Below are 144,179 nucleotides of genomic sequence, written 5' to 3' on the forward strand. Positions count from 1 at the left end.
TCTCCTAGAGATGAACGTACTTTAGTGCGAAAAGTGCAAATTAATCCCAGAACAACAGCAAAGGACCTTGTGAAGATGCTGGAGGAAACGGGTACAAAAGTATGTAAATCCACAGAAAAACCAGTCCTATATTGACATAACCTGAAAGGCCGCTCAGCAAGGAAGAAGCCACTGCTCCAAAACCGCCATAAAAAAGCCAGACTACGGTTTGCAACTGCACATGAGGACAAAGATCATACTTTTTGGAGAATTGTCCTCTGGTCTGATGAAATAAAAATATAACTGTTTGGCCATAATGACCATCGTTATGTTTGGAGGAAAAAGGGGGAGGCTTGCAAGCCGAAGAACACAATCCCAACCTTGAAGCACGGGGGTGGCAGCATCATGTTGTGGGGGTGCTTTGCTGCAGAAGGGACTGTGCACTTCACAAAATAGATGGCATCATGAGGGAGGAACATTATGTGGATACATTGAAGCAATATCTCAAGACAACAAAGTCAAGGTATTGGAGTGGCCATCACAAAGCCCTGACCTCAATCCTATAGAAATTTGTGTGAAAACTGAAAAAGTGTGTGCGAGCAAGGAGGCAAGGAAGCTTGTGGAAGGCTAACCAAAATGTTTGACCCAAGTTCAACAATTTAAAGGCAATGCTACCAAATACTAATTGAGTGTATGTAAACTTCTGACCCACTGGGAATGTGATGACGTTATGGTCGGGGAAGTAATACAATCCTAAATGTATTCCCCCCCCCCCCCCCCCCCTATTATTCATGAGTGTGTACCAGTGTGCGAGAACCAACACACACAATGTGTGTATTAATTAAGATTGGGGCAGTACACTCCGACAGGAAGACCGGATAAATCCTTTCCCCTCTCATATGCCCTACATCCATCACCACCCCTAAAATAAGGCTGGTCCTCTTCCTTAGTGGGTGTTAGATTATTTATTGGCATGGGGCCATGTGCATGTTTCCTCTGCTGAGAGTGATGGAGCAAAACTCAGCTGCCTCTTTTCTGGGAGGATTACGGTGTTCTACTCTGTTCGGCTCTCTCCCTGTGGAGAGGAGGAGATAGAGCGAGGGAGAGAGGCAGAGATTACTGCAGATCCACCCGTTATTCTCTCCTATTTCCAGCCCCCTCTCCACTGAGGTAGAAGTATCCTGTCATTTCGCCCCTCCACTCCTCCATCTCTTGCTGGAATAATGTATCCATTCTTCCTTCCTTTTAATTAATTAATGAACCTGCATGACACTGCATGAATACCTTCATCAGAGTTTGAGTGTATATATACGGTACATGTGACATACAGTTTGTATGTTTATGCTTGTATGTTGTGTTTCGTAGTTCTCTAAGCAGACTGACTGACTAGAGACGGACACTCGCAGACCCTCCTCGTCTTTTTCAACATGCTGAGGAAGGGTTCGGAGTTGCTCCTGGCCACAGGAGGTGACAGGGAGGTGCTGCTCGATCTGGATTACGTGACGAGCAATCGGGCCGAACCCCAAACCACAGACAGCTATGGGAGTCTGCAGAACGGGGGTTTCATCCCACCAAGATATGTAAGTGTCCCCCACTCCCTCCCTGATTTGGTCTCATCCTATTGCTGCTCTGATGATGACTTACCTAGAATGTTGCATGTTGCAGTGCATCTTGAATGGGGGTTAGTGCTGATTTGACTTCAAGCTTTCTCCTCATATAGTTGTATTGATGTCAATATGATCCCCCAAAAATATTTTCCCTAAAAACAGTGTTTTCATTTTGATTAAAATGTTATTTTATGGTGATTGAATCTAAAATCAATATTGCGAATAAAGCTTTTGTGCTGTTGCCTATTGCAATAGCTACAGCTCGTTCCAAATCAGTCACATTATATTTGTCGAATACAACTGGTGTAGACTTTACCGTGAAATGCTTGCTTAAGAGCCCTTCCCAGCAATGCAGAGTTTAAAAATAAGAATACAAATACAATAGTAACACGAGGACACAGTTAGATTTCACTGTCATTACAGCCATTTTTCTGTCCTATTTATTTATCTGATATGTAAATGGACGTTATATTGATATTCATTATATAACGGAAATATTTTCAGCTTTCAGCTGCAGCGGCTTCTTCTGATGATAATGACGATGATGAGGATGACCCCATCTATATACACTGTGATAAAACGAGTAGCCGACCGGAACAACCACTAGGGGGGAACTACTTTAGAGATGGAAGAACCAAAATAGGTGCTTTTAGGCTTTCTGTATATCTATACAGTATTACATTTTACTTTAAGTTGCTTGACTTGAATGTTTCCACCACAGCACTAAAATCACCTTTTTCAAATAATTAAATAATTATGGTCTTCACTTTGGGCCTTAATCATTTGAATCAGGTGTGTTAGTGCAGGTCTGGAATAAAAGCCTGCACACCCAGTAGCTTTCCAGGAACAGAGTGGCAGATCCCTGGTAACAGACAGTATAAAGAACAAGCCACCAATCAAACTCTAACCTATGGCTTTGTCTGACTGATCCTGAATCAGACTTTGTTCTAGTATGGGAGGTGAAACCGAGAAAGCATCGCTCCAGATGGAGGGGCCAATCTGAGACCAGCGGTCCGGAGGAGGTCGGAGCCAGGGCAGAGGAGGGGAGCAGCAGGTCTGAGCGGAGAAAGGCTCAGCTGGCTCGATGGAGGAACAAATTCACCCAAAACCTGCAGAATGCCGGCATACTGCTGGAAAAGGTAATACAATATACACTACTAACTCACCTAGCTCCACAAGACTTAGTGGTTAGATCTAGTGTTTCTACTTTCCCAATAACAATCGTTCCTTCTTAATGCTAATGCTCTGTTGACAGATTTACTGTTAAATCTAATAATGCTTATATGCTGCAGCACACTGTATCATATAATTAATAATTTTGTGAATGTTCTGTAATGATTGATGTTTGGCACTAGGAGGAGACGGCGAGCGAGAAAAAAACTATCCATTATCTGAACCTGAGCGCCCCTTGGGATGTGTTGGTGTATTACGCAGAGGAGCTCATTCTGAGAGCACCCCTACAGGTCAGTGCTAACACTACACTTTATGACAGTGCAAAATACAGTCGTGCAAAATACGGTAAAACCGATACTATGGTGTGCGGAGTGTTACGGAGAATGTTGTTTTTGTGTCGCAGGCCCAACCGAACCCAAACTTCAACACTTCTGACCGGATCCTTCGGAAACTATACATTCCCAACCTCATGGCGGAGTCCTTGCCAAACAGGCCACTGGACTACTACACTTGTGCCTTTCGCAAGTCAAAGATGGAGAAGTGAGTCCCTACATCCCGGAAACTTCCTGATATCGGATTTGATTGCTAATCCTCAACAATTAGTTGAGCCACATTGCGTGCTGACCTTTATAAAAGACCCTGTTACTGTAAGTTGTAAATGACTACAGGTTTAACCTCTTCTCAGGTTCCTCGGCTGTGAGAACCACGACACCTACTTTACTAACACACAGAGACACCGTATAGTGAGTGCATCCATTGACTTTCTGCATCTTTACCCATTTGTTGGATAATAATGGATGTACACCAGGAATAGATGGAAATACTGTACTGTATATAGGCCGACCTATATGTGGTCAAAAATGCTTTACTTCAGACTATGTCATTCTCATATGGCCAATTGGCTGTCCATGGCAGGTGTATGAGCTTCTGGCGAGAACGGTGTACGGCAAGAGGAAGAGAGCAGAGGTGGGCGTGGCTCGACTGCTCAACGAGGGGGCATACACTGCAGCGTTTCCCTTGCATGAGGTCAGAGACATTCTTAATGTACCGCCGCTAGGGCTGACACCATTAGTTGACTGGTCGATAGGCTGTTGGTCGACCGAGATTTCTTCTTTTCTTTTTTTTTTTTGCATGGTGCACAAGAATCCTGTCTAATTCACACCTGTCTCAGTGGACTAATCCATTGCGGAGGCTACGGGGATGGCACAGTCCATCACTCTAAGACATGTGACAATGAAATTGTATATGGTTATATTATGTACAAATAATGGTACAACACTAATAAATCTAATATTATTTTAATGCGCTTTCTCCCGTTTGGGTACGGTCGCTGTCCGCGGTTCTGAAACAATCTTGCACTGTAGATTTGGCGCCTTTTCATATGTTGCTATGTGCATAATAGCAAAATTAACACGCTTATTAGGGTTGAGAACAATGTGGTGGAGGCAGGAGCAGCAGAGACGAGGAAACAACCTTAGCCTAATTGTCTTAGAAAATTGAGGCAAGAGGAATCTCCAACTTAAGTAGGTCTATAATCAGTAGCCTAACTGTTAAATGTGTCTGGCTTTATAAATCATCCATATATGTCTACAGAGATAAGGCAGATCTTGCTTCTGTTGCCTTCTGTGTTTGTTAAATAGCCTACTGATTCTGTGAGCACCAAGCCTCATGCAAAGGCAAAATGTCGGATCAAGCAATTTCACTCAGAGTGCAAGGGTTGAGGGAATAGGGAATTTTTCCTAAATAAATTAGGGATTTCGGTAACCAAACCTTTCAGTCAGAAACAAGTAAGTAACTAAATGGCTGAAATTATGTTGCAGCTCCAGCACGGACATCGAAATAAAGACTTGCTGTGCTGTGGTGCCTTTTCGCTGCAGTAGGGAGGAGATCAAGACAACGTGGGCCAGTCACTCAGGCATTCGCTGGATTTTTTTTTTTAACACAGTGTGACCATCGGGCTTTTTCTTGAGTCATTTGTGTGTCTTAATTATTAAATGAAACAGTGTGCTTAAAGCATCAGACAAGTTCGGTGCATATATAGTTGATTTTATTCTAACACATAGGGTGTGTCTGTATACGGTGCATTCGGAAAGTATTCAGACCCCTTGACTTTTTCCACACGTTGTTACGTTAGACTTATTCTAAAATGTATTACATTGTTTCCCCTCATCAATCTAATCACAATACCCCATAATGACAAAGCAAAAAGAAGTTTAGACATTTTTGCAAATGTATTAAAAATAAAGAATTGAAATATTGCATTTATATAAGTATTCACACCCTTTACACAGTACTTTGATGAAGTACCTTTGGCAGCGATTACAGCCTCGAGTCTTCTTGGGTATAACGCTACAAGCTTGGCACACCTGTATTTGGAGAGTTAATCCCATTATTCTCTGCAGTTCCTCTCAAGCTCTGTCAGTTTGGATGAGGAGCGTCGCTGCACAGCTATTTTCAGGTCTCTCCAGAGATGTTTGATCGGATTCAAGTCCGGCCTTCAAGTCCCAAAGCCACTCCTGCGTAGTCTTAGCTGTGTGCTTAGGAACGTTGACCTGTTGGAAGGTGGACCTTGGCCCCAGCCTGGACCTGAGTGCTCTGGAGCAGGATTTCATCAAGGATCTCTCTGCACTTTGCTCCGTTCATCTTTCCCTCGACCATGACTAGTCTCCCAGTCCCTGCCACTGAAAAACTTCCCCACTTCCCCAGGTCTCCTCCAGATGTGACGCTTGTTCAGGCCCCAATTTTTTTTACAATAAAATAAAGTTACATCTTGGTTTCATCAAACCAGAGAACACAATCCTGTCTCAGAGAGCTACGGACAATTCCTTTGACCTCATGGCTTGGTTTTTTCTCTGACATGCATTGTCAACTGTGGGACCTTGTATAGACAGGTGTGCGCCTTTCCAAATCATGTCCAATCAATTGAATTTACCACAGCTGAACTCCAATCAAGTTGTAAAAACATCTCAATGATGATCAATGAAAACAGCATGCACCTGAGCTCAGTTGCAAGTCTCATAGCAAAGGGTCTGAATACTTACGTAAATAAGGTATTTCTGTTATTTATATTAAATACATTTGCAAAAGTAAAAACTTTTTTCGCTTTGTTATTATGGGGTATTGTGTGTAGATGTATGTGTTTAATCTATTTTAGAATAAGGCTGTAACGTAACAAAATGTGGAAAAAGTCAAGGGGTCTGAATACTTTCCGAATGCACTGTATATATGGAAAAATACATTTAAACAGATCAGGATGCTTCTCAGTCGACCACAATTTTTTTAGTCGGGGACAGCCCTAACCGCCACACACAAAGACATCTATCTGCCTAGTACACCAGTCTTTGTTAAATGTGTGTATGTACGTGTATGTTTGTTAGGGCCCCTTTGAGCTTCCAGAGTATGAGGTGCATCCAGATGAGCTGAACCAGAGGCAGGTCTTGTTCCAGTATTGGGCCCGCTGGTCTAAATGGTACAAGTACCAGCCACTTGACCACATCAGAGAATACTTTGGAGAGAAAATAGCCCTTTACTTTGCCTGGCTGGGTAAGCAGGATTCCTCATATAGTAAATCTGATACAGTACCAATATTTTGTTCTGTACTGCTTTTATGGTTATACTTTGGGGTGGGGGGGTTATGAAACTGAACACACATCAGAAAAATCTGAGATTTAGTGGCAAGCATCATACTTACGAAGACTTAGATGAAAGAGAGATCAATATCTTTTCACTTATGATATGTGGTCAATTTACCACAACAGTACAGTTTTGAGTTACCCCCATTGTATTGTTTGACATAGAGAGTTGTTGAGGAGGTTTTTGTCTTTCTGTTCCTCCTCTGTAGGGTTCTACACAGCCTGGCTGCTCCCAGCGGCGGTGGTGGGGGCCTTTGTCTTTGTGTCAGGACTCATGTCCATGGGGACCAACACTCCTGCGTGAGTCCTGAAACTCCTTCACTTACAATGCTTTTCTAACAGATTCATTCCTTTGGCTGTAATCAAGGTTCATGGTTTGAAAACTGTACAGTATAGAGGTCAGATTATATATCTTTACTATGGATAGAGACGAAAAGCTGGATCAAAGTGATGTTGTACCAGTATAATTACAGTATAATTTATGCAACAGAGTGGCCTAGTGTAAGGCACAGTCTGGGGCTCTGCAAATGTCATGCAGGCTGCTCAGACATAATGCATTACCCACAAGAGTCCTCTTCAGTGTACTCATGCAGCACTTAGTCTGTTGCATTGCTTCACTGTGCTGTGTGTGTTTGTATATGTGTGTTTGTGTGTATGTGCACATTTTACTATACTTGTGAGTACCAGAAGTCCTCACAAGAATAGCAAACCAACTAAAATTCTGAGAAGTGAGGACATTTTGCCTGTCCTCAATTCAAAATAAAAAGGCTATTTTAGGCTTAGCTGTTAGGGTTAAGGTTAGGATTAGGAGTTAGGATTAGGGGTTAAGGTTAGGGTTAAATTCTGGGTTAAGGAAAAAAGAATTTGGAATGGGAATCAATTGTTGGTCCTCACAAGTATAGTAAGACGTGTGTGTGTGTGCTTGCATACACTCGCATGTGTGTCCGTGTTCGTTTCTATGTGTGTGTTAGGGGGAGAAAAACATTTTGGTCAGTATTTTCCATCTCAAATCTGTTTCCATGGCAAGATGCTGATAATTGCTTCCTCGGGTATCAGTGTTTGATGGCTTGGTTGTGAATCACAGAAGATTTACATTAAGAGCGAACATAGAGAAAGTGAGACTAAAGATGCAATAATCGAGAGAAGGAAGAATAGCATTGAGCCTCTTACAAGCCCAAGGGCATTAATGTAAATCCTCCTGTTCATTGTGGATTAGTGCTATCAATCACTGTACTGTATAAAAGCCAGAGAGCTTTAGTCTCGGGTAATGTACTGTGTAGCAGGAAATCAAGGGATAATAATCTTTGCATTACATGCAAATGCAGACTGGGGTTGTGTCTGAAATTGCACTCTATCCATTATAGTACACTCCTTAATAATAAAGTAGTGCACTACAGATTTTGGATCTTAACTTGATCACTATTTTTATGCAGAGAATTTTCCTGCTTTATCAAATGAGCCTTGTTTTTATTAACATTTGCATTTCTCTCTCTCTCAATGCGGGGGAGGTCGAGTCATTGGGATCAGGGCTTGCTATCAAAATAGTATTCTCTCTCGCTCAAATATGCTTAGGTCCTATTACTTTTTTATCTGAAATGCAGCCATACACATCAACAACCATTGTTTTATATAGCTTAATAACACAAGATAGATATTGATCTCCACTAGGCTACAACATAGAAGTGTCAAGTGTATCCTAACGTCATGAATTAACTTTCAAAATTGAGTTCAGTTGTGGCCTGGGGTCTAGCGGTTAGGGTTGCTGTCTTCAGTGTGTACACATAGACCTACCATGTCAGCTTGGGTTCAATTCCGGCCAATGCCCTTCTGGCATAACTAACAAAATTCTTCCTACTGACTTGATTAAGTTACACATTTTGATTTTGGACATCAGTTGATTGACAGATATAGAACGCTAAAATTTCATCTGGTGTGGATGCTCGCCCACGTTTTATAATTAGGCTATGTATCATTTGTTCATTTAGTTATGGACTTTGCTGTGGATTAAAAGCCTGTATTGTGTGGCTTTAATATTTTATTTCATAAAGCTGTGATGTTAATCAAAACACCTTTTTGTCACATGCACCGAATACAGCAGGAGTAGACCTTAACGTGAAATACTTTACAAGCCCTTAACCAACAATGAAAGTATTTACTAAATAAACTAAAGTAACTAATTTTTTAAAAAGTAACACAATAAAATAACAATAATGAGGCTATATACATGGGGTACCGGTACCGAGTGGGGGGAAGGGGGTCAATGCAAATAGTCCAGGTGCCCATTTGATTAGTTGTTCAGCAGTCTTATGGCTTGGGGGTAGAAAATGTTAAGGAGTCTTTTTGACCTAGACTTGGTGCTCCGGTACCGCTTGCCGTGTTGTAGCCGAGAGAACATTCTATGACTTTGGTTACTGGAGTCTTTGACAATTTTTGGGCCTTTCTCTGACACCGCCTAGTATATAGGTCCTGGATGACAGGAAGTTTGGCCCCAGTGATGTACTGAGCTGTACGCACTACCCTCTGTAGCACCTGACGGTCAGATGTCGAGCAGTTGCCGTACCAGGCGGTGATGCAACCGGTCAGGATTCTCTCAATGGTGCAGCTGTAGAAAGTTTTGAGGACCTTGGGGACCCAAGCCAAATCTTTTCAGTCTCCTGAGGGGGAAAAGGCGTTGTCGGGCACTCTTCACGAGTTTATAGGTGTGTTTCGACCATGATACTGTCATGGAAATTCTTACACAGGGACACTCGAAGTCAATCTTAAAAGAACAATCCTTCATTTGTCAGTGCGCTGGAGAGGTTCCAACCAACTCAATGCACCATAGTACACTTCAATCAGGAGCTCCCCCTGGGCAGTCCCAGCAGTTGTCTTCTATACGGCTATACACAGTTATATTTGCATGATTTAGCATAATTAATTAATCATTACCATTTTGTTTCATTCATGTGACCGACCAATACTGGTTCATAACATGTGACAGACCAATACCTCACAAGGCTTTGTCTCTCTAAGCTGAGACCTTGAAACTGAGATATCTTTCGTTTTTGTTCTCAAAACAAGGTCTGGGCATACTGCCAAATTGCAGCTACTGATAGTGAGGATTTGTTCAGTCAGCCACTTGCATGAACACAGAAACTGGTTTATAGAAGAGCACATAAATAGAACACAGAAACTAGTTATAAGAAAAGCACAAACACAAAAAATCTGTTACATTAGTTTGTTGGTGATGTGGACACCAAGGAACTTGGAACTCTCGACCCGCTCCACTACAGCCCCGTCCATCCTTTTCCTGTAGTCCACGATCATCTCCTTTGTCATGCTCACATTGAGGGAGAGGTTGTTGTCCTGGTACCACACTGCCAGGTTTCTGACCTCCTCCCTATAGGCTGTCTCATTGTTGTCATTGTGTCGTTAGCAAACTTAATGATGGTGTTGGAGTCGTGCTTGACCACGAAGTCATGGGTGAACAGGGAGTACAGGAGGGTACTAAGCACGCACTCCTGAGGAGCCCCGGTGTTGAGGATCAGCAACTTCCTGGAAGTCCAGGATCCTGGTGCATAGGGAGGTGTTTAGTGCCAGGGTCTTTGGTGCAGTGATGAGCTTTGTGGGCACTATGTTGTTGAATGCTGAGCTGTAGACAATGAACAGCATTTTCACATAGGTGTTCCTTTTGTCCAGGTGTGAAAGGGCAGTGTGGAGTGTGATTGAGATTCCGTCATTTGTGGATCTGTTGGGGAGGTATGTGAATTGGAGTGGATCTAGTTTTGGAATGATGGTGTTGATGTGAGCCATGACCAGCCTTTCAAAGCACTTCATGGCTACCGACGTGAGTGCTACGGGGCGGTAGTAATTTAGGCAGGATACCTTCACTTTATTGGGCACAAGGACTACGGTGGTCTGCTTGAAACATGTAGGTATTACAGACTCAGCCAGGGAGAGGTTGAAAATGTCAGTGAAGACACTTGCCAGTTGGTTTGCGCATGTTCTGAGTACACGTCCTGGTAATCCGTCTGGCCCCACGGCCTTGTGATTGTTGACCTGTTTAAAGGTCTTGCTCACGTCGGCTACGGAGAGCGTGATCACACAGTCATCTGGAACCTTTGAACCTATTTGAGCTCAATCAAAGATGATTTTGTTGAGCTGAGACACTCTTCTCTGATGTGTAAATTGTCAGACTATTCAATTTACTTCTTCAAAACATTGAAATAAATGCAATTAACGTGTGGGCCTAATGCAGGCTCAGGTTTGTCACTAGATCGCCCAGCACTGGACACGAACTCACGAAGCTCGGAGCCAGAGAGCACTGCCAGAGAGGAAGAGGCGAAGCGAGAGACCCATCTCGGCCAAAAATCTGTGTTCTCCAGTAGGTGACGCTGTTTTGTTCCTTTCGCTGAACAAGAGAGGAGTTTTTGTATGGAGGTCAATGAGAGTGTCAAATTTTGTCAACAAAAAATGTAATGACGTATTTGCTTGCTATGTAAGGTTGATTTGATCTAATAGAAGTTTTGTTACGAGTGTACGAGTGTATGTATATAAGTATAACATCCCAGCAACTTTTAGAAAAAACACTTTAGAGTTGTCTTGAGATGCCTATGCATATTCATGGAATGAGGCTAAGAGCATCCCTCTCCATTGAATACAGGCGGTTGATATCAACAACCCTCATCCAAAATTGTGACCCGGTCACGATTTATGCTTGATCCGGAAATGTGGTCAGAAGGCTCCGTACAGAGGGTGTCACACTATTGCAGAGGGTCCGGAGGCTTGCGGTGGACCAAATCATGTCAAGTAAGTGAGTTTACGAAGAGTCAACAGTCAAGAGCCATGCGTCCTGCGAAACACTACCCTGCCAAGCCGCACTGCTTCTTGAAACACTGCCTGCTTTACCTGGAATGCCAGCCGCACCAATGTGTCGGAGGAAACACCGTACAACTGGCGGCCGTCTTAACGTGCATGCGCCCGGCCCACCACAGGAGTCGCTAGAGCGAGATGGGACAAGGACATCCCAGCCGACCAAACCCTCCCCTAACCCAGGCGACGCTGGGCCAATTGTACATCGCATCATGGGTCTCCCGGGCTCGGCCGGCTGCGACACAGCCTGGGATCGAACCCAGATCTGTAGTGATGCATGCCTAAGCACTGCAGTGCCTTAGACCACTGCGCCACTTGGGAGGCCCCCCTTTTCCTCGATCCTGACTAGAATGATGGAGGTACCTTTCCCCAGATCTGTGCCTCCACACAATCTAGGAGCTTCACGGACAATTCCTTTGACCTCATGGCTTGGTTTTTGCTCTGACATGCCCTGTGTCTTTCCAAATCATGTCCAATCAATTGAATTTACCAAAGGTGGACTCCAATGAGGTTGTAGAAACATCTTGTAGAAACATCTCAATTTCGCTTTCTGTTTGGGGTTTTAGGTTGGGTTTCTGTATAGCACTTTGTAACATCGGCTGATGTAAAAAGAGCTTTATAAATACATTTGATTGATTGAATTCACCACAGGTGAACTCCAATCAAGTTGTAGAAACATCTCAAGGATGATCAATGGAAACAGGATGCATTTGAGCTCAATTTCGAGTCTCATAGCAAAGTGTCTGAATACTTATGTAAATAAGTATTGATTGGGGTGGCAGGTAGCCTAGTGGTTAGAGCGTTGGGCCAGTAACCGAAAGGTTGCTGGATCGAATCGCTGAGCTGACAAGGCAAAAATCTGTCGTTCTGCTCCTGAACAAGACAGTTAACCCACTGTTCCCCGGTAGGCCGTCTTTGTAAATAATAATGTTCTTAACTGACTTGCATAGTTAAATAAAGGATAAATATAAAGTTAATAATTTTTAAAATATTTTTTTAAATGTGCAAACATTTATAAAAACCTGTTTTTGCTTTGTCATTATGGGTTATTGTGTGTAGATTACTGAGGACATGTTTTTATTTCATCCATTTTATAATAAGGCTATAACATAACAACATTTGGAAAAAGGGAAGGGGTGTGAATACTTTCCGAATGCGCTGTTTTAAGCCTTCCCCAAACCATAGCCCACCCCTAACCTTAACTCCTCGGAATTAATGCCTAAATTGTTAACCTTTTGTGTTGTTTATTTTTTAACCCTTTTTTAACCATGTGGAATTAACCCTGTAACCACGCAGAATTCATGTGTCAAAAATAGACATTCATCCATGAGTCAAAGGAGAGTGGGCCGGATTCGAACCCATGCCAACTCTGGCATATGTGTGTCGGGTAAACTGCTAGACTACACAGGCACAGTTGCTTGCCTTGAACATATAAAAAAACGATTGATTAAAAAAAAAAGATTTTCCGTAACGAAAACGACATATACCCCCTCCAAATATGTAAATGTATTATAATCCACATAAGAATCCACAAGAGATGCACTGCAGCCTGCACCTACCTTACATAAGGTTCAATGTAGGTGTACAAACACTGCTTCCAGCTGCCCCCTGGCATCGATTCTAAATAATTTTTCAGGTATTAAAATCCTCCTGCTTCAGGATTATTTTCCTCCTGCAACAAAAGGGGTCAAATTAAGATTCAACATCTGTATATAGGAAATAGGGTGCCATTTCAGACACAGCCTGGACTAAAAGTAGTGAAGTCTGTGTCTGTGATTGTGTGTCTGACTGTCCACAGCAAGGAGATCTGTAATAGTGGGGGCAGCTACATGATGTGTCCTCTCTGTAAGACCTGCAAGCCCTGGAACATATCTGATATCTGCCCCATGGCTCAGGTATTGTATGTTGGACATTTACAATAACAAGGGGGTGTGAGTGACTGTTTGATGTGCCTATTGAAACCTCTATCCCTAATGTGTTGCTTTTATCACAATAATGAACGATCGTTATGGATAGCTTAGCCGTCCCACTATAATGAATCCATAGATGACAGGCCCATGTTGTGTGTATGTGCTGGCAGGTGGGCTACCTGTTTGACCACCCCGGGACAGTCTTCTTCAGTGTGTTCATGTCCTTTTGGGCTGTCACCTTCCTGGAGTACTGGAAACGCAAGATGGCCACCTTGGCTCACCACTGGGACTGCATGGACTTCCAGGAGGAAGAGGTCTGGATAATAGCCAATTCATTCATTTAAATTTCTATTCTTTCATAATTCTGTGATATGTGTTACCGTACATACTATAAAAATAGAGAATCAACAAAACTAAGTTGAGCCTCATTTCACATGATTTGTCACATATTTGTAAAATAACCCAGTTCTTGAGCAAGGGCACATCTTTATCCAGTTTTACTGTAGTATTGTTCACAGATATGGAGACTGCTTTGTTAACATATGCAGTGGTGGAAAAAGTATTCAATTGTCATTAGAAAATGAATCAAGTAAAAGAGAAATACTATACTGAACAAATATATAAACGCAACATGTAAAGTGTTGGTCCCATGTTTCATGAGCTGAATTAAAAGATCCCAGAGATGTTCCATACACTCAAAAAGCTTATTTCTTATTCACATGTGTGCTCGTCATCCTTACCATGGTCTTGACCTGACTGCAGTTCAGCATTGTAGCCGACTTTGTAACCGATTTGCTGTTGTCGATGTTTTGGACAGAGTGCCCCATGGTGGTGGTGGGGTTATGGTATGGGCAGGAATAAGCTACGGACAACAGACACAATTGCATTTTGTCAATGGCGATTTGAATCCACATAGATACTGTGACGAGATCCTGAAGCACATTGTTGTGCCATTCATCTGCCGCCGTCTCCTCATGTTTCAGCAAGATAATGCATGACGCCATGTCACAAGGATCTGTACACAATTCCTAAAAGCTGAAAATGTGCCAGTTCATTGAGCATGTTTGGGATACCTTGGATTGACAAAGTACGACAGCGTGTTCTAGTTCCCACCAATATCCAGAAACTTCACACAGGCATTGAAGAGGAGTGGGACAACATTCCACAGGCCACAATCAACAGCCTGATCAACTGTTTGCAAAGGAGATGTCGCACTGCATGAGAGAAATGGTGGTCACGCCAGATACTGACTGGTTTTCTGATCCACGCCTCTTACTTTTTTAAATTATTTTTTTTATATATCTGTGATGAGCAGATGCATATCTGTATTCCCAGTCATGTGAAATTCATAGATTAGGGCCTAATGAATTTATTTCAATTGACGGATTTCCTTATATGAACTGCAACTCAGTTAAATCTTTGAAATGCTTGTGTTTTATTTTTGTTCAGTGTACTGTATGTACTTCAGTCAAAGTCTAAATGTATTTGTTTTTAAATATACTTAAGTATCAAAAGTAAATGTAATTGCTACAATATACTTAGGAACCAAAAATATAAATCATTTCACATTCCTTATATTAAACAAACGGCATAATTTTGTTATTTTTTATTTTATTTACGGATAGCCAGGGGCACACTCCGACATTATTTACAAATGAAACATTTGAGTTTAGTGAGTCCGCCAGATCAGAGATAGTAGAGATGACCAGGGATGTTCTCTTGACAAGTGCGTGAATTGGACCATTTCCCTGTCCTGCTAAGCATTCTAAATGTAACGAGTACTTTTGTGTCAGGGAAAATGTATGGAGTCAAAAGTACATTATTTTCTTTGGGAATGTAGTGGAGTAAAAGTCAAAGTTGGCAGAAATATAAATAGTAAAGTATAGATACCCCAAAAAACGACTTAAGTACTTTCACCACCGAACATATGTCCCCCATTGGTGTGTGTGTGTATCTAGGAGCGTCCGCGGCCTGAGTTTGCGGCCATGGCTCCTTCTATAGAGTACAACCCAGTGACGGGAGTGAAAGAGCCCTACTTCCCAGAGAGGGCCCGGCTGTCTCGCATGCTCACTGGCTCTATGGTCATCATCATCATGGTAAGATACTGAGTTTTACTCTCTTCGTGTCCTTTGTTCTATGGTATTTTACGTGGCGGAGTACGTCAGGGGTAGCAGGGTCTGACATGGGTCACTGACATGACAATAATAATAATTATTATTTCAACTGTTATAGAGCTTTTCAAAGAATCTCAAAGCGCTTCAATGACTAAACGAGTTGGCAAAACGTCATACCCTACTGATGAGGAAAAGGCCAGGAAAGGATGCCATTTTAGTGTACTGCATTTGAGACACAAGTGTGTAAATAAGGTGTAGTTGGACTAATAATTGTCGTATTCTCCTCACTCCTCTTTTTTCTTTCTACCCCTGTCCCTAGCTGTGTGTGGTTATGATTTTCCTTGTGTCAGTGATTATGTACCGTGGGATAGTGAGTGTGATGATGTACCGCACAGGCAGTTTTGTGCTGCGCACTCAGGTACAGTACAATACTCTCTGCTCTGATAAATAAAGCTGCTGACACTGGATCAGAATACCCTTCAAAACACCTGATAATGGCTGACATCCTGCATTTAGCTAATGCTAGGAGATGCTGTACATTAGCTTGGATTGATACATCTTCTTGGATACATTAGCTTAGGTTTTCTCTGTATGTATGTATGTATGTATGTATGTATGTATGTGTGTATGTGTATGTGTGTGTGTGTGTGTGTGTGTGTGTGTGTTTTTTCTCCCTCAGGCAGGGAACATTGCTAATATCTCCAGCAGTATGGTGAATCTGGCCCTGATTCTGCTGATGGGGCAGGTCTATACTGCGTTGGCACTGCAGCTCACTAAATGGGGTAAGAACATGACCCTCAGACACCTCTGCTTCAGCCAATACACTTCCACGTAATACATCAACCCACAGGGAAATCCACTTCCTTGGACTTAGATTAAGCGTCTACATCAATCACAGTGGCCTATAATATAAAACATTGTCTATCAGATAAGCGTGAAGACCATTTAAGCACCAAGTAGTATATTGAAAGTGGTGGTGTCATTACAGTACAGCATATGCATTTGGATACCTGTAAAGTACATTTAATGCATAATATTACCCTCAAAGATTTTTCTCTTACTTTCATGGATTCATATTTGTTTAAAGATTTTTTTTATTGTTTGATTTGTTTGTTTTGGGATGTTTGGACAGAGATGCACAGAACACAGACCCAGTACGAAGATGCATTTACCTTCAAGGTGTTTGTATTCCAGTTTGTCAACTTCTACTCCTCTCCCTTCTATGTGGCATTCTTCAAGGGAAGGTGAGAATAGAAGGTAGTGTTTATTGTTAGATGATGCAACAGGTATCTGGCTGGTTTGAAAACCCTATTCTATTGGCAGGTTTGTGGGTTATCCTGGACACTATGGTACCTTGCTTGGCATGAGAAATGAAGAGGTAAGTTTTCAGAAATTACAACCCATTTTGCATACAAAGAGCCATGTTCTCATACAGACATTTTCATGTTACCTGATGTAAGTGTGTACCAGTATATTGATGTTATGCATTTCTGTGTGTCTCTACTTTGCGCATGTGTGTGTTTCAGTGTGGTCCAGGGGGTTGTCTCATTGAACTGGCTGAGCAGCTCTTCATCATCATGGTGGGGAAACAGCTCATCAGCAATGTTCAGGAGTTTGTTATCCCGTATGTTTCCTTCCTGACTATCCTACTTCTAACTCTGGGGTGAATCCTAACTTCCACTTAAAGATGAATTATGTAGAAATCACTTAATAATTCTATTAATTTCAGTTTATGTGACAAAACAAGCAAGTATAGTGTAGAGCAGTGCATGGCTGTCAAAGGTACGCCAAATAAAAATGTGATTCACATTTTTTTTTTTATGATTTTCTTCAGTACATTCATATTTTCCAACGGAGCTATACATTTGGGTGAGGGTTTTTTTCTCTTTCTTTTTTTAATTGAGTGACAAGCTTAAAGTTTTCTTTACTGACCATAATTTTCACTTGTCTGACCGCTTGCATGATGACGGGTTTCTCACACGACCTGCCCATATGGGTGATGTTTTTTCTCGCCTGAATGATCTGAATCTAGGATTACAGGGACTCTCCGCAACTATATTCAATGTGCGGGACAAAATTGAGGCTATGATTAAGAAGTTGGAGCTCTTTTCTGTCTGCATTAACAAGGACAACACATAGGTCTTTCCTTCATTGTATGATTTTTTGTGTGCAAATGAACTCAAGCTCACGGACAATGTCAAATGTGATATAGTGAAGCACCTGAGTGAGCTGGGTGCGCAATTACGCAGGTACTTTCCCGAAACGGAAGACACAAACAACTGGATTCGTTATCCCTTTCATGTCCTGCGTCCAGTCCACTTACCGATATCTGAATAAGAGAGTCTTATCGAAATTGCAACAAGCGGTTCTGTGAAAATTGAATTTAATCAGAAGCCATTGCCAGATTTCTGGATAGGGCTGCGCTCAGAGTTTCATCATTGATCTATACATAGAAAAGATCAAGCGCTTCTTAGACTTGTGTTCAATGCGAATGACAGATCTATAACACACATTTCTATGTTAATTTGATCACGCCACCCAAAAAGTTACATACTGCAGCTTTATGTCAAATTTTCCATTAGTCTACTATTGACATCAATCCATGACTCAGTGAACATTTGGAAGTTATGACTATGTCATCCTTTGTATAACTTTTTGGCCATGAAAGTATTATTTTTTTGGTAGCACGATCTGCTTTGCTTTAGCCAACCCTTTTGTTGTCCATTCACACACCTTTACTTTTTCCATATTAGGTTATGTTACAGCCTGAATTTAAAATGGATTACATTTAGATGTTTTTGTCACTGACCTAAGCACAATATCCTATAATGTCAAAATGGAATTATGTTGTTAAACATTTTTACAAATTAATTCAAAATGGAAAGCTGAACTGTCTTGAGTCAATATGTATTCAACGCCTTTGTTATGGCAAGTCTAAATAAGTTCAGGAGTAAATATTTGCTTAGCAAGTCACTTAATAAGTTGCATGGACTCACTCTGTGTGCAATAATACTGTTTAACATGATTTTTGAATTCCTTCTGTTCTGAACAAATAGAGTAAAAACTCAAACAGATGACAAGAAAAAGCTCAAACCAAGTTTATTCAACCCACTAGGTGCTATAGTTGCAGAGACACATACAAGTCACACAGGCATACTGTATATTTATACTTTCTGACTAGGCGGAGTCACCTTAGGATAGAAATCTGGCTATGTTGCTAGGCAAGAACGAACACTCTGTTCCTCTCATTGGTATTGTCATGGGCATGTAAGTGTGTGTGTGTGTGTGTGTGGACTGTAGATAAAGGGTTGTTATAGCGGGCCTCCCTGGCCCCCCTCCCAGAGGTTTCTTCTCTCTTCAACTGTTGACCTTATCTTGAGTTGAGTACCACATCCCTCCTGGTACTAATTTCCCCGAAACTGGCCTGCCTTATCAGGAACTGACTAGATTGTTGCTCTTTACCTCCTTCCTTAGGAATTTAAAATTCAACATTAAGATGTTTTGGAAAATTGCCTCTTGTCTCACCCAGTAACTTCCCATACACAAAGTTCCTATTCACCCTTAAACGTAATCAATAAGTTATAATATGGTGACAGGAATAAGTATATTTCAAGTTAGAATCCAACACTACATAATCTCTGTACCCAAGACATACAATTATCTGTAAGGTCCATCAGTTGAGCAGTGATTTTCAAGCACAGATTCAGCCACAAAGACCAGGGAGGTTTTCCAATGTCTCGCAAAGAAAGGCACCTATTGGTAGATAGGTCAAAAAAAAATTTAAAGCAGACAATTAATATCCCTTTGAGCATGGTGAAGTTATTACCCTTTGGATGGTGTATCAATACACCCAGTCACTACAAATATGCAGGCGTTCTTCCTAACTCTGTTGCCGGAGAGGAAGCAAACTGCTCAGGGATTTCACCATGAGGCCAATGTTGACTTTAAAACAATTACAGAGTTTAATGGCTGTGATAGGATAAAACTGAGGATGGATCAACAACATTGCAAAACACGCATCCTGTTTGCAACAAGGCACTAAAGTAAGTTCTGCAAAAAATGTGGCAAAGACATTTAACTTTTTGTCCGGCATACAAAGTGTTATATTTGGGGCAAACCCAGTACAAGACATTACTGAGTACCACTCTCCATATTTTTAAGCATAATGTTGGCTGCATCATGTTATAGGTATGCTTGTAATCATTAAGGACTGTGGAGTTTTGCAGAATGAAAAATAAACGGAATGGAGCTAAGCACAGGCAAAATCCTAGAGGAAAACCTGGTTCAGTTTGCTTTCCACCAAACACTGGGAGATTAATTCACCATTTAGCAAGACAGTAACCTAAAACACAAAGCCAAATCTACGCTGGTGTTGCTTACTAAGAAGACAGTAAATGTTCCTGAGTGGCCGAGTTACAGTTTTGACCTAAATCGTCTTAAAAATTCATTTGAACCCCTTTTTCTCCCCAATTTCAATCTTGTCTCATCGCTACAGTTCCCCAAACGGGCTCGGGAGGCGAAGGTCGAGTCATGCGTCCTCCATGACACGCCAAACCACGCTTCTTAACACCCGCCCACTTAACCTGGAAGCCAGCCGCACCAATGTGTCGGAAGAAACACAGTTCACCTGATGATTGAGGTCAGCCTGTAGTATACTGTACTGCTGTATTGGCCCAGCCAGCAAATGAGCCATTGTGGTGGTGCTGAGAAATGCTCTCTCTATTTAAATTGTTTTTACACTCCTCCTTGCTCATTCTCTCCTCTCTTCTCCTTCCTCTCCTCCTTTCCTCCTCTCCTTAGTAAGGTGAAGGCATGGCAACAGAAGAGGGCGCTGAATAAGGTGCGGGGAACGCAGAACTCCCAGGAGCCTCGGCGGTGGGAGGAGGACTATCAGCTGGTGGAGTGCGAGGGCCTGTTTGAGGAGTACCTCGAGATCGGTAAGACAACAACCCCACTCTGAGACTCTCAGAATATATTCCTTATGGATTTAGTGGATTTTTATTGCAAACATGCCAATACAATATTTGAAGGCTAAAAGTTGATGAATTACATAAAGTGTCAATCCATCAAGTTAGTAGAACTCAAAACTCAGGGATTTCACCGTTCAGGGACACAAACAAACAGAGAACAAACACAAATCGGTTTGCATACATAAAAATGTGTGAATCTTGCTGTATCAATAGTGCATTTCTTTTTTGTTCTTTCAAGTGGATATTGTTGGTGTATTGTCAATGCATTACTTTCTTATATTATCATAAGAATAAAGACAAATCCCTCCCGTCAACTCCCCCCACCCTTATCCCTCGACTTCCTCAGTAGAGTTGCTAACTTATGACCTTCTCCATTCGTCCACAGTGCTTCAGTTTGGCTTCATCACAATCTTCGTGGCTGCGTTCCCCCTGGCACCGCTCTTTGCCCTACTCAACAACTGGGCCGAGGTGCGCCTGGATGCCCACAAGTTTGTGTGTGAGTACCGGCGGCCTGTGGCCGAGCGCGCTCAGAACATCGGCGTGTGGTTTAACATCCTGGAGGCCCTGTCGCACCTGTCCGTCATCGTCAACGTGAGTCGCACAGTGGTGCTCTCATCATTACCCGTGTGCTGTATTTTTTTATTTTTTAACACCTGGTCTGAAAACATCTGATAAACTTTGATTTTGTAATGTCACTTTAAGCAGTATATTAAAAGGATTCTAATATTATTATGTCTATTATTATGTCGAGTTTTTATAATTTGTGTTCATTTTAATTTACTGTACCATAAACTAATTTTGTATGTCAAACTACCCCTTTCAGGCTTTCTTGATCGCCTTCACGTCGGATTTCTTACCACGACTGCTCTACCAGTACAAGTTTGACAACGATCTGAACGGATATGTTAATTTCACTCTGGCCTATGCTCCTCCCAGCTACACCAGCCATCCCATGTGCAGGTAACTGTGATCATAAATACACACTGGAACATAATATAGTAGATATAGTATAGCTGTTGTACATACTTAAAGGCATGGTTCAGTGAAATGACATGTTTAGATATGTGATTCCATCACTTGGCAGCAGTCTATGGAAAAGGAGTGACTGCAATCCACATTTTGGTGTTGTTAAAGGGATAGTGCGAGATTTTTGCAATTAAGCCCTTTATCTACATCAGGGCTGGGCATTTTTGATGGGGTGGGGGCAACAAAAAATCTGAGCTCATCATGAGGGGCCACAGTGGTTCGCGGGTCTGCGTACCCAAATACATCCCCACCTTGCGAGTGTGATTGTGGAGGCCAGGTCATCTGTTGCAGCACTCTCTTTCTTGGTCAAATATCCCTTAAACAGCCTGGAGGTGTTTCTGGTTAAGTGTGCCTTGATATCCAAATAAATCACAAGAGAGTGTCATTGGCAAAGCACCTCCACACCATCACACCTCCTCCTCCATGCTTCAAGGTGGGAACCACACATGCGGAGATCATCCATTCACCTACTCTGCGTCTCACAAAGACATGGCAGATGGAACCAAAAAGCTCCCATTTTGACTCATCAGACCAGAGGACAGATTTCCACCGGTCTAAAGTACATTGCTTATGTTTCTTGGCCCAAGCAAGTTTCTTCTTCTTATTGGTGTCCTTTAGTAGTGGTTTCTTTGCAGCAATTTGACCATGAAGGCCTGATTCATGCAGTCTCCTCTGAACAGTTGATGTTGAGATGTATCTGTTACTTGAACTCTGTGAAGCATTTATTTGGGCTGCAATCTGAGGTGCAGTTAATTGCCGATTTCTGAGGCTGGTAACTCTAATAAACTTATCCTCTGCAGCAGAGGTAACTCTGGGTCTTCCTATCCTGTGGCGGGCCTCATGAGAGCTTGTTTCATCATAGCACATGATTGTTTTTGCGACTGCACTTGAAGAAACTTTCAAAGTTCTTGAAATGTTCTGCATTGACTGACCTTCATATCTTAAAGTAATGATGGACTGTCGTTTCGCATTGCTTATTTGAGCTGTTCTTGCCATAATATTGACTTGCTATTTTACCAAATAGGGCTATCTTCTGTATACCAACCCTACCTTGTCACAAACACAACTGATTGGCTCAAATGCATTAAGAAGGAAATAAATTCCACAAAATGAACTTTTAACAAGGCACACCTGTTAATTTAAATGCATTTCAGGTGACAACCTAGAAGGCCAGCATCCCAGAGTTGCCTCTTCACTATTGACGTTGAGACTGGTGTTTTGCGGGTACTATTTAATGAAGATTCCAGTTGAGGACTTGTGAGGCGTCTGTTTCTCAAACTAGACACTCTACTGTACTTGTCCTCTTGCTCAGTTGTGCACCGGGGCCTCCCACTCCTCTTTCTATTCTGGTTAGAGCCAGTTTGCGCTGTTCTGTGAAGGGAATAGCACACAGCGTTGTACAAGGTCTTCAGGTTCTTGGCAATTTCTTGCATGGAATAGCCTTCATTTCTCAGAACAAGAATAGACTGACAAGTTTCAGAAGAAAGGTATTTGTTTCTGGCCATTTTGAGCCTGTAATCGAACCCACAAATGCTGATGCTCCAGATACTCACTAGTCTAAAGAAGGCCAGTATTATTGCTTCTTTAATCAGAACCACAGTTTTCAGCTGTGCTAACATAATTGCTAAAGGGGTTTCTAATGATCAATTAGTCTTTTAAAATTATACGCTTGGATTAGCTAACACAACGTGCCATATATATGTGTGTATATATATATATGTGTGTGTATATATATGTGTATATGTATATACAGTGGGGCAAAAAAGTATTTAGTCAGACACCAATTGTGCAAGTTCTCCCACTGAAAAAAATGAGAGAGGCCTGTAATTTTCATCATAGATACACTTCAACTATGACAGACAAAATGAGAATTTTTTTTCCAGAAAATCACATTGTAGGATTTTTAATGAATTAATTAGCAAATTATGGTGGAAAATAAGTATGTATGTGTATGTATATGTGTGTGTGTGTGTGTGTGTGTGTGTGTGTGTGTACATACAACAATATTTTATTCCTCTCAAATGTTGTGCACAGATTTGTTTACATCACTGTTTGTGAGCATTTCTCATTTGCCAAGATAATCCATCCACCTGACAGGTGTGGCCTATCAAGACGTGCACCCACCAACCTCTCAACTGCAGACCACATAACCATGCCAGTCCAGAACCTCCACATCCCGCTTCTTCATCTGTGGGATCGTCTGAGACCAGCCACACAGACAGCTGATAACACTTTGGGTTTGCACAACTGAAGAATTTCTGCATAAACTGTCAGAAAGCCTTTCAGGGAAGTTCATCTGCATGCTCGTTGTCCTCACCATCACTTGACCTGACTGCTATTTGGTGTCGTAACCGACTTCTGTGGGCAAATGCTCACCTTTGACTGCCACTGACACGCTGGAGAAGTGTGCTCTTCACAAATGAATCCTGGTTTCAACTATACCGTGCAGATGCGTGTATGGCGTCGTGTGGGTGATCAGTTTGCTGATGTCGACGTTGTGAACAGAGTGCGGTTATAGATTGGGCAGGCACAAGCTACGGACAACAAACACAATTGCATTTTATCAATGGCAATTTGAATGCACGGAGATACCGTGACGAGATCCTTAGGCCCATTGTCGTGCCATTCATCCACCGCTATCACTTCATGTTTCAGCATGATAATGCACGGCCCCATATCGCGAGGATCTGTACACAATTCCTGGAAGCTGATAATGTCCCAGTTCTTTCATGGTCTGCATACTCACCAGACATGTAACCCATTGAGCATGTTTGGGATGCTCTGGATCGAAGTGAACAACAGCCATTGATGAGGAGTGGGACAACATTCCACAGGCCACAATCAACAGCCTGATCAACTCTATGCGGAGGAGATGTGTCACACTGCATGAAGCAAATGGTGGACACTCAAGATACTGACTGGTTTTCTGATCCACCTTTTTTTTTTAAAGGTATCTGTGACCAACAGATGCATATCTGTTATCCCAGTCATGTGAAATCCATAGATTAGGGCCTAATTAATTTATTTCCATTGACTGATTTCCTTATATGAGCTGTAACTCAGTAAAATGTTTGAAATTGTTGCGTGTTGCGTTTATATTTTGGTTCAGTGAGTATACTGAGCATTACGTTCCACAGGGATTCTGGCCTATGTTGACTCCAATGCTTCCCACCGTTGTGTCAAGTTAGCTGGATGTCTGTTGGGTGGTGGACCATTCTTGATACACACGGGAAACTATTGACTGTAAAAAACCCACCAGCATTGCAGTTCTTGACACAAACTGGTGCACCTGGCACCTACCATCATACCCCATTCAAAGGCACTTAAATATTTTGTCTTGCCCATTCAGCCTCTGAATGCCACACATACACAATCCATATCTCAATTGTCTCAAGGCTTAAAAATCCTTATTTAACCTGTCTTCTCCTCTTCATCTACACTGATTTGAAGTGGATTTAACAAGTGACATCAATAAGCTTTTACCTGGATTCACTTGGTCAGTCTGTGTCAGTTGTTTTTCGTGTTTTGTATACTCAGTGTATATAAAATATATTACTTTATTTGTAAAAATATATCTGCAGGCTTACAACAATGGCGTCCCTCAGGGCCTCCAGTTGCCCATCCCTGATCTTTGGCTTAATTGCCAAAATCTTGCTCTATCCCTTTGTCGTGTCTTTGCTATGCCGGATTAAGTGATATGACATGCTATTCTATAAAATAATTTCTCTGTAATTAATATTACCTGATTGAACTAATCATGTAAATGTAATTAACTAGGAAGTCGGGGCACCACAAAATAATGTTTATAGAGCTGTTATCTTCCGAATGAACTCTTACAGACCTAGTAATCTTTTACATCAGTAGCAGTCAATTATTAATCGTCACCTTATTCAATCTCATCTGAACATGTGGTTATCTTCACGAACCCTGGCTAACAAGTTGAATCAGCAATACAATTTTTTCTTTATTATTTATTTACTAAATACATAAAAAGTCACACAGAATTACATAAACACAGGATGGATCATACATTGATTACTAATTATGTCATACATGAAAAGCGTCCCTGGTGGACGGAGCCAAAATGACGACTGGTTACACAAAGGAAAGGGGGTTGGGTTTGAATGAAAGCGCGGGGAGACTGAGGAACAAAAGGTTCTGTGTCTCTATCGGACCTTAGGAGCTATGCTATCGTAAATACAGAATCTTATGCATTCTAAATAACCGCCCATTTGGAAAAGAAAAATGCAATAAATATTTACTCTGAGCTGCGATTCGATCGGTTGGTCGTAGATGGAAGGCTGGGTTGTCCTTTGAAGAATGTCTGGTGGTATAACGGATACAAAGGCTTTCCAAGAATCAACTCTATAATGTAGAGAGAGAGAAAAGGGGAAAGCTATTTATGGGGGTCATTAACCTCCCCCAACAGGCCAACATCATGACACCTTTAAACTATCCAACTGCTAACAAATGCTATAAGCATTTTTATACCAAAACTCCATGAAAGTCGAATTCTCCTGTTTTAGCATGTTTTAAATGTCATGCCCAAGTCTGTCCAGTAGAGGGCACAATTGATGTTGGCAACCCTGATCTGTTGTTCTTACCCTGACTGTGTGTTCTGTTGTCTGTAGATATAAAGCCTATAGGGACAACAATGGAAATTACACTCTGATTTACTGGGAACTCCTGGCTGTGAGGTTAGGCTTCATCATCGCTTTTGAGGTACGCAAGGATCTGTCTGTCTGTCTGTCTGTGTCTGTCTGTCTGTCTGTCTGTCTCTTTTGTATTCTTTCTGTTATACTGTGCCATGTCCACCTTTCTATTCATTACTTGTCTTGTCCTGTTCTTACCCCCTATCTACTACCTGTGTATGTTATTGTGTACCTTTGATCATTTGAAGCTTGCTTGCTCCCTACTAATCTTTGCCTCTCCATCCTCACATGGTATTTTACTATTTAATATTTTATCACCTTAATACTGCTCTTCTCAGAATCCCTCTACTTCCACTGAGGTTTCTCTGTAATTTCACCCTCGGTACTCTTTTCCATCTCTGCCTCTCTCTGTCTCTCTCTCTCTCTCTATTCTCTACCTTCCTGTCACCGCTAATGTGTGCTATTTTTCCCTCCCTCCCTCTCTTCAGCATGTGGTGTTCATTGTCCTGCGAGCGATAGACTGGATGGTGCCGGACGTCCCTGAGTCTCTGGGGCTGAAGGTGAAGAGGGAGCGTTACCTGGCCAAGCAGGCCCTGGCAGACAACCAGGAGGCCCTGTTGGTGAGTCATCGAGGTTCGGCCTCCAGCCAAGGTTAGTGGAACACAGCGATGCTCACACACCCTCACCACACACACACTGCTTTGCTACACAGAATCATTGTGCTGGTCAGGTCGGTCAGGTCGTTATTGCAAAAGAGAATGTGTTGTAATTTGTCATGACTTTCCTGGGTAAATAAATGCACAAAACACAGACAGGCACACTCACACACACCCACTGCAAGCCACCATTGGCCCCACCTCCTCCACTTTCATGCTGTATCATTGACCTACCAAAGAAGCAATGCAAAGTCATCAGCTTGTTATGACTCTTTGATATGTCCTGGATCCCTTAAAAGGCTTCCTGGTTTGTCTCCTTTCCATCATGACCGGTGATAAACGTACACTTAATGGGTTTCCACCACCTTGCCATTTTAACCTGTCCAAGGCCTTTCAAATCAATGGTCATCAGGAGAGCTGATCGTGGACTACAGGAAAAGGCGGGCCTGTTCACCCCCCATTAACATCGACAGGGCTGTAGTGGAGCGGGTCGAGAGTTTCAAGTTCCTTGGTGTCCACATCACCAACAAACTATCATGGTCCGAACATACCAAGTCAGTCGTGAAGAGGGCACGAAAACACCTTTTCCCCCTCAGGAGACTTGAAGAGATTTGGCATGGGTCCCAAGATCCTCAAAAAGCTCTACAGCTGCACCATTGAGAGCATCCTGACCGGTTGCATCACCGCCTGGTATGGCAACTGTTCGGCATCTGACCGTAAGGCGCTACAGAGGGTAGCGCGTATGGCCCAGTACATCACTGGGGCCAAGCTTCCTGCCATCCAGGACCTATATACTGTCAGAGGAAAGGCCCAAAAATGGTCAAAGACCCCAGTCACCAAAGTCAAGCAGTACCGGAGCGCCAAGTCTCGGACCAAAAGGCTCCTTAACTGCTTCTGCTCCCAAGCCATAAGACTGCTGAACAATTAATCAAATGGCCACCGGACCCCCCCACACACACACTGTTTATTATCTATGCAGAGTCACTTCACCCCTACCTACATGTACAAATTACCTCGACTAACCTGTACCCCCTCACATTGACTCGGTACCGGTACCCCCTGTATATAGCCTCGTTATTGTTGTTCTTTTATTGTTACTTTTTATTATTTTTACTTTTTTACTTCAGTTTATTTTGTAAATATTTTCTTAACTCTTTCTTGAACTGCACTGTTAAGTAAGCATTTCACGGTAATATCTACACATGTTGTATTCTGGGCATGTGACAAATAAAGTTTGATTTGAGAGAAAGCCTCTTGAGGGAAAGGAGACAAGGAGAGAAAGTATATTAAAACTATTGGGGGACACAGGCTCTTATGTGTTCACTCACCTCACTCCATTGTTTGATACAGTGCCAATAGTAAAACACCCATTACCTCATTAGGGAGTGTGTTATCCATGTTAAATATTATACCTGTGGCTACTCATTAGCTAGGGCTCCTGTTCATATGAAATTATACAGACGTACAGTAAGTCATTAAGGATATGAATTGATGACTCGGTGTGAGTCCCAAATGGCTCCCTATTCCCTACGGTAGTGCACTACTTTTGACCAGGGCATCCATAGGGCTCTGGTCAAAAGTAGTGCACTATATTGGGAATAGGGTGCCATTTGGGACTCAGACACGCTCATTGAATCCACTGTAAATTTCCTGGAGTATTATGGGTGGTAAAACAGGAGACATGTTGAAGTAACTGCTTGACTGAAATTATCAAAAGCTGCTGTATAAGTAGAGCAAGCTGCATTGTTATTAAGTTGCATATTACACTATCACTGAAACTAATTTGGTCTTAATAAATTAATTGCAGACTTTATAGCCTTTTAAATGCCCCCCCCACCAAAGGCTTGACTCATTAACATTACACTGCTCAAGTTAGCAGCTAGCCTGGTTGCTCTGTCATTCATACTAAAAAAAATCTGATTCTGTTGTCTGCCGAGTTGACAATCTAGTTGTGCACACACACACGCACACATACACACACATAAGCAATGGCTAACCACACGCAATGTTTAAAGACTGGACTACAATGGTCATAATATGGGCCCAGAAATGCTCAAGTGCTCAAAGCCTAACCCATAAAACATTAACCTAAGTTAATGCATCCATAACGCTCTTCCCCTGGAATGTATAGTCTCTCTCTCTCGCCGCATCCCATCAGCACGAGACTGGTGCTTTCTCACCCATTGTTTCTCTTTGTGGTCGTGTCAGTTGTGTGGTGGTGTGTGTGCTTCCCTGTGTTCTGACCATGCCGTTTTGGTCGTTGTGTTTCTTGTCGTGAAGGTCTTGGATGGGGTGAGTAGACAATCTCACTCCTGCAGTCTGTTGTGTTTCTATTAGGTATATATACTGAGTGTACGAAACATTATGAACACCTGCTTTTTCCATGACATGACCAGGTGAATACAGATGAAAGCTATGATCCACATGTTAAATCCACTTCAATCAGTGTAGATTAATGGGAGAAGAGGTTAAAGAAGGATTTTTAAGCCTTGAGACAATTGAGACATGGATTGTGTATGTGTACCATCCAGAGGGTGAATGGGCAAGACAAAATATTTAAGTGCCTTTGAACGGGGTATGGTAGTAGATGCCAGGCGCACCAGTTTGTGTCAAGAACTGCAACGCTGCTGGGTTTTTCACACTCAACAGTTTGCCATGCTTGTCAAGAATGTTCCACCACCCAAAGGACATCCAGTAAACTTGACACAATTGTGGGAAGCATTCGAGTCAACATGGACCAGCATCCCTGTGGAAAGCTTTCATCACCTTGTAGAGTTCATGCCCCAACGAATTGAGGCTGTTCTGAGGGCAAAAGGGGGCTGTGCAACTCAGTATTAGGAAGGTGTTCTTAATGTTTCGTACACTCAGTGTATGTAATATTCTGATATGAAGTTTAAGGGGGACAACAAGAAAGGCCATTCTTATCAATCCATAAAAGATGATGTCTTGTAAAATGAGTTTTATGCTATAACTCAGTAGCATAATATGATGTAGCACCTTTGTGTCTACTCTCTGTATGTTTGCTCTTGTGTGCTTCAGTGTTCTCTACAGTTGTTCTAACTAAAGCTGTACTCATGTTGTCTCTCCTTCCTCATTTTCTCCCTGAACAAACTCAACTGTACTGTATGCCTCGAAGCAAGCAACGCGTCCTTTGGCAACATGAGTTAGAACGGTAGTGCTGAACTTCTGCACCCAAGAGGACAGAACAGATGGAGAGGAGGGGTAGAGGGAGATAAGAGATTCCTTTGCATTTCGGGTCCCATCAATGGATTTGTTTCCCTGTTGCTCTCCGTCTGTTTCTATGGTCAGTCTCTAGGTTTGTTTACGGAAGGGATGACTTATCCGCAAAGGGCCGGTGTGGTTGCAGGTATTTGTTCTAGCCAAGCTGTAACACATCTGATTCAATGACCAACTTATAGTCTTTCATTACAACTTTGATTAGTTTAATAAGATTTGTTACTGCTGGGCTGGGACAAAACCTGGCACCTACAGTGGCTTTTTGCTGGTAATATTGGCCAGAACGGCCACCACCTGGTTTTCAGTATGTGAGAGTGGGTTTGTATTGTTCCAATTTTTTTGCTTGACTATTAGCAGATGACTAGACCTCTTTCAACTCTGATGATTTGTAATGCTCTCACTGTGTTAAATGGACAAGCTTGATTTACTCAAACAGTAATGTTGTCTTCACTTTTCTTCAGACAGCCTGCTCTGTTGTGTATAGGTATACATAAATATTTATATATGTGAAACTGGTCCTGCTTTTCTATACTATCACTACACTATATTTGTATGGAGATAAAACCCGAAACATATCTTGTTTATCTTGTTGGTATAAGAGTTACTGCTGTACTATCATAGGATTGAAGTCCTCCTGCATGTGTTACCCGTTTTGTGCAAACTGTTTTGCATTTCAATATTAATAATGTTTACATACTGTTTTAATTACTTTATATATATATATATATATATATATATATATATATATATATATATATATATATATATACATATATATATATACTGTATTTTAGTAATGGCTCATCCTATATAACTACTGCTGTACACACATTTATATTCACATACTGTCCATAATGTCTATACACATCATTCACAGACACATATACAGTATTATTTATATTCCGGACTCATTTCTGGAAGCTAATTTCCTGCAATTCTATAAATTTTCCTACGTGGTTTTGTACGGTGTACTTACAGTACATATTGTATTCTTGACATAGCTCATTGTAGTATTTATACTATTGTACATTGAATTTTAGTTACACTGTTTATACACACCGCATATTTATTTATATGTTGTATTCTTGACATAGGTCACACTAATATTTCTACTGCTCTATATATAATTTCTAGTATATCTTGTGTAAATTCATCCAATGTATACACTGTACTTATAGATTGCATTTGGATTACTGTTGCAGTGCTATTTTCGTTGTTAATTGGATTCGTTCCGACATTTCTTGATTTCTTGTTGTTCTTTCCGTTTTTTTTGGTATTTGAAATGAATTATTTGTGTACCTGTTTGATATTTCACTGCATTGTTAGGTGCTACTAACATAAGCATTTCACTGCACCCGCTACAACATCTGCTTGGTTGGATGAATTTGACATTTTTGATCCTCCAAATACATTTTCAAAGTGCTAGATACTGCCGTTGTCAAATAAAATCTCAAATATGTTCTCAAATTTCGAAATGCCGGAGAACTTATCTTACCAAAAAATCTCCTCCTCCCTTCCTCCCCACTCGCTCGGAAACATGACCCCCTCAGAAAATGAGAAATCCAGACAGATGAAACCCCTCTGATTTATTAGGAGTCAGAGAGAGACAGGTGTTCTGTTAATGATTTCTCTCCCTCCTTTGCCTCTTCTCCTACGCACCCTTCCAAAATATTCCTATTGCCTTGGGCAACTCTCTCTCTCTCTCGCCCTGTCTCTTTTCTCTCTCTCTCGCCCTCTCTCTCTACTGCTGTAGCGTTCATGTTTTGATTGTTATGATTGCTGTGAGTGTGTTCCTTTGCCATTCAGCCTGCAGGAAGTGTGCGCTAGTACATGTCAACTAGTGGAGGCAGGTATGCAACGTGGACAGGGCCTCCAACAGACACTGTGTGTGTCCCAAATGGCACCATATTCTATATACTGTAGTACACTACACTACTTGTCAAAAGTCATGCACGATGTAGGCAATAAGGTGCTATTTAGGACAGAGACACTGTACTAATAGTTCTCCCCTTATACCTCAACACCACACTTAACAGAGCAGGGAAGCACTCAAAGGCAGGGAGTGAGAACCCATAACACCACCCAATGGTATTCAGTTGATGTGTTGATTGAAAAGTGTCAACTTGTCATTTATCCACAAACAAGTTGCCATTGTAAGATTGAATGTACAATATTGAGTAGTTATGAAAGCACATCAACTGCCAACTAGAGACAGAATTTATATTATTAGATTTCTGGATAATTGTTAGACATCATGAAAATAAAACTCAGAAAGTCAACTTCAAAACACATCAGTGTTAACTGTTGTTTTTTAAATGTTTAATTAGGGAGTTACAGTGCTAGAGAGGTAGAAGCCAAGGAGTTCAAGCATGTCTTGCAGATACTTTCTTTCTGCAAACTGATATTTTTCTACCTACTTAATTACACACACACACACACACACACACACACACATACACATGCCTGAGCACACACACTGTCTACTTCCCACCCCTTTCCCCCTCCTACCTACCTGCTATCCACTTGCAGTACATTTTTGTTGACACACGAGAATCCGACCCATGCATGCATGCACACACACACACACACACACACACACACACAGACAGACACACTCTCACACATACTCACAGAGAGGAAATATTTTTCACTCACGCAGATGGCTGCTAGCTCACTCCTCTCTCCCTCTCTTTCTATAAGCAGGTGTTAATATGCAACACTAAACTATTAGAGACCGACAAAGAGAGAGGAGAAGGAGGATAGAAAGAATAGGAGAGAGTGCACTACCCCAACAGTAGCAGAGGGAGAGAAAGAGAGCGAGAAGGATTGTGAGCAAGGAGAGGGAGAGCAAAAGCTTAAAGAGGGATCTGCATGGTAAGTAGCCAGAAGAGCGAACACTTAAAACATTTTTTTAAAACTGCTTTTTGGTGGAGAAGGAGAAGAGGGATACAACGGAGGAGTCTGGACCCTGTCGACCAGTTCACTTGCCTGGGCACACTGGTCTTCAGACGAGTGGAGTAAAAAGTGAAGGAAAACGACTGAAGGGAAAGAAGCCGGGAGGAACACAAGGCAGTCATGGATAGCACATAGAGGCTCAGCCAGACGCTAGGATGGCCTGGATTCTCACACTGTCGCTGGCAACCGTCCAGCCCAGAAGCTACTGATACTCATGAGGTAGTATAGCCTATCTATCCATATGGATTCCTATCTCTCTCTCTCTCTCTCTCTCTGTGCATTGTAATGTGGAATGTAGACTCAGTGTGTACCATTGTTAGATGTTGTGACCTTCGGATAAGGGTGTGGTCTGGTATGGGGCGGATTATGATGTTGAATATGAAAGTTAATCCTGTCAAAACAGTGCCATGGTGCTGCTTTCAGACTATTGCTTTGCTGCGGGTCAGATGCATACATTTTGAGGTAGACGGAAAAATAGATCATCAAAAACACCCTCAATTTTACATTATATTGAAAAAAGCACCAGGTCATATTATGTTATTTTCATGGCATTTGAACTGAGAGTGTGTGTTCCTCTAATGTGCAGTCGACATAATGTGCTTTTGGAGTAAGACAGTTTGTGATAGTTCAGGGGTAAATTTTCATTATTACCCAAAACACACTTCCAGGCTGTGTAAGGGCTATTTGACCAAGGAGAGTGAAAGCTGAAATGTCTTGAGTCAGTTAGGAAAGCTAAGACTAGCTTTTTCAAACAGAAATGTGCATCCTGTAGCACTAATTCCAAAAAGTTTTGGGACACTGTAAAGTCCATGGAGAATAAGAGCACCTCCTCCCAACTGCCAACTGCACTGAGGCTAGGAAACACTGTCACCACCGACAGATCTACGATAATTGATCATTTCAATTAGAATTTTTCTACGGCTGGCCATGCTTTCCACCTGGCTACCTCTACCCCGGCCAAAAGCTCAGCACCCCCTGCAGCAACTTGCCCAAGCCCCCCCCCGCCTCTCCTTCGCCCAAATCCAGACAGCTGATGTTCTGAAAGAGCTGCAAAATCTGGATCCCTACAAATCAGCTGGGCTAGACAATCTGGACCCTCTCTTTCTAAAATTATCAGCTGAAATTGTTGCAACCCCTATTACTAGCCTGTTCCACTTCTCTTATCGTCTGAGATCCACAAAGACTGGAAAGCTGCAGCGGTCATCTCTTCAAAGGAGGAGACACTCTAGACCCAAACTGTTATAGACCTATATCCATCCTGCCCTGCCTTTCTAAAATCTTCAGAAGCCAAGTTAACAAACAGATCACCGACCATTTCGAATCCCACCGTACCTTCTCCACTATGCAATCTGGTTTCCGAGCTAGTCGTGAGTGCACCTCAGCCACGCTCAAGGTCCTAAACGCTATCATAACCACCATCGATAAAAGATAGTACTGTGCAACTGTCTTCATCAACCTGGCCAAGGCTTTTGACTCTGTCAATCACCGCATTCTTATCAGCAGACTCAATAGCCGTGGCTTCTCAAAGGACTGCCTCGTCTGATTCACCAACTACTACTCAGACAGAGTTCAGTGTGTCAAATCGGAGGGCCTGTTGTCTGAACATCTAGCAGTCTCTATGGGGGTGCCACATGGTTCAATTCTTGGGACGACTCTTTTCCCTGTATATATCAATGATGTTGCTCTTGCTGCTGGTGATTCTCTGATCCACCTCTACACAGATGACACCATTCTGTATACTTCTGTCCCTTCTTTGGACACTGTGTTAACTAACCTCCAGACGTGCTTCAATGCCATTCAACACTCCTTCCGTGGCCTCCAACTGCTTTTAAATGCTAGTAAAACTAAATGCATGCTCTTCAACAGATTGCTGCCCGCAAACGCCCGCCTAGCATCACTACTCTGGACGGTTCTGACTTAGAATATGTGGACAACTTCAAATACCTAGGTGTCTGGTTAGACTGTAAACTCTTCTTCCAGACTCACATTAAGCATCTCCAATCCAAAATTAAATCTAGAATTGGCTTCCTATTTCGCAACAAAGCCTACTTCACTCATGCTGCCAAACATACCCTCTTAAAACTGACTATCCTACCGATCTTTGACATCGGCGATGTCATTTACAAAATAGCCTCCAACACTCTACTCAGCAAACTGGATGTAGCCCATCACAGTGCCATCTGTTTTGTCAACCTGTATGCTCTCGTTGGCTGGCCCTCACAACATAATTGTCGCCAAACCCACTGGCTCCAGGTCATCTGTAAGTCTTTGCTAGGTAAAGCTAGGTCTTTGCTTATTTTTATGTTATTTATTTATTTCACCTTTATTTAACCAGGTAGGCTAGTTGAGAACAATATCTCAGCTCACTGGTCACCATAGCAACATCCGCCCGTTTCACGCGCTCCAGCAGGTATATTTCACTGGTCATCCCCAAAGCCAACACTTCCTTTGGCTGCCTTCCCTTCCAATTCTCTGCTGCCAATGACTGGAACGAATTGCAAAAATCCCTGAAGCTGGAGTCCTATATCTCCCTCTCTAACTTTAAGCATCAGCTGTCTGAGCAGCTTACCGATCACTGTACCTGTACACAGCCAATCTGTAAATAGCACACCCAACTACCTCGTCCCCATATTGTTTTTTATCCTCTTGCTCTTTTGTACCCCAGTATCTCTACTTGCACATCATCATCTGCACATCTATCACTCCAGTGTTAATTCCAAATTGTTAATATTTTGCTGGCTGATTTATTGCCTTACCTTCCTACTCTTCTACATTTGCACACACTGTACATAGATTTTTCTATTGTGTTATTGACTACGTTTGTTTATGTGTAACTCTGTGTTGTTGTTTTTGTCGCACTGCTTTGCTTTATCTTGGCCAGGTCAGAGTTGTGAGAACTTGTTCTCAACTGACCTGCCTGGTTAAATAAAGGTGAAATAAAATACAAATAAGTATTTAACCCATTTTTTTAATGGCAAGCCTAAATAAGTTCAGGAGTAAAAATGTGCTTGACCAGTCACATAATAAGTTGCATGGACTCACTTTGTGTGCAATAATAGTGTTTAACATGATATTTGAATGACCACCTCATCTCTGTACCCACACATACAATTATCTGTGAGGTCACTCAGTCGAGCAGTGAATTTCAAACAGATTCAACCACAAAGACCAGGGAGGTTTTCCAATGCCTCACAAAGGGCACCTATTGGTAAATAGGTAAAAAATAAAAATAAAAAAAAAAAAGCAGGCATTGAATATCCCTTTGAGCATGGTAAAGTTATTAATTACACTTTGGATGACGTATCAATACACCCAGTCACTACAAAGATACAGACGTCCTTCCTAACTCCCTTGCCGGAGAGGAAGCAAACCGCTCAGGGATTTCACCATGAGGCCAATGGTGACTTTAAAGTAGTTATATGGTTTAATGCCTGTGATAGGAGACACCTGAGGATGGATCAACAACATTGTGATTACTCCACAATACTAACCTAAATGACAGCGGAAAGGAAGGATGCCTGTACAGAATACAAATATTCCAAAACATGCATCCTGTTTTTGTTCTGAATACATAGTGTTATATTTTGGGCAAATCCAACATAACACATCACTGAGTACCACTCACCATATGTTAAAGCATGGTGGTGGCTGTATCATGTTATGGGTATGCTTGTCATCGGCAAGGACTAGGGAGTTTTTTAGGACAAAAGGAAACGGAAAAGAGCTAAGCACAGGCAAAATCCTGAAGGAAAACCTGGTTCAGTCTGCTTTCCAACAGACACTTGGAGATAAATGCACCTTTCAGCAGGACAATAACCAAAACACACGGTCAAATATACACTGGAGTTGCTTACCAATACGACATTGAGGGTTCCTGAGTGGCCGAGTTACAGTTTTGACCTAAATCGGCTTGAAAATCTATAGCAAGACTTGAAAATGGCTGTCTAGCAATGATCAACAACCAACTTGACAGAGCTTGAAGAATTTTAAAAATAATAATATGCAAATATTGTACAGTCCAGGTGTGCAAAGCTCTTAGAGGCTTACCCAGAAAGACTCAAAGCTGTAATTGCTGCCAAAGGTGTTTCTAACATGTACTGACTCAGGGGTATTTATGCAAATTAGATATTTCTGTATTTAATTCTCAATACATTTGCAAACATTTTTAAAAACTTTTTAAAAACTTTGTCATTATGGGATATTGTGTGTAGATAGATGGTTGAATAATTTTGTTTTAATCCATTTTGAATTCAAGCTGTAACACAACAAAATGTGGAATAAGTCAAGGGGTATGCATACTTTCTGGAGGCACTGTACTTTAAAGTACTACTTAAGTCGTTTTTGGGGTATCTTTTTTGGGTATCTAGTTATATAAAGTACCAGTCAAAAGTTTGGACACCTACTGTACACATTCAAGGGTTTTTCTTTATTTTTTTCTACATTGTAGAATAATAGTGAAGACTTCGAAACTATGAAATGCAATCATGTGGTAACCAAAAAAGTGTTAAACAAAGTAGGCACCCTTTGCCTTGATGACAGCTTTACATACTCTTGGCATTCTCTCAACGAGCTTCATGAGGTAGTCACCTGGAATGTAGTTCATTTAACAGGTGTGCCTTGTTAAAAGATAATTTGCAGAATTTCTTTCCTTCTTAATACGTTTGAGCCAATCAATTGTGTTGTGACAAGGTAGGGGTAAAAGACCAAGTCCATATTATGGCAAGAACAGCTCAAATAAGCAAAGAGAAATGACAGTCCATCATTACTTTAAGACACGAAGGTCAGTCAATCAGGAAAATGTCAAGAACTTTGAAAGTTTCTTCAAGTGCAGTCGACCTGTGCAAAAGTGCAAAAACCATAAAGCGCTATGATGACACTGGCTCTCACGAGGACCCACCACAGGAAAGGAAGACCCAGAGTTATCGCTGCTGCAGAGGATAAGTTAGAGTTACCAGCCTCAGAAATTGCAGCCCAAATAAATGCTTCACATAGTTCAAGTAACAGACACATCTCAACATAAACTGTTTAGAGGAGACTGCATGAATCAGGCCTTCATGGTCAAATTGCTGCAAAGAAACCACTACTAAAGACAACCAATAAGAAGAAGACACTTGCTTGTGCCAAGAAACATGAGTAATGGACATTAGACCGGTGGAAATCTGTCCTTTGGTCTGAGTCCAAATTGGAGATTTTTGGTTCCAACTGATGTGTCTTTGTGAGACGCAGAGTAGGTCAACGGAAGATCTCCATGTGTGGTTCCCACATGAAGCATGGAGGAAGAGGGGGTGTGGGGGTGCTTTGCTGGTGACGCTGTCAGTGATTTATTTAGAATTCAAGGCACACTTAACCAGCATGGCTACCACAGCATTCTGCAGCGATACGCCATCCCATCTGGTTTGCGCTATCATTTGTTTTTCAACAGGACAATGACCCAAAACACACTTCCAGGCTGTGTAAGGGCTATTTGACCAAGGAGAGTGATGCCTCAGATGACCTGGCCTCCACAATCACCCGACCTCAACCCAATTGAAATGGTTTGGGATGAGTTGCACCGCAGAGTGAAGGAAAAGGAGCCAACAAGTGCTCAACATACGTGGGAACTCCTTCAAGACTGTTGGAAAAGCCTGTTGGAGAAGCTGGTTGAGAGAATTCCAAGAGTGTGCAAAGCTGTCATCAAGGCAAAGGGTGGCTACTTTGAAGAATCTCAAATATTAAAAATACTTTTCTGGTTACTACATAATTCCATATGTGTTATTTCATAGTTTCAATGTCTTCACTATTATCCTACAATGTAGAAAATAGTAAAAATAAAGAAAACCCTAGAATGAGTAGGTGTGTCCAAACTTTTGACTGGTACTGGATACTATATATATATATATATATATATATATATATATATATATATATATATATATTAGTATTCATTACTTTTATGACTTTTAGTTTTAATTTACTACATTCCTAAAGAAAATAATGTACTTTTTACTCCATACATCTTTTCAGACACCCTAAAGTACTTGTTACATTTTTGAATGCTTAGCAGGACAGGGAAATGGTCAAATTCACGCACTTATCAAGAAAACAACCCTACTTTCTCTGGTCTGGCGAACTCACTAAACACAAATGAAGTATTTGTAAATTATATACTGTATGTCTGAGTGTTGGAGTATGCCCCTGGCTATCCGTAATTTAAAAATCAAGAACATTGTGCTGTCTGGTTTGCCTAATATAAGGAATTTGAAATCATTTATTTTTTACTTTTACTTTTGATACTTAAGTATATTTAAAACTAAAGACTTTTACTCAAGTAGTATTTTACTGGGTGACTTTCAGTTTTACTTGGGTCATTTTCAGTTAAGGTATCTCTCTTGGGTGCTTTTCCACCACTGGAAGTGTTATTGTTTGCATTGATTCTATTTCCATCTTCTTGGGTACAGTATAGGACATTAGGTTTTGTGAGGCTTTGAGGCTGAGGTGTAGTGGTTACAGTAGGAGGCAGGAGCTGTGAGTAGTTGCAGGGCAGGTAAGTGCATGTCTGGAATAGGTTGGGGGGGTATTAAATGAACTGTACATTGCTGAAAGTTGGTGCTGTAGTGTTCACACACTCTTTCCACGTCTTAGTCTACACCAGGAGACAGTTCAGTTCAGCTGCAGGCCCTCTAGTGACTACACTGTAAACTGAGGAGCAGCCGTGTGTGTGTGTGTGTGTGTGTGTGTGTGTGTGTGTGTGTGTGTGTGTGTGTGTTGCGTGCATTTGTGTTTCTCACAGCAGTGTTTGTGCAGGGAGCGTGTTTTTCTCTCCCTCACTCTGCCTCCTAGAATGTTTGTTTGCCCATTTAACTCTGTGTCTCATAGGAACTGCAATCTGGCTAAGCTGTTTACAGACCTTTTTGAGGAACAAACAACTGATGCAATGATGACATTCAACAGCTTAGCAATATAACTGTTTAGTGCCTGTGAGGCTATTACATGGAGTTTGTCCCAAATAGCACCCTATTCCCTATGTTGGTCAAAAGTGGGGCGGCAGGTAGCCTAGTGGTTAGAGCGTTGGACCAATAACCGAAAGGTTGCTAGATCAAATCCCCGAGCTGACAAGGTTAAAATATGTGGTTCTGCCCCTGAACCAGGCAGTCACCCCACTGTTCATAGGCCATCATTGTAAATAAACAAAAAATTCTTAACTGACTTGCCCAGTTAAATAAAGGTTCAACAAATAAATACTAGGGAATAGAGTTTCATTTGGGATGCAGGCATGCTCTAATCGGCTTTGTTTTTTTAAACTAAGTTTGATTGAGGCCATGTCCCCAAAGACGACTTCTTGTTTAGATATAGATAGTTGATGTAACACTAATGGCTGTAGTGAGAGAGAGTGCCAAGGTGATGCTTAGAGAATACCCACAAGTAATTTAGTCTGTCTTGTGTATGACTAAGTGTGCTGTCATTGGGAAAAGACTGTGTGTGCCTGCGTCCGAGCCTGTGCGTGTCTCTGTCTGTGTCGGTGTCTGTGCTGGTTGAATGAATGTGTGTGAGGGTATATCTCTGTGTCTGTGCTACTGATTTGCCTACTGGCTTATAGCATATATCTACTTGCAGAAACGGATAGACATGCAACAGCTGCTGCACTCCAGGCTTATACGAGGATCTGTACATAAAAATGAATTAAGAGCCAATGTTTCACTTTACATAAACAGATTCAATATAGATTGCAGAATTGTCCAAGTTGAATGTATCTTTCGTTAGGAAATTAAACATATCCCTTGATCACTGACTGTTTTGCTCCTAAGCATGCATTTTTAACACCAGAATATATTGCTGTGGGAAGGAAAGTATTGACTGAGTAATTTTATCATATAGGCAAATATGATAGAATATACCATAACAAATATTGGGTAAAGTTGTGACTAAAGCACTCTTTGGATCAGACCATAATTATTGTGTGGCTGTGGGGGCTTCCCACAGTCTGTGATGTCACAGCCATATAGTAATGTTTGTTGTCTGGGGGAGGTGAAGGAGACAGCCATAACTTGACTGACTCAGACCCCACAGACAAAAACACAGCTGTGGTGGAAACATTGACAGAAGGTTGGTTCAACTATGCCTGGTGGGTTCCTTATCATCACTGATCATTGAGTCAGTGGTAAATCATTCCAGGGCTGTATATTACTATAAACTTAGAATATCCATAATGGTTATTATTAGTTATCATGTTATGACTATGTTAATCTAAGGTTTTCTTGCTGTGAGTCAACAGTTGAGTGATGGTCCTCTGAGCGATGGATTTTTATTTGAGGTCAAGAGTGATGTGCCTTCACTTAGACCTCACTGAGGTTTACAACTTAATTTACTGCAGTACACACTTTACTCCCTCCCCTTCTCTTTCCTTCATATTCCCTCCCTACGCCCCTCCCCTCCCTCTCTCTGGAGCACCGGCCCCATCACTTGTCACTCAGACAGTCTGTGTGTGTATACATGTATGCACGTGTGTGTGTTTGTGTGTATGCATGTGTGTGCTGTGTATTTAATGTGCACTTGTGGCTGTGTTTAAGTGTGTACACGTATGCATGGGTGAGAGTGGCTAGAGGTGTACAGTGCATTTGGAAAGTATTCAGACCCCTTGACTTTTTGCACATTTTGTTACGTTACAGCCTTATTTTAAAATGCTTTAAATTGTTTTGTTTTTTTACACACAATACCCCATAATGACAAAGCAAAAACAGGTTTATAGACATTTTTTCTAATTTATAAAAAATATCACATTTACATAAGTATTCAGACCCTTTATCCAGTAGTTTGTTGAAGCACCTTTGGCAGCGATTACAGCACTGAGTCTTCTTGGGTATGACGCTACAAGCTTGGCACACCTGTATTTGGAGAATTTCTCCCCTTCTTCTCTGCATATCCCCTCAAGCTCTGTCAGGAGCGTCGCTGCATAAATATATATATTTTTTAATATTTTTTTTATAAGTTACCAAAAATGTGTCATTATAATAGCAATTCAATCAATTTTAGAATAAGGCTGTAACGTAACAAAATGTGGAAAAAGTCAAGGGGTGTGAATGTACATAGGGCAGCAGTCTCTAAGGTGCAGGGTAGAGTTCCGGGTGGTAGCTGGGTATTGACTGTGTCTTTCATTTAACCCTTATTTTACCAGGTAGGTTCACTGAGAACAAATTCTAATTTACAGCAATAACCTGAGGAATATCTACAGGGGAGATGAATGAGCCAATTGGAAGCTGGGGATGATTAGGTGGCCATGATGGTATGAGGGCCAAATTGGGAATTTAGCCAGGAAACCGGGGTTAGCACCCCTAGTCTTACGATAAGTGCCATGGGATCTTTATTGACCACAGAGTCAGGACATCCAATTAACATCCCATCTGAAAGACAGCACCCTGGGGCATTGGGATATTTTGGGGGGGACAAGAGGAAAAAGTGCCTCCTACTGGCCCTCCAACACCACTTCCAGCAGAATCTGGTTTCCCATCCAGGGACCAACCCTGCTTAGTTTCAGAGACAAGCCAGCAGTGAGATGCAGGGTGGTATGCTCCTGGCTAAGGTTCAGGGCAGGGTACTGGGCAGAGGAAGGCTAGTGATGACTGTTTGATGGCCTGGATATAGACGCTGTTTATCAGTCTCTCGGTCCCAGCTTTGCTGCACCTGTACTGTCTCTGTACTCTGTACTGTCTCTAGATGTTAGTGGGGTGAACAGGCTGTGACTCGGGTGGTTGAGGTTCTTGATGATCATCTTAGCCTTCCTGTGGCCCCGTATGCTGTAGATGTCCTGGAGGGCAGGCAGTGTGCCCTCGATGATGTACATATAATTTAAATTGTAAGCAAGTGTGACTTTTTATTATACATTTGACACATTTTCTGTAGTGACATCATGTTGATACGTACAGTACATTGATCAAACGTGGAAAGGATGGAATGATACATCTAAAAGTGTACATAACATAAAACAACCAACCAGTTTTTCCCCTTGATGATATCTCATATTTTGAGTGTATTCAGAAAACATATATTTTAAAATACCCATTAGATTCACAAACTTGTCTGTTTCTCCTTTTGTTTATGAGTGTGTGTGGTGATCCTGTATTTGAATGATAAAACAGAGCTGAGGGGAAATTTTGGCCCTGGTCCTCTATGTGAATTATAAACCAGAGCTGAGAGGAAGCTTGGCTCACGGGCTGTGTGAAAGGCCCTTCCTGACAATGTTTCTTGCACACCCATATAGAGCTGAAGCCTACAGGCTGTTCCAACCACTGAGTTGGCTATGGCCTCACATAATCTAAATTGATATAGGGAGGGTTTCACACATGCACATATGCACTCATGCACAATAATACATTTCTGTCCTACAATAAAGTTAAACAGTTCTTCAATCAAAGACAGTTGTGCAGTGTTCTTCATGAGTTAATCCCTACAGTTGTACATGTTAGTATTCTGTTCAAAAATGAACCCCAGATATGGCTGCAAGGTACAGTGTCTGTCATTTACTTGCCAACTTGAAAGAGAACTATGGAGTTTGTCCTTTGAAATGTTCAAATGTTAGCATTTTAGCCTGACTCCATTTCACCTCCTGAGGCTGTGCTCTTTCATCCTTTGTTTTTTAATAGTTTGTATCTTCCCCCTACACGCAAAACAAATATTACTGCGTATATTTTAGTAATTTAGCAGATGCTCTTATCCAGAGGAATTAGGGTTAAGTGCCTTGCTCAAGGGCACATAGACAGATTTTTAACCAAGTCAGGTTGGGGATTAGAACCAGCAAACTTCCAGTTACTGGCTCAACACTCTTAACTGCTAGGCTACCTGCCAGCCTATTCAACTTTGAGGTGGTTTCTCTACCAACCCCAATCATGTTTCAAAACAAGCAGCCCTCAGTTGACTTGTCCATACCTGTCCAGATAATAAAGGAGAGAGAAAGACAAAAAATGCTGTCTTGGATCGAAACTGGAGCAGAGAAAGAGGGAGAAGTGGATGAATACCACAGATGCATCAACAGAATGTTCAAAGTACATGTACAAGTTCTGACACATGATCAGATCTGAATTAAGCAATCTTTGATTGAAAGCTGTTTGAGTGGATCTGAACTAAATGTAAATAACACATCAATAACAGAACTTGGGCAAGATGTCTTTTCAAAGTCTTAAGTTATTTAAGGCCTTCACAAATGCATCCAAATTTATGGATCTACCATAGTCAATGAAACAGTGCTGTCCATTGTTACGATGATGTGGATTCTCACACAGGATTGTTGAAAAGTTCAAACATCTCAGGGCTTCAGTTTGCTTTGTGATGAGAGGTTTTCAGTTCATCCTTAGCCTAATTTTTACAATTCAATATTATGGCATTCACCCGAATTCAATGCTATTCCTAGAAGAAGATGTCATGTAATTAGTCATTTATCCCCATCTATTAGGCAGCATCTTGCAAAATAAATGTAATCTAAATGAGACTAACCTAGATAAATGAACAGATCAATACAAAGCAATAATAGAGCACATTTGCTAATATTTTGATATCTGAATTGAGACAAAAAATCAGCCTTTAATTAGAGGACTTCCTTCATAAACTCATCAGATTTGGATTCAAATACTTTTTTAAATCGTTCAAATATTTTGACTTTACCCTGCCTAAAGTGCCAGATGGGCGGGGATTGCACTTTTGGGACTTTTCTGATGGTTCATTGTGACACAGAAGCTCAATCAAGCACAGCTAAAGTATTTGAAATGATTTCAAATAGTATTTGAACCGCAGGTTTGAAACTTACCCTCCTGACTAAGCCGAGTCTGTGTCTGCTGCTCGTCTCCCTCACACAATCTGTCTTTTTGACAGGGGGGATATTATTGTCGAGGGGACAGGATGTGCTGGTGCACCGAGAGGGGGAAGGCAAAGCTGCAGATGTCTTATTGTTTACATGCGAGAAGCTCCACATTTTTGTGGGCTTTTAAATAATAAAGTGTTGTTTGTGCTGTCCGTTGGCTAGGATCCCGACTCTTTGCCGTGTTTGTCGGAGGTCATATACTCAACAAGAAATCTTTCTAATGTTGTGTCCCTCTAATCAAAGACAGCTAAAATCACTCTCTCGCTATACTCAGGTGTGTGTCAGTCCACCAAAGTTCTCCCTGTGTGTCAGTTCTTTGTGCCATGGTAAGCCAGGTTGTCAGTATGTCTTAAAAGGGCAGGGGTAGCTGCCCTAGGATCCGAACAAGCTTAGGACCCACACCAAGTGTCAACATTAAGGGCACTTTCTTTCCCATCCATGGCCTCAGAGAACCTCACATATGGGTGCACACAGCAGACAAGGAGAAATCAGAATACCCCTTTTTAAAAACTTCTACCCAGCAAGTCACATCAACGACTTTAGTCTTTTGATTTTGAGGGAATGGTCGCAGTAAGTGGTTCAGAGTGTTGCAATCGCTTTTCAGGTGGGGTTTCATTATAAATACATTTGATGTCATTTTCATCTCAGTATCCAATCCTGAATGAATCTCCTAACATTACTCTCAGTTCTAGTGGAGGAAAGGTTTGATAATCTCCTTCATAGTCCGATACTACTTTTCCCATAGAAATATAATTACTAGTACTTAACTTGAATGGGAAAGCCCAGTCTGGCCATTTCAATGATATGGCGCTGCCTCACCAGCATAGCCGATAGTGCAGAGTCCAATGATGTCACATAGGGTATATCGGATGTCTATGGCATAGTGGCAGAGTCCCCCAATGTACTGCAGGGCGATTAATGTCACGATGTGACACGGCTTCACTGCCTCCTCACACACACACAGGACGGGGTCACACCACACCGACAGGCCACTCTGCTCCGCCTGCTCAAACACACTCATCCCATAACAGACCACATAACTCTGGACAAGGGACATAGAGGAGACGCACGACTCCATCTTCAGGACAGGTCTCTGTCTGTCCCCTGACTTTCCCTTTGAAACTGGGAAGAGATACAGAGAGATTTATGCAAGTTGATCGAGATTGAGGAGGACTGACTCTTGAAAGAGTGTTGACTGTCGTAAGGCTGTTAATCAATCCCAACAGTGACACCAGTCATCATACCATATTACCACAGTCACAATGTGCTTGTTTAACTGCCGTGAATACCACGATGACATTATTACCATGTCTATCCCATAGAGATCACACTATGTTCTGTCTTTATGGTTTGTCCTGCCAAACAGAAAACATGCTAACTTAAAGTGTCTGAGGATACAGACATGGAGTGTAACGAACGTCGTAGGTGGAAGAAGGTGAGGACCAAGGTGCAGCGTGGTACGTGTTCATAATTATTTTTAATAGAACACTGAAAAATACAAAAACAACAACGAAACAGTTCTGTCTGGTGCAGACACAGAGACAGAAAACAAACACCCACAACCAAAATGGGGAAAACAGGCTACCTAAGTATGATTCTCAATCAGAGACAACGAACGACACCTGCCTCTGATTGAGAACCATACTAGGTCAAACACATAGAAATGTAACAACCTAGATAAAAATAACATAGACTACCCACCCTGACCAACCTAACACAAAGACATAAAAAAGGAACTAAGGTCAAAAAAAGGAACTAAGGTCAAAAAAGGAACTAAGGTCAGAACGTGACATGGAGACAGAATTGAATTTCAAATCATATTTTATTGGTCACATACACGTGTTTAGCAGATGTTGTTGCGGGAGTAGTGAAATGCTTGTGCTTCTAGTTCCGACCATGCAGTAATATTTAACAAGTAATATCTAACAATTTTACAACATACACCCAATACACATAAAGGAATGGAATTAAAAATATATAAACATATAGACGAGCAATGTCAGAGCGGCACATTTAAGATACAGTAGAATCGTATAGAATATTATACAGTTTATACATTTGAGATGAATAATGCAGATATGTAAACATTATTAGAGTGGCATTATTAAAGTGACTAGTGTTCCATTTATTAAAGTGGCCAATGATTTCAAGTCCATGTATATAGGCAGCAGCCTCTCTGTGTTAGTGATGGCTATTTAACAGTCTGATGGCCTTGAGATAGATATTTCAGTCTCTCGGTCCCAGCTTTGATGCACCTGTACTGACCTCGCCTTCTGGGTGATAGTGGGGTGAACAGGCAGTGGCTCGGGTGGTTGTTGTCCTTGATTATCTTTTTGCCTTCCTGTGACATCGGGTGCTGTAGGTGTCCTGGAGGGCAGGTAGTTTGCCCCCAGGGACGCGTTGTGCAGACCGCATTACCCTCTGGAGATCCCTGCGGTTGTGGGCGGTGCAGTTGCAGGCGGTGATACAGCCCGACAGGATGCTCTCAATTGTACATCTGTAAAGGTTTGTGAGGGTTTTAGGTGACAAGACAAATTTCTTCAGCCTTCTGAAATTGAAGAGGCACTCTTACGACTTCTTCACCACACAGTCTGTGTGGGTGGACCATTTCAGTTTGTCAGTGATGAGGAACTTAAAACTTTCCACCTTCTCCTCTACTGTCCCGTCGATGTGGTTGGGGGAAACTCCCTCTGCTGTTTCCTGAATTTATGGTCATATCCATGATATATGAGTCTGATACGGGATTATGCCACAAATTACATTGTTCTTTATCATATTCAAAAGAGATGCTAGTGTACTGCTAATTAACGATGTAGGCATTCTGTCTTACAATGGCTTACTAAAATGACACAGAAACACCTACACCAAAGTTCATAACACTCCCAAATAACACCTTATAAACAAAATCAAATTATAAACTTTTGAAATGAATGAATGAAAATGTAACTTCATTAGAAATGTAATGAGTGCATGAAATACGTAACTTACTCGGATGTATTTATGGAGATTACCTTGTTGGCAGTTATCAGTAGATGCGGTGCCTAGATGGAATGGGCAGACATGGCAGGTTTGCAAGGTGTTACATGTTTTGCTGCATGATAGTAGCGACACCCTAAGGCTTTGGGGCACAACACAGTTGTAGACTGGATATGAACAGGTTATAGACTCAGACTGGATACTGTCTTATTGTACATGTGTGTATGACCATACTAACTAACTGAGTGTGTGTCAGCCAACTTGTATCTCTTATACTATCCCACACTGCTTTGGTAATAACATTTTCCCCACCTGACATGTACAGTGCCCTAATTATTGGGCCAGTGAGGCATTTTTTCTTCTTTTGGCTCAATACTCAAAGTTCGATTTGATATCTGTCACGCCCTGACCGTTTTATTTCTCTATTTGGTTAGGTCAGGGTGTGATGTGGGGTGGGCATTCTATGTTTTCTTTTCTATGTTTCTTTATTTCTGATTGAAAACCGGGTATGGTTTTCAATCAGGGACAGCTGTCTATAGTTGTCTCTGATTGGGAATCATACTTAGGTAGCCCTTTTTCCCTCCTTTCAGTGTGGGTAGTTAACTTTGTTAGAGGCATCATAGCCCTGTTAAGCTTCACGGTCGGCTTGTTTTTGTTGGTGCCATTCTAATAAAAAGGAATATGTACGCTCACCACACTACACTTTGGTCCGCTTCTTACGATGCCTGTAACAATATCAAATAATGACTATGAGGTTAAAGGGCAGACTGTCCGCTTAATTTGAGGGTATTTTCATCCTGTCATGTGTGCTCCCTCTCCGGCCTCAAGGTCATCAGGCTGCTCATTATGGTGCGTATCTGTCACCATCGTTACGTGCACCTGAGCGTCATCAGACTCACCTGGACTCCATCACCTCCCTGATTACCTTCCCTATATATGTCCCTCCCTTTTGTTCCTTCCCCAGGCAATGTTGTTTCTGTTTCGGTTCCAGTGTTAAGTCTGTGCATTGTTCTTGTTTTGTTTTATGTTGCATTTTTTTATTAAAAACACTCACTCCCTGAACTTGCTTCCTGACTCTCAGCGCACATCTTTACACATCCACATTGGGTGAACCGTTTAGAAATTTTACGTAGTCCCCCCCCATTTTAGAGAACCAAAAGTATTGGGACAAATTCACTTATTAAAAGGTTAAGTATTTGGTCCCATATTCATAGCACACAATGACTACATCAAGCTTGTGACACTACAAATTAGTGAGAAAATTATAGACACAAATATCATATCCCCTAAGACATGTCACCATCGTTACGTGCACCTGAGCGTCATCAGACTCACCTGGACTCCATCACCTCCCTGATTACCTTCCCTATATATGTCCCTCCCTTTTGTTACTTCCCCAGGCAATCTCACCCTTGCAAAAAAAGGGGAGGTTAGCTTTTTTGGGGATGGATGATATTTGTGTGTCTGTAACTTTATCACTCATCATTATTCATGATTCATTCAGGATTATCCGTAATCATGGTAATATCCACTTATATGTAGAATTGTTTCGAAATATATTATGTTATTTTTTTTACAATAAAAGTGACTCCAGAATGACACAATACATTATTTACCGTTCATTTCAATTGGGCACAAAATAATCTGAAACACAACCAAAACAAACAGCAAATTAATCCAACAAATTTGTAGAGACACAAGCTTGATGTAGTCATTGTGTGTTATGGGACCAAATACTTTGTTTTTACTACTTTAAAATACAGTGCGTTCGGAAAGTTTTCAGACCCCTTGACGTTTTCCATACTTTGTTAGTTAAGGCTTTATTCTAAAATATATTAAATTATTATTTGTTCTCATCAATCTGCACACAATACCCCATTATGACAAAGCGAAAATGAGGTTTTGAGGAATGTTTGCAAATGTATTAAACATGAACAGAAATACCTTATTTACCTAAGTATTTAGACCCTTTGCTATGAGACTCAAAATTGAGCTCAGGTGCATCTGTTTCCATTGATCATCCTTGAGATGTTTCTTAAACTTAACTGGAGTCCACCTGTGGTAAATTAAATGTATTGAATGTATTGATTTGGAAAGGCACACACCTGTCTATATAAGGTCCCACAGTTGACAGTGCATGTCAGAGCAAAGACCAAGCCATGAGGTCGAAGGAATTGTCCCTAGAGGTCCGAGACAGCATTGTGTCGAGGCACAGATCTGGGGAAGGGTCTGCAGCATTGAAGGTCCCCAAGAACACAGTGGCCTCCATCATTCTTAAATGGAAGAAGTTTGGAACCACCAAGACTCTTATAGCTGGCCGCCCGGCCAAACTAAGCAATCGGGGGAGAAGGGCCTTGGTCAGGGGAGGTGACCAAGAAACCGATGGTTACTCTGACAGAGCTCCAGAGTTCCTCTGCGGAGATGGGAGAACCTTGCAGAAGGACAACCATCTCTGCAGCACTCCACCAATCAGGCCTTTATGGTAGAGTGGCCAGACGGAAGACACTCCTCAGTAACATGCACGTGACAGCCTTGGAGTTTGCCAAAAGGCACCTAAAGGACTCTCAGACCATGAGGATCAAGATTTTCTGGTCTGATGAAACCAAGATTGAACTATTTGGCCTGAATGCCAGGCGTCATGTCTGGAGGAAACCTGGCACCATCCCTACGGTAAGGGATGGTGGTGGCATCATCATGCTGTGGGGATGTTTTTCAGCGGCACGGACTGGGAGATTAGTCAGGATCGAGGGAAAGATGAACAGAGCAAAGTACAGAGAGATCCTTGATGAACACCTGCTCCAGAGCACTCAGGACCTCAGACTGGGGCGAAGGTTCACCTTCCGACAACGACCCTAAGCACTCAGGCAAGACAATGCAGGAGTGGCTTCGGGACAAGTCTCTGAATGTCCTTGAGTGGACCAGCCAGAGCCCAGACTTGAATCCGATCGAACATCTCTGGAGAGACCTGAAAATAGGTTAATGTTTAATAATGTTTAATAACCAGTTTTTTGCTTTGTCATTATGGTATACTGTGTGTAGATTGATGAGGGAAAATATAATTTCATCCATTTTAGAATGAGGCTGTAACGTAACATAATGTGGAAAAAGGTCAAGGGGTCTGAATACTTTCCCAATGCACTGTGCATATACAGGGTGAATTTGTCCCAATACTTTTGGTCCCCTAAAATGAGGGGACTATGTACAAAAAGTGCTGTAACTTCTAAACTGTTCACCCGATATGGATGAAATAACCCTCAGATTAAATCTGACAATTGGGACTTTAACCTCGTCCAACATTTAAAGTATAGAGCCAAAAGAAGAAAAAATGCTTCACTGTCCCAATAATTATGGAGTGCACTGTATACAGTATATTCAAGATGCATTCATTTACTGTGAGAGTAATTGACTCCTCTAGTGTGGAAGGATCACAAACAGTTCCCACACCCTCTTAGATATCTTGTGTACCAGGCAACCTACCCCGAGCCATAAGGATAAAGAAGGCCTTTGTCTAAAGCAGGGAACAGGCAACCGATTGTGTCTGCATTCGTGTGTGCGTTTGTGAGTGTGTGCGTGCGTACGAGGCAGAGAGGGCTGCAACTTGCCTATCTGTGCACTCACGAGTGGGTGTGGTTATGTGAAAGGAGAAGGAGCTGTTTGTGCAGCAGGTGTGCGTCCGTGTGTGTCTCTCTTTAACTGGGAGCCTGTGCCTGTTACCTGAGTGGTGTTAGAGAGAGAGTAAAGAGAGTTACCTGTGCTGTGAGGAGGGGTGCAGTAGGAAGAGACCGATGGCTAGGAGGATGTTCTTTTACTTAGAAGGCTGCCTCTTTTTTCTTTGTCTATCTGAGTATATCAATCAAGTATGTGGTGAGAAACTACCATAGCATTATGAAGGTCTGTTGTGAGAAACTATCACAGCATTATGAAGGTCTGTTGTGAGAAACTATCACAGCATTATGGTCTGTTGTGAGAAACTATCACAGAATTATGCAGGTCTGTTGTGAGAAACTATCACAGCATTATGAAGGTCTGTTGTGAGAAACTATCACAGCATTATGAAGGTATGTTGTGAGAAACTATCACAGCATTATGAAGGTCTGTTGTGAGAAACTATCACAGCATTATGAAGGTCTGTTGTGAGAAACTATCACAGCATTACGAAGGTCTGTTGTGAGAAACTATCACAGCATTACGAAGGTCTGTGGTGAGAAACTTTCAATCATTATGAAGGTCTGTTGTGAGAAACTATCACAGAATTATGAAGGTCTGTTGTGAGAAACTTTCAATCATTATGAAGGTCTGGAAGTAGTTTCAAATGGATTAAATTCAATACTCCACTACCCCAAGTCACTAGTATAAATGGTAATCATACTCACTCACTGGATGTCTGGGTTTGAAAACTCGTATACATTCCAAGAACATCCCTCACTGTTCATAATTTCCTTATAGTTAGTAACACTAGCGTGAAGTTCAGTACTCTTATTCATGAGTCAGTGGGTGAATCATTTGTGGGCCAACGGCCCAGACTGTGACTCTCTTTCTCCCTCCCCTCTCTCTCTCTCTCTCCTCTCTCTCTCTCTCTCTCTCTCTGAATCTCTTGACCACTGATCATAACATCCAGGTTAAAGGTTAAACACCGTGAGAGAAAGATGGGTCTATATTCTCAAGTGAAAGGGTGAAAGGTCACAGGGGCTGAGGATACTGTCTCACTTGGTTTGGCCGTCTGTTGAAGGGTTCTGAATGTGTGTCTGTTGTGGCACTGGCCATGCCATCTGTAGATGAAGGAGGTGTGTGTGTGTGGAGAATAAATACAGGGGGCTGAGAGCTGTATGTGGAGCAGTCTTTAATTAAAGCAGGAAGACATGGCTCAGCAGTCGCACAGGGCCAGACCATTGTGCTCCAATGAACAGACTTCTTCCTTAACGAGTATATCTTTCACACTGTCCACAAGAGATTGTTACATAGTGAGTAAGAGGTAGAACAAACTGAAAATATCACAGGAAACATACAATTTGTGAACAGTATACATTACAAAACCTGGACAATTATGAGTGGAGGGGGCCTGTTTTGGCATACACAAACTGTAAGCAATGGCTTCGGGACAAGTCCCTGAATGTCCTTGAATGGCCCAGCCAGAGCCCGGACTTGAAGCCGATCTAACATCTCTGGAGAGACCTGAAAATAGCTGTACAGTGACGCTTTCCATCCAACCTGACAGAGCTTGAGAGGATCTGCAGAGAAGAATGGGAGAAACTCCCAAATACGGGAGTGCCAAGCTTCTAGCGTCATACCCAAGAAGAATTGATGCTGTAATCGCAGCCAAAAGTGCTTCAACAAAGCACTGAGTAAAGGGTCTGAATACTTATGTAAATGTTATATTTCAGTTTTTTATTTTTTATAAATGTGCAAAAATTTCTAAAAAACTGTTTTTGCTTTGTCATTATGGGGTATTGTGTGTAGTAGATTCATGAGGGAAAACATTTATTTAATCAATTTTAGAATATGGCTGTGATGTAACAAAGTGTGGAAAAAGTAAAGGGGTCTGAATACTTTTCGAATGCACTGTATGTGTAGGGGTACGGTGACTAGACTTCAGGATATATGATAAACAGAGTAGCAGCAGCGTAAATGATGAGTGTGTGTGTGTGTGTGTGTGTGTGTGTGTGTGTGTGTGAGTAAAGTCAGTATAAATGTGTGTGCATTTTATGTGTGTGTTGAAGTGTCAGTGTGGGTGAGTGTGTAGAGTCCTGTGAGTGTGCAGAAAAGTCCTCTCGGTGCAAGGGTCAACTCAGATAGTCCGTGTAGCCATTCTGTTAGCTATTTAGCAGTCTTATGGCTTGTGGATATAAGCTGTTCAGGAGCCTGTTGGTGTCAGACCTGATGCAACGGTACCGCTTGCCGTGTGGAACCAGAGAGAACAGTCTATTGCTTGGTTGGCTGGAGTCTTTAACAATTTTCTGGGCCTACCTTTAGACACTGCCTGACGTAGAGGTCCTTGATGGCAGGGAGCTTGGCCCCAGTGATGTACTGGGCTGTCCGCTCCTCCCTCTGTAGCGCCATGCAATCGAGGGGAGTGCTGTTTCCATACCAAGCAGTGATGCAGACAGTTAAGATGCTCTCAATGGTGCAGCTGTAGAGTTTTTCGAGGATTTGAGGGCCCATGCCAAACCTTTTCAACTTTCTTAGGGGGAAGAGCCGCTGTTGCGCCTTCTTCAGGACTGTGCCCATGTGAGTGGACCATTTTAAGTCTTTAAAGATTTGTACACTGAGGAACTTGAGGTTCTCGACCTGCTCAACTGCATTTCATGCCTTCTATAGAGGGAAGCAGGAACGAGACCAAATTATGAAGTGTTTAACAGAGATAAGTTAATACAATATAGCCTACAGTCAGTGCTGTTTTACCAGATATGGCAAGAGGATATTATGTTGGCAAAAACGTTTTCTCCTTTCTTCTGCAGCTCTCATGTGTTCTCTCAGTCATGCTTCCTGGGTATGGATTCTTCCCTCTCCCTGACTTCCAGCCTCATCTACACGCCTTCCGTTTCCGAGGAAAGAGCCCCATTATGTGGATCCCGGTCTCAGGTGAGTCCCAGGCTTTGAGCGAGGCCCCGGACGACATGCCTCTCCTCCGGCAGTGCCACCACAAGCACATCGCTGTGTGTCAGCAGGAGACTCTGACCTTCATCGAGCTGCAGCCGCCTGTGACACCCAGCGTCAAAGGCTGGGGCTCCCCAACTGCAGACACTCAACGCTTCAGCCCGTTGTCTCTGAATCATCCTAAACACACAAGTGAAGCACAAATTGGCAGTGGGAGAAGTGATTATTACACTGATTCTAATACGGACCTGAGTTTAGACTCTCCGACGCTAGGGGGCGAGGTTGAGCTGGTTATCCAGGAAGATATCAGGACCAACCCTCCAGTGCAGGAGCAGTATGAGAGACCCATGACGGTGTCATCTGTGTTTCTTCCCCTCCATGCAGCCCTCAGCCTGCCCCTGTCCCTCCCTCTGTCCTCCCTGTACAGAGACACAGACTCCTGGGACTCTCAGCCACCTGGCTCTCCATCCTCTCCTGAGCTTCCGTGGCTGCAGAGCCCAGATACCTGTCGACCCCAGAGGAGATCATCACAGAGCTCCCTCAGGGAAAAGTCCATCCGTATGTACAGTATCTATCCATTTCACATCTTCAACTCTCTGTTAGTCCTCATCATGAGAATGTTTTATCCCCCTTCACCTATTTTTATCTGTAGGACTTAAAAATCACACTTACTTCAGAAATATTTTGCACATGTCCATATTCAATATGACTGGACTGTAATTCGGGGGGAGGAATTTTCACCTGAGTCTTGTTTGTGTTGTGTCCCAGGGCGTAAGGTGCGGGTGTACTCACCAGACAGCCTGAGTGACGAGTCTCTGGCCAGCCCCATTCTGGACGGTGACTACCTTTTCCCAGGACCCTTTGACTTCTTTCTGGAAGAGGACCTCAGGGGAGACCCTGAAGACGCCGCGAGTCCCTCATCAACAGGGGGTGCCGTAGACCCCCAAAACCCCAACCCTCCAAAGATTCCACCTCTGTCCTCAGAGCCACATCAGTCGTCAGAGGACTCCTCTGTCTTGAACTCTGGGGCTGTAGAGAATTCCTCGGCCACCGGGGGGAGCGCTTTAGCCTGCTCTCGTATGGCGGAACACGAGCGGCGGCGCTTCTCTGCCTCTGAGCTGATCTCACGGCTGCAGCTGTCCCAGAGGAAGAACTCGTTCACGCTAAAGCTAGGCAAGTCGCTGTCGGCTCGCGTGGCTTCCCGTGACAGGCAGACCTCCAGCAACCTCAGCCCCAGCTCTGACTGTAAGTGTCCCGCATTAGCCAAGAATGCTAATAAATCATTTTGCAATTTGAGGCAACATTCTGTGGTGGTTGTGTGTCTGCTAGTTTCCTCCACCTCCATCTAGAGGTCTTCATGGGTCCACCTGACCCGATATGCATAAATTAATTTGAAGAAATTAAACAAGACCGCTCCAAATGGACCCTCGGACAGTCAGACCCAAAAAGGACCTTGGAAAACAGACCCAAACAGACCCATGCGGGTTCAGATCCGAGAGACCCGTTCAGATTCGAGAGTAGAGAGAGAAAGAAACCTCCAACTGTGCACTGCCAGTGCCATCAATAAACAATCTATATTGGCCAAATGATCCACAGTTACGTGTCTTTAAAAACTGCCAATAACAACTTACAAAAAAACTATTGTTGTTTTTCAATGTGTAGCATATTCAAAACATATAGTCTATTGTTTTATTGGTTTTTAATTTCCTAAAACAATAATTGTGTACCACATGGTTTAGCTGTCAGAGATTTGAGCACTAAATGCATAGGTCTGGGCATCAACTGTATGATATTCATAACAATAATTGTGTACCACATGGTTTAGCTGTCAGAGATTTGAGCACTAAATGCATAGGTCTGGGCATCAACTGTATGATATTCATATAAAAAAAATATTAAGGGAGACAACATTAGGCCTAGCGCTGTAGAGACCAAGACAAAGATAGAGATATGCCGGCATCATGTTCTCTACATCGACATGGATTTCTTTATACTTGTCAGATAAGCTACTACTGCTATACAGATATAGGCGTACAGAAAGAGGCTAATTCGTACATTTTCTAGCAGAGTATTTTTTATAAAGATAAGCATTATATTTTTTGATTAAAGGAGTAACTCTTGTAGACCTAAAACATTATTCCTCACCTCAAGTTCCACTGTCGGAGTCAGTTGTAGTGCCGACGCGCACTGCCTTCACAGGCCTGCAGTAGCTAAACCTATTCTAAACCTAATAATAGCCACACCACACCAAACTTTCACAAAAATTGCTTAACTTTATTAGGGTAAGATTAAAAGTAAGTCAAGTCATTGTTTACATCTTGCCTTCTATGGTTATTCCTATTCATGGTTTGAGTGCGAGTAGCATAGTGGGCCTACAGGTAATTCTATTATATTGCAACAAACACAACGTTACAACAAAAATGGCAAAACAGAATGAAATCTTTTAAAAAGTTTTGAACAGGCTTATTTTGCAGCTATTAACAACAAAGGTGATTGCCTACCTTAGGCTTACCCAACAAAGGTGATTGCCTACCTTAGGCTTACCCAACAAAGGTGATTGCCTACCTTAGGCTTACCCAACAAAGGTGATTGCCTACCTTAGGCTTACCCAACAAAGGTGATTGCCTACCTTAGGCTTACCCAACAAAGGTGATTGCCTACCTTAGGCTTACCCAACAAAGGTGATTGCCTACCTTAGGCTTACCCAACTGTCACGCCCTGACCATAGTTTACTTTGTATTTTCTATGTTTTGATTGGTCAGGGTGTGATCTGAGTGGGCATTCTATGTTTCATGTCTTGTTTGTCTATTTCTATGTTCAGCCTGATATGGTTCTCAGTCAGAGGCAGGTGTTCGTCATTGTCTCTGATTGGGAACCATATTTAGGTAGCCTGGGTTTCACTGTGTGTTGGTGGGTGATTGTTCCTGTCTATGTGTTTTCACCAGATAGGCTGTTTAGGTTTTCGTTACGTTCGTTACGTTCTTTATTTTGTAGTATTTGTATTGATTCGTGTTTTACATTTGTTCATTAAAACATGGATCGCAATCTACACGCTGCATTTTGGTCCGACTCGCCTTCGCATCAAGAAAACCGTTACAGAATCACCCACCACCAACGGACCAAGCAGCGTGTCAACAGGCAGCAACAGCAGCGTAAAGAGGAATGGACATGGGAGGACGTTTTGGATGGCAAGGGCTGTTACACTTGGGAGGAGATACTGGCTGGAAGAGATCGCCTCCCATGGGAACAGGTGGAGGCACTTAGGAGAGCTGAGGCAGCCGGAGAGAGGAGCCGGCGATATGAGGGAACACGGCTGGCAAGGAAGCCCGAGAGGCAGCCCCAAAAATTTCTTGGGGGGGGGCTAACAGGGAGTATGGCTACGCCAGGTAGGAGACCTGCGCAAACTCCCTGTGCTTACCGGGGGGCTAGAGAGACCGGACAGGCACCGTGTTATGCAGTGGTGCGCACGGTGTCTCCAGTGCGGGTGCATAGCCCGGTGCGGTATATTCCAGCTCCGCGTGTCTGCCGGGCTAGATTGAGCGTCGAGCCTAATGCCATGAAGCCGGCTCTACGCAGCTGGTCCCCAGTGCGTCTCCTTGGGCCGGCTTACATGGCACCAGCCTTGCGCTCGGTGTCTCCGGTTCGCCTACATAGCCCAGTGCGGGCTATTCCACCTCTCCGCACTGGCAGGGCGACCGTGAGCATTCAACCAGGTAAGGTTGGGCAGGCTCGGTGCTCAAGAGCTCCAGTGCGCCTGCACGGTCCGGTTTTTCCAGTACCACCTCCACACCCCAGCCCTCCGGTAGCAGCTCCCCGCACCAGGCTTCCTGTGCGTGTCCTCGGCCCAGTACCACCAGTGCCAGCACCACGCATCAGGCCTACAGTGCGCCTCGCCTGTCCAGCGCTGTCGGAGCCCTCCTCCTCTCCAGCGCTGTCGGAGTCTCCCGCCTGTTTAGCGCTGTCAGAGCTTTCCGTCTCTACAGCGCTGCCGGAGTCTCCCGCCTGTTCAGAACTGCCAGTTAGCATAGAGCTGCCAGTTAGCATAGAGCTGCCAGTTAGCATAGAGCTGCCAGTTAGCATAGAGCTGCCAGTTAGCATAGAGCTGCCAGTCTGCATAGAGCTGCCAGTTAGCATAGAGCTGCCAGTCTGCAAGGAGCTGCCAGTCTGCAAGGAGCTGCCAGTTAGCATGGAGCAGCCAGGGCCGCCAGTCAGCATGGAGCAGCCAGGGCCGCCAGTCAGCATGGAGCAGCCAGGGCCGCCAGTCAGCATGGAGCAGCCAGGGCCGCCAGTCAGCATGGAGCAGCCAGGGCCGCCAGTCAGCATGGAGCAGCCAGGGCCGCCAGTCAGCATGGAGCAGCCAGTCAGCATGGAGCAGCCAGTCAGCATGGAGCAGCCAGAGCAGCCAGTCAGCATGGAGCAGCCAGAGCAGCCAGTCAGCATGGAGCAGCCAGAGCTGCCAGTCAGCATGGAGCAGCCAGTCAGCATGGAGCAGCCAGAGCTGCCAGTCAGCATGGAGCAGCCAGTCAGCATGGAGCAGCCAGAGCTGCCAGTCAGCATGGAGCAGCCAGTCAGCACGGAGCAGCCAGAGCTGTCAGTCGACCAGACTCTTCCAGATCTGCCAGTCGACCAGACTCTTCCAGATCTGCCAGTCGACCAGACTCTTCCAGATCTGCCAGTCGACCAGACTCTTCCAGATCTGCCAGTCGACCAGACTCTTCCAGATCTGCCAGTCGACCAGACTCTTCCAGATCTGCCAGTCGTCCAGACTCTTCCAGATCTGCCAGTCGACCAGACTCTTCCAGATCTGCCAGTCGTCCAGACTCTTCCAGATCTGCCAGTCGACCAGACTCTTCCAGATCTGCCAGTCGTCCAGACTCTTCCAGATCTGCCAGTCGACCAGACTCTTCCAGATCCGCCAGTCGACCAGACTCTTCCAGATCCGCCAGTCGACCAGACTCTCCCAGATCCGCCAGTCGACCAGACTCTCGACCAGACTCCCAGATCCGCCAGTCGACCAGACTCTCCCAGATCCGCCAGTCGACCAGACTCTCCCAGATCCGCCAGTCGACCAGACTCTCCCAGATCCGCCAGTCGACCAGACTCTCCCAGATCCGCCAGTCGACCAGACTCTCCCAGATCCGCCAGTCGACCAGACTCTCCCAGATCCGCCAGTCGACCAGACTCTCCCAGATCCGCCAGTCGACCAGACTCTCCCAGATCCGCCAGTCGACCAGACTCTCCCAGATCCGCCAGTCGACCAGACTCTCCCAGATCCGCCAGTCGACCAGACTCTCCCAGATCCGCCAGTCGACCAGACTCTCCCAGATCCGCCAGTCGACCAGACTCTCTCAGATCCGCCAGTCGACCAGATTCTCCCAGATCTGCTAGTCGACCAGGATCTGCTGAAACCGCCAGCCAGCCAGGTTCTGGTAGTTTGTACTACCTGCCTGGGCTTCCTCTCAGTGCTGAGCTTCTTCTCAGTGCTGAGCTTCCTCTCAGTGCTGAGCTACCCATCTGTCCCGAGTTACCTCTGTCCCGAGCTGTCCCTCTGTCCCATGTTATCATTGTGGTGGGTAACCTATTTAGGGACGTTTAGGAGGGGGATTAAAACTGTCATGGAGTGGGGTCCACGTCCAGCGCCAGAGCCGCCACCGCGGACAGATGCCCACCCAGACCCTCCCCTATAGGTTCAGGTTTTGCGGCCGGAGTCCGCACCTTGGGGGGGGGTACTGTCACGCCCTGACCATAGTTTACTTTGTATTTTCTATGTTTTGATTGGTCAGGGTGTGATCTGAGTGGGCATTCTATGTTTCATGTCTTGTTTGTCTATTTCTATGTTCAGCCTGATATGGTTCTCAGTCAGAGGCAGGTGTTCGTCATTGTCTCTGATTGGGAACCATATTTAGGTAGCCTGGGTTTCACTGTGTGTTGGTGGGTGATTGTTCCTGTCTATGTGTTTTCACCAGATAGGCTGTTTAGGTTTTCGTTACGTTCGTTACGTTCTTTATTTTGTAGTATTTGTATTGATTCGTGTTTTACATTTGTTCATTAAAACATGGATCGCAATCTACACGCTGCATTTTGGTCCGACTCGCCTTCGCATCAAGAAAACCGTTACACCAACAAATGTGATTGCCTACCTTAGGCTTACCCAACAAATGTGATTGCCTACCTTAGGCTTACCCAACAAATGACAGTAATAGGCTAATGCTATTTATTTTACAACAGGCCTATAATAATAATAATAATAATTATTATTAATGACTAAACAATTGATAATAAATACTAAATAAATAAATGAAAGGTAGAAAATTGCATCAAACCTAAAGAGCAAGTTGCAGACAGTCCATTTGGCCGTGCGAACGTTCTTCTCATCTTTGTCAACTACAATATTAAAACTTGTCCCCGAGGACATTCCCCTCGTCGGCTTCTCTTCTTCACTATACTCTTTGTTATTGTTTTTTTGTTTGTTTTTACCCCTTTTTCACCCCAATTTCGTCGTATCCACCTGCTTTAGTAGCTGCTATCTTGTCTCATCGCTACAACTCCCGTACAGGCTCGGGAGAGACGAAGGTTGAAAGTCATGCGTCCTCCGATACACAACCCAACCAAGCCGCACTGCTTTTTAACACAGCGTGCATCCAACCCGGAAGCCAGCCGTACCAATGTGTCGGAGGAAACACTGTGCACCTGGCAACCTTGGTTAGCACGCACTGCGCCCGGCCCGCCACAGGAGTCGCTGGTGTGCGATGAGACAAGGACATCCCTACCGGCCAAGCCCTCCCTAACGCGGACGACACTAGGCCAAGAGTCTCTAACCCAGAGTCTCTGATGGCACAGCTGGCGCTGCAGTACAGCACCCTTAACCACTGCGCCACCCGGGAGGCCTCCACTATACTCTTTGTCCTCTAACTTTCGTTTTACTTCATTGAAAGAGAATCCATCCTTGCAATCAACAGTAGCCTCGCCCAATGCTTTGTTTACTACCTCTCTCTCTCTCTCTCTCTCTCTCTCTCTCTCTCTCTCTCTCTCTCTCTCTCTCTCTCTCTTTCTCTCCCCTAAGCAGCAGGTCGCACGTGAGGTGAGCAGCTGGAACCAGTTTCAGCTGGACATAAGCTATATGTTTTATTGAGTTGCAATTGTCTGACACAGATAACAAGCTTGTGCAGTTCTCATCACACAAACAGTAAATTAACAGAGGACAGGTTGAAATTGGTCCAGTCGGTAAATCAATTTTAATTGCACATGCCCGAGACCCATGGCAATTATATCAGACCTACCCAGATCCAAGACAAAAGTCAGAATTTAAGACCCGGGCCTGCTCGTGTCCTGGGTCGGATCTCAGAATTTTGGGTCTGTTGGACTTATGAAGACCTCTACCTCATCTACCTTCTTCTTCCCCAGATAAGGCCACTTCCAGGCACCGTGGCTCAGGTGGTTCCAGTCACAGCGCCCCCCACAGTCCTGTAGGACCTGTACTGCCACTACCTACTGCTGACAATAACACGCAACAACATCGACGGAGCACTGGATTCGCAATCAAAAAGTGTGTTTTAACAGCTAAAATGGGTATATATTATCAAGATTAAACTCACAAAGTCACATTTCAACTATACGTCTTTGCTGGAAGTGGGTCGTAAAGATGTCTGCTGTAAATAACACTGCTATAATGAGTATAACTACAACCCTTCCCACAGTATAAGGAAGAAATCCATCGAGGAGGATTGGTTTACTCCTCCCACAGTCAGCAGCTCCAATCGTCTGTCACGGTTTCTCCCCAGCTGTGAGTCTTACTTTCCTCCTGTGTCAATAATTTGGTTAATTCCACCTCCGTTCTCCACCTCCAGTGTCAGTGGTATTTATATGGCATAGCAATTGTTTCACGCTCGTTCAACTACATGCTACATAACAACATAACATCTGAAAGTATTTAAAAAAAACTTTCTTCAATAATGATTTTTATTCTCAATCTACCCTGTATACTCTTCTTACTTCTCTCTCTCTCTTGCGCTCTTTCTTTCTTTCTCTCTCTCTCTCTCTCTCTCTTTCTCTCTCTCTCTCGCTCTCTCTCTCTCTCTCTCTCTTTCTTTCTCTCTTGCTCTTGCTCTCTCTCACTCTCCTCAGCAATTCTGTACCAGGAGTACAGTGATGTTGCAATCAACCGAGAAATCCAGAGGCAGCAGGGGGAGGAGCCAGGTGCTGAGGAGGAGAGGCTAGGGGTAGAAGGGGCTGGGGAGAAGGCCCCATCTCCGTCCAATCTGTCTCCGTCTAGCTCCTTTTGCTCGTCACGAGGCTCCGCCTTCTCCCTGTGGCAGGACATCCCTGATGTCCAGACCAGCGATCAGCTGGACAACTTCAGCAACGAGGAGCGCAAACTACAGGAGGTGAGAGCATGAGGATGACATCAAGCCACATTGGGATTTAGGCAGCACTCAGAGATGCATGGGCATGACTTTTGTGGAAAGTGCACCCTCTATACATCTCTATGGCAACCCTACAGGCTTTTAGCATGTCCAATTAGCCAGCTAAGTTGATTTGTTTCATCTATGTGATGGATTACATTTTTTATGGGTTAACATATTTTGACATAACATTTGTGGTCATAACATTATATTCATGATTTTATTTTAACTATGTGTTTCCCCATAATGTCTCATGATATTTTTTTATATAAATAAACACCTTGATTTTAATTGTGAGTGAGAGGTGCTCCTATTGCTTCCGAAAGGCCCATAATGTCTCCTCGTCACAGGCCAAGTTTGAGCTAGTGACATCTGAGGCGTCGTACATCCGGAGCCTGGCCATCGCGGTGGACCACTTTATGCTGTCCCAGGAGCTGGGGGAGTGTCTGGGGACCCAGGACAGACAGTGGCTCTTCTCCAAGCTCCCCGAGGTCAAGGACGTCAGTGAGCGGTATAGTATAGTAACATGACACTGATGGGAGAGTACATTTCCTGAATATATATCATGAGATTATTTCTGTTTTTTTCTGTCTTGTTTTTTCGCTCAGTATTTGGGGGTTCTGTTTCTCTGGCTTTCAGCATCTTTCTATCTTAATCGCTCACTCTTTTTGCTCTGAATTCTTCACTTTCTTTGTTTCTCCCTCTCTTCCTCTCGCTCTCTCTTCCTCTCGGTCTAGGGTCCTGCAGGACCTGGAACACAGGTTGGAGGAGGACATCTTGCGTTTTGACGTATGCGACATCGTCCTGGCCCACTGTCCCGCCCTGCGAAGGGTCTACCTCCCTTACGTGACCAACCAGGCCTACCAGGAACAGACCTACCAGCGCCTGTTGTGAGCCATCTTACTTTGTGTTTATTTCTATTGGTCTTTGTTGCACATTCGAGTCTGTAAGTATGATGCTTGAAAATTACTGTATGTCACTCAGTGCCTAGTACACACACTTAAATAGTTGCTTTATACATATGGATTGGGTGGTTAACCCATAGAGGGTGTGCAGGTTTCTGTTCCAGCGCAGCACTAACACACCTGGTTCAACTAATCAACTAATCATCAAGACCAAGTGCGTTAGTGCTGGGTTGGAACGAAACCCCGTAGCTCTCCAGGGTTCGTGACCATGGATATACACTACATATCCAATCCATACCAGTGAAGGTTTTCCGACTATGTTGCTTGATTTTAGTGTTTTATATTTTCTCTGTAGACAGGAGAATGCTCGCTTCCCAGGTATCCTGGCTCGTTTGGAGGAAGACCCCATCTGCCAGCGTCTTCCCCTTGCCTCCTTCCTCATCCTCCCCTTCCAGAGGATCACACGGCTTAAGATGCTGGTGGAAGTACGATATAGAGCGCCCCTGTTCACCATAAAATTCAACTATTCATACCTGGCTGTAGGGACAGAACATTACTCTACCTTACATCAGGTTACTGACCAGCGAATATGCCAGGACACAGCAGTAAGTTTTTGCAGTGCCCTGAGGTGAAAGTCTAGATCCAAAATGTTCTATCTCCCTTCTATCTTATAGAATATTCTGAAAAGGACAACACCAGGCTCTAGGGGTGAAGACACAGCCACCAAGGCCTTCAATGAACTGAAAAAGGTAACAGAAAATATACAAAATACTTTATGCACATTTTTGTGGTCACCCTCCCTTTACATTTCTCACTGTCAATCGTGATTGCTAATTCTTCAAGTTTTACCAGTAAAATGTCCATGCAGCATCTGCATGCCAACCATTTGATCTCAATCAGTTTCATGGGAATATGCATTTGGGTCTTCTTGAGTTATGTACAGTGCTGTTTTGAAATTATGAACAGTGAGCACATTTTTGAGTAGATGGTGTTAACAAACTGTAGCATAGGCCTACCTGTGTTTTGTTTCAATCAAAGCACACATTTTTCCGCATGAGTAAAAAAAAAAAAATGAGGTGGTGTTTTTTGTCTTACAGTAGCCTTATAATATGCTATTATAGTCGGTTGTGTTATGTTGAATACTGTCATCTTGCACGAGCACCATTCCCCAATCATCACTGAAATTCGCCAGATTAGCCTGTTCTTTGAGCAGCTGAACAAGCAGAGCAGAGACTGTGCGTAAAGTAGAGAATCCTGCACATGCACAGAAGCTTCAGATCGTTAGTTATCGGCAAGAGGGTTACAAAGAATTCAGAACCTCAGCCACTCCTTATACCAAAAGCTGGAGTGAGGCCAATTTCTGGTCATTAACAGTAGACTTTGCATAGACATAGACATTGCATTTTGAAGAAACAATGACACTTTTTTCTAATAGACTATTGTGCCCAAAACAGCTTATAAAGGAGTGTAACTCCAGTGTGCAATCAATGAAGAGGATGGAAGAGCTCATTCACCTGAATAAGAAGATCCACTTTGAGGGCAAGGTAGATGAAAACATCACTCATTATGAACACGGAGAACATTCATTCTCAGTACACCTACTGTATGTTCATGTACAGTATGTTCCCCTTTCCTCTATCCATTGCGGTATTGGTTTTGGAGAACAAAGAATCCTATTTCTTATTGCCATAGTATGGGTTAACCCTATCATGTTTGCCCATTGTATATCTCAAGTAAAGAAACTACTATGCCTCTAAACCCAGTAATAATTAATTAACTGTTCATTCATGCTCATTAATAACATACATCTCCCCGTTTAAGATATTCCCTCTGATCTCCCAGTCTCGCTGGCTGGTCAAACACGGGGAACTGCTGGAGGTGGACACACAGACCATGAGTATTTCTGGGTCAAAGTTCAAGTTGCCCACAAGGCCTGTTTATCTGCATCTGTTCAATGACTGTCTTCTGCTATCCAGGAGGAAAGAGTGAGTTCTAAATATGTAAAATGTACAGTTGAAGTCGGAAGTTTACATACGGTACACCTTAGCCAACTACATTTAAACTCAGTTTTTCTCATTTCCTGACATTTAATCCTAGTAATAATTCCCTGTCTTAGGTCTGATAGGATCACCACTTTATTTTAAGAGTGTAAAATTTCACAATAATAGTATAGAGAATGATTTATTTCATATTTTATTTCGTTCACACAAGCACTCAATTAGTATCTGGTAGCATTGCTTTTAAATTGTTTAACTTGGGTCAAACGACTGGGCCGCGACTGGGAGGTCTGTGGGGCGGCGACGCACAATTGGCCTAGCGTCGTCCGGGTTAGGGAGGGTTTGGCCGGTAGGGATATCCTTGTCTCATCGCGCACCAGTGACTCCTGTGGCGGGCCGGGCGCAGTGCGTGCTAACCAAGGTCGCCAGGTGCACGGTGTTTCCTCCGACACATTGGTGCGGCTGGCTTCCGGGTTGGATGCGCGCTGTGTTAAGAAGCAGTGCGGCTTGGTTGGGTTGTGTTTCGGAGGACGCAAGACTTTCGACCTTCGTTTCTCCCGAGCCCGTACGTACGGGAGTTGTAGCGGTGAGACAAGATAGTAACTACTAATAATTGGATACTATGAAATTGGGGAGAAAAAGGGGGTTAAATTAAAATAAAATAAAAACTTGGGTCAAACGTTTTGGGTAGCCTTCCACAAGCTTCCCACAATAAGTTGGGTAAATGTTGGCCCATTCCTCCTGACAGAGTTGGTGTAACTGAGTCAGGTTTGTAGGCCTCCTTACTCGCACACGCTTTTTCAGTTCTGCCCAGGAATGAGGTCAGGGCTTTGTTATGGCTACTCCAATACCTTGACTTTGTAATCCTTAATCCATTTTGCTTTGGAAGTATGGGGTTATTGTCCATTTGGAAGACCCATTTGCGACCAAGCTTTAACTTCCTGACTGATGTCTTGAGATGTTGCTTCAATATATCCACATAATGTTCCTTCGTCATGATGCCATCTATTTTGTGAAGTGCACAGTCCCTTCTGCAGCAAAGCACCCCCACAACATGATGCTGCCACCCCCGTGCTTCACTGTTGGGATGGTGTTCTTCGGCTTGCAAGCCTCCCCCTTTTCCTCCAAACATAACAATGGTCATTATGGCCAAACAGTTCTATTTTTGTTTCATCAGACCAGAGGACATTTCTCCAAAAAGTACGATCTTTGACCCCATGTGCAGTTGCAAACCATAGTCTGGCATTTTTATGGCGGTTTTGGAGCAGTGGCTTCTTCCTTCCTGAGCGGCTGTTCAGGTTATGTCGATATAGGACTCGTTTTACTGTGGATATAGATACTTTTGTTTCCTCCAGCATCTTCACAAGGTCCTTTGCTGTTGTTCTGGGATTGATTTGCACTTTTCATACCAAAGTACGTACATCTCTAAGATACAGAAGGTGTCTCCTTCCTGAGTGGTATGATGGCTGCGTGGTCCCATGGTGTTTATACCTGCGTACTATTGTTTGTACAGATGAACGTGGTACCTTCAGGCGTTTGGAAATTGCTCCCAAGCATGAACCAGACTTGTGGAGGTCTGCTACTTTTTTTCTGAGGTCTTGGCTGATTTCTTTTGATTTTCCCATGATGTCAAGCAAAGAGGCACTGAGTTTGAAGGTAGGCCTTGAAATACATCCACAGGTACACCACCTCCAATTGACTCAAATGATGTCAATTAGCCTATCAGAAGCTTCTGAAGCCATGACATCATTTTCTGGAAATTTCCAAGCTCTTTAAAAGCACAGTCAACTTAATGTATGTAAACTGCTGACCCACTGGAATTGTGATACAGTGAATTATAAGTGAAATAATCTGTCTGTAAACAATTGTTGGAAAAATTACTTGTCAGGCACAAAGTAGATGTCCTAACCGACTTGTCAAAACTGTAGTTTGTTAACAAGAAATTTGTGGAGTGGTTGAAAAACGAGTTTTAATGACTGCAACCTAAGTGTATGTAAACTCCTGATTTCAACTGTATGTTTTTTATATATATGGAATTATGCTATGCTAAGATATGCTAAAATATGCTATGCTATACTACAGTATACTAACCTGTGCCATGCTACACTATACAATGGCATGTATGGCTCATAGCATTATGTCCTAAATGCTGGTTGATTGAGTGATGCATGGCATACATTGACAAATTCCTGTCCTTGATCTGTCTGCAGCACGTGGAAGTTCATGGTGTTTGTTCACGCTAAGATTGGGCAGCTGAAGGTGAAGGACCTCAGTCAGAAGCTCCAGGGCATCTCAGGCTTCATCTTCCACCTCCAGCTGTGTGAGGGCCAGCAGCTCAAACACCAGATCCTGCTCAAGGCCCACACTGAGTGAGCTAGTGCACATACCACTATCAATCACGATCATGATTTGTAATGGTAGTGATAATGTAAGAACTGACAGCCTCTACATGGGTTTTGTTTCTTCCCAGGAGTGGGAAACAAAGATGGATCACAGCCATGTTCCCCTCTGATCCATTGGAAGACATTGAGCAGGCCAGTGAGAATGATGGTGAGTATAAACAGTCGCATGTTGCAGTGTCACTGAGTTTCTATTGTTTCATTTACTGTAACCTGGAAAATATTGCTTCATGCTTTAAAAAGTTTTAAAAATATATTTTAACAGCACTACAACTTTTTCATGAATTTCGATACATTTTGTTGTTTCTCCTCTCAGATCTTTCTCAAGTTCAGTGCATCAAGAGCTACCAGGCCCAAGAGCATGACGAGCTAACATTGGAGAAGGCTGATATTCTTCAAGCCAAGACCATCACAAGTGACGGTGAGACACTCCATTTGGCGACCTTACATTAAACACTATCATAATAAGTATAAACTTTAAAGGGCAACTTCATTAAGATAAAAACATTTTACCCTTAAAGTAGTTCATAGGACTTTTCTATCATATGTCAAACCCAAAGTTTCAGTGTAAAACATGTAGACCACCACAAGTGATAATGTCACTGGGTGTGTTTTCGTTTGCTGAGGTTGTTGTGTATTGTATATCCACAGGCTGGGTGGAGGGCATTCGGCTGTCAGATGGGGAGCGGGGCTGGTTCCCCAAAACCAATGTAGAAGAGATCACAAATCGCAGTGCGCGTCTCCGCAACCTCAGAGAAAACATCCGCATCAAGTGTGTCACACAGAAACTGGAGGAGGAGCTCTTTTAAGTGTCCTCTCCACCCTGCGGCTTTTAACTTACACTTGGAATGTCCAATCGTAATGGTGTAATAACTCTCAACCCCAAATATCTATAAGTCCCAGCTTTTACGCAACACCAGTTATATAATAGCTGAGCAGTTTCAGGTGATCTGGATGTGGGAGCTTTCTTTAGTCTGCAGGTGCTCATAAGATTTGGCGTATCTTGACCATAAGCAATATAGCTAAGTAGTATGGTTCTCCAGCTGCATAGCAGTAATTTCCTTTCACTCATGCTTGCTATGACTGCATATACAACTACTGTAACATCAGAAATCAAGTGATTTTCTTTGCCCCAAGCACTTTAATTGTCATCTTAAAGAGTCCTCTCAGCATTCGAAATAAACACAATTTCAGACATACTGTACATTCAAATCATGACTAGCCTACTAATTTACTAATGGAGAAAGTCCTTCAACAAAACATTGAGGATTACAGAGTTTGTACATCTTCCCTGTGATTTGACATTGAGAGCTGTTTACGCGTAGACCAATATTAAGATGGAAGCACATAATATTATTTACCAACCACTACTACAATCTACATGTACACCATTCCATTGGCACATTATTATTATTTTTAAATATACCGTTGTTGAATTTCTGAGTTGTTAGTACTAATTTAAATGATTGCTGTTGCAGCATGTGTATTTGTTTATGCTCCTAGCTGGTTATTCTCTATGGAGAAAATGATGTAAATTTACATTCTGTAGATGTACTTACATGTTTAAATGAATATATGTCTAATTTACTATTATGACTGTAATTTATAAGGGCCAGGATCTGCCAAAAACATGCCATACCGTTATAACAAATATTAGAATTGAAAAATATAGATTACAAAAGATTAATAACACATGTGAGCTACTTGAGATCTCTGGTTGTGAGCACAATACTGTAAATGCTTTACCCCTGAAATAAATGCACATGCTTACATTTTTCAGTGATTTAAATGACTACTGACATTTTTTTTCCTCAATAATACAGTATGTAGGTGGAGCCTGAATGTTTGCCGACATGACATAAAGTTTGAGTTCCTTGTACAAAATAAGTAGGCCTACACAATTTGGGAAAGGTAGTGATGAAAAAAAAGTTTTTATTGAGTTTTTACATACAGTATCAAGAACAACCTAATAGAAAATATGGAAAAGGTCATGAACAGCACTACATTTTCTATTTTGGTTTAAACAGCGATTTGACAAAAAATATTGTAAGATCAGTGCACTAAAAATATACTCCCAATTTAGCCTATCCATTGCTATTACTGTCACTAGTGAAACAGAGTTCTACAGACAGTAACCTACAGCATAAGAAATTTCACCAGAATCTCTTAATTTCATTGTACCCAACTGAATAATGTATGCATATACACTGTATACAGTACATGCTATACACAATTTCAGTGTCTATTGATGAAAAGAGGCATGAGTCTTCTATTGAGTGAGGCCATTGGCCAGTGAGTCTCAGTCTTGTGCTACTGTCATTGGTTCCCGGGACTCCTTCCTGCTCCACATTTTTTTCAGCATGAGGGGTGGAGCCGTGTGGTTTGAGGTAGCTTGGAGGTTTTTTTCCAGCTATGTGAGAAAATAAATTAATTTTTAGGTTATTACATTTTGGGACTACTTTTGGGGACTTACTGTCACTAACTTGATTTCTTCTGTAAATTAATCTGCCATCACAACAGTTCAAGGCTAAGCTAACTCATTTTTAGCATCCTGCATCTTCACAAAATGGATATACATGTATATATGGCTCAATTGGAATCAATATATATAGGCAGAGAAGGCTAGCCACACAGTTTTTCCAACCAGTTTTATCTTTGTTCCCTCATTTCCCTTTTTAATGGGACTGTAATGGTACTGTACCTGTTGTAGCTGGAAGATCCAGTTCTGATAGTCTTCAGGACAGGTGCAGGATACCTGCAGCGGCTCCATCAGTTCACCTGCACCACACAACACACAATATAAGTACAATGCTCTTCACCACTGTCTACAGCAACACTTGATACAGTTGACTTACTGCAGATCTAGTCGCAGTTTCAATGGTTAATTTAGGGTCCTTTTGCTTCATTATGCAAAAGTGTTAGAGCATTTTGACGTACGTTATGCCTGTTTTGTATTTTACCTGTTAACTCAAATTCCATCCTCCCAGGTAATGCAGACCTCTCCACGGCTGCGATGCTTTTCCGAGACAATTTACCCTAAAGTGTTATGACAAACAGGTTGAAGTGTCATGTATTGGATCAGCTCTATAAATTACAACATCTTCTGAACTGTACATTTTAGAATGTCACACCAACATCTACTGTATAGCGGAAATTGGCAAACTAGGTAAGGTCACCAGATTCACAATGTTTACTGTGACATTGTATCCTTGAGAACATAATTTGGCTGTACCTCATATTTCACACTGAGGCGCTCGTTATCCACAGAGAGCAGGAGGACATCTTGAGGGAAGAGTACGAGTAGCCGTTCATGAAGTCCCTGCAAGAATGTATCAATGTTGTCACAGTGTTCATTTTATCTCAAGTCCACTATTATCATTATAGTTACTGTTTTCATTAGCAATATGACTATTTGCATAATCAAGTACTATTATTAGCCCTATGATCATTATTTACTATTAGTATATGTATTAACATTAGCATTATTTATATATGCTTTTTTTTACGTAGCAGATAGTTCTGAGAGAGTACTGGACTAGTGTAGGATTATTTTCTGAGTAAACTAGTATAGGATTATTTTCTAAGTAATTGTTTAATTCGTATGGCATTTATACACATTTCTAATATGTGGTGAATCTGTGTTTTAGAAGGAAACTGTGTTCGCCTAATTCTGGAAATATGTAATTCATTATTAACCTGTGAAAAGAGAAGAAGAGGCGAAGTGAGAGGGTTTACTCCGCCAAAAATCTGTCCATGAAAATAAGACCATGAAGTGAGGAATTATTGTATGGAGGTCAATACGAGAGTGTCAAATTTGGTCAACAAAAAAATAATTACTAATATGCTACGTGAGGCTCATTTGCTCGAATAGAAGTTTCATAATGGTTAGGTTGTTACGAATGCACTGACGTAAGTGTATGCATTAAGACAGATTTGAGAAAAACAACTTCATATCGGAGTTGTGCCTGTTGTTTACATGGGTATCTGCCCTCTCATTGGCTAGAATGGTCCCATCTGATCTGACATGAATTTACATTGTTAGAGTGGTCATTAGACTATCTTGTCAATATAATAGAACATCTTTGCATGGGAACTAATGATCTGTTGTCTGATTTACCAATGCATTAATCATGTTTTAATACCTTTATTGAAACAGGAAGTGACAGAGTTATTGAGTTGTGGCAAATGGTATTCAAAGGGTTGTCACTAGTTACCACAGCCTATTCAATGGGGTCTGCCTAAATAGTTATCCATCTCCATCATTCTCCATCATCCAGTCCTTGCTGCTTACAGGAAGTCATCCATCCAGCTGTATACAGCCCCTAAAGTTACAATGGTGGCAGCAGTGATGCCATTTTTGGTGGATTTGTGTCTTTTGGTGAGTTTTAATCTCAGTACAATTTGGTTAGCTAGCTTCACCTACCCAGCTTACCACTTGCATAAAATACTGTTGAGCTCTTGAGCAGCTGTTGAGCTTTTGGGGCTTAGTGCTGAAGATATAATGGATTTCTGCAGTTTTATGGTCATTGTGCCACCATTTCTGCCACCATTTGGTCCTGTGTTGCTCAGTTGGTAAAGCATGGCACTTGCAATGCCAGGGTTGTGGGTTTGATTCCCACGGGGGACCAGTACAGAAAAAAGTATGAAAAATGTATGCACTCACTACTGTAAGTAGCTCTGGATAAGAGTGTCTGCTAAAATACAATATTCCACATATGTTTGACTTTTTCATTCCTGGACAACGTGCCTTATTGTGACATATTTCAATCGTTTAGCATTTCTAAAATTCCGGCTAGCATGACAACTATTAAGCTATCAAGACCCCTTGAAATGGACTTCAGAGCAGTGGTGAGTACAGAAGTTACAGCGTGGGTTGTGTTAGATACCTGTCTCTGTGTATTGAAGATGTGGACCATGGATATGTATCCTGGCTGGCCCATGTGCTGGATGGGGACCCCTTCCCAGTGCCTTATTGGGGCTTGCAGTAAATACTTTTTCAGTTCCTCTTTCTTCCAGCTCTCATCGCAGGGTACCTACAGTAAATTACAACAGAAATGTAGCTTCATATTTGGAGAGTTTCGCCAGTGATAATTCTTTTTTTTTTTTACAAATGTCCTTTCATGATGATGTATTTAGCTCATTAGATGTTCAATTTGTGATCAAGCAAAGTAAACCTCACAATTGTTAAGACAGTTTTAGATTTAACAATGACACATCTGTTTAAGATCTATAATTTACTGCATAAGGGGATGGTTCTTCTAGGGGGTGTTCTGATTGAATACCTTACCAGGTAAGACAGCGCACAGCTGGAGGGGCTTAGCGGTTGGCTAATGGATTTGTATCTCCTCTCCTCCATGTGGTGTATCCATTTGTTCAGCTCGGCTGCACTGGCACAGGTGAAGACTTTGGAGTCCACCATTGGACCTAATAGTGGGAGGGAGATGCTTGCCATGTTCAATACAATAATTAAACCCTTTTCTGATGGCTTGCTTCACACCTATGACCATAGCACAGCTGTGACAAACCACAATAAATCAAATATCCTTGTGTATTAATTGCTTTATTGAACTGTGAAGCTTTTTGATCCATTATGATAATAGGACTCACCACTGATCTGGAATATGTGTTGCTTGTTGGAGTCCAGTGAGGTGGCTTGGAAAGACAGTCCAGAGAGAGGCAGGATGCCCTGAGAAAGAAGAAGCAATACACTGACTAGCCTTAGGGGAATGACATGTACATTCAAGTTAAATGTTCAACATGCATCTGTGTCATTACAATATTTCCCCATTTGTAAAGCAACCAACCTCGTAGATAAAGTCTTGACGAGAGGGATCCAGATATAGAATCAATAAGTGGAAGGAGAACAGCACCAGATAGTGTTCACTTGTCTCCTATAGGAACATAAACAAAGAAAACATGAACAGAACATCAGTACAGAAGTCCTAGAGTCGGGAAAGTGGGTGCTGGACAGTGAGTACTGGACAGTGAGTACTGGACAGTGAGTGCTGGACAGTGAGTGCTGGTCAGTGAGTGCTGATTGACATCTACAGCATATATGAACATGGTGTAGAGAGATGTTACCTGTGTGTAGCTGTTGTGGAGAGACACACGGGAGGAGTGCACTATCTCTCCATACATGTGTGCAGGCTGGCCCTCCCAATCACGGATGGGCTGGTTGTATATGCTGTGGTACAGCTCCTCTCTGCTCCTGCCCCATAGCACAATCTACGGGAATAGAATAGAATACTTTAGGTGTCATGAAAAAATAAGATGTCGTGGAGCAGTTTACATTAGTATACATCAGTATTATTGTATCATTAATGTGGGGTGGGGCGGCAGGGTAGCCTAGTGGTTAGAGCGGTGGACTAGCAACCTCAAGATTGCAAGTTCAAACCCCCGAGCTGACAATCCGATCTGTCGTTCTGTCCCTGAACAGGCAGTTAACCCCCTGTCATTGAAAATAAGAATTTGTTCTTAACTGACTTGCCTAGTTAAATAAAGGTAAAAAAAATACAAATTTGATATAACAACTTTGACATAAAATGATATATTGACACCATGCATTTACACTCACTTGCACTCAAATTATGCGGTCCACTGGGGGTTTTACCGTGTGATAAGTGCATGGCAGAACTTTTTCCAATTTATATCTTAGTGTCATTTTCATACAGACACTCCCTTTCTCTGTTTGTCTCTCCCTCTCTCCTTCTCCACTGACCTCCTGATCGAGGTGTCTCACTGAAGGGTAGCGAGAGGTTGGACCGTCTTTTCCATTCCTCACAGAGAGCTGAAGCCTGCTCTCTCCTAGAGTCCATATCCTGAAACAATAATATATCAGCAGTCAACCCCAAATCTCATTTTACCATATCCCATTAAACCATGTTACATTTACCCCACACTCTACTGTAGCATCTCACAAACCTAACTAGTCTACAAACACATATGCAATTCCCCTGAACTGGTGGTGACAGCAAATGTAGAAGAAGGTTTTTTTAAATATATTTTTTACTGTAGACCAATTTGCCCACCCCACTTACAGCCTGAGCCCTCTCCACCCGACCAGTGTCCATTCATAAGCAGATTAAAGTGGGGTGCACACAAGGAGCAGACACCCACCATCTGATCACCTCACACAAAGACCTGTTGCCCTCATTGGACCATTTATCTGGTAGTGATATAGTAGTCACACACCCCTAAACCATTCCCTAGGTATGGTAACAGTTCTGTTACATCTGTGTTTGTGCTTGTGTGTCTGTCTCTGTGTGTGTACGAACAAGCATCCTTGCGTGTGTGCATAGTATATGTTGCTGGTGGCTGATCCCTCGTCTTCTCTCAGTTTGGACACATGCTGTCTGTGAGCTGCTATTTTGATTAGCTCCTTGTTTTAATCCCCCATTCCTTTAATGATGGGATTTAGAGGCCTGGTCAGTGTTAGACCAGGCTGGACAAAAGAGAGATGAGCGGTAGTATTGTCTGCTAATTAGCGAGACAATATCCCTCCCCCCTGTGCTTCTGCATCTGAATTGTTTGCTCTTTGGGGTTTTAGGGGGTTTTAGGGTATCTCTGTATAGCACTTTGTGACAACTTCTGAAAATACATTTTGATACATTTGATTGATTTCACCGGCCGTGCATGTCACATCAATATGTTCATGTCTAAACAGAGTCCAAACTAGCGTTCTGCCTCTGTGTGTGCTTTTGAGTGAATGAAAACGACACAGATATATTTATTGTTCCATAATATATGCCCTCAAATGTTATTGTTTCTTACTCATGGAACTGAAGTGCTCAGAGAAAGAGGTCTTCCAATTTCATTGTCCATTTCCTAGTAAAACCATGATCAGCATTGCTTCGCTGTAAAAACTAAAGCAATGTAAGATTGTGGTATTAGCCTTAGGCTATATAGTTATTCTGATTGACTGGTGCTGGCAACTACAAAAACTCTGCAGAAACACAGACGAAGAGACTTGAATATAAACCCGGACTGTTTACCACAGTGATCTCTCTTCCATAATTTGAAACTTGTTTGTTTGAAAAGGATAGTGGAAGCCACAGAGATTGAAGCACTATTTTTTCCACCCATCACCCAAAGGTTCGCCACTTCCTCTCAATGCCTCGTCTTATGACCTTTAATCAGCTAAAACCCAAAAATAGGTACTATTTAATAGTATTCATTCAAACTTTCCTCCAAAGCTAAGAGGCTCAGTATTTTCAACAGAGATATCAGATAATTTTCTTGTTAGTCTTAGATGCTGTCGTGTCATAAATATATATAAAAAATCTCCACAGTCATGTTTCCGAATCAACTTAAAATGGGATTGTGATGTTGTGAAAAGCCGAATGGCTATCAAACTTAAACAGACCGCTCTCGTGAGGGATTGATATAGTTCATGGTCCTCTGTTATACATCAAACTATCAACAAACAAAGACTCACCCTGAGTTGTCAATCTCCAGAAGCTCGATCTCGTCAGGGCCCACCTCGTCAATCCCAGAATGCGCTCCTCTCTGAGTCACACTACAGCATCCCATGACCCTCCTCTCCTCTTGCAGCCTAGTCCAGTCCAGACAGACAGAGAACTCTTTCCTTCACCCTCAGGCCCTAGTCCTCACACTAACTATACTGTACCATTTGCCTCCATCTGCACCCATCCCCACAGCTTCTGCACCGCACTAAGACCAGACAGGGGGATATGTAGAGAGAGGGAGGGGGGATGGAGAGGAAAAGAGGACACGCCTGTCGCTTAACTTCTTAGTTCCCCCTTTTTCCTAAAACACAATATCACTATCCCTGATATTCCAAGAAAAAGGTGCCAAAGTTCCTGAGATGAGTTTAGTCAAGAAGCGAAAAACTGTGAGCAGCGTAACAGTGCACTCTTTCTTCCTTCCTGTCAGTTTGCACTCAGACCACCCAGAGAGCCATGCAACTTCCTCAGTGGTCTTTTCACTTTGACGGTGTCACAAAGAAAACGTAACTTCTTTTGAAGCCTGTCAGCCTCCATTTTAGAATTCTGCAGATTAAGCAATTGAGAAACAAGAGACACTGTTGACTGTTGTTGAAAGAATCCTCCTGTTTACATGAGAGACAAAGCAGTCATAAAAACAAGCCACAGCTTCAACACGGTTGTGTGTGTATTGTGCTGCAGTTGTTATTGTTGTTACAGATTAGAACAGTGTTGAGTAGGTGTGCTAGGACCAGTTGTCATTCTGATCGTGCAATTGTATTGTTGAAGCCCCCTCAAAATGCAAAACGTCAAAGACAGAATCATCTGTTTTGGTCAGAGGATAAACATACTTGCTGGGCCTGTGGGTTGGTTGGGAGCAGCCTGCAGGGATGGATCATTAAGTGTAGTGACAGGGACAGGAGGGTCGGCGGCGGTTGAGTGGTATCAGTGCCAGTGAGGGATTCAGAGACAGCCATCATGACTGTAGGAGAAACTATGTTTCTACAATTACCTCCCCAGACACTGATGCTACAGACTCGGCCTTCTGAGTCCTGCTGGTGGTGGAGAGCTTTTGGGTGGAGGCACTATTTGAGCGCTGGGCTCGGAAGTGTACTGCCGTTTTGCTCCTGCGGCTGAGAGCAGGGACAGGAGCAGTCTCCTCATTATATAGTTGCACAAAGTTCCTTTTACTGACCAGTGGCAGCAGCATCAGCCAACAGTGACACTTGCTGAAGATCTCCAGAGTCAGACATGCAGGAGATAAGGCATAAGGCAGTAAGGCCTGAATAACCAACAGCTGGGTGGTAGCTACAGTATTACACATTAGGCTATTTTCAACGCTCCAACAGAAAAACAGAGAACAGCCACACATGGGCAAACTAACACATTAAAGGGGAACTGGGACACATCAACAAATCATCTCACTATCATGAATTACGAAGGCAAAGTTCCAAAATGAGTTTATTTCTGAGATCAGCTGTATTTGAGGAGAAATTATTTAGGTCATACAATCCAACAGAACTGGTTAAGGTAGTGTGTGCTCACCTGAAGTGTCCTCAACAGTACTGGGAATCACTTCCTTCAGGACCTTGCAGTTGGTGCGGTGGACTGGGTTACAGTTAATCTTCAACAGCCAAACCTAGATTAGGACAGACCCAGACACAGCAAGTACTTCAGCTGTTAATTTCACCAATCGCTCACTAATACATTGAAACCTACACACAGACTGTATATTAAAAACCAATTAGCCTTAAAGTTCTCGTCAATCATGAAGTCACCCAATCAGGTCAAAATACCTAGTACCCAGCACCCATTCCCTAGGCAGACCCTTGTCAACCCTGAGCTTGTCATTGATGTAAGTGTTAAATCAGTCCATGAACCAGTCGGTCTCCTCCTTCTGTACAGAGGGTTTTTCTTCTGCTTTTACTGTGGGGAAACAGCAAGGGGATCAGGATACACATGAATGGGCCAGAGAGAGAGTTGTTGAAAGTGGACTGGTACCATTATTTTATGACCTGGTTTCTGGTCTATTTTCATGCACTATTCTATGGCGATGCATCTGTTGACAACCTGATTCTGAAATAGTGAATGTCAGATTATATTACTAAACTTGCAGGTCAGGGGATGCAAAATAATTTTGCAAGCCGAGCAAGAGAAGCATCTTTTTTCTACTCATCTTATTGGTCAAATGGGAAGAGGGGTTGTGGGGGTTGGGGTCATAAAGGTCACAGGAAGTGCAGGTAACCATGGCGAAATAACAGGTGTGTGGGTGTGGCGCAGGCAATGAGGAAATAGAAGCACACGTCAAACTTTCTCGCCTTCAGGAGCAGAGTGTTCTGGACATACCTGAGGAAACATTAGTTATTATACATTATAATCCACTTGGCTGATCTAGGATCAAGCCAGTCCATATAATCTTATTCATTTTTATCTATAAGCTAAACTGATCCTAGACCAGCACATATACAGGCCCAAAGCATTGTATCTACAGTACCTCTTTCATAAACAGATCTTGTATTCCCTCTGTTGGTAAGAAATGGAATAACATATCCGATTCTGGTTGACACTGGCAGTTTGAAAATTCATGGTGAATTTTCAAACACTTTTCTAAATTTGGTTTATACAAGCTGCAGTATACAGCTTATACAGTATAACCACATTGAATTAAACACAAATTTCAGAATGTATATGATCCATAGAGAATGATAGAGACCTAGTGGCCATTGAGGACATCACCATTGAGGGCATCCACCACTTCAATATAGTCAACTGGGTGGGACTTCCAACTTCATTGACTGATCCCTCCTGGTGACCTTGTTGGAGTCATGTCCAACCGAGTCATCAGGAGGGATCAGCCAATCGTGAAGAAGAAAATTGACTACTTCAAATTGGAGATTGCCATAATGGCGCTGCCCATGCTTTCACAGACGCAATAATGGCTCAGCCACAAAGATGTCCTCTATCTATCTCTATGATATGATCATATCATCTGCAATTCCATATGGCAGACAAAGTACTGAATGTCCTAATAGAGCAGTGTTCACAGCCCTAGTGTTCACCCACTGCTGCACGATGCATGCCTGGGGCAGGTGAAAACGCAGCTTCCTGTTGCAATGACTCTCTGCGATGTTCTGCAGCTTGAGTCTAAAGGCTGAGATATCAACCTGGTTCTTCAGGAGGAAGATGCCCGCCCCTGCTGAAGGCCCATGGGTTTACAGATCCACACACTCATCTCCTCATCACACTTACCTAGTAGCAACGCTATGGTCTTTTTAGAATATCTCATGTAATCTTGGATTTAAAAAATGATGAGCAAGAGCAGTGTGTGGGTTTCTTTTTTCTTTGACGTTGTCGCATTATTCCCACGTGCCTGCAACAAGATAAGTCAGATGTGTGAGTGCGTTTTTGAATATTGTATAAGAATATCTCAATAGTAACCATTGTAGTTACAGTTGAAGTCGGAAGATTACATACAGTTAGGTTGGAGTCAATAAAACTAGTTTTTCAACCACTCCACACATTTCTTGTTAACAAACTATAGTTTTGGCAAGTCGGTTAGGACATCTACTTTGTGCATGACACAGGTCATTTTTCTAACAATTGTTTACAGACAGATTATTTAACTTATAATTCACTGTATCACAATTCCAGTGGGTCAGAAGTTTACATACACTAAGTTGACTGTGCCTTTAAACAGCTTGGAAAAATCCAGAAAATGATGTCATGGCTTTAGAACCATTTGATACGCTAATTGACATAATTTGAGTCAATTGGAGGTGTAACAGTGGATGTATTTCAAGGTCTACCTTCCAACTCAGTGCCTCTTTGCTTGCCATCATGGGAAAATCAAAGAAATCAGCCAAGACCTCAGAATTTTAAAATAATTAAAGAGCAGCAGTAAAATAACACTAGCGAGGCTATATACAGGGGGTACCGGTACAGAGATAATGTGCTGGGGCACCGGTTAGTCAAGGTATTTGAGATTTTATGTACAGTTGAAGTCAGAAGTTTACATTCACTTAGGTTGAAGTCATTAAAACTCATTTTTTAACCACTCCACAAATTTCTTGTTAACAAACTATAGTTTTGGCAAGTCGGTTAGGGCATCTACCTTGTTCATGACACAAGTAATTTTTCCAACAATTGTTTACAGACAGATTATTTCACTTATAATTCACTGTATGGCAATTCCAGTGGGTCAGAAGTTTACCTACACTAAGTTGACTGTGCCTTTAAACAGCTTGGACAATTCCAGAAAATTATGTCATGGCTTTAGAAGCTTCTGATAGGCTAATTGACATCATTTGAGTCAACTGAAGGTGTACCTGTGGATGTATTTCAAGGCCTACCTTCAAACTCAGTGCCTCCTTGCTTGACATCATGGGAAAATTAAAAGAAATCAGTCAAGACCTCAGAAAAAAAGTAGCAGACCTCCTCAAGTCTGGTTCATCCTTGGGAGCAATTTCTAAACGCCTGAAGGTACCACATTCATCTGTACAAACAATAGTACGCAAGTATAAACACCATGGGACCACGCAGCCGTCATACCACTCAGGAAGGAGACACCTTCTGTCTCTTAGAGATGTACGTACTTTGGTGCGAAAAGTGCAAATCAATCCCAGAACTACAGCAAAGGACCTTGTGAAGATGCAGGCGGAAACAGGTACAAAAGTATGTGTATCCACAGTAAAACTAGTCCTATATCGACATAACCTGAAAGGCCACCCAAAAAGGAAGAAGCCACTGCTCCAAAACCTCCATAAAAAAGCCAGACTACGGTTTGCAACTGCACATGGGGACAAAGATGGTACTTTTTGGAGAAATGTCCTCTGGTCTGATGAAACAAAAATAGAACTGTTTGTCCTTAATGACCATCGGTATGTTTGGAGGAAAAAGGGGGATGCTTGCAAGCCGAAAAACACCATCAGAAAGTTAAAGCTTGGTTGCAAATGGGTCTTCCAAATGGACAATGACCCCAAGCATACTTCAAAAGTTGTGGCAAAATGGCTTAAGGACAACAAAGTCAAGGTATTGGAGTGGCCATCGCAAAGCCCTGACCTCAATCCTATAGAACATTTGTGGGCAGAACTGAAAAAGTGTGTGTGAGCAACCTGGCTCAGTTACACCAGCTCTGTCAGGAGGAATGGGCCAAAATTCACCCAACTTATTGTGGGAAGCTTGTGGAAGGCTACCCGAAACGTTTGACCCAAGTTAAACAATTTAAAGGCAATATTACCAAATACTAATTGAGTGTATGTAAACTTCTGACCCAATGGGAATGTGATGAAATAAATCATTATCTCTACTATTATTTTTACATTTCACATTCTTAAAAATAAAGTGGTGATCCTAACTGAATGAAGACAGGGATTTTTACTCGGATTAAATGTCAGGAATTGTGAAAAACTGAGTTTAAATATATTTCAATGTGTTTAAATGTGTTTAAGGTGTATGTAAACTTCTGACTCCAACTGTATATGTCACATATACCGATAATAGCACCTGTGCTGACTATATTACCTATATCAAATCAAATCAAATTTATTTATATAGCCCTTCGTACATCAGCTGATATCTCAAAGTGCTGTACAGAAACCAAGCCTAAAACCCCAAACAGCAAGCAATGCAGGTGTTGAAGCACGTTGGCTAGGAAAAACTCCCTAGAAAGGCCAAAACCTAGGAAGGAACCAGGCTATGAGGGGTGGCCAGTCCTCTTCTGGCTGTGCCAGGTGGAGATTATAACTGAACATGGCCAAGATGTTCAAATGTTCATACATTTTTTTTATTTTTTTATTTTTTTAAATTTTACCTTTTTTTTCTCCCCAATTTCGTGGTATCCAATTGTTGTAGTAGCTACTATCTTTGTCTCATTGCTACAACTCCCGTACGGGCTCGGGAGAGACGAAGGCTGAATGTCATGCGTCCTCCGATACACAACCCAACCAGCCGTACTGCTTCCAACCCGGAAGCCAGCCGCACCAATGTGTCGGAGGCTACACCGTGCACCTGGCAACCTTGGCTAGCGCGCACTGCGCCCGGCCCGCCACAGGAGTCGCTGGTGCGCGATGAGACAAGGAGATCCCTACCGACCAATCCCTCCCTAACCCGGACGACGCTAGGCCAATTGTGTGTCGCCCCACGGACCTCCCGGTCGCGGCCGGTTACGACAGAGCCTGGGCGCGAACCCAGGGACTCTGATGGCACAGCTGGCGCTGCAGTACAGCACCCTTAACCACTGCACCACCCGGGAGGCCAAATGTTCATAAATGACCAGCATGGTCAAATAATAGGTGTGGGACAGGTAGCACGTTCGGTGAGCAGGTCGGGATTCCATAGCCGCAGGCAGAACAGTTGAAACTGGAGCAGCAGCACGGCCAGGTGGACTGGGGACAGCAAGGAGTCATCATGCCAGGTAGTCCTGAGGCATGGTCCTAGGGCTCAGGTCCTCCGAAAGAGAGAAAGAAAGAGAGAAAGAGAGAATTAGAGAGAGCATACTTAAATTCACACAGGACACCGGATAAGACAGGAGAAGTACTCCAGATTTAACAAACTGACCCTAGCCCCCCGACACATAAACTACTGCAGCATAAACACTGGAGGCTGAGACAGGAGGGGTCAGGAGACACTGTGGCCCCATCCGGTGATACCCCCGGACAGGGCCAAACAGGAAGGATATAACCCCACCTACTTTGCCAAAGCACAGCCCCCACACCACTAGAGGGATATCTTCAACCACCAACTTACCATCCTGAGGTCAAGGCCGAGTATAGCCCACAAAGATCTCCACCACGGCACAACCCGAGGGGGGGGGGGGGGGGGGGGGCAACCCAGACAGGAAGATCACATCAGCGACTCAACCCACTCAAGTGACGCACCCTTCCTAGGGACGGCATGAAATATATATGTCATAATAATTACTTATTTATGTCACAAAGCAATGGCAAGAGCACTGGCAAATTCAGCTCTGTTCTGTTGTTCTCCAGGCAGTATATCTCACTGGCTCACTCAATCACATGGGGGTTTCACACAGATGGTGGTACAGTATCTTTGGACTTGTTTACTTTGTGATAACCGCGTGTTATATTTTACCTGATTGTTGTCATTTTGCCGTAGTCTTGAGATATGCTGTTTGATAACAATATGCAGATGCATCACTGTAATCCTTGTAACTTAACTTCAATTAAAGTTATTATAAACTGCATGTATGTTTCTACTTTTATAAAGAAACATGATTAACATTACAAATTATACTGCATCCTTCTTCTACGACAGCTGAGTCATAAGTCTATTTGTGCTTTGGTGTTAAGTGGAAGAACTGACTGTGTCATGGTTTCTTCTTCAACCCCTGTCTCTCTAACTAACCTTCTTACTGAAGAAAGCACACACATCCCTGGGTCGCTCGTCTTCTCTGTTCACTGCAGCTAGCGACTGGAATGAGCTGCAACAAACACTCAAGCTGGACAGTTTAATCTCAATCTCTTCATTCAAAGACTGAATCATGGACACTCGTACTGACAGTTGTGGCTGCTTTGCGTGATGTATTGTTGTCTCTACCTTCTTGCCCTTTGTGCTGTTGTCTGTGTCCAATAATGTTTGTACCCTGTTTTGTGCTGCTACCATGCTGTGTTGTCATGTGTTGCTGCCTTGCTATGTTGTTGTCTAAGGTTAAATAAAATACAAAATAAACAGGTTTGAAATTTGGAGAGACATAATGGTGGAAATCCTTCTGAGGCGAGGTGGTAGGGACTTTTCAAAGGACTGTGGGTGTTCTGACTTCTCCCTGTGTAGCTCTCTCTGTGTCTTAGACCTGCCCTCTGCCGACATGTCTCTATGGCAACAGAGCAGGTTTCTCTTGTGATTTTATCACACTAGCCTGCTGGGAACTGATGTTCTGTACTCTACAGTATGTACCGTAACTTTCCAACATAAAATCAATAAATAATAATACATTAAAATCACAAGGACAACTATGGTGTCCCTCAAACCTGTCAGTTACAAATGATTTGTTTTCATAGTTTGCTTTCATTGCCTCTTCCATGAAGCACAAGTTCCTTTTTCAACTCTAGCCCCCTACAGAATCTAGTTCTGTATTGTAGTGTGCTGTTATTGGCGCATCATCGTGTAATTGGAGGCGTTATATTTGACCTGGGCCCATTTCTACCTTCCCACTGGGCAAAGAAAACCTTTCTCTCATCCCTCACTTCCATGTGGATGGTAGCGGGGGAAAACTCCTCAATTTTCAACCTCCTACAAGGCACAGAAGCAGCTGTTAGATGAAAGGAAGTTTAACTGTCTTATTTAAAGGGATAGTCTACTTTTTCAAATTTAAAAACGGTTCTAGGAAAGACGACACCCTAGAGAAGAAAATTTTAAAAAAGTACTTCTAAGTTAATATAGAACAGTGACTACAGGATAATACTTCCGGGAACGCTGCCTCACGAAGCAGACTCAACAGACCTGGGTTTGGGTGTCAATGAGAGAAGTGAAAAATGTGTCCTTAGTTGTTCATTTTCTCAATTTCTCAAGGCACAACCCATTATTGACAAACTGCCACGTTTTCATTAAAAAAAAAAACTTTATATCGAAGGAGTGCCTTGATTTGATGGCCTGCACATACAGATTTTGGCGAGACACAACCGTTAGATCCAATGACGTGTTTCTGCACGAGCTTAGCTATCTAAGGTCCATGACATCGCCTACAAGCGTGATCTGAGATTTATTTTGGAGGAGGAGTTTCTAGGCATCTTATTAAACCATATTTTGCAACAAAAAAAGAAAAACATTACAAGAAGGCCAATACCATCATTAGTTATGTTTTTAAATGAACACTAGATGGGGTAGGTGTTCAAATTGAAATGTTTTTATTAATGGGTCACTCTTTTAATCATGTTAATGGACTTTATGTAAGTTGCACTGAAATTCAGTTTTCTTTCATGTAAACTGCCAAAGTGCACCATTGTGGCACATGTATTTGTGAAAACTAAACCAATCTATATCTTTGACTGTACTGTGAGAGGTCTATTTATTTATTTATTTTACCAGGCAAGTCAGTTAAGAACAAATTCTTATTTTCAATGACGGCCAAGGAACAGTGGGTTAACTGCCTGTTCAGGGGCAGAATGACAGATTTGTACCTTGTCAGCTTAGGGGTTTGAACTTGCAACCTTCCGGTTACTAGTCCAGCGCTCTAACCACTAGGCTACCCTATGCACCCTCTTTGTCTCAGATGCCTCACCTCAGTCCTGGACCGTGGTTGACCTTGCTGCTTATGCAATCATACTCCCTTAGGTTGCTAAGGAGGACGATGTTAGTGGTCAGCACCTTGTTGTTGGGGATCTGGTACAGAAGCTGTTTACCTACAACAGGGTTTCCCAAACTCGGTCCTCAGGACCCCAAGGGGTACACGTTTTGGTTTATACCTAGTACTGAACAGCTGATTTAATCAACTAATCATCAAGCTGTGATCATTTGAATCAGCTGTGTAGTGTTAGAGAAAAAAACAAAATGTGCACCCCCAGGTCTCAAGGACTGAGCTTGGGAAACACTGACCTACAACATGATGACATATTCAAAACCGTTCTCCTTCCTATTGTTGTCCTCCACAAAATACACAACATTTCAAACACTGAAACCAGATCTACATTTGGTGCTTATTTAGAAATAATCAAGACTGAATTAAAATGTAATGTTACTGTCACTGTATTGACACCTCTGAGGGGTGAACCACATGAGCGTGTATAGTACAGCTACCTTCTTTGAAATTGTAGTAGGTGACAGGAGATTTGGTCTCGGACCACTTGAGTTTAAAGTCCTCCAGTCTTGTCGTAGATCCGTTGCCATCCTCTACTCTCACAATAGGAGGTTAATACTCTAAATATTTAATCAAGATCTATGTTGAATTGCCTTAAAATGTCACATCATTGGTATAGGGGAGTGACTCCTTCAATGAAAAAGAAGGGCCCCGGGCCCCTATGCTCCTCTGTCCCTCTCCCTCTCTGGGTACGGTAGTAACAACACCACCCTGGGGGATGACCTCCTGCTCCCACTGAGGTACCTCTCCTCCAAACACACATCTTCCACACCCAGAAATATGGATTAAAACACACACACACACATGTGTGTATACACTCGCACACACACATGCACGCACGCACACACACCTAAACACACACACATACATACACTCATAAAGTACATGCACGCATACACACACTTGAATGTAGGTAGGTTTAGTGTAGTACAATGGAGTTTCCGTGCCCTGTTCATGTGTGAGCCTTCAACTCTGCTATTCACTAAGGCTCAGGCTGGTACAGTAAAAACATAGAGGGCGTGGGTGACCCTATCTATTTAACCCTTCAGGAAACCAGGACCATGCATTGTTGGATAAGATATGCATCTCATTTTACTCATGAGGCTTTAGTGGTATACTGTATCGCTCAACTGACTCAGAGAGCCAAATTCTATTCAGCAAGTGTCAATAGATACTATAACTACAAAGGTGGGAACTCCAGAGAAAGTATTTTTTCCTAAACTATAAGAAATAACTTTGGTTGGACACTGTCTTTTCTTTTCTTTGTTCACGGCACATAGGAACTGTTTTGCACTGTATGAGTAACTGGCAGTTTATGCCTCTCCTGTTACTTATTATCAAAAAACTTGAACAGAAATAATAGAATTGAACAAAATCCAAAATGACATCCTACCATTCCCCACACACACCTGGCCCTCCATTCTCTGTCGGCCCCCCTCCTCCAGTGCTGCAGACGTCTCCTGGTTACCTCGGAGGCCAGCCTCCTTGGTCTTTTGCGGTTGGCCTTCCCCTATACTGGGTTCTGATGTCACTTCCTGTATCTGGTTGTTGTAGGCCAGGGACTTGCTGTCTCCCACCTCCTCCTGCTGTGTTGAACCCCTGGCTCTGGCTCTCCTTGAGCAGGTTGTCTCCACAGACCAGCTGGGTGTCCGGCAGCCCTCTAATATTCAACTCTATTAAGACATGGAGCCCAATATACACTAGGGTTTGACAACTGATGTACAACAATGGTTTTGATACTGATATTTTTGTTATGCAACCCAGTTCTCCGATGACATCACTGACCGCTGACCCAGATAGTGGGAGTACTGGAGCAGGAGGAGTTTTTCCATTCAATGTCAAAGTGGTACAAATTGTATTTTTCATTTATGGCCTAGAACATTTTGTTAAATTGTATCATTCTTCTATGCTTTATAGATAATTAAGAATGAAAATATTTGTATTTATTTAAAGTAATTCATATGTCACCAAATGCATGAAATGTAGGCCTGTTTTGCAACATGCAGAAGTAGGTAGGCAGTACGTGATGACCTCTGACCTTATCTAGAGCTGGTCCTGTTGCACACTGATGCCTGTAGAACTGGAGGGAAAACTTGAGATATGCATATGGCTAGGTCCTAAACACAAGCCTTTTATGTATGCATTTCAACCAGTTGTCCACGAGGCCAAGAAAAGGAGAAAAAAATTGCCCATGCTCAAATGAAATAGTGTAAGCCAATATGTTGCAATTCAGTGTTAGTCGATGTAGGTCTTGGTCTGTACCGTGCCAACTGAGTAATAAAGTGTGTAAACAACCAATGGTTGCATGGGAGATTGGTGCTTTGGCAACAGTTAGATTGAATCTTGCAACAATACCACCACAAAATATACTACTCAAGGATATGAATACCATTTGCACGCCACCTCCAAGTTCGGCATCATTCATTATTAAAGCCCTTCCCAACAACACAGAGAGAAAAAAAGAGAAATAATAGAATAAATACACAATGAGAAACAATAATTTGGATATATACAGGGGTACCAGTACCGAGTCAATGTGCAGGGGTACGAAGTAATTTAGGTATATATGTACAGTTCCAGTCAAAGGTTGTTGGCTGCTTTTCCTTCACTCTGCAGTCCAACTCATCCCAAATCATCTCAATTCGGATGAGGTCAGGAGATTGTGGAGGCCAGGTCATCTGATGCAGCACTCCATCCCTCTCCTTCTTGGTAAAATAGCCCTTACACAGCCTGGCGGTGTGTTTTGGGTCATTGTCTTGTCCTCTGCAGTAGAGGTAACTTTGGTTCTTCCTTTCCAGTGGCGGGTCTCATGAGAGCCAGTTTCATCACAGCACTTGATGGGTTTTGCAACTGCACTTGAAGAAACTTTCAAAGTTCTTGACATTTTCCTGATTGACTGACCTTCATGTCTTAAAGTAATGATGGACTGTTGTTTCTCTTTGCTTATTTGAGCTGTTCTTCCATAATATGGACGTGGTCTTTTACCAAATAGGGCTGTCTTCTGTATACCCCCCCTACCTTGTCACAACACAACTGATTGGCTCAAATGCATTAAGAAGGAAAGAAGTTCCAAATTAAATGTTAACAAGGCACAAATGTTAATTGAAATGCATTCCAGGTGACTACCTCATGAAGCTGGTTGAGAGAATGACAAGAGTATGCAAAGATGTCATCAAGGCAAAAGGTGGCTACTTTGAAGAATCTCAAATATAAATTCTATTGGAATTGGATTTGTTTAACACTTTTTTGGTTACTACATGATTCCATATGTGCTATTTCATAGTTTGGATGTCTTCACTATTATTCTACAATGTAGAAAATAGTCAAAATAAAGAAAAACCCTTGAATGTGTAGATGTGTCCAAACTTTTGATACTGCACATATAGATAGGGTGTAACGGATGTGAAACGGCTAGCTTAGTTAGAGGTGGTGCGCACTAAATAGTGTTTCAATCAGTGAAGTCACTTTCTCTGAGACCTTGAAGTAGTAGTGGCCGTGGCTTTTGTGGAGCGATGGGTAACGATGCTTCGTGGGTGACTGTTGTTGATGTGTGCAGAGGGTCCCTGGTTCGTGCCCTGGTATGGGCGAGGGGACGGTCTAAAATTATACTGTTACATAGGGATGAAGTGACGAATATGATAAAGTATGGATAAAGTGAGAAATATGAGAACAGAGTGTCAATCAAAAGGATTTACCAATTTTCCAGGGATTGTATCTAACAAAAGTGCAAAATAATATTTGATAGTGGATGCACACATGCTTTTACATACTGGTATTATAATGAAAATGAAAAAATCTATCCAGGGGACATTTCTTTCAAGCTTCAGGTACTCCACACCTTATTTATTCAATTTATTCAATTTTGATTTAATTGTTTTCCTAAACATTGTCAAATTTGATATGCTTTCTAGGTTTAATTTTGTACACTTTTTGTTTATTTTTGTGTATCATTTTTCTGCAATATGGATCAACTGGCAAATACTAGTAGCTAAGGAACCCTTTCCTTTTTTCTCTCCCAGATAATTTTTGCTTCCTGTTTGGTAAATCCAGTAATCACTCCCCATCTCAATAATTTGCTTACGGAGGACCCAACCCATTACAGTTGGCAATTACCACTAATCCTATCCCTACCTCCCAACACCCTGATAATTTACTGCTAGTGGTGTCATTGCATCTACCTTTAGCGGAGTTGCCAACAACCACATGTATCCAGTTTTCAGGGACATCCCTATCTTCAAACTAGCTTCCTTTGCCGATGAAAACCGGATGTGAGAACTTCGCTCAGGCGTTTCTTCTACATCTGCTATGTTAGGTTACATTGCATCAAACAGCCATGCAACTCTACAATATCCTATTGTCTGATTGGGTAGGATAAGGATTTAGATTTTATTGTATTTTACGTATGAATGGATTTTGTATTTCTTTATGAATATAAATGTTAGTAAATAATGTCCAAAGAAAGTAATGACCAACAATACACCAATCAATTTTCCAGATAAATCCAAATATTACATTTAAGTTCAGTTGTTGCTTGGTAGGACATTGAAGACACTAAGCACCCCTACCTTTTACATGGAACCCTCCCATATTATTGTGTTAAAGTGCTTTGTGTTTTGTTAGTGTTCAGCCAATGTTAGTCACACCTTGATAAAGAACCGCCATCTGATAGACACTGTGCAAAGTGCTGCGTAGGTAGACAAAGAAAACAGGTTTGTTTTACAACCCTGACTGTCAGGGTTGGCGGGAGTCTCCGCTGACTCCCGCCTATTTGTGCACATTCATTGATTCGTTGTGTCAATTGTGTGCACTTTGTTTGTCAACGTCTATCAATCCCTGCATTTCCCCAGCACTCGATAATGTTTGGTTATTGTAGCCTAATTTATGTTTAGTCATTACCTGAATATATTATTACATGCATAGCCTATATTTCTCATTCTAGAAGTTGTTTGAAGAGCTCAGAAACTGCGCAACACTTGTTATAAAGAAGCTTTGGTTTATTTAACTCTATTTACCAGTTGTATGTCAATTGTTTCATTGTCTTTTGCTTGGAGCACATGTCTGGTTTTTCCACCTTGTCCAATGGTGTGTGTAAGTGCCATTCCATAATGGCTACTGTGGCTAATGCTAGCTAGCATGAGGACGAAAAGGGCAGTTTTCCAATAAAACTAGCAGTATTTCAATTTTCTCAATGGTGCATTGTGGATGAAGGTCAAATTTAGAATACCTGCATTGAGGTACGTTTTCCGATCCGATCTCGCACCGGCTCCACAGTGTCTTAATTGAAAGTGATTGATGAGTACGAAAGTACGAAAGTCGCTCTGGATAAGAGACTCTGCTAAATGACTAAAATGTAATTGAGTTCCAACTCCAGTGCAGCTCAGAGTAAACTATCATAATGGTAATTTTCTGGCAAGGTATTTTCTGCCAAGGTAGACCCCACCTGTGACTTGAATGGTTAGTACAGATTTTGGCATATAATAAGCTTTTTATTTAGAATAGTCTGTTTGAAGTCTAGAACTTTGTATATACCGTATAATCAATTGAATTGTAAATGTATCACCATCATCACCAGCACTGTGTAAATAAATTCAACCACCATTTACACCTCTACCTGCCTGCCTACTGCTGAATCTTTGTCGTCACGACTGCTACAAGGTCACTATTTTACACCATGGCTCGCCATCAGCCAGTGTGTGTGTGTGTGTATCTGTGTGCGTGCGTATGTGTTTGCCATTGGGGGAGACAGGGGAAGATGTGTGTATGTGGAGATTTGCCTATTCCCATGCCATCCCAACTGCCTCATGCACCAGGCGATAAGCAATTGTAGTGCACCCTCCAGTCATGGTGTCTCTGCACAACCCATTATACAGAGGGATTCTCCTTGTCAAGGTGTTATAGTGGAAGTGAAGGAGTTTGGTGTAAAGAAAGGCTGTTTTCAATGGCTCTCTCACACCATTCATGATATCCTTACAGAATTACAGTGGCAGTGGGGGCTTTAGGGGTGTTTCCCATGCTTAGGGTCAGATCCATTCCACTGAGGGAGAGATATACATCCTGTTACGTAAGACAGGATTTGCCAGCCTCCCCCAACTGTGAGAACCAGGTAAGAAGTGTCTATCATGTTTTTCAGTGAAACCTCATCCCTTTTGAGGGGAAATAGCAAAATGTTGTGAATATATTGTATGAGAATAATGCACTATTCTAGGATAGAAAAGCTCCTTGTCTTGAGTTTTGCTTTTGTGGATGTTGCTATTACACAAGATTAATATGTTTTTTTAGGGTGGTAGAACTACCTCCAATAGATGTTGGCTCATTGAGGATCATTCATCATCATACATCTTTATACTAAACTATAACTGTCATGTCCCTAATCGAGACATACGCTCCCATCCAAATGAACCCCTTCTTGTAATTCAATTGACATACCCGTACGTGTGTTTGACTTCTCTCAGTGAAGATGGCTGTTAGAGGAGCTAATGACACTCGATGAAATAGCTCATCACTGCTCTAGAGGAGATCTGCATTGAGGAATGGGCCAAAATACCAGCAACAGTGTGTGAAAACCTTGTGAAGACTTACAGAAAACGTTTGACCTCTGTCATTGCCAACAAAGGGTATATAACAAAGTATTGAGATAAACTTTTGTTATTGACCAAATACTTATTTTACACCATAATTTGCAAATAAATTCATAAAAAATCCTACAATGTGATTTTCTGGATTTTTTTTCTTCTCATTTTGTCTGTCATAGTCGAAGTGTACCTATGATGAAAATTACAGGCCTCTCTCATCTTTTTAAGTGGGAGAACTTGCACAATAGGTGGCCGACTAAATACTTTTTTGCCCCACTGAATGTATATATACAGTGTGTGCAAATGAGGTAAGATGAGGGAGGTAAGGCAATAAAATAGGCCATAGAGGCGAGGTAATTACGATACAGCAATTAAACACAAGAGTGATAGATGTGCAGAAGATGAATGTGCAAGTAGAGATACTCGAGTGCAAAGGAGCAAAATAAATAAATAAATACAGTATGGGGATGAGGTAGTTGGATGGGCTATTTACAGATGGGCTATTTACAGATGGGCTATTTACAGATGGGCTATGTACAGGTGCAATGATCTGTGAGCTGCTCTGACAGCTGGTGCTTGAAGTTAGGGAGATATGAGTCTCCAGCTTCAGCGATTTTTGCAGTTTGTTCCAGTCATTGGCAGCAGAGAACTGGAAGGACAGGCGGCCAAAGGAGGAAGTATCTTTAGGGGTGCCAGGTGGTGCCAGGTTTCTTTCAGACGTGGCGCTTGGAATTTAGGCCGGAGTTCAATCTTTGTTTCATCAGACCAGAGAATCCTGTTTCTCATGGTCTGATAGTCTTTAGGTGCCTTTTGGCAAACTCCAAGCGGGGTGTCATGTACCTTTTACTGAGGAGGGGCTTCCTTCTGGCCAAGGCCCTTCTCCCCCGATTGCTCAGTTTGGCCGGGCGGCCAGCTCTAGGAAGAGCCTTGGTGGTTCCCAACATCTAGGAAGAGTCTTGGTGGTTCCCATTTAAGAATTATGGAGGCCACTGTGTTCTTGGTGACCTTCAATGCTGCAGAAATGTTTTGGTACCCTTCCCCAGATGTTTCTCGACACAATCCTGTCTCAGAGCTCTACGGACAATTTCTTTGACAACTGTGGGACCTTATACAGACAGGTGTGTGCCTTTCCAAATCATGTGCAGTCAATTGATTTGACCACAGGTGGACTCCAATCAATTTGTAGAAACATCTCAAGGATGATCAATGGAAACAGGATGCAGCTGAGCTCAATTTTGAGTTTCATAGCAAAGGGTCTGAATACTTATGGGAATTTAAAAAAATAAATTTGCAAGCATTTCTAAAAACGTTTTTTGCTTCGTCATTATGGAGTATTGTGTGTAGCTTGCTGAGTTTTTTAACATGTTTTATCCATTTTAGAAAAAGGCTGTAATGTAACAAAATATGAAAAACGTCAAGGTGTCTGAGTGCTTTCCGAAGGCACAATATACCAACCATGCCACAATGCCCTAAATCCTACTACGTGTTCAATCTCTCTGACTCACTCTACCAGAGATCCCTCCCCGTGTGTGTGTGTGTGTGTGTGTGTGTGTGTGTGTGTGTGTGTGTGTGTGTGTGTGTGTGTGTGTGTGTGTGTGTGTGTGTGTGTGTGTGTGTGCGTGCCTGAATATTTTGGGTTCATTTTGTTAAGACCCTCCAGGACCCGACTTGTCCAGAGCAGATTGTTGATAAATACATTTTTCCTCTTTCTATCTGTAAAATACTAAAAACATGTATGTCAAATGCATTTTTGATACATTTTTCTAGAATAAAAAATGTACAACAAATCAACAATTCCTTCTAGGCAAGTCTGGAGAATATATCTAAGGATAACCACACAATAAAAAAAAAAAGCTGAGAAACATTTCTTTGCATGAGTCTGATTTTCGGGAAATATCAGTTAAAGACAAATATATGCAATTTATTCTACAAAACGCCAAATGTCGATTTAGACCCAATTACCAACTTTTCAAGGTTACTAAATATAGTCCAGTTTGTAACATTCTTTATGAAATGGGCTTTTAAATGATGTGTAATTAGAAATGATTGATGCATGTCCATTTTAAAGTGGTTAAAATTCATTAACATTTTTATGACAATAGTATGATAAACTAAAGAAAATGTACTTTTCATTAAGTGTTTTACATTTTTATGTATACTTTATGGAAATTCTAATATTAATAGACCAAAATCCAACAAATCTCAAAAATTGACAGGTAGATGCAAAAATGTCAATTCAGCCTGTGGTGCCTGGCCTTAAACGCGGCCCCTCTATCATGGGGCCGTTTCACCTCACTGGTAAACCCAGGTGAACCTCACCCAGGTGAATGGCAGGAATCTGGTCGGACGGCACTGGCGCATGCACAGACCAGCACTGGAATCCTCCCTCTCCCAGCTACGGGCAGTCTGTGATGTCACACAAATGTTCAAATAGTTGACTACCCCTGAAGTTTTTACATGTTTTATGTAATTTATTTAAATAGTTTAAAAAAAAAATATATATATATATGCACCTCTTCCTTGATTTGGCATGAATATATCATTTTGTGACCATGAACTCACACAGTAAGTGGATGTTCAGTCAAAGCATTAATGGAAATAAAACTGACGCAATTCATTGCATGGTATTAGTCAGTTACACATTTGTTGGCTGTTCGTTAACCAAACACCTATTCATTAGCATTGGAAAACCATTACATAGTAGTGAGGGATGAAGACTATTTCCTCTGAACCTTTTAACTTGCTCAGCTCTTGTTCTGCATCGGAGATCAGTAGGGTCCCGGGCCTGGTTTAGTAAATGGTCGAATGGACTCTGTGTTTGTGTTCCTCCTGATACAATCAGAGTTCCAAGGAAACCAACCCCTCAGAGGGGTATACTACAAAGAGGATCAATGAGTTAGCCAGCTAACTTTGATAAACAACCAGAAATACCTGTTGATTTTCTGATTCATTAAGAAAGCTAAACATATATACTGTGTCTGTTTTTTTGGTTGTTGAGTCAATTAGACCATTCCCAATTCAAGCTTATCGTTCCAAAAATGTTTAACTTATTTTAGAATTTTTTGGCAAGTTAGGACAACTCCTCGATCCTCCTTTATAGTGTACACCTCAAGCCTCTAACAGCTGTAATTAAACACCAATGGGGTTTTGCTATTTGTGTGTTTGTGTGTGTCTGTGTGAGTGTGAGCGTGCATGTGTGCATGTTAAAGCTACAATTCGTAGCTGTGAAACTGCAATGTCCGTTTGCGATATTACAACAACAAAGAAGTCCCTTCAAACACCGTTTTTTCCCTCGGACATCGCTGCACATCATTGCACATAGAACAGCAGAGTATGTGCTAAACAATTTTACCAAGATGCTGGATGCTCCTTTCCTCCTGTCATAAGCAAAACAAAAACAACAACAAATGCTCCTGGGGAGTCCAGTGGCGCTGTTTCACATAATGTGGATTCCAGCTTTAAGAGGGAATCTCTGGCCCTAAAATCTGTGAAAAGTGGCCCTATGCATCTCAGTCTAACAACGAGACACACTGGGCAGCCTGTTAGGAGGTGCTTTCGAGCAGGAGTTGGAACACAATGAGGGCTTGGCTTGGCTGATAGGGGGACCTCATGGGTAAATTGAGACATTTAAAAAGGAGCTCTGTTCAGATGTAACCTGATCTCCACCTGACTGGGGCCAGGCATTGCACTCTGCCTGGTAAAGAGTCCCCTGAACACAATGATCGGAGAAAACAGCAAGGACAGGCCTACATATCATCACATTCATATCCCTTCAAACAAAACTATGACTAGAAAACCTAATGCATGCATTCAGACAACACTTTATGATCACAGTCAAAAAGAAAGACGCAAAGTCAAATATTATTTTTCTTTCAGGTTTATTTTATATTTTCATGTCATATTTTTATTGCCAAACATATATGGTTATCTACAGCTTGGTTGTTACAAGTTTTACTGTACCTGGAGAAATGCCAAACTCTGGGCAAGTTTCCCATGTAGAATTTAGTAACCATGAGAACCCTGAGGAACACTGAGCGAATACGCAAATCTTTATTTTATTAAGTAAGATAATAGCAAATTAAATGTTCTTCTAAGTCCTTTATTTACATGAACATAATATTACATCCATATAGATATAAAATAATTGAGAGAGAGAGAGAGAGAGAGAGAGAGAGAGAGAGAGAGAGAGAGAGAGAGAGAGAGAGAGAGAAGATTTGAATGCACCTTTAAGCATTTAAATTACTTCTGGCATCACAAATATCCCAAAATGATGTATAGCTTTCTTTTAGACATCCTGGGCCGCTGCTCAAGGAAGAAACTCTGACACAAGCTTGGCACATGGAAAATCACTGGCAACTTAATCAATCTTCCAGTGCAAAGTTCCTTTATAGTTATTGTCTTTATCACCATAAACACCATATCTCAACCCATCTGTCATTTCAACCATTGTGTCCATGTTCTGGTCATATACACACACAAACACAGTGTATACACATAGTGTAGACCTAAGAGCTCAAACTTCTGTGCAAGAAGGAGAGAGGAAAAAAAGAAGGTAATGCCATTCAATGGACGGCATTACCAGACAGTATTAGACAGGGATAAATAGATCTAACCATGTCTGGTAAGACGCCAATCAACAGGCCATGGAGCTAGGACTGAAGGACTCTCTGAACCAACCGTCCCCTGTACGCAGAGGGAGCCAGCTGGAAAAAGGCAGGATGAGATGCAAGAAGAGACAGGCTGAAAAAGATACAGTATGTCAGTCTGTCTGTCCTTCCGTCTGTCTCACACACAGACATGGATACTAGTTTGTATTTTTCGTATTCTCAAAGACTATGTTATATGGAGTTAATTTACAATGAAGACAAAAGACATATTGATGATTGACTGGTCACGTCAAAGATATAGAAAAACAGCTTAAGTGGGAAAATGTGGTGCCTTTTCACCACAAATTAAATCCTCATGCCACTTTAAGGTTCAGTGCAACATCTAAATGGTATTTTTAACCGTGTGAAAAGGAGAGGGGATAAAAAAGGGAAAGAAAAAATATGACAAACATTGAACCATTCCGCGTGTCTATGTCATAGATAAAGGCAAACGACATGAGGTGAGCCAATAAAGGTGTGGTTCAATATTTGTGGGGTAATTCTCCCTCCTTAAACAAACATTCAGACTGTGCCGGCTCCTTGTTTATTATTTTCCTATGTCTGTGCTGCCTGTTTGAGAGCTTTACCTACTCAATTGGGATTTTTTTTTTTTCATGGAAGACCATGAAAAATGGGAGACATGGAACGAGATGGAAGTTTTCCTTAAGGGATCAATTCATTCAAGTCTATGGCTGTTTATCAGTTGCTTATGACAAAAAGGAAACACAATAAAAACATTCTAATTGTAACCAAAAAGATGCGAGGCAAAACACTTTTGTTCTCCAATAAAGCCTAGTAAAACGACAAAAGACACTACAGATAGAGTTATGGGATATACTTAGCAGTGATTAAAAAAAGAGCAATCATTCATATGAAGGGAGAGAGAGAGAGGGGAGGCTGGGGGGAGTCAAGGAGGATGTTGTTGAGTTTCTTTCTTTCGTAAGTGCTCAGGTGAGCTCGTGTCAGTTTCAGGATGTGCCACGCAGGTAAGGCGAGCTGAACCAATCACAGTGACACAACACAAAGCCACACGCTGCAGGGGGGAGGGGACACGGAAATGAGTAGTACGACCGGTGGAACCATCAACCGACTGGTATTCTTTAACTCAGGCTGGGTGGGGCCACTATAAAACAGGACAGGGAAGTGGATAATACAAAGACTGGGTGAGCTAGGGCTCCTAACTGTCTCCTCTACTTGTCCTCTCGGTTCTCGCAATCTGTTCGTGCCACTAATCTACTCCACTTGCTTAAATTGATTCTTAACTGAGTAACACTAAGATATTTCAACTACTTTGATTGACAAAGCACCCCAGTCATATCTGCTATACATTTTTCCAATATGATTCACAAAATAAGCACTTCATATGCCTATCTTTTTGACAAATAAATGATGACGTTACAACGGATCATTTTTCAGATGTGTAGTTTTAGCTAGTGTAATAAAGATGTGCCAAACGGAAGATTTAGGACAATCGCCCATGGACAATCGCCCATGTAGAATCAAGTCAACTCAAAAGAGGGGAAACACAATATCATTCTCTTCCCAGTTTCCTGGTATAGTTAGCCCACCTCTGCATGCTAGCAAAATTCTAACCAAAATTACAGATCAAGTTCAACCAAGTCTTCTTATCAGTGACGTTATCGGACATCAAATCCTTGAAGAAAGATAGAGTGTTCAAACTGTGTGTTCAAACTGTGTGTTCAAACTGGAGTCAAGTGCTACCATTACCACAGTACAGTTACCACAGATAATCTGATCAGGTATTGCCTATGGTAGGTTTTCATCAAGGGGTCACACCTGACCCTCTAAGTCTGTCCATAGCTGAGGAGTATCTCTGGAGGTATGTGAGTCACCCAGGAAACATCGTTACCAGACAGTGTTAGAACACAGTTGTACAATCCAGCACTGTCAGGTAAGATGGATCCTGAAAGCCATTTCAGTGGGAACCAGGCCATTTAATTTGAAACAAAACGGCCGCCAAGTTGAGGTAAAGTGTGTTAATGTAGCTAGCTAATGTCGTAAGTTGTGTGGTGTCTCACTGTAGTTAGCAGATGGCTATCATCATCATTACCAGGCAGTATTAGAGAGAGTGATTATATCCAATGCTGCCTCGTAAGATGGGGATGACCATCCAAACATGAATAGGAGACAAACAATGGGTCATAAAAGTTATTATTTTACAGATCGCATTAATGATATTTTCCTCTGAGCATTTTCCAATACATGTTTCTCTTGTATATATTAGTGTTGTGATATCTTCTGATTTTCACTGACAAAAAAACTTGATAAAGGCTAACCATCCTTTGGTAAGTTTGTGTGTGGATAAGCCCCGCCTATGGGCATAATGGTGGCTTCAGGGACATTCCACTCTGAAAAGAGAGGGGTGTTCTAAACTGTTGACAACCCTAACTGTGGATGCAAATGATCATTAGAAGGCCAGTCTATCACATCTCTGAAACTACATTTATATTTACCAGAAAGAAGGATAAACTTATACAAAATCAAGTATCCCCCCCTACCCAGGCACACATACAACTCGTCATCAATATCCATTACAACCCCACTTCAGTTAACTCAACAAATTTTGGCTTTGGGTGGACTTCACTACCTCAAACTCAAACTAGCAGTGATAAGTGTCGATATATCAACTAACCCTCAGGACCTGAACAAGAGATGAAGTCGGGGAAACCACTTATTTGAAACTTGCCTCAAAACTAAAAATACAGCTTGTTGTACGGCAGACAGGGTCTTTGTTCTAGTAGGGGCTGTAGCTTAGGCTGGCTGTTACAGGAGAGTGGGCCACAGTGGCTGTTAATGATTGCCCAAACCTGTTCTGACTGGTCTGGTTCTATGGCACAGCAAGGCTGAGAGGGCTGCTTTTCTTAAAATGGATGCAACTTTTCCCTCATTCCGAACATCCATTCTAGACTAACCCCACTGCATTTTTCATAATCAAAACTGAAGTAACAAGGCTTTGGGGGGAGTTGTTCCGTATTCACATCGCATGTCACTGAAGATGTTAGCACAATTAGCACGTTGTTGCAACATGCTGTTTGGTGCCAAAACTCTGCTAATTTTAATTTCAACAGTAATTTGATGAAATGTTGAAAACAAAGGGGGAAATGAATGCCTTTCTTTTTCCTGTTCCTCATTTATTTGTGTTTGTAATGTGATGAAAGCCTGGAGGAATGCTGGACTGACCTGAACTGTTCCTATGCAGTGTGTGCAGAAGGTCATTGAGACAGCCTTCGTTTACTGAATAACATGGGCGATTCACAGGTACTGTACACAGTGTGAAAATATCACACTCATTAGAATCCCATATGACGTAATGCTGCATGCTCATTATTTCTATTTATGTAAGATAAAGACTCAAATATAGTATGCTACAGTATTCCTTAATTAGTCATTCTATTTACATTGCCACTTAAAATAATAGTGACACAAGTCTGACACATCTGACACATTTAGTCGACAATGAAAAGTGCCTACAAACTACTTGCATCGTGCTTTGTAAATAAAAAAAATGCTATTAACTGTTAGAATATTTTTGAGACTTGGTACATTAAGTCAGCAATACTTATACCAATGAACTATTTGAATATATTTTAAACAGGAATCATTTTCTGTAAACCTGAAACAAAAATAGAATCAAGACAATCTTGTGTCCAGAGGGAAAGAATAAAGTGACTTCCAGTCATCCTGCCAGTGAGCTAAATGGAAGAGCTTTAGTGAATGAGAGAGAGTGAGAGAGCAGGAGAGAGGAGAGAGAAAGACAGAGCATAAGGGAGGGAAAAGCACAGGCAGCAAAGGGAGGTGAAGAATGAAAATGGAGAATGCACCTGTAACCTTACCGTTGTGAAAAGGAACCCAAAAGGAAAGAATGTAACAAAACAAAGTGATTAAAGGTGGGGGGAGAAAATATCTTGAATTTCCAGAAACCAGAGCCTGTAAACACTTCAGCTTCTTCCCGGTCAGTCAGTCAGGCCCCATGAAATGAGAAAGCCAAGCAGACCTGCTCTCTGCAGCAGCCTCTATTTAGTTAATCATCAGCATTATAAACCAGGGCTGCAGGCCTGAGGAAGAGAAAGAGAGAGAAAGAGAGAGCGAGAGATTTGTGAGAAAGAATGAGTATTAAAGCTTTTGGAATTAAGAAGAAGACAATGGAAATAAAAGTTCAAGTCAAGTAGACCCTATAGTTTCAAGTATTACTGGAGTACTTGGCATCCTACCACCAACAAGTACTTGCTATGCATTTCTTCTGTTATCTTTCCTTCTTTTAGCTTCGCTTAAGTTTTCTCCCTTTCTCCCTGGAACTCATCCCTGTTTTGGCTGAAGTTATTCCGTTGTTGGAGCTGTTGTTCATTTGGCATGGCGCTTATGGCTGCCCATGCTGTAGCCTTACTGAGTTGTGAGGCGTGATCAGGTAACTCTGCCCTCTTTGCTGGAATGTGACTCCACTGTGAAATGAACAACCTGATAGGTAAACCAGCCTGGCCCTTAATCAATAGTTGGCATTTTTGTGGAGAACATTGGCAGGGAAATACAAAACCTTATTTAAGGTTAAACCTTATCTCAACACAACTAATTAACCCTCCAGACTACTGGAGAGAAAAGCTTTGTGGCTCGATTTGTCGCTTTTGTCACTTGTTCAATTCCCCTCTGCTAAATCACTGAATTAATCTGAAATTCTATTCACTATTCTACTATTTTATCAGAGTTAAATATTTCAGTTTAGAACTATCACTGTTTCCTTTCCCTTTCAGTTTTAAATATTTCCTACGAGTGAGTGAAATTTACAAGACATTTGTTAAGCAAAAAAGGTTTGTAGACTCTCATGCATGGTGCCTTAATTCAGTAATCTATATTTCAGTTTGGGTTGGTATAAATCTCACAAATATAGATTAGCATTTCCAATTTTCCTCACATTGATATTAAAGCTAGGAATAGACAAAAGTAATTTATTTCCATGGTTTGTCTGATTATATTTTCTTCCCTTAACATATCGTTAAATAGATTGCCTTTAACGTATAGTTAAATAAAGGTTAAATAAAAAAATACCCTTAAAACCCTGCCAATGTTTCACATATTTTTATAGCACCTATTGCCATTGATTTATCGAGGCACAAAGCAACAGCATTCCATCAAGATATAACGACTATAATGTTAATGTTTTAAACCGGTTATTGCACAAGCTGCATAGTCAGTCATACTGTACCTATTTAAATTGCCTGTTCTTCAGTTCACAAACGTTATGTTTTTTTTCCTGACCTTTCACCTTACTCCGTGATTGGCACTACAGTTTTCTCTCACCGAGAGGAAACACACTAGTAAATTTGTTCTTAGTTTCACATGTCTGTTTTCTAAGCTGTAAAAAAAACTATAAATGATATAAAAAATTCAACCACCATTTTGTATGGCCTGCCAATACAGCAAGTCACATACTATGGAAATTCTCTACAGACCAGTCGTGATATCTGTAATGCCCAAACAATAGCCATAATCTTTAAAAAGCTATAAACAATTACAAATGACTCATTCATGTATGTGTAATAATTGCGCAAATGTCTCTCTCTCTCTCGCCACCAAACAAAATCTTCCACCTCACTCCTCACATTTTCCCTCCATTTATAAACAACCCCTTTATAATTCCATGAAATATGCAAAATATTAGTTAAATCTTCTTGCCAACATAAAACATTCCAAAAACATAACCATCATCATGGCGATTTTATAATCCCAGAAGTCTAACAATATATTACAGTCCTTATTGACTTGCAATTGAAACCACACAGGAGAGTAAAATGGATGAGCAGACATTTTACGTTCAACATACATCCACTACATGAAGCCTCTTATTTCTCACATCAAATATTAAGACAAACAGAGATTTATATTTCAAATCTCTATCTTTACATTCCAAAGGAAACAAGTAAGAACAAGCCTTGGTATTTTAGTCTCCTTTTCAAGACATGCAACATCCTAACAAAAGGCTGCGATGAGACTCTTATTCAACAGGTATCAGAGATAAGTTATCAAAAGCCATTTTAAATCAACAAGAAATGCTCCCATGCATTCTTTATAATTGTTTATCAGAAATAGATACATTATTTTAAATATATAATAACAATGTTTCTTTTGTGAAATAATCTAAACATTCAACATGATTTCTTCGTCAGTTGATTATCATCAGCTTTTCTAGATGTAAAACTAGCATAATGTTACCATAACTGCTCAAATGTTCCTTCAAATGTGCATTGGAGGGAAAAAGCCGCTGTCTTTATATCCTTTGACAAGTCTGGCTGTTTGCCTCTACCTGCCCCAACTGGTCTTTCCAGTTTAGTAATGAACGTTTGGCTCTATTGTTCCCTCTTTTTCTTTCTCTTTAAATGGACTGGAATCTGATACGGTTTATGATATGCTTGCCATCGAAGCATGCATTTTCCTGTAACAGCACACAAATACCAACAACCTTTGTTTGCTTGCCATCCACTTACTGGCCATTACACAAGTATACACACAACTGGGCTTCAGTGTACCTGTAAGCCGGTGCTGAACAAGGGCGATGACAAAGCAAATATATCACAAATAATGTCGGAGGAAATCGTACACTGATCAAAAAGAAAACAAATAGAGAGATATCATGTTGGTGAGTTACCCTTTCCTTCCCAGGTGTGGTCAAGCGAGCCAGAAACCCATGACAAGAGCCATCATTGTGTGCTGGCTGCTGGCTCCTGGCTGCTGGGGCTGCTGGCTTCATATGCTTGTCTTCCTCTTCCCTCGTCTCACAGAGAGACTACCTCTACGATGATCGCTTTGAAAAAGTCGTCAATCTCAGGCAAGAGAATTAGCTCGGCTTGACTAGACACCCAACGAGGAGGCAAAGAACTAACACCAAAAACCTAATCAACAGGTTTGACTCGGTTCAAGTTTCAAGGGAGCTTGCGGCGCCGCTACCTGGTTAAGCTCCTTAAGATGAGTCGACTGAATTTGTAAAGGGGCTAGGTTTACATGTAGCCCCCACCCACACACACAGGTGTAATTTTCAGGTTTCAGCCAATCCCCTAAGCCTTTGGCGCTCACAGGTGTGTCCCCTGCGCTGCAGTGAGCCAATCAGGTCTGAGACTAACCCCAGTCCCCCCTCCAGTCCCACCTCACCAGTTCGACTGCCCCCATGTTTATGATGTCAGCCCAAGCTTCTGTTCTTCTGTTCCTATCACAACACAAACTGCACCACCATCATCCACGATGGGGCGGGGGGGGGGTAGAGCCTACCTAAAATCCTCTGTAGAAAACCACATGACCTCTGGCTTACTTGTCAGCGTATATGAAATGGCTGTAACCTGAAATACCTGCTCTTTGCCCTTGTCTCTTTCAGTCTCTCTATTTTCTGTTCACACACCCATTCCAGCCTCAGTGGATAACAAATAAAGCCCTACTGGTTTACAGCCAGAATGACAGTTGAACAACGTACCAGTAAGTGAAACAGACAGACAGAGAGACACATGCTGTTGGAGGCGAGCCAGGGAAGGCCAGGGAAGGAGAAGGAGGGAGAGAGAGGGAGGGGGAGGTGACAGGAGCAGGATATGTTGGTCTATCAATCACTGGGGCTGATGGGGCTGAGGCTGAGGCTGAGCCCCGGAGGCATCAGGCCCTAATCCCTGGGCTGGGCTGGCTGGCTGGCTGTCTAGTTGGCTGTGCTGGGCTGACTAGTGGGCAAGGCAGCCACTGTAGTCCTGGTGTAATTGACTGGATTAGCTTTGACAATACAAACAATGCCAGATTCAGATCCTGTTTCAGGGGAGCGGGCGTGGCACAGATTGCCGTGAAGCAGGCGAGAGGAGAGGTGATTGTTCGAATTGGCAGGCCACAGATATACATGGAGTGTACAACAGTTAAGGCTGCTGAGGGGAGGACTGCTCATAATAATGGCCAGAATGGAGTGAATGGAATGGTATCAAACACATTCTTGTTTGATATGTGTTTGATACCATTCCATTCACTCCATTCCAGCCATTATTATGTGCCGTCCTCCCCTCAGCAGCCTCCACTGGTGAACAAAACATTAGGAACACTTTCCTATTATTGAGTTGCACCCCTCTTTTGCCCTCAGAAAAGCCTAAATTCGCCGGGAGATGGACTCCACAAGGTGTCGAAAGCATTCAATAGGGATGCTGGCCCATGTTGACTCCAATGCTTCCCACAGTTGTGTCAAGTTGGCTGGATGTCGTTTGGATTATGGACCATACTTAATACACACGGGAAACTGTTGAGTGTGAAAAACCTTTTGACACACTCTAACCAGTGCGTCGGGCACTACATTACTCCGTTCAAAGGCACTTAAATCTTTAGTCTTGCCCATTCCCTTTCCCTTCATCCTCTGAATGGCACATATACACAATCCATACCTCAATTGTCTCAAGGCTTAAAAATCCTTCTTTAACCTGTCTCCTCCCCTTCATCTACATTGATTGAAGTGGGTTTAACAGGTGAAATCAATAAGGGATCATAGCGGTCACCTGACTTCACCTGGTCAGTCTATGTCATGGAAAGAGCAGGTGTTTTGAGTAGAATTATGCAGAATCCATCTAATTTGAACATTTCTTAAAAAATTGAACTAGGCAAGTCAGTTAAGAACAAATTCTTATTTTCAATAACAGTGGGTTAACTGCCTTGTTCAGGGGCAAAACAACAGACCTTTACCTTGTCAGCTCGGGGATTTGAACTTCCAACACTCTAATAACCACCTGCCGCCACTGTACATGATAGCAGTTGGAGACACAACCCGTCATAGAGTAGCAGTGGCCTTACATTTAACATTACGTTTTAGTTAGCAGAGCGGCTTACAGGCAATGTATTCAACTAATATTAATAAAAACAACCACATACAGTGATTGTGAGAGTGGAATGACTACTCAGGGAAGACTATGATATGTGTTTATTTTTCTGCATTTAGCAGACATGGGTAACAACTATGGGTGCACCAAAGCACCTAAGTGTTCAAGCACACAGAAAAAATGCCTTGTGAAGGCATGTTTCCTTCCAAAAAATACCTATTAGCTTTTCTGCTTCTCTCTAAAGTTGTTCCTGAGTGAAAGTTAGCCTTTTTCAAAGTGATTGGTGAGTAAATTGCCCTGGTCTGAAAGGTTTGCTTTGTTTAGCATTTTCATTTGCATTCCAAATTAGGTTTAGAGTGAGGAGCTGGGGCACAACCTGAGTTCATTTGAGTACTGATGGGTATCAGGCTGGCCTGTCACGCGAGGGAGGATGTAAAGACATCCATCAACACTGGTCCAGCGTTAACTACAGCTTCACACACACACTAAACACACACTCACTCACTCACTCACAGACGCACGCACGCACGCACGCACGCACGCACGCACGCACGCACACACACACACACACACACACACACACACACACATTAAAACACACAGCACCACAATTCTGCTAAATGGTCTAGTGCTCATGCCATCATAGAGTGTGTGTGTTTTTGTATTACTTTGCATTTATGCCCTGTTGTACCCACTTTCCCATTGTGTTTATCCAATTGTATCCACTTCTTATTGTCTGATTAGTCATTGTTGATTTTGTGAGGTCATTCATTTTAAATGTAATATAATTTGGTCAGTTTGTCTGTTTGTGGTCAGCTTGTGGACTTTTATGACCCCTCCTCCCAAATAGATCCCTGTAACCTTACGCCACTGGACACTAGTTAGACATTAGGTCAGCCCTAAAGACAGTCTGTGAGTTATGATCACATTTCATTTTGTCATCACTCAGGTTTTACAATTTCACCTAGCTACCTACATGATTTTCCTCCTCTTACATCGTAAGCCAAGTCATAGTTTTGTCATTACTCGTCAGTACTTGTCCTCCATTAGGCCAATATGCTGAATCTGTTTGTTTTGTTTTATCCACCTGTCTTCCTTTTGTCCTTCCGCTCAGTGACTGTGGGATAATTACAGAGGTTGACATTGTTTTACAGGAAATTAAAGGACTTAGCACAGGTGTGATGCTGAAAGAGCTCTCATTATCATGATCAGTGCTGAACCATTGATTTCTATGAAGTTTCTCACCAATTACCTTCTTGTCTTTGCACTACTCAAGAGTTCAGCTACCTCTGAGTTGACCAGAGATGAGCTATGAGTGGGAATGAATGACTAGGCCTACTACATAGATACATTTCATGTGACAGATTACCTTAACTCACTGTAACTCCATATTATGATGTGTTCCTATATGAAAGATGTTTAGAAGTGATATGAGAGGAGTTGTGTGTGTGTGGAGCATTCACCTGGGGACTGCAACACACAAGCAGGCTAGCTACCACAGCCTTGCTCCAACTTGCTGCCATATACCACCAGGTAATTGGGCCCCAAGGATTGTGTGGGGGCAGGGTGTGTGTGTGTGTGTGTCTCGGTCTCGGAGAGCCATCCCATAAGCCCCAATGGGGTTGTTGCCATAGGAACACAGGGAAAGGGGAGTCAGACATACCAATTATTAAAGCACCTTTATTCCACAACACATCTGTTAGGACAGCCCAGTGGTTTAATTTACTCAACACAATCAATAGTCCTCACCAGTGGAGAAAAGGCACTTTCTTGTGATCTTCAAGGCCTAAAGCTGAGAAGTTTTATAATGCACAAAATCCACTATAATGTTCGGCCTTAAAAAGGATACAATGCTGGAAGTCACTTACTGGCATTAGTCTCAAATTTAGGGCCTTAAAGTGACTTTTTTTGTTGGGAATGCAACAACGCTAGTGGAAATGTATTGCACTAGTTAGCAGTGCATTCAAATGCATTGACACCAACACATCATTATTTTATGTGATTATTTTTATTCAACCTTTACTTTTACAGATTGTAATCTCTTTTACAAGAGAGACCTGTTCCATAAAGATAAAATTACAAACCCCACTACATTTTCAATCTTAATTTCTCATTTTGAGTTTTCCCCTATGTAAAGCACTTTGAACATAAGAAAAGAACGCTTTTTCAATCCATTGCTCATTGTTATTATTATTATTTTGGACATTATGATCATTAATCGCTTTATATTTGAGCGAAGCCATCACATTCTCATCTGCACACATTAGCCCATGAAAGGCCCTGCTAGGTCTGACCGCCACAGCCCATCAAACACACCTGGCCAGTGGCTGCTCAGGGTCAAGTTTCAGTAATGAGGGGAAAGCCATGTGCGTGTCCCTGTGGAGTTTGTTTAGGAGATGAGGCTAAATGTTGACCTCCAGGTCTCCTTTTTCATTGTACTCCTGGTATAGAGCATGTCTGTTTGCATCGCCTGCTTCTCGGGCACATTGGGTATTGTGTCGTTTTAAAGAGGTTTGTGTGCTCTGGACACAACATATGGACTATTGCAGCGCACCGTCTTCAAACACACCTGTCTGTCTCTCCCATTCGAGAATCCTCTCCATTGTTTCTCACAGAATACCAAAGCCAGTTATGAATTGTTCACACTAGAACAGTACATGCATATACATGACCAAATCATCTTAAAAGGGAATGGAAACACTTCAGGAAGTAAAGCTGAGCAAAAATTCTGTCAGTTATCAGACCTATGTGAGGAGAACGACACTATAGACATGTCATCTGTGCACTAGGCAGTCAATAGCTGCCCCCATGGTGACAAGGATAGGCAGGGGCTGGAGAGACTAGACAACATGCTTCTGAGGCTGCAAACAGGGCTGAGGGACAATCACACCCTCACCGGAAACATACACAGATATATACTGATTATACCAAATATTAGAAACACCTTCCTAATATTGAGTTTCACCCCTCTTTTGCCCTCAGAACAGCTTCAATTCATTGGGACATAGACTCTACAAGGTGTCGAAAGCGTTCTACAGGGATGCTGGCTCATGTTGACTCCAATGCTTCCCACAGTTATGTCAAGTTTGCTGGATATCTTTTGTGTGGTGGACCATTCTTGACACACACGGGAAACTGTTGAATGTGAAAAACCCAGCATAGTTGCAGTTCTTGACACAAACCGGTGTGCCTGGCACCTACTACCTCCCCCTTTCAAAGACACTTAAATATTTTGTCTTGCCCATTCACTCTTTGAATGGCACACATACACAATCCATGTCTCAATTCTCTCAAGACTTAAAAATCCTTCTTTAACCTGTCTCCTCCCCTTCATCTACTCTGAGGTGGATTTAACAAGTGACATCAATAAGGGATCATGGCTTACACCTGAATTCACCTGGTCAGTCTATGTCATGGAAAGAGCAGGTGTTCTTAATGTACATAGGTACTAGTAAAGGGACTCCTAGTCTTCACCCAGTAGCTCAGATTTTCACTGGTAATTTCCCCTTTCTTGCCTGCTTTTAATTTGGTCTGACTCTTCTTGTATTAGGCTACAGGCCTGTCTTCTGTAAGAAGACATTTAAGTTGTAAAAGCCTATTATTGTTATTATATCCCTTATTCTTATAATATTTTATAATTCCAGTTCAATTTTGATGACAATATCCATGAGAGGAATGTTGTATATAATGTTATGGTTATTACATTTACACGTTATTCACTTAGCAGACGCTCTTATACAGAGCAACTTACAGGAGAAATTATGATAGTATGATACCATCGGTCATATTAGCCAATGTACAATCATTGGATAATAAAACAGACAAACTACAAGCATGTATATCCTACCAACGGGACATTAAAAACTGTAATATCTTATGTTTCACCGAGTCGTGGCTGAACGACGACATGAATAACATACAGCTGGCTGGTTATACACTGTATCGGCAGGATAGAACAGTAGCCTCTGGTAAGACAAGGAGTGGCGGTCTGTGTATATTTGTAAACAACAGCTGGTGCACGATATCGAAGGATGTCTTCAGGTTTTGCTCCCCTGAGTTAGAGTATCTCACGATAAGCTGTAGACGACACTATTTACCAAGAGAGTTTCATCTATATTCTTCATAGCTGTCTATTTACCACCACAAACGGATGCTGGCACTAAGACCACACTCAATGAGGTGTATACAGCCATAAGCAAACAGGAAAACGCTCATCCAGAGGCGGCACTCCTAGTGGCCAGGGACTTTAATGTAGGGAAACTTAAATCCGTTTACCTAATATCTACCAGCATATTAAATGTGCAGCCCGAGGGAAAAAACTCTAGACCACCTTTACTCCACACACAGAAACACATACAAAGGTCTCCCTAACCCACCATTTGGCAAATCTGACCATAATTCTTACAAGCAAAACTAAACCAGGAAGCACCAGTGACTAGGTCAATAGTGACAAACCATCAAACAGGCAAAGCGTCAATACAGGACTAAGATCGAATCATACTACACCGGCTCCGAAGCTCAATTAGTATTAGGTAGCATTGCCTTTAAATTGTGTGACTTGGGTTAAATGTTTCAGGTAACCTTCCACAATCATCCCACAGTACGTTGGGTGAATTTTGGCCCATTCCTCCTGCCAGAGCTGGTGTAACTGAGTCAGGTTTGTAGGACTCCATGCGCACACACGCTTTTCAGTTCTGCCCACAAAATGTCTACAGGATTGAGGTCAGGGCTTTGTGATGGCCACTCCAATACCTTGACTGTGTTGTCCTTAAGCCATTTTGCCACAACTTTGGAAGTATGCTTGGGGTCATTGTCCATTTAGAAGGCCCATTGCGACCTAACTGATGTCTTGAGATGCTTCAATATATCCACATAATTTTCGTGCTTCATGATGCCATCTATTTTGTGAAGTGCACCATTCCCTCCTACAGCTAAGCACCCCCACAACATGATGCTGCCACTGCTTCAGAGTTGGGATGGTGTTCTTCGGCTTGCAAGCATCCCCCTTTTTCCTCAAACATAATGATGGTCATTATGGCCAAACAGTTCTATTTTTGTTTCATCAGACCAGAGGACATTTCTCCAAAAAGTACCATCTTTGTCCGCATGTGCAGTTGCAAACCGTAGTCTGGCTTTTTTATGGCGGTTTTGGAGCAGTGGCTTCTTCCTTTTTGTACCTGTTTCCTCCAGCATCTTCACAAGGTCCTTTGCTGTTGTTCTGGGATTGATTTGCACTTTTCGCACCAAAGTACGTTCATCTCAAGGAGACAGAACGCGTCTCCTCCCTGAGCGGTATGACGGCTGCATGGTCCCATGGTGTTTAAACTTGCGTACTATTGTTTGTACAGATGAACGTGGTACCTTCAGGCGCTTGGAAATTGCTCCCAAGCATGAAACAGACTTGAGGAGGTCTGCTACTTTTTTTCTGAGGTCTTGACTGATTTCTTTTAATTTTCCCATGATGTCAAGCAAGGAGGCACTGAGTTTGAAGGTAGGCCTTGAAATACATCCACAGTTGACTCAAATGATGTCAATTAGCCTATCAGAAGCTTCTAAAGCCATAATTTTCTGGAATTGTCCAAGCTGTTTAAAGGCACAGTCAACTTAGTGTAGGTAAACTTCTGACCCACTGGAATTGCCATACAGTGAATTATAAGTGAAATAATCTGTCTGTAAACAATTGTTGGAAAAATTACTTGTGTCATGAACAAGGTAGATGCCCTAACCGACTTGCCAAAACTATAGTTTGTTAACAAGAAATTTGTGGAGTGGTTAAAAAATGAGTTTTAATGACTTCAACCTAAGTGAATGTAAACTTCTGACTTCAACTGTACATAAAATCTCAAATACCTTGACTAACCGGTGCCCCAGCACATTATCTCTGTACCGGTACCCCCTGTATATAGCCTCGCTAGTGTTATTTTACTGCTGCTCTTTAATTATTTTTGAATTTCTTCTTATTTTTTACTTATCTATTTTTTACTAAACATGTATTTTTTCTTAAAACTGCATTGTTGGTTTAGGGCTTGTAAGTAAGCAGTTCACTGTAAGGTCCACGCCTGTTGTATTCGGCGCATGTGATGAATACAATTTGATTTTATGTAACTTGCACTTAGTTTTCAGGTTTGAATAAGATATTGTATTCCCCTAACCTTATTCTTTCAATTAAGTTATTGTTTTATTAGGGGCGGCAGGGTAGCCAAGTGGTTAGAGCGTTGGACTAGTTCAAAACCCAGAGCTGATAAGGTACAAATCTGTTGTTCTGCCTCTGAACAGGCAGTTAACCCACTATTCCAAGGCCGTCATTGAAAATAAGAATTTGTTCTTAAGTGACTTGCCTAGTTAAATAAAGATAAAATATTGTGTAGTTCTTTTCTTATCAAATGTAAGACTAAATGCCATTTGTAATATGTTTTGTTGCATATATGTGTTTAATATCCTATTCAGATAAGAAAGTACCTGATCACAGAACATGCCATAGAATTCTAGAAAAATACCACCATTCACTAAAATGTTTCAAAATGTTTCATTTCAGATGATCAATCCTGACAAAATAAGGAGGACTCAATATTCTCGAAGTTTTTCTCTATTTTCATTAGGAAGTTTTGTTAATGGCAGTTGTTTGGGAAAAGAGCATATAAGATACACATTTTAACAGAAGTACTTGAAGACTGGAGTTGGGAAATACTGCCATAGATATATCATATAGCATAACATATATTTTTTAGAAATGTAACAGCAGGTCTAGATAATGATGCAAGATGTGTTTGTGATGAGAGGACCCTTGGGGAGCGGGGCTCATGTGAAGATACAGTCATCACTGGGCCCAAAGGGATTGGTTGCCAAGGAGGGGATCAGACCGCCATGGGACACCTATCTCCCTTCTTAGCCCTTCCATTGTGCTAAGAAGCCACCAGGAACATTCTAAAAAATGAAATGTGATTTATAAAATGAACAAATATGATACCAAGATCAGCAGCATGATAAAAATATGAAATGTGAATATTGGGGTAAGAATAATCATGAACCTCAACTAACACTCTCAAAAAAGGTTGTATAGATACAATAATAAGCACAACTCAATGGTCAAATCTCATGTTATCATAAAATCCACTCACAAGGAACATAGATGTCACATACTGTATGTGGAACAACTTAAAACCAGACCAATGTTCTGTTGCATATAGCCCTTCTGATCTTCAATAAAAGGCATCAGCCAGAGGGTACAGATTCATAAAACTGACTGCCTTAATGCCTAAGTACATTTCTGTGTTTGTTGCTGGCTGCACTGGGGACCCTTTGTTCTTCAATGAGGAGTGTAAAAAAACTGGTTCCTCTTTGTGTTCAGTGAGTAGCATGATTTACTTGAGCACAGTGTTAAAGTTCCCAATTAAAAGTGATTTACTGAGAAATACTGAGAGCCATCGTCAAAGAATACATCTCACCTAAGCATTATAGTGAGTAGGGGGAGATCAAAATATTCAAAACGCTCCCTCGTGAACAAATACATTTGAGGAGAATGCATGGGCACACACACACTGATAAATAAATGCTGTGTTTATAAATTGTGTTTTTCTTTCATCACCTATTATATCTAGAACTTGAATGATCTAGACACTCTCTCTCAAGTTTAACATTGTTCACATAGGCCCTCAGGTCAAGTAAATGATTGGCAGATTTAATTTATTTTCAATGATTCAGGAAGAAATTAGGAATCAAAGTCCACGGGCCTGCCTGCGTATCATCTGACTCCATCATATATACACTTTGGAGTCTGCAAGAGGGCTATACATTAACACATTTGTCAGTGTGTTAATAGAACAGGGGCTGTTGCTCAACCCTGGAAGCAGTTTTATGGCTTCACAAAATATTCAGTTTCGGCGCCACTCTGTCAACAAAGAGATCTCTAGTCACAGAGCTACTGAGTCCACTACGGCCTTTGCCCAATCAGAACGTAGCTAGACATAACAGAGTCCCAAAAGAGCCTATCAGAGAACGGGAGTTAAGGAGACCAGCTATTCATAATTCACCCTGATGATGTCCTATGTTATGATATAGAGATAGACTTGGGCATAGGATCATGTAAATTACTGGTGCTACACTACATGTATGGCACAGATGCTATAGTATTTGGGTTGGTCATGTAGCCTGGTCAAGAGAGTTAAGTGGTATCTGATAAGAATATCTTTCAGGAAGACAGGTGTTAATTACTTTGGCTATCAAACAGCACTCTGGTTTCACCTAAGAATTTCCACTCATACTTTGCGCGGACATCACTGAGGTTTGACGTATATGATGCAAACATCCAAAACTCAATTGTATCCAAACAAAACAACAAGTAAAATAGTATTGGCAAACACATATTTATGATCTAATTTTGATTATATTTAGAGATGCAAGCAAATTATTTTGAAGAGCTGAAAAGGAGGAGCTAAGTCAACTTTACAAAACAATATGAAAATGCTTATTTATCTAAAATACCGGTATTTGGTACTGCTGCTGCAAGTAAATTAAACAGAAATTTGAAATGGCACCACAATCCATCGAGATACATTACCTTCAAACAACTTATTTTGCCTGAAATGGATTTCAACAAGTCATTCTGTTCTACTCACTATTAATTTTATGACAGTAAAATGCACGTGATTTATTATGTTCTACTACTCCAAAAAGTGCCTGTTTCCAGTCATAGTGACAGGTAGACACTCGGTAGGTGTGAGAACACCTACCTCATGATGAACGTGACATGTGCCGTGGAAGAGAAACAAATCCAGCAGTCTCCTGTTCAGGAAAACAAAGACGACACCACCGTGCACCACCCGGAAACAGCTCCCTCTGAAATGCAACCTCATACACCAACTTCAAACTATCCAAAAACTGCATGGACTTACTTAGCCGACTTGGTTACAGGAGCTAAGCCAGAGCTAAAGAAATAAGGCTTGGGGGGAAAAGAGATGTTGGTAGCTGTGATGTGTGTTGAGAAAAATGCATCAGTGTTATCACTGTGGGTTATGCAAGAATAGCTTGGTGTAAACCTTTGCCTGGTACAGCACTGGGCCCCAACCTGCACGTGGCCATGGAATCCTACCCTGAAGAATTCCTAATTGCCCTTCCTGAACAGGAAGCTGTCGTAGCAGCCGGACTCACCCAGGGTCTCCTGCCTGGGTTATCACATATTCCACCAACCTCCCTTTTCTCCCAACGGTACTATTTTTAGGCTTATTTTTAAGACAACCGAGGGCATTAGGTGTATGGGAGGCATGAGGAGAGACTCCCATCATTGTAATGTATAGCCTGAGCCAAAACCCTTAAAAGTATTTATAGTAGGATAGGGACTTTCCCATGTACTGTTCTGTATCACTATCCAAGGCAGGAATCCTAACTGATTCTGTCACACACAAAAATGTACATTTACACAGATTTTACACAAACTGGTTTGGTCATTTATTGGGGGTCATTTTATTTAATCAAATCTTTATACCTAGCTACAAGTGACATTATTTAGATATGCTCTTGCCTTCGATGGTGTGTGTAAATCAGTAACAGAATTGTTCGTGGCCAACTGCATATTCAAAATGAAGTCTGCAGGATGCAGTGTAGTAGTGACTTTGAGCCCAGCGCCATAGACCTGTTTGCAGTGACAATGGGGTGAGGAAGATGGGTATCAAATGTACAGATGAAAGGGGTTCTGTAGATTTAAGGCTTTTTGTCTTTGGTCATTCAAAGGAAGCAGCTGCCGACTGCACAGAGCCTGGGCCTATTCATGTGGTGCTGGGGCACAGACATGGACCACGCCAGCACACACCAGGGTTGGGCTCAATTCAGAATTTTGTAATTCACACCCCACAGGATGTAGAGTTAGAATTTGAGTGACAGGAAGTAGAATTTAAATCTGTGCTATTCAAACAAATTCCACTCAGTCATACTGTCTGTAGTCATAAAAACAATTAGGCTAAATACATTTATATTATTATGTTGGGTAATGGATCAGATCTCAGAACTCATTAAGAGGCAGCTTCTATCTTCAATATAATCATTCATTCAGAAGGTTAAACCTACAGGTTTTAGGCCTGCAGTAAATTAAATGAGATTATCAGGTTCCTTTTACATTAGGTTATAATAATCCATGCCTTCTGGGAATGTTATAAAGTCCAACAGTTATGGGTTGAGTTAGAAATTTGACTGTCAGAAGTATTAAAATCAACCAATGTCAGCCTTTATTATCCAAATGTTTAAAGTGCGTGTGGAAGACAGAGAGAAACAAAATGGTGTAGTTTGAGGCAATGTGGCAGAGAGTGATGTGGGCGCTGGAGATGGGAGTGTGAGCAGGTGGGTCTGGGCAGGTGTGACGTAGTTGTCATTTGTATGTTTTGTATTGTCTAAAAATGTAAAATAAATTCATACGAAAAATTAAGGAAAAATGAAAAGCTTGCAACAGCATTCCGATTATTCATTATGAATACGATTTATATGATTTACATTCTTCATTGTAACCACAATGTCACAAATAATTAACACACACACAGCAGATGAACTTGGTTAAAACAGTCAAAACATGTCTTTATTAAAGACTATCAGAAAGAATGTTGGTAATTATTTATTTGGATCCAAAGCCATGAATGAGTGAGTCACTCAGCTTTATGCAGACAAATGCTTGCTGCACTCTCTTTCATTCCGTTTCTTCACATCAGCAAAGGACTCTGTGTTTCAGAGACGTACTTTATGTAGAGGGGCTATCACTCTTTCACACTGTGGTGAATAAAGCCTGTTTGTTATTTAAAACCAAAAGCCCACCGTGCCTATTTTTCAAAATTTGTCAGTCCACATGTCAAGTGTAAATGCGCCATTGTATTTACCCACGCTCTCGCTCAACTCCAGGACCACCGCCAGCATATATATATTTTTATTTTATTTTATAATGCAGGACACTAGTGCCAGAGAAGAGAGACTTTCGGACTGAAAACACATCCATTAATTTATGAAAAGATAGACAATTTTTTGCCACAGTTTAGACTATTGATAGATCAGCTTTCTAACTCCCCCTTGTGATAGTGTGGTGCAATGACAGAATTACGCAATTTACCACAATCTGCCTCCATCTACCACAAACCGTAACGGCATAAACTAGAACCCTTTAAAGAAAGAACCATTGCAGAACATGAGAGTTGCGTTGAATCTGACAGGTCACTCACTCATCCAGATACCAAAAAATGTATCACCTTTCTCTGGAAACAATGTTCATATACTCTTTTAACCTTTGTGCTTAGAATAGCCGATTATATTTCTAACCAGCAATTTTATTTGTTTGGCATCTTTTTGAAGGCCTCAGGGTCAACTTGAGGGTTAAACTAAGGCATTCTGGGAAATGTGCACGCATACATACAAATAATAAAAAGAAATGGAAGGAATGTATTTAATGTATCATACACCACAGCCAGAATATTGAATCTACATTATTACTGTGGCTAAAATAACATTTAATTAACAATGACATCATGCATCCCCATGGCTCATGAATATTGTAAATCCAAATCTCTGAAAAACCAAGGATAGGCCCAAAGGGTATGAAAAGCCCTTTCCACTGTTGAGATTCAAATGTCACCCAGTCTTCTGTATCATGTTGCCTGCAGCTTGAGCCTCCATCCCCAGCACAACAGTAGATATTTGCATCCGAGGCAAATCAGTTTGGCTCTGTCCACAAAGAAAGTCTGGTATATTTCATGTGTTATTATGGGTGTGGAACTGTGGATAGTTTATAGAGCTTCACATATATTCCGACCGAGGGAAGACTAAACATACATACAATTATCTTAATACATGAAACAATGAGCATAATGTATACATGTAATCTTTTGAGTAGTAATACATTTTGAATGTAAATTAGGTTTGATAGTACCGTAAAAAAAAATGAATTTGAGAGTATATAACCCACAAACTAAGATTTGCTTATCAATACATTGAGCAGATAATGATTTAGGGTACAAACACATTTTCAACACTTTCTTGTAGAACAGGTTAGTATTAGTCTCACCAGCCAAGAGTTTCAGGTCTGGTAATTATTAAATAGTTATGTTACTTTTAGTGTCGATGGATCCAAAAGTAATGAACATGTATGCCTAGTTAACTCCTCAGCCTTTAAAGACTACACTTTAATTTTCCTATGCAAAAAAACTTTGCATTAGTTGAGCGGATGCTTTGCGGGGTTAGGAGACAAGGATGCTCTGTGCCACCCTTGACCCTATCCCTGCCCCAGTAAAAACCAAACCAACATGCAAAGCAGCCTTCAACGGGGTCCTCTGTCAACACTCACCCTCCATTAGGGCTCAAACAGAGGATATCAACAAATAACAATGACAAAATCTGCTGTCTGTTTCTGTGCGATGAGTCGTGTACTGACACTGCTTTACCAAACATTTCCCAACTAGGACATTTGGTTCCTTGGAAGTTGTGGGAACATAGTGTATGTTTTTGGTTTTTAAAAAGGTTGTGGGAACAAAGCCATACATTTCCTGCCTGGTAAAACAGAATGTTTTTTCAACATTCTGAAAACATAAGTGTGCATTTGGTCTGTTCTGGGATGGTTTATTTTTAGGTTGCAGGGAGGTTCTGAGAACATTTTACTCTGGTTCCTTGAAAGTGTTTTTATGGAGGTTTTATTAATGCTCTGAGAACAGAAATATATTTGGAGGTTTTTTAATAACTTCCTTAAAAACGTTCACTGAATGTTTCAATACAACTTTTAATAACACTGCTAGCTGACTTGACGTAAACTTTTTTAAATATATTTTTTACTTCAAGTACAGATAGGAAACATGGGAATTCATATTTTTTTATTTTAAGGGGTGGATCAGCTTAATATTGCGGAAAGAATGTTGCTTCCATCAATGTAATTGTCTGCATCATTTCCAGTCCCCCATACATTTTTGGGGTAAATATATATATCCATACACGCATTCACACATATATACATACATACACATACCTATATAGACATATATAAATTAATTTCCTTAGGCATTAATCATGCAAAATGTAATTTTTTATTGTGATGCGGCATCAGTGAGATTCAAACCTATAATATTCCATTCTCTATCCAGGGAATTAGTCCACTGCAACCACCAGGATGCACGCTATGTTTATGCAATATTGGAGATAGTTTGGTGAGATCTGACATGCCCCCTGAGCCCACTCTTGACACCTATCCCAAATGGGAACTACACATGTGGCTCATGCACACAGTGCAATAGCACTATAAAAACGTCTTTCTTCAGACACCCACATACAGGTCGAAAGATCCATGTTAGGGGTATCATCTCATGCAAGACCAAGGGAGTAATCTATCTCAACAACTGTTCATGTGGAAAAGCCTATGTAGGACAAATAAAAAGGCAATTAAAACAACACATAGCTGAACACCGCAGCTCAATCAGGGGTAAGAATATTGACTATCCAGTAGCAGCTCACTTTGTTGAAGCTAACCATCCCATCTCCTCTCTCAAATACACAGGCATTGAGCATGTTGCTCTACCAAGGAGAGGAGGTAACATCGAGATCTTACTACTACAAAGGGAGGCTTACTGGATATCCTATCTAAAAACATTGACCCCTAGTGGTCTGAATATTGACTTTGATCTCTGGCCCTTCTTATGAACACATTTTCCTTTATGAACAAGTCTTACAATGTATTCATTTTTTTTTACAGCTTATTAGCGTACAGTACACCTAATATGTTCCCTGTGTTGATGATGTTCATTATATATTAAGGTTGAACCAAAAGATTACATGTAACAAAAATGAAATACGAAATTATGTGAAATTGAAAGAAACAATGTATGTTGATGCTAATATGATGTACAATATTCCATTATATTTCTATATGATAACAATAGCATAATATATTTAATATGCCATATACTATTTTTTAACAGTTTCACAAATGTTTTATTAACTTAATCATTATGACACCCCCTGCAGTACTGTCATTGGTTACACTAATTGCACTGTGTGTCTACATAACCTGGTTCAAGTACTCATGACATTACTGTCACTGATGTGATCTTCCTGTCTGGGTTGGCACCCCCCTTGGGTTGTGCCGTGGTGGAGATCTTTGTGGGCTATACTCGGCCTTGTCTCAGGATGGTAAGTGGTGTAAGGGCTGTGCTTTGGCAAAGTGGGTGGGGTTATATCCTTCCTGTTTGGCCCTGTCCGGGGGTATCATTGGATGGGGCCACAGTGTCTCCTGACCCCTCCTGTCTCATTCTCCAGTATTTATGCTGCAGTAGTTTATGTGTCGGGGGGCTAGGGTCAGTTTGTTATATCTGGAGTACTTCTCCTGTCTTATCCGGTGTCCTGTGTGAATTGAAGTATGCTCTCTCTAATTCTCTCTTTCTTTCTCTCTCTCGGAGGACCTGAGCCGTAGGACCATGCCTCAGGACTACCTGGCATGATGACTCCTTGCTGTCCCCAGTCCACCTGGCTGTGCTGCTGCTCCAGTTTCAACTGTTCTGCCTGCGGCTATGGAATCCTGACCTGTTCACCGGACGTGCTACCTGTCCCAGACCTATTATTTGACCATGCTGGTCATTTATGAACATTTGAACATCTTGGCCATGTTCTGTTATAATCTCCACCCGGCACAGCCAGAAGAGGACTGGCCACCCCTCATAGCCTGGTTCCTCTCTAGGTTTCTTCCTAGGTTTTGGCCTTTCTAGGGAGTTTTTCCTAGCCAACGTGCTTCAACACCTGCATTGCTTGCTGTTTGGGGTTTTAGGCTGGGTTTCTGTACAGCACTTTGAGAAATCAGCTGATGTACAAAAGGCTATATAAATACATTTGATTTGATTACCCTGAGGAAGGCACAGAGATCCCGAAACGTTGGCAAATACCCATTAAATTGCTGGGAGATTGTGTGACTTTCTTTATTTTGATAGTTTATCTGCCGTTAGTCAGCACCTCCACACAAACTATTATTCTGGGTGTGCGCCAGCTCATATTTGTTTTTTTACATATCTGGGAGATACAACCTTCCCAGCTTTCCAGATTTTTAAGTATCTTTAATTTACAATCTGTAGAAACTATGAGAATAGAAAGGTTCAGAACTTCTGAGAAGCATCACAGTTGAAAAATATATGGCAAATAGAAATCCTATATGGATGGTGTTAAGAGATAGATTGGAGGATTGAATGGAGCTGAAGGGTGGGACTAATAACAAATGTAAAATATACTGTGTCTGTAAACTGTACACTACCTTTCAAACGTTGGGGGTCACAGAAATGTCCTTGTTTTTGAAAGAAAATCAACATTTTTGTTTATTAAAATAACACCAAATTGATCAGAAATACAGTGTAGACATTGTTAATGTTGTAAATGACTATTGCAGCTGGAAATGAATGGTTGTTTATGTAGATAGAGGCCCATTATGAGCAACCATCACTCCTGTGTTCTAATGGCACGTTGTGTTAACTAATCCAAGTTGATCATTTTAAAAGGCTAATTGATCATTAGAAAACCCTTTTACAATTATGTTAGTACAGCTGAAAACTGTTGTTCTCATTAAATAAGCAATAAAACTGGCCTTCTTTAGACTAGTTGAGTATCTGGAGCGTCAGCATTTGTGGGTTCAATTACAGGCTCAAAATGGCCAGAAACAAAGACTTCTGAAACTCGTCAGTCTATTCTTATTCTGAGAAATGAAGGCTATTCCATATGAGAAATTGCCAAGAAACTGAACGCTGTGTACTACTCCCTATTGGAAAGTCTGAGATATGGCTTTTTCTTTGCAACTCTGCCTAGAAGGCCAGAATGGTGTTTTGCAGGTACTATTTAATTTAAAACTGGGAACAGTTGCAGTTCTGTACTGGAGTAGTCTCTCTTTGTTGGTCACATAGCCTCCCTCTGTCAGAGAAGAGACACTGACGTGACACTAGAAGCTTTTCATCGCTCTGGGATTAGATTGTCTGAGACAAATTTATTCTTAACACTCTTCAAGCTCTTAAACCAGTTATAACTTTCCCATCTCTGCACCAATCAGAACTCCTCTTCTCCAGTTCTACAGCTTCCAGGCTCTTCAGTGGTCTGCAGCAAACTTGGACTCCCTCACACACAGAATGTCCATGCCGTCCACCTACACCCAGACAGGAAAGTCAATTAAGCAGATATAACGTACATTCACTGACTGTGCGTCTCCTACCTTGAGGTCAGGAATATAGTCTCTTCTTGAAGTACTCGGTGCTAGCAGATGACCTCTACAGACGCCCCATGCCAAACTTGTGGTTCTCATAGATGAAGATACATGGCAGCTGCCACAGAGCCACCATGGGGCGGCAGGGTTAGAGTGTTGGAGTGGGTTAGAGTGTTGGACAAGTAACCGAAAGGTTGCAAGTTCAAATCCCGGAGCTGACAAGGTACAAATCTGTCGTTCTGCCCCACTGTTCCTAGGCCTTTATGCTTTGGGAGAACTGTAGCAGGAGAACAAACTTTGCTTCTCTGGGCAGGCTGTTTGAATGTAAAATGACAATTTTTATTTTTAGGCTATTTTTATTTATTGCCTAAAGGATACATACACAGCTGCAATAAGTACATCTTACGCAAGGGGTAGCCACCTCGCTACTGCTGCGCATGAAAACCAGATGTGACGCACTATATATCCTCCACAATTCGTGGTATGGGCGGGTCATGGCTAGAGGGGATACAGCTTTTGTCAAATTAAAGTCAGATTTGATTTTCCGTAGCAGGTTAGGAGTCCATGATCATAGACACCGTTATGGAATTACACGTTAACACAGATTCAATATTTGGAGTCAGGTAAGGAAAGCACGACAAAAAATGGTTTTCGAGTAGATTCAAATTTTAGCGTTCGCTAACTAGCTGTGTGGTAGCTAGCACACAGGACTACCAGCTGTAGTTACTGAATTTATGTTAACTAACTAACTAACGAAGCAAATGTATCAATATGTGGTACCACTGGCAGTTGTCGCCCAATGTCATGGCAATTGAAAAGGATACAATTCCGGCAACTATATGTTATACTGTGGCTTGTAATGCAGATCCACTTAAACATTTAAAACCTAGCCTAATATTGAACCATAAGGACAATTCTGTGGCCTACCCGTCTTTGACACACTAATATGTAAGACTGGTTTCAATAACAGGTGGTGAGCCTGCTTCTTCACTGGTATTAATTCTTGAAAACCCTTATTATGCTTGGAGTTTTCAGCAGTGGGCGTAGCAGGTGAGCTTCGCCCACGATTGGCTGTATGTGAACTACAATTCCCGGCACTGTGGTTTGAAGTTGAGAAACGTCGATAATAATTGCTTGCGAAACGGTTTTGGAAACATGCCCATTATCTTTCATATATCACCGAGAAAGAATCGTTAAAATAAAACATGTACACTTACTGTAGCAGTTTTGCACAGATCCATACGTTGTTCCTCCACTTGAGGAACTACACCTCCTCCCCAGTTAGCTTACGCATAGGTTTTCAAAGCATGCTAGATGGCTAATTAGCACGGGTGGCAGTCTCTGTCTTCCGTAAACATTCACTGTAAGTATCATGGAGATATGACCGTGTGCGAACACTAACCCTAACAGTTAGTGTCTATGAATGGGTTTACCCTGGTGTCAGAAGTGTGATAACTGTCAGTGATCAATGAAACACATGATTTTAAAAAGTCATGTTTTTGAGTGATAATTTCTGATTGCTGCCCAATTCCAATGTTTGCAATGACCCCTCAATGATTTGTATACCCCTCAGCTAAAATAAATACTTGTTCCTTCATCCAGTGCAAAGATGCAGGCAATATTGCATCAGGATTTGATGTTGTCAACACTGTTAAACCATGACTCAATTTAATAATGCGTCTAATTACATAACTCCCAACTATTTTGTTAAACTATGCAGTATGCTATTCGTCTTTGATTCAGTCATTTGCTTATTACAGACTTGACGGAATAGTGCCTAGACTATATTTGAGGTCAATTCGGTGAGAGGGATAGAGACAGACATACAGTAGGTCATATTTCTGTCTGACAAACTACAGTGAGGGGTGGCCACCTATTTGGCTTTGACAATTGTGTGCCTGAAATGACAGAAATCCTTTGTTTAAAGACAAGTTTGTAAGGGTAGGTTAGAGGTAGGTTAGATCACAAGAAGAAGAAGAAGAATGCCCCATAAAGACAATGTCTAGCCTGGCTAAATGTATGATTTATTGTGAAGCAGGTTTTTTTTTATTGCAAAGGTTTTTCCCAAAAATGTGATGCAAATACAACATTGCTTTGAGCAAAGGTGGTATGGTGGTTCAGGTGCTGTTTTCAGCAAGCATTTTATATAAAGAGGTCTTAGAATCAATCATTTTTAAGTGGTGCCTGACTGGACTGCATTGCTGCTTCTGTCTATTTTGTCTCCATTGTTTGATATTAGCCTAGCAAATTGTTATTTTGCATTGGGACAATGAGGCTGTCAGTGTATACACTATCACACAGGATGCAGCACTATTTGATATTTGAAAAACCACAGGCATCATACCTAGACAGTTTCTGTGTATTACCTAGATGCTGCTACTGTATGTTGTGGCTGCTAAAGCCTATCTGTTAACTTGGAAGTGCTGAAAATGATGTGTGTATATAGAACATGACTCCGCAGTGTACTAAAGCTGGATGGAAGCAATCCAAAGGTCATGGCTCTGAATCAAAATCCACAAGAACAAATCAAATGTCACTATTAGGTTATCACCTACTGTAAAGCTGAAACTTGGTTGTGATGGGCTTAATGTCATGGTTGTCATGGTTGACACATTTCCCTTGTGACACATTTTATCTTGCATAGGTCCATATTTCACCTGAAACTTCCAGAGTCTATTTTGCTCCCGGTGTGGTCTTGCTTGTCTGTCGGTCTCTTGCAGAGAGCGAGTTGTGTAAATGCACTCTTTTTAAATCTAATCAGTTTATTGGTCGCGTGCACAGATTTTCAGATGTTATCGCAGGTGAAATGCTTGTGTTTCTTGCTCCACTAGTGCATTAATGCCAAACAATACAATAATATACAATACACATGCATAATCCAAAAAGAAAGAAATGAACAAATATCAGCACGAGCATTGACTTATTCCACATTTGGTTGTTACAGCCTGAATTCAAATGGATTAAATTGTTTATTTTCTCATCGATCTTCCCTTAATGACAAAGTGAAAACATGTTTTTAGAAATTGTAGCAAATCTATTAAATGAAATACAGAAATATTATTTACATAAGTTTAAGTATTCACACTCCTGAATCAACAAGAGCTTTCCACACCTGGATTGTGCAACATTTGTCCATTTATTATTTTAGCTCTGTCAAATTGGTTGTTGATCATTGCTAGACAACCTCATTTCCCGGGCTGTAGTGGAGCAGGTTGAGAGCTTCAAGTTCTTTGGTATCCACATCACCAACAAACTATCATGGTCCAAACACACCAAGACAGTTGTGAAGAGGGCACGACAAAGCTTATTCCCTCTCAGGAGACTGAAAAGATTTGGCATGAGTCCTCAGATCGTCAAAAAGTTTTACAGCTGCACCATCGAGAGCATCCTGACTGGTTGCATCACTGCCCTGTAAGGCAATTGTAGTGCCTTGCGGTCAGATGCCGAGCAGAGGGTAGTGTGTACGGCCCAGTACACCACTGGGGTCAAGCTTCCTGCAATCCAGGACCTCTATAGCAGGCAGTGTCTGAGGAAGGCCCTAAAAATTGTAAAAGACTCCAGCCACCCTAGTCATAGCATGTTCTCTCTGCTACCGCACGGAAAGCGGTACCGGGCCGCCAAGTCTAGGTCCAAAAGGCTTCTTAACAGCTTCTATCCCAAGCCTCAAGACTCCTAATCAAATGGATACCAAGACTATTTGCGTTGTCCCTCTCACCCCCACCCCCTCTTTTATGATGCTGCTACTCTGTTTATTATCAATGCGTAGTCACTAACTCTACCTACATGTACATATTACCTCGACTAACCTGTGCCCCCCGTACATTGACTCTGTACCAGTACCCCCTGTATATAGCCTTGTTACTTTTATTTTACTGCTGCTCTATTATTTTGTTTATTTTACTTATCTATTTTTTACTTAACACTTATTTTTCCTAATTGCACTGTTGCTTGAGAGCTTGAAAGTAAGCATTTCACTGTAAGGCCTACACTTGTTGTATTGGGCGCATGTGACAACATTCCATTTGATTTTTAGGTCTTGCAATAGACTAGCATCAAAAAACCTTTTTTATGCAATGTGGCTGACGCAACAGATCAGAACGTTTAGATAAAAATGTTTTATAAACTATTAGGCTATTTCTTCACATTATAAGAGCAGCAATGCACACATGGTAGTAGGCTATGAGCGCAAATGTTCCATTAGCAGAAAACACCATTATCAAAAGTGACTGCAAATACAATTATGCATGTAATACTTTTATAATTTTCAGCATTAAAAATGCACCTTTATCTTCCCCAAACTTGAAACTCACGCGCTGCTTATGTATGCCTGTTAGGCTCTACACCCCTTGTAAAGTGGATTAATGAGCTTAATTTTTTGGCCACTTTAGTTGTCTTATTAAAACATTTACCTTGTCCAGGTGGGATAGGGCAGTGCAATGGTGATTGTCATCTGTGGATCTGTTGTAGTGGGTCTAGGGTGTCGGGTAAGGTGGAGGTGATATGATCCTTAACTAGCTTCTCAAAGCACTTCATGATGACAAGTCATTTTGTTCAGTAACCGTTGCTTTCTTAGATACAGGAACAATGGTGTACATCTTGACGCAACTAGGGACAACAGACTGGGATAGGGAGAGATTGAATATATCCGTTAACACTCCAGCCAGCTGGTCTGCACATGCTCTGAGAACACGGCTTGGGATGCCGTCTGGGCCGGCAGCCTTGCGAGGGTTAACACGCTTAAATGTCTTACTTACTTTGGCCACAGAGAATGCGAGCACACAGCCGGCGACGTGGGCCCGTGCTGTGTCGCCGGCTCAATGTTTTCCTCAAAGTGGGTGAAGGTGTTTTGTTTATCTGGGAGCGAGGGCCTGTGTCTGTGACGTGGCTGGTTATCCCTTTACAATCCATGATTGTCTGTAGTCCCTGCCACATATGTCTTGTGTCTGAGTCGTTTTGCCTCTTTGATTGCTTTTTTTTTTGTACACGTCCATGTTCCCAGTCACCTTGCCATCGTTAAATGCGTTCTCACTTTGTTTTGCACGAATGCTACCATCTTTCCAAGTTTTTTTGGTTTGGATAAATTCTAATCGTCAGTGGGAACAACATCCTCTATGCACTTCCTGATTAACCCAGTCACCGAGTTAGTGTACATACGTTGATACTATTCTCAGAGGCGACCTGGACATTTCCTAATCTTGAATCATAGATTCTGATTTTCGGTTGCGTTTTCCTCTGATTTACTTCATTGAAGTCCCCAGCTACAATTAATGCGGCCTCAGGATGTGGTTTCCAGTTTGCACACAGCCCAGTGTAGTTCCTTGAGAGACGTCATGGTGTCAGCTTGGGGGGGAATATACACGGCAGTGACGATGGTCATTCGGGAGGTAATGCGTGTGGTAATTCCTATACATTACCACAATCACATCCTGTCACACCATGAGTTGTTAATCATGAAACATACCACTCAACCTTTTCTTTTTATTGAATCATTATTTCTTCCTGTCTGCGTGATTGACCTGTCCTATCTAGTCATGAGCTGGCCTGCCTTGCCTGTTATATGGACAACAAGACTGGCTTTGTATACAGACAGAGCAGCAGGCTTCATTATTAGAAATAGTCTACTGTGTGGTTCACCACCACCCCCTTATCATTGGCTAATTGGCAGTAGGAATGTCAGCTGCATGTGAGTCGTTCCATGTAATTTCAGCAAGCCATGACACCCACCATCTCAGATTGTTCTGAAATAGTTTCTGTAGATAGAAACATTGTGGTCATCCTCACAGTTCAAGCTAGTCCTTCATTAAAGCAATTCAGTTTGTCCTTCTTTAGGCTTAATCAGTGTTCAAGAAATGGCCCCTAAAAAAGGTCTGGATTAGTTACTGTTAGACCATTCTTGGTGAACAAGAAGAACATTAGGCTACAGCAGTTCTAATGGTTTCAATGTTAAGGTCTTCAATGACAAAAGTCCCAAACACACACTTGTGTTTTACAATGTTGATGATATTGGCATCTATTAGAGTTGTCACAACATTTTAGTCCCTAGCCCATTTCTACATCAACGTTTTGGACTAGGAAAAGTCTTCATATGAGAATTGCACCATAAGGATAGCCCGCTCAGAGAGCTACTTGTTGGACTATTCAAGAAGAGTTTGGGTTGAAGCATTAGGTTGGTAAGAGAATGACATTGAATTGCTTTCATGGAGGACTGGCTTGAATTGTGAGGATGACCACACAATGTATTTTAATAATGTGCCAAATCTATTAGGTTTCTACCCAAAGTTGCAAAGGAAATGTTGTGATCTATTTAACAAACACAATAGTGTAGTGGTATAGCAGGAACTGCTGCATTTAGTAGTCAAAACCAGGTACATTCACACTACTTTCAATCTTTAATTTCTCAACAGGGGGGAAAAAACAGGGCATACATTACATAGTATGTATAAACAATACTACAAGCCACCGCCTCATACCAGTTGTCAAACATAGAGAACTGATACTGGTTGTTGGGTGGGATTGGCATGAAATGTGGGGGGTCCGTGGGGGGATTTTTGAGGCGATTCCTTTGTGTCTTACTCATTGGTAGGAAGACGTTTTGTCCAAATCAGATGTTGGGTACTATATTTATTGAATATTACCTGAATCATATAAATTAAAATGGCCAATTCGGGTGCAATCAATTAGCTTAATTTCTCAGAGATCAACTTATATTTAAACAAAATAATGTTGCAGGAATTCTAATCACATCTGTTATTAATTATATAAACGATTTCAGAACAATCTCAGATGTTGGGTGTCAATCCTCTTTCTTGTGCTTTTTGAGGTGGAACTACCCAGTAGCCTGTTCATGTGACTGTTTGTAGAATGACTGACTGCAAAATGTACTGTCTTGTCAATGCCCTCCACAGCTGTGCCCACATTATTGAATTACTGTCCATGACCATGTGCTGTTCAAAGCGTGAGAACAAACACACACCCATTATTCCTCTTCTACTTCCCTGGCTATACCTACACACACACACACACACACACACACACACACACACTATTTATTATTACAGTATTAATGATTGCTAAATATTGCACAATTTAAGCTCTTGCCCCCCAATCCCTCCCAAAACAAATGTAAATATTGGACTATAAATTGTGCCTTCCTGTATTATACTTGTGCTAAAATGTTTATTCTACTGAGCCATTTACTTTATGCTTGTATTTATATATTTTATTTCTTATTGTTGCATTATCGTGAAGGAACATACAAGTAAGCATTTCGTTGGACGGTGTATACCATGTGTATCCCATACATACAACTAATATAACTTGAAACACACACAGGTCTACTCACAGTCCATGATTGAAAATTGGAACCATTGCAGGTGCTCATTCATAAAGTCTCCTTCCATATGGCCCCTTTTCTTCCCCCCAAAAGCACAACCCCTCTCCAAACACATTGCCCCCTCCCTCCTCCCCTGCTCTTGCTGCCCCTCCCCCTCTTCTCTGTTCTTTGCCCGTCTGCTCACTGGCAGCAAAGACAGAGTGAGGTGTCCCTGGGGCATGGAAAGGAAGGCTGTGCAGCACAGTGTGTAAAATGCGCACGCGCACATGTGTGTTGATGAGGGAGAACACGGATTTAGCAGCCGAAGAGAAGCCTGTACGTGTGTGTGCATGCATGAGCCCAGGTCTGAGTGCGCACTTTCCCCGCTGCCCTCCTCCTCCGATAATCCCTGCTGACACGGCGCACAAAGGACTAAACGCTGGCAGCATCCTCCAGGAAGGCCCTCTCCACTCTGGCTGTCTACCCTCCAGCTCTGATTACCCACACAGAAGCTGAATACAGGGAGGATGCTGCTGCCTTAACGCTGCCTGCATGCGGCTACATAACCTCTGGTTCACTGTCCACCACAGCATAGGGCTCTAGCCCCAGGATCCCCCCCCCCCCCTCTATCTATCTCACTGGAGGTGTTCCAGGGGGTGCTGTAGAACTCTGTCCTCACCATCTTGTGCAGATCGGAGGCTGCCGCCTCCTCTCCTACCCTGTTTTTGTGTCTCTCGGCTTGCTGACTGTGCCCCACGCGTCTATTCCAACAGGTAAACCTACGAACCGAACCACATATGTAGCAGTACTACAATATTTAAATACATTTTCACTAGTTTCATGGTGATATGAGAATGCTATCTGCACATTCTGACAGTAAGGTTATTCCTTATCATATTTCTCGTAATACATTGGTAATGCATGTAGCCTATTGCTTTTACTGTTGCTATAGCTATTAAATTGTTTTGATTTGAAGGTTCACAAAAAATAAGGGAGTGTATTTTTGGTAACATGGCAGTAACCTGGAAACATTTTATTTTTTTTCACTCTAAAATGAAACATGAAGACCTTATTTTATTTATTGGTAAATATGACAACTGCCCCATTTGCGTTAGGGGAAGTAGAAAGGGCAACCAGTGAAATATTTGCATGTGCACAAAGACCGTAGCAATGTAACCAATACTACAATGGCTACACTACTACGATTGTGCAATATGTAGTTGGAAACTATAGTAAAGCCAGCAGATAGGCTTGGCCAGGCAGGCACTACCTTCTACAATTGTTGCGTAACAGGCTAGTGATAAAATATTCTGGCACCTCCAAAAAGGTGTTATCAAGACATGTTTGCAGAGCTCTAGTCTGTTGTTTGAGATTGAGGTTCCAAAACTGTGACATTTATTAGAAATGTAGAATTAGACTAATTTCTCACAACAGGGGTAGTCTTATTTGATCATACATAGTAAAAGTCTTGCCCAGCTATGATAATACTTTTACACGGGTAATTTGATTCCCCTGAACATTTTGGTTGATCTAAGCACCTACTGTAAATGTTCAAAGCTACTGTTGTAACTTATCAGTGTTGAATGGATTTAAACAGGGCAATTGCTACAACCCTTCCACATATTTTCACTAACAATTTCACAACAACTACCTTATACACACACATGTAAAGGAATGAATAAGAATATATATAAGAAACCTTTATTTCTTTACATTGTTTGTTGTCACAGATAGTGAGTCCAGTATGTCCTGTCCTTGAAAAATAGACCAAAAACTTAGTTCCTAAAACAAAGAGCAAAGTTCACCCCAAAACAAATAGTAGAGATACTGCTGGAACATATTTATTCCCCTGTTAGCAGGATGACTGGTCCATAGTTAGTCACATTGACAAGGCACTGACACAGCACAAAGCTGCTCATGGTGTCCTGTGACTCTGCAATAGAGCTCTTCAAGATGTTCAGGAATGGGCTGAAGATCATGGGAAGTGAGTTTACTTCTCTCTCTTTAAGTGTACAAACTACTGTAGCTCACTGTTGCATTATTTAGAGTAATAATGGTATACTCTGTAGGATTGGGTACTGTTCAAGCTTCTGTTGAGATTTGTGTTTAGGTCTGTTATGTGGTGAAGTGGTTTGAGAGTGGTTCAGAAGCTCTCTGATGTGAAAATTAGACACTAATTTCCTACGCGACATTGTAGAAGTTTGTGTAGGTGTGTTCTGTAATGTCATACGGTAACAACACTTTCTGATGGGAGAAATTGGACTGTCAGTTATAGTAAGAATTTGGTGGGTGCATTCGGGAAGTATTCAGTCCCCTTCCCTTCCACATTTTGTTACGTTACAGCCTTTTGCTAAAATTACATTTCCCTCGTCAATCTACACACCATACTCCATAATGACAAAGCGAAAACGGGGTTTTAGAAATGTTAGCAAATTAATTTAAAAAAAATCAGAAATACCTTGCTTACAAACAGTACCAGTCAAAAGTTTGGAAAAACCTAAGGGTTTTTCTTTATTTTCACTAATTTCTACATTGTGGAATAATAAAGACATCTAAACTATGAAATAACACATGATATCATGTAGTAACAAAAACGTGTTAAACAAATCAAAATATATTTATATTTCAGATTCTTCAAAGTAGCCACCCTTGGACAGCCTTGATCACAGCTTTGCACACTCTTGGCATTTTTAAAATAAGGCTGAAAAAGTCAAGGGATCTGAGTACTTTCCGAATACACTGTATGTATGTGTGTATATATACACACATTTGCCGTCACTTAGAAATGTCCTTGCTTTTGAAATAATATTTTTCTTGTCCATTAAAATAACATCAAATTGATCAGAAATACAGTGTAGACATTGTTAATGTATTGCAGCTGGAAACGGCAGATTAATAAAAAAAAAATCAAATTCTGGAATATCTACATAGGCGTACAGAGGCTAATTTATCAGGAACCATCAGTCCTGTGTTCCAATGGCACGTTGTGTTAGCTAATCCAAGTTTATCATTTTAAAAGGCTAATTGATCATCAGAAAACCCTTTTGCAATTATGTTAGCACAGCTGAAAACTGTTGTTCTGAATAAAGAAGCAATAAAACTGGCCTTTAGACTAGTTGAGTATCTGAAGCATCAGCATTTGTGGGTTTGATTACAGGCTCAAAATGGGCAGAAACAAAGAACTTTCTTCTGAAACGTGTCAGTCTATTCTTGTTCTGAGAAATGAAGGCTATTTCATGCGAGAAATTGCCAAGAAACTGAAGATCGTACAACGCTGTGTACTACTCCCTTCACAGAACAGCGCAAACTGGCTCTAACCAGAATAGAATGAGTGGGAGGCCCTGGTGCACAACTGAGCAAGAGGACAAGTACATTATGGTGTCTAGTTTGAGAAACAGAGTTGCAAAGAAAAAGCCATATCTCAGACTGGCCAATAAAAGATTAAGATGGGCAAAAGAACACACACTGGACAGAGGAACTCTGCCTAGAAGGCCAGCATCCCAGAGTCGCCTCTTCACTGTTGACGTTGAGACTGGTGTTTTGCGGGTACTACTTAATGAAGCTGCCAGTTGAGGACCGCTCAGTTTGGCCGGGGGGCCAGCTCTAGGAAGAGTCTTGGTGGTTCCAAACTTCTTTCATTTAAGAATGATGGAGGCCACTGTGTTCTTGAGGACTTCAATGCTGTATACATTTTTTGGTACCATTCTCCAGATCTGTGCCTCGACACAATCCTGTCTGAGTTCTAGGGACAATTCCTTTGACCTCATGGCATGGTATTTGCTCTGACATGCGCTGTCAACCTTGGGACCTTTTTATATAGACGTGTGTGCCTTTCCAAATCACGTCCAATCATTTGAATTTACCACCGGTGGACTCCAATCAAGTTGTAGAAACATCAATGATGATCAATGGAAACAGGATGCACTCGAGTCTCATAGCCAAGTGTCTGAATACTTATATGAATAAGGTATTTCTGTTTTTTTATTTTTAGTACATTTGCAAAAGTTTCTACAAACCTGTTCGCTTTGTCATTATGGGGTATTGTCTAGATTAATGAGGACAATGGTTTTAATGTAATCCATTTTAGAATAAGGCTAATGTAACGAAACGTGGAAAAAGTCAAGGGGTCTGAATACTTTCTGAATCCCCTGTACTTACATGCATACACATAGGAAGTCCAGTCGGGTCTCGACCCCTGGTATCATATGAACATAAGACATGGCGAAATTGGTATAATTGCAGAAAATTGGCTTTAAAGCTGTAACATTTTCTCTGTCCCATGGCAAAATGTGTAGAATTTCAGGAAATGAGCTTGAAAATGTAAAAAAATGTCTCTTTGCCAACAAGGGGTGTGAACAGTATAACAGTTTGGGGTCTCATGGCTTGCAAAGTGGGGGTTGTTGTAACTACTCCGACAAATGACAATATCCAGTCGGACCTTAGCAACCTAGGACATTTGTGTGACCGGACTTTCTCAAATAGTACTTGAGTACCCCTGATGTATAGCCTAAATTTGGATGACGGAATAACCATTTCAATGTCTGTGCACCCCCCATTGTAGTGTTGAATTTGCCTCGTCCAACATTCTATTGTGTTAGTCCCACTTTCTAGAAAGTACCTTCTTTATTCCTGTTGGAATATGTCTTCTGTCACTGGTTCAATGTAAACGGTCAATATTTGTCTTGAACAGTAAGCTACACCAAATCAAAAACAAGGGAAGTCATGAGCCTGAAATGGTAAATGGCAAATGAAGTTTGTCCAGGTCATTTCCATGTAAAAGGACCCATGAGCACCAATATGTGAAGTCCATAGGAGCATGTCAAATTGGGTATCAAATGAAAGCTGTCTCTATTTTGGAGAAATGAAGGCACATGTACATTTTTCAACCATTTTCCATCTTAAAAATTATGAATAATCAAAGGCTTTAATTTCGGGTCAAACAGATGGAAAGAAAACATGCCTTAAAAGGTATTTGAAATGCATTAAAACACAATAGTGTTGAAGTAAAGACTCCAGCCACTAACATCAACACTTTTATATTTAATTTGAGACTTTTTTTTCTAACTTCTGTAAATTTATACATTGCCTTGTGCCTTAATTCTGTTACCAAAAACCCACGTCTTTAAGATATTTTCTAATTTCTCTCCCTCATGAAGGAGGATAATGAAGGTTCACAGAAGTAACAAGTAAAGGTATACCTATCAATTTAGTTGGTGTTTTTACTGATATCAACTTTGTTTATGAATTATGTGATTAAAACTTGTTGCGTTAATGGAATTTCCCCAAAAAATCTGCAATTTGATTGGCTACAATGGGAACTCATAGTAGTGGCAAACCACTGTTTAGTTCACAAGTTTGGACAGTACAGTCAAGTAGAGTATAGCACAGAGTACAGTAAAGACAATAGTAGAGTTTAGTACAGTGCACACTGGAGTTGAGTACACTAGTGTACTGTGTTAAACTGAACTGTATTCTACTGAACTCTACTGTGCTATACTGGTACTCTACTGAGCTCTACTGTGCTGTACTTTGATGTCCAAAGTTGTGAAACATATGATTGGTTCACATTTGGTCTGGTCCGGACCAACCCAAATTTGATCTTGTTTGGAGGCAGATCTCATTAAAATAATAGCCAGTATGTAGAATAATACCCAAATATGCAAATGGAGATATTTGCATATTTATAGCTTTTTGTGTACCTATTTAGGATATTTCACAATGAAGAGAATGACATTCATATCCATAATTATGCATCTCTGTATAGTACAGATCAGGGACGCATGATGAAATTCCTTTACCGCAATTCTGTTACTGGATGTAAATCCAATATGTCATGTCATAGTTGACACTCGCATTGTTGAATTTTAATTTGGAGTAGATATTTAAGTTTTTATTAAAATCCTTATTAAACATTATAGGCTAATGTAGGTTTATGCAATTTCAAAGCAAGTACCTAGCCGATTTCTATCGATTATAGGCCTACCTACTTCAAGCTATGTGTATGCATAGACATATATGATGAAATACATTATTAGCCAGAGAGAATGTGCATTACCCACATTTTTACAGCTGTCTAGATGTACTGTAGATGGTCATCAGATGTTAGTGTGATAGAATAGGATAACATGGTTGTTTAGGCACTCAATCCTACCTTTACCAGTGGTTCACATTATTATACCGTTGAAATTTTAGTCAAGTCAATCAAATTTTCACAATAGCATATGGGACAGATATGGCATTTTCTGTCTGATATTTGTTGTTATAAACGGGCAAACAATCTGAAAGTGTTAATTTCTGTTTAGGAAAATTTTAATATTTCCCTATTGATTATTATACCGTTGAAACTTTATCCACTTGCCTTCAGCCGATGCACTTGCCTCTTATGTAATGCTTAGAATTCTGGGAGAGGCCCAAAGTGAGCGATTGATTAGTAATGTTTAGGATTCATCCACCTATACAGGGTTGGAGACTAGGGTATGTGTCTTGTGCACTGTTATCAGAAAATGGCCCTCAATTTAGATGTTGCCTACTTGTATTACTGATTCTCTTCTCAATAAGCACCTAGAGAGTATTACGTTGGAAGGTAATTCTGTGTCTGACGGTGTGTGTGTCTTTGTGTGTGGTGACGTTGGCCTCACAGATAGGTCCTTAGCGGATGTGTGACAGAGGCCAGTCCATCTGTTATGAGGAGCAGAGCTGCTTATCCTCTCTCTTAGCCCTCAGACACAGATTTGTAGAAATTGCTCCTAACAGGTGGCCTACCTGGGACCCAGTCCACCCCAGGGAGGACTGTGAGGACACCCTGTCTGGCTACCACCTCTGTCTCCCTGCACATGCAACCACAACCCCCTGTTGGGCACACTAAATATGGACCGCTGTGTTGGTGTTAAGTTTTGGCTTGCTTGCGCTCATGCTCGCCCACAGTGCATTCGGAAAGTGTTTAGAATCCTTGACAAAAAAATATTTCGTAGTCAATCTACACACAATACCCCTTAATGACAAAGCAAAATTATTGTATTTTTTATTTTTGCTAATTTGATAAATTAAAAGAACATACCTTATTTACATAAGTATTCAGACCTTTTTGCTATGAGACTCGAAATTGAGCTCAGGTGCATCCATTGATCATCCTTAAGACGTTTCTACAATTTGATTTGAGTCCACCTGTGTTAAATTCAATTGATTTGGACATGATTTAGAAAGGCACACACAGTTGACAGTGCAAAAACCAAGCCATGAAGTTGAAGGAATTGTCCATAGAGTTCCGAGACAGGATTGTGTCAAGGCACAGATCTGGGAAAGGGTACCAAAACATGTCTGCAGCAAAGAAGGTCCCCAAGAACACAGAACACAGTGGCCTCTGTCATTCTTAAATGGAAGAAGTTTGGAACCACCAAGACTTACTAGAGCTGGCCGCCTGGCCAAACAGCAATCGGGGGAGAAGTGCCTTGGTCAGAGAGGTGACCATGAACCCGACGGTTACTCTGATAGAGCTCCAGAGTTCCTCTGTGGAGATGGGAGAACCTTTCAGAAGGACAACCATCTCTGCAGCACTCCACCAATCAGGACTTTATGGTAGAATAGCCAGACGGAAGCCACTCCTCAGTTAAAGGCATACAACAGCCCACTTGGAGTTTGCCAAAAAGCTCCTAAAAGACTGTCACACCATGAGAAACAAGTTTCTCTGGTCTGATGAAACCAAGATTGAACTCTTTGGCCTGAATGCCAAGCGTCACATCTGGAGGAAACCTTGTACCATCCCTACGGTGAAGCATGGTGGTGGCAGTATCGTGCTGTGGGGATGTTTTTCAGTGGCAGGGACTGAGAGACTAGTCAGGATTGAGGGAAAATGAACGGAGCAAAGTACAGAGCGGTCAGGATCACAGACTGGGGTGAAGGTTCACCTTCCAACAGGACAACAACCCTAAGCACACAGCCAAGACAATGCAGGAGTGGCTTCTCTGAATGTCCTTGAGTGGCCCAGCCCGAGCCCGGACTTGAACCCGATCAAACATCTCTGGAGAGACCTGTAAATAGCTGTGCAGGAAACGCTCCCAATCCAAGCTGACAGAGCTTGAGAGGATCTGCGAAGATGGTTGGGTGAAACTCTCCAAATACAGGGGTGCCAAACATATAGCGTCATACCCAAGAAGGCTGTAATTGCTGCTAAAGGTGCTTCAACAAAGTACTGAGGAAAGGGTTTGAATACTTATGTAAATGTGATATTTCCGTTTTGAATTTATAAATTCGCAAACATTTCTAAAAACCTGTTTTTGCATTTATGGGGTATTGTATGTAGATTGCTTTTATCCATTTTAAAATAAGGCTGTAGCGTAACAATGTGGAAAAAGTCAAGTACGATCTTTGTCCCCATGTGCAGTTGCAAACCGTTATCTTACTTTTTATGACGGTTTTGGAGCAGTGGCTTCTTCCTTGCTGAGCGGCCTTTCAGGTTATGTTGATATAGGACTCATTTTACTGTGGATATAATACTTTTGTACCTGTTTCCTCCAGCATCTTCATAAGGTCCTTTGCTGTTGTTCGCACCAAAGTACGTTCATCTCGTCTCCTTCCTGAGTGGTATGACTGCTGCGTGGTCCCATGGTGTTTATACTTGAGTACTATTGTTTGTACAGATGAACATGGTACCTTCAGGCATTTGGAAATTGCTCCCAAGGATGAACCAGACTTGTGGAGGTCTGCAATTCTTTTTCTTGAGATCTTGGCTGATTTCTTTTGATTTTTCACATGATGTCAAGCAGAGGCACTGAGTTGGAAGGAAGACCTTGAAATACATCCACAGGTACACCTCCAATTGACTCAAATTATGTCAATTAGCCTATCAGAATCTTCTAAAGCCATGACATTTTCTGGAATGTTCCAAGCTTTTTAAAGGCACAGTCAATTTAGTGTATGTAAACTTCTGACCCATTGGAATTGTGATTAACTGAAATAATCTGTCTGTAAACAATTGTTGGAAAAAATGACTTGTCATGCACAAAGTAGATGTCCTAACCAACTTGCCAAAACTGTAGTTTAACAACACATTTGTGGAGTGGTTGAAAAACAAGTTTTAATAAATCCAACCTAAGTATATGTAAACTTCCGACTTCAACTGTAGGTGCATGGAGGGAGATTTTTCCTTCTCTTTTGGGGTGTATCTTCTTCGCTCCCTAATCTCCAATTATTTCTTCATCCAGGGTGCATATGAGTAATTTCAATTATCCTAGACTATCTATTTCTCCTGGTTTCTTATCTTGTACTGTATTCCTAGCTGGAGTGATCTGAAAGAACTGCCTTATTGCTTTAACCTCTCCAGTAGATCAAAAGGAGACGAGGACAGGAAGCTACTTTAGACTGACACAGGCTTGCTGAATTGTCTTTCTCCATTCTGATTTGTTTATTCTAAACCAAACTAGGACACAACTGACAGTGAAGTAGTCCAATTTGTGTGGATCCATACACAGAGAGAGAGAACACAGGAGTTATGCGAACAGAGGGTCATGGAAAATAAAGGAATTGGATGTTGATGTCTTCCTGTTTGCATGCACACAAACCCTGTGACAGTGAATTGTGGAGCGATGGTAATTAGTTGGTGCCCATCAGGGTCTGTGGACTGAGTTAGATGACTGGCCAGAGTTTTTAATCCAGTGAAAGCAGCCTAAACTGTAATTTTGGGGCTGGAGAAAGAGAGCATGAGCAGCCTTCTTATTCCCTGTCTAATCCCCCCACTCCATATATTTTCACGCTAAAGCACATACCTTTAATACACAAATGACATAAGCATACAAACATAATTTTAAAACATTTATAATCATTTTGTTTTGCCTATTGCTGCAGGATTAAGATGGATTTTGGCCTATACTAAACCACGTAACTTGATACTTATCCTGGGATAAACACTGAATTAGACAACAAAAAATAATGATATAAACTGTGTTCGGGCCACATTGGCATCGGTTGTGTCACTCCGGGTGAATGAATGTTTGTAACCGTGAAGCCTCCTAGGTAGTGTTTTGTGCGTGGGTAGAACTAGCCTAATAGTTGCAGGTTCCTTCTGTTATTGGAAGCTGTGAGTGTGAAATAGTATTTCGAGTGAAGTAGCGACAATTTAAAGGAATACCTGTCCAAAATTCTGTGGGTTAGAATAATTGCATCAAATTTGAGTGCGTTTAAGATTCCAATCCATTTCTGACAGGCTTTTGTTTTTATTAGACTCGCTCTCACACACCTGCACACACAATTTTTAGGCTGTTACATAAGGGCTACAAGCCCATGGTAGGCAGCCCAGGCAGAGGAGGAGGATGCAGAGATACAGGCTGATATAGTCTGCTCTGTCCACATCTACAGGTGGATGGACTGCCTGCTTCTATCTATGCAGTTGCTCCCCTAGATTCTTCTTGTGTACTGTAGACACAGACCACCGAAGCAGCATCAAATAATGCTACCACCAACATGATCAACAGAAATCAACCAAAGCCAAACGTGTTGGCCGAGAGACAACCGAGGTAGGCTTCCCCCTACTCAACAATAGTAGTTAAACCATCGCTGAATAGCATTTGTGAATTAATTGACTGTTAACGTGCCTTAGCCTCTTTGGTTGTGGCTGTGTAGACGGTCTGCTGGATCTAAGCATGCGTCCTCGAGGAAGATGCGGAGGGTTGAATATCAGTCAGTGTTTCAACAACCAGTCAACTGAGACATTCCTCTTTGAAGAGCAATGCTATGTAAGACGGGCTAAAGTAGGCCATGTATGCAGTCTGCCCGGTTGGCTGACTGATTGGAATCCCTCTCTTTGGAGGTTACTGCCTTTCTGCTGACTCAGTCCACATGAATATAGACTTCCTTTTCCGTGTTTGTTGGGTTTTAAGCCATGCTACATGCCATGGCTTCATGATGAGGGCATGCCTGTATAGCTGTTTTGTGGTAGACTGTGTGGCTGCTGTGTCAGGTCAGGGGTAGAGCAGTGGGGCATGTTAGTGGTGTCTAATGTCCAGCTGCTCCTCTCTGAGTTAGCCCATGTCACAGCATGGTGCTCAGTGAATGTTCCAGGAAGGATGAGGGGAAAAAAAACAATCAGAGCTTCAGTAATCGGGTTAATAAGACCTAATACTTTTTTTCTGCTGCTTCACTGACTGTCCTTCAGCAGTCATCGACTAAAACACACAGTATCTCTGGGATGAGTGTTGAGCATCATTGTTTTAGGGCTTAGTCTCACTGCTCTTTTAAAATGTGTCAAGATCATAAAATGATTAAGCAATGAAGTGGCGGTGAATAGCTTATTTACAGAAAAGGCTGCTTGGCAACAATTACTATTTGTCACAATGAAAGCTCAAATTCCGAGTCTCATTTTTTTTTTTATGACATTTTGTTTAACCAGGTAGGCCAGTTGAGAACATGTTCTCATTTACAACTGCGACCTGGCCAAGATAAAGCAAAGCAGTGCGACAAAAACAACAACACAGAGTTACACATGGGATAAACAAACGTACAGTTAACACAATAGATACATTTATGTACATTGTGTGCAAATGTAGTAAGATTAGGGAGGTAAGGCAATAAATAAGCCAAAGTGGCGAAATAATTACAATTTAGCATGTGATAGATGTGCAGAGGATGATGTGCAAGTAGAGATACTGGGGCACAAAAGAGCAACAAACAAAAAACAATATGGGGATGAGGTAGTTGTGTGCTATTAACAGATGGGTTGTGTTCAGTTACAGTGATCGGTAAGCTGCTCTGACAGCTGATGCTTGAAGTTAGAGAGCGAGATAGAAGTCTCCAGCTTCAGTGATTTTTGCAATTCATTAGTCATTGGAGAACTGGAAGGAAAGGCGGCCAAAGGAGGTGTTGGCTTTGGGGGTGACCAGTGAAATATACCTGCTGAGGGTATGCTACAGGTGGGTGTTGCTATGGTGACCAGTGAGCTGAGAAAAGGCGGGGCTTTACCTAGCAAATACTTATAGATGACCTGGAGCCAGTGGATTTGGCGACGTATATGTAGCGAGGACCAGCCAACAAGAGCATACAGGTCGCAGTGGTGGGTAGTTTATGGGGCTTTGGTGACAAAACGGATGGCACTGTGATAGACTACATCCAATTTGCTGAGTAGAGTGTTGGAGGCTATTTTGTAAATTACATCGCTGAAGTCAAGGATCGGTAGGATAGTCAGTTTTACGAGGTTATGTTTGGCAGCATGAGTGAAGGAAGCTTTGTTGCGAAATAGGAAGCCGATTTCTAGATTTAATTTTGGATTGGAGATGTTTAATGTGAGTCTGGAAGGAGAGTTTACAGTCTAACCAGAATTTGTATCTACAAATACCTAAGTCAGAACTGTGCAGAGTAGTGATGCTAGTCATGCATTTAGTTTAACTAGCATTTAAGAGCAGTTGGAGGCCACGGAAGGAGTGTTGTATGGCATTGAAGCTCATTTGGAGGTTTGTTAACACAGTCCAAAGAAGGGCCAGATGTATACAGAAGGGTGTCATCTGCGTAGAGGTGGATCAGAGGTTCACCAGCAGCAAGAAGAACATCATTGATACATACAGAGGAAAGAAGAGTCGGCCCGAGAATTGAACCCTGTGGAACCCCATAGAGACTGCCAGAGGTCCGGACAACAGGCCCTCCGATTTGACAAACCGAGCTCTCTCTGAGAACTAGTTAGTGATCCAGGCGAGGCAGTCATTTGAGAAACCGAGGTTATTGATTCTGCCGATAAGAATGCTGTGATTGACAAGGTTGAAAGCCTTGGCCAGGTCGATGAAGACAGCTGCACAGTACTGTCTGTTATCGATGGCGTTTATGATATCGTTTAGGACCTTGAGCGTGGCTGAGGTGCAACCATGACCAGCTCGGAAATGAGATTGCATAGTGGAGAAGGTACGGTGGGATTCGAAATGGTCAGTGATCTGTTTGTTAACTTTGCTTTCAACGATTTTTAGAAAGGCAGGGCAGGATAGATATAGGTCTAGAGTGTCTCCCCCTTTGAAGATGGGGATGACCGCGGCAGCTTTTCAATCTTAGGGGATCTCGGACGATACGAAATAAGTTAAACAGGCTATTAATAGGGGTTGCAACAATTTTGGTGGCTAATTTTTTAGAAAGAGAGGGTCCAGATTGTCTAACCCAGCTGACAGGTAGGAATCCAAATTTTACAGCTCTTTCAGAACATCAGCTCTCTGGGATTTGGGTGAAGGAGAAGCGGGGGGACTTGGGCAAGTTTCTGCGGGGGGTGCAGAGCTTTTGGCTGGGGTAGGGGTAGCCAGGTGGAAACCATGGCCAGCTGTAGAAAAATGCTTATTGAAATCCTCGATTATCGTAGATATATCGGTGGTGACAGTGTTTCCTAGCGTCAGTGCAGTGGGCAGCTGGGAGGAGGTGCTCTTATTCTCCATGGACTTTTCAGTCTCCCGAAACCTTTTGGAATTAGTGCTACAGGGTGCAAATTTCTGTTTGAAAAAGCTAGCCTTTTCTTTCCTAACTGACTTATTGGTTCCTGACTTCCCTGAAAGGTTGCATATCGCGGGGACTATTCGATGCTATAATGCAGTATGCCACAGGATGTTTTTGTGCTGGTCAAGGGCAGTCAAGTCTGGGGTGAACCAAGGGCTATATCTGTTCTTAGTTCTATATTTTTTAAATGGGGCATACATATTTAAGATGGTGCTAAAATCATTTTTAAAGAGCAACCAGGCATCCTCTACTGATGGGATGAGGTCAATATCTTTCCAGGATACACGGGCCAGGTCGATTTAGAAAAGCCTGCTCGCTGAAGTGTTTTAGGGAGCGTTTGACAGTGATGAGGCGTCGCCATTTGACCGTGGACCCATTACGGACGTAGGCAATGAAGCAGTGATCACTGAGATCCTGGTTGAAGACAGCAGAGGTGTATTTGGAGGGCAAGTTGGTCAGGATGATGTCTATGAGGGTGCCCATGTTTACGGATTTAGGGTTGTACTTGGTAGGTCCCTTGACAATTTGTGTGAGATTAAGAGGTTGAACAGGCTAGAAATAGGAGTTGAAACAATTTTGGTGGCTAACTTTTTAGAAAGAGAGGGTGCAGATTGTCTAACCCAGTTGACTTGTAGGCTCAAATTGTCGGGCGGCTTGGGTGTTAAGCATATCCCAGTTTAGGTCACCTAACAGTACGAGCTCTGAAGATAGATGGGGGGGTCAACCAATTCACATATGGTGTCCAGGGCACAGCTGGGGGCTGAGGGAGGTCTATAACAAGAAGCAACAGTGAGAGACTTATTTCTGGAAAGGTGGATTTTTAAAAGTAGAAGCTCGAACTGTTTGGGCACAGACCTGGATATTATGACAGAACTCTTCAGGCTGTCTCTGCAGTAGATTGCAACTCCGCCCCCTTTGGCAGTTCTGTCTTGTCAGAAAATGTTGTAGTTGGGAATGGAAATGTCAGAATTTTTGGTGGCCTTCCTAAGCCAGGCTTCAGACATGGCTAGGACATCAGGGTTGGCGGAGTGTGTTAAAGCAGTGAATAAAACAAACTTAGGGAGGAGGCTTCTGATGTTAACATGCATCAAACCAAGGCTTTTATGGTTACAGAAGTCAACAAATGAGAGTGCCTGGGGAATAGGTGTAGTGCTAGGGGCTACAGGGCCTGGGTTAACCTCTACATCACCAGAGGAGGAGTAGGATAAGGGTATGGCTAAAGGCTATAAGAACTGGTCGTCTAGTGCGTTGGGATCGGAGAAGAAACAGAGAAGATTTCTGAGTGCGGTGGAATAGATTCAGGGCATAATGTACAGACAAGGATATGGTAGGATGTGAGTACAGTGGAGGTAAATCTAGGCATTGAGTGACGATGAGGTAGTTTGTGTCCCTGGAGGTACCAGTTAAGCCAGGTGAGGTGTCCGCATGTGTGGGGGGTGGGACGAGAGAGCTATTTAAGGCATGTTGAGCGGGGCTGGGGGCTCTACAGTGAAATAAAACGGGAGACCCAGCGATTCAGAAAGCTAGTGGGCTGGGGCTAGCGGATGGGTCTTCGGCAACATCTCGA

General features: G+C 41.9%; 3 protein-coding genes, 1 non-coding gene and 1 pseudogene across 9 annotated transcripts in view; 3 read left to right on the plus strand and 2 right to left on the minus strand.

Moving 5' to 3' along the window:
• Positions 1-1,110: 1,110 nt before the first annotated feature.
• On the plus strand, positions 1,111-69,645 carry LOC139416585 (anoctamin 11). 4 transcript variants are annotated; one of them, XM_071165425.1, is made up of 24 exons: positions 1,111-1,149; positions 1,345-1,559; positions 2,091-2,229; positions 2,526-2,725; positions 2,942-3,049; positions 3,163-3,299; positions 3,445-3,502; positions 3,675-3,785; positions 6,137-6,302; positions 6,601-6,691; positions 13,041-13,137; positions 13,323-13,466; positions 15,111-15,248; positions 15,586-15,684; positions 15,946-16,048; positions 16,399-16,510; positions 16,590-16,644; positions 16,793-16,890; positions 20,067-20,203; positions 20,622-20,827; positions 21,060-21,196; positions 25,894-25,984; positions 26,403-26,565; positions 29,707-30,319. In XM_071165425.1, exons 2-24 carry the CDS (start codon positions 1,407-1,409, stop codon positions 29,736-29,738), a joined length of 2,775 nt encoding a protein of 924 aa, XP_071021526.1. In that variant the 5' UTR covers positions 1,111-1,149; positions 1,345-1,406; the 3' UTR covers positions 29,739-30,319. The 4 variants fall into 4 exon arrangements, with proteins under 4 accessions (XP_071021526.1, XP_071021524.1, XP_071021523.1 ...); XM_071165424.1 differs by lacking the exons at positions 1,111-1,149; positions 1,345-1,559; positions 2,091-2,229; ... (19 more) ...; positions 26,403-26,565; positions 29,707-30,319 and adding exons at positions 32,417-32,981; positions 54,021-54,144; positions 54,544-54,717; ... (12 more) ...; positions 68,179-68,283; positions 68,514-69,645; XM_071165423.1 differs by lacking the exons at positions 1,111-1,149; positions 1,345-1,559; positions 2,091-2,229; ... (18 more) ...; positions 25,894-25,984; positions 29,707-30,319 and adding exons at positions 54,021-54,717; positions 54,928-55,404; positions 61,564-61,705; ... (10 more) ...; positions 68,179-68,283; positions 68,514-69,645 and having other exon boundaries at positions 26,497-26,565.
• A 425-nt stretch (positions 69,646-70,070) lies between these two features.
• LOC139416590 (probable pleckstrin homology domain-containing family N member 1) lies at positions 70,071-76,391 on the minus strand. The gene is made up of 11 exons (XM_071165440.1): positions 76,297-76,391; positions 74,581-74,680; positions 73,944-74,087; positions 73,667-73,753; positions 73,470-73,548; positions 73,150-73,286; positions 72,749-72,895; positions 71,095-71,181; positions 70,823-70,898; positions 70,564-70,640; positions 70,071-70,272 (listed from the first exon to the last, which is right to left on the minus strand). Exons 1-11 carry the CDS (start codon positions 76,389-76,391, stop codon positions 70,162-70,164), a joined length of 1,140 nt encoding a protein of 379 aa, XP_071021541.1. The 3' UTR covers positions 70,071-70,161.
• On the plus strand, positions 72,415-72,490 carry trnaa-ugc (transfer RNA alanine (anticodon UGC)). Its single transcript has one exon. It is a non-coding gene; the product is annotated as a tRNA-Ala (tRNA).
• A 1,815-nt stretch (positions 76,392-78,206) lies between the features above and the next one.
• Positions 78,207-87,445, minus strand: LOC139417573 (protein polyglycylase TTLL10-like; annotated as a pseudogene).
• A 34,889-nt stretch (positions 87,446-122,334) lies between these two features.
• Positions 122,335-144,179, plus strand: part of LOC139416579 (E3 ubiquitin-protein ligase MIB2-like) — a 91,754-nt gene continuing 69,909 nt past the window's right edge. Inside the window, exon 1 of one of the 3 annotated variants that reach the window (XM_071165410.1) lies at positions 122,335-122,471. Coding sequence is in view for 1 of the 3 variants with exons in the window: in XM_071165408.1 (XP_071021509.1) it covers positions 131,078-131,144 (67 nt within the window). In the remaining 2 variants the exon portion in view is untranslated. Of the gene's footprint in view, positions 122,472-129,837; positions 129,934-131,019; positions 131,145-144,179 lie in introns of those variants that run through there. The other 2 variants (XM_071165411.1, XM_071165408.1) reach the window with 2 other exon arrangements.

Source organism: Oncorhynchus clarkii, chromosome 9 (genome assembly GCF_045791955.1).
Source record: "Oncorhynchus clarkii lewisi isolate Uvic-CL-2024 chromosome 9, UVic_Ocla_1.0, whole genome shotgun sequence".
In the NCBI taxonomy this organism is placed as follows: domain Eukaryota; kingdom Metazoa; phylum Chordata; class Actinopteri; order Salmoniformes; family Salmonidae; genus Oncorhynchus; species Oncorhynchus clarkii.

Bases quoted from the DNA above. Each gene is read 5' to 3' on its own strand.
- LOC139416585 (XM_071165423.1), top strand. From the start codon at position 54,042: ATGCTTCCTGGGTATGGATTCTTCCCTCTCCCTGACTTCCAGCCTCAT. The intron at 61,706-61,856 runs GTGTGTTTTAAC...CCCTTCCCACAG, and splicing joins ACTGGATTCGCAATCAAAAA to TATAAGGAAGAAATCCATCG. The intron at 65,452-67,673 runs GTGAGTTCTAAA...ATCTGTCTGCAG, and splicing joins CTGCTATCCAGGAGGAAAGA to CACGTGGAAGTTCATGGTGT.
- LOC139416590 (XM_071165440.1), bottom strand. From the start codon at position 76,391: ATGGGATGCTGTAGTGTGACTCAGAGAGGAGCGCATTCTGGGATTGAC. The intron at 71,182-72,748 runs GTATCTAACACA...ACATTCTTGCAG, and splicing joins TCTTCAATACACAGAGACAG to GGACTTCATGAACGGCTACT. The intron at 70,273-70,563 runs GTACAGTACCAT...TTTCTCACATAG, and splicing joins GGATCTTCCAGCTACAACAG to CTGGAAAAAAACCTCCAAGC.